This window comes from Acinonyx jubatus, chromosome A3 (genome assembly GCF_027475565.1).
Source record: "Acinonyx jubatus isolate Ajub_Pintada_27869175 chromosome A3, VMU_Ajub_asm_v1.0, whole genome shotgun sequence".
Classification (NCBI taxonomy): domain Eukaryota; kingdom Metazoa; phylum Chordata; class Mammalia; order Carnivora; family Felidae; genus Acinonyx; species Acinonyx jubatus.
In genome coordinates, this window is record NC_069388.1 from 130,036,464 (window position 1) to 130,163,536 (window position 127,073).

The 127,073-nt window shown below is 50.5% G+C and overlaps 2 protein-coding genes and 4 long non-coding RNA genes across 23 annotated transcripts in view; 4 read left to right on the forward strand and 2 right to left on the reverse strand.

Moving 5' to 3' along the window:
* The window catches only part of LOC113604857 (uncharacterized), a 4,380-nt gene extending 3,959 nt beyond the window's left edge, over positions 1 to 421 (reverse strand). Inside the window, exon 1 of the long non-coding RNA XR_008289783.1 lies at positions 1 to 421. This exon is cut by the window's left edge and continues 119 nt beyond it. This is a non-coding gene — a long non-coding RNA (uncharacterized LOC113604857).
* Positions 422 to 46,266: 45,845 nt separating this feature from the next.
* PDIA6 (protein disulfide isomerase family A member 6) lies at positions 46,267 to 68,640 on the forward strand. Its single transcript, XM_027077898.2, has 13 exons — positions 46,267 to 46,404; positions 52,468 to 52,609; positions 56,576 to 56,633; positions 57,086 to 57,212; positions 58,968 to 59,074; positions 60,282 to 60,412; positions 60,781 to 60,895; positions 61,456 to 61,596; positions 62,356 to 62,440; positions 62,568 to 62,640; positions 63,748 to 63,906; positions 67,477 to 67,573; positions 68,167 to 68,640. Exons 1-13 carry the CDS (start codon positions 46,386 to 46,388, stop codon positions 68,233 to 68,235), a joined length of 1,323 nt encoding a protein of 440 aa, XP_026933699.1. The 5' UTR covers positions 46,267 to 46,385; the 3' UTR covers positions 68,236 to 68,640.
* A 469-nt stretch (positions 68,641 to 69,109) lies between these two features.
* Positions 69,110 to 121,694, reverse strand: ATP6V1C2 (ATPase H+ transporting V1 subunit C2). 16 transcript variants are annotated; one of them, XM_053201243.1, is made up of 15 exons: positions 121,550 to 121,694; positions 120,184 to 120,339; positions 117,967 to 118,034; positions 94,952 to 95,037; positions 94,030 to 94,059; positions 87,873 to 87,967; positions 83,151 to 83,225; positions 80,504 to 80,610; positions 79,864 to 79,932; positions 77,538 to 77,630; positions 77,334 to 77,427; positions 74,861 to 74,998; positions 73,867 to 73,964; positions 69,674 to 69,810; positions 69,110 to 69,367 (listed from the first exon to the last, which is right to left on the reverse strand). In XM_053201243.1, the coding sequence occupies exons 2-15, from the start codon at positions 120,310 to 120,312 to the stop codon at positions 69,183 to 69,185; spliced, it is 1,404 nt and encodes a 467-aa protein (XP_053057218.1). In that variant the 5' UTR covers positions 120,313 to 120,339; positions 121,550 to 121,694; the 3' UTR covers positions 69,110 to 69,182. The 16 variants fall into 16 exon arrangements, with proteins under 16 accessions (XP_053057218.1, XP_053057220.1, XP_026933691.1 ...); XM_053201245.1 differs by having other exon boundaries at positions 74,939 to 74,998; positions 80,504 to 80,602; positions 83,134 to 83,225; XM_027077890.2 differs by having other exon boundaries at positions 69,678 to 69,810; positions 80,504 to 80,602; positions 83,134 to 83,225.
* Positions 88,266 to 91,173, forward strand: LOC128311317 (uncharacterized). Of its 3 annotated transcripts, none has more exons than XR_008289688.1 (4): positions 88,266 to 89,719; positions 89,966 to 90,435; positions 90,530 to 90,611; positions 91,008 to 91,173. It is a non-coding gene; the product is annotated as an uncharacterized LOC128311317 (long non-coding RNA). The 3 variants fall into 3 exon arrangements; XR_008289689.1 differs by having other exon boundaries at positions 88,266 to 89,185; positions 89,570 to 89,719; positions 89,966 to 90,611; XR_008289687.1 differs by having other exon boundaries at positions 89,966 to 90,611.
* LOC128311318 (uncharacterized) lies at positions 91,868 to 93,037 on the forward strand. Its single transcript, XR_008289690.1, has 3 exons — positions 91,868 to 92,130; positions 92,226 to 92,317; positions 92,870 to 93,037. It is a non-coding gene; the product is annotated as an uncharacterized LOC128311318 (long non-coding RNA).
* A 2,172-nt stretch (positions 121,695 to 123,866) lies between the features above and the next one.
* LOC113604856 (uncharacterized) lies at positions 123,867 to 126,937 on the forward strand. Its single transcript, XR_003426874.2, has 3 exons — positions 123,867 to 124,850; positions 125,381 to 125,539; positions 126,675 to 126,937. It is a non-coding gene; the product is annotated as an uncharacterized LOC113604856 (long non-coding RNA).
* Positions 126,938 to 127,073: the final 136 nt, after the last annotated feature.

The following is a 127,073-nucleotide window of genomic DNA, read 5'->3' on the forward strand; positions in this document are numbered from 1 at the left end:
GTGACTCATGGACACCCGGAGGGGCAGCCCAGAGGACACCAAAACAGGAGATGGCCGGGAGGGAGTGCATAGCTGGAAGCTGAGCTGGCATTTGATGAGGTGCCAGGGACTTAGGGCAGGAACAGCAGTGCTCTCTCGCCCGAGCACCTCTCCCGGAAGGGATGACTCTGCGGGACCCGAGGGCGCCCCTCCCGAGGACGTCTTCTGTGCAGCAGCAGGAGTGGGAGGCCCATCGGGTGACCATGGACCCAAGACCACAGACGGGAGCTTTCGCAATCTGGTTAATGTTTGCCTTCTCCCCTGAGGCTCCACATTCCCCGAGATGGGGATCACGCCAGTCTTTCCCACTGTGCTGTCCCTAGTGCCTGGCACATAGTAGGTGCTCAGTGAATCTCTGTTGACTGATATCGTCCCAACTCGGCCCCACCTGGAGCCACAGTACAGGAATGTTTATCATTGCCACCCGCCAGGAACTGAATGAGGTGTCTCCCCCTACGGTATCTTGGTTCATTTCAATAACCTTGAGAGTTCGGTGTGATTATCCTCACTGGGAACAGACAGAGCCCCTCCTGGACGATGTGCTCTCCTCTCAGGACGACAGACTTCCAAAGCAGAGGGGCAGAAGCAGACCCTAGAGACAGCTCAACCGCTTGATCATTCAAAGAGCAAGATGCCGAGGCTGGTGTCTCACGAGAGGGCAGAAAGGGGAGGAGTGGCCGGTCACCGAGGACGGCAAGGCGCCAGCTGGTGTTCTCGGTGCTTCCCAATCGTCCCCTTTGATGAGGGAAACAAAGGCAAGAAAAATGTAGTTTAAATTAAATTCCCTTACAGCCTGCAGCCCATTGAGAGATGTCAGAGACCTGCAGCGTGGAACGTTCCCCAAGATGTTTATGGCCGCCCTGACGCCTTTGTGTTTACGCTTCCTTAAAAACTAAGAGCAACCTTATCTTGACAATTGCTAAATCTTCAGGGTCCTGTGAGCCCCTGCTTTCAGCATACAGAGATTCCTTAAAAACTGACTTTACCTAGGGGCGTCTGGGTGGCTCAGTCAATTAAGTGTCTGACTTCAGCTCAGGTCATGATCTCGCGGTTCGTGGGTTCGAGCCCCGCGTCGGGCTCTGTGCTGACAGCTTGGAGCCTGGAGCCTGCTTTGGATTCTGTGTCTCCCTCTCTCTCAGCAACCACCCCCCACCCTGCTCGGACTCTGTCTGTCTGTCTCTCAAAAAAAAAAAAAATTAGAAAAAATAAAATAAAAAACTTTATCTCTAGCCCCACCCCTCACCAACCTACAAGTATATAATCAGTTGCCCTTCACAACCCCAGTGCAGCTCATTCTGCCCACGGGTCCTGTCCCTGTGCTTTAATAAAATCGCCTCTTTGCGCCAAAGGCGTCTCAAGAATTCTTAGCCGTTTGCTCACGAACCCCACTTCACATTTCAGCACCCTTGACTAATCCTTGCACGAACCTTGCACGCTGTGACCCCCTTACCCCATCTCCCAGGAGAGAAATAGGCTGACAGGGGTGAGTACTTGCCCAAGTCCCTCAGCTACGGGCACAGGGCAGGGCTTGGGCCCACGTAAGTCCCATGGCAAGGCCCCGGCAGCTTCCACTTCTGCCCGCTCGACACTTGAGTTTTGCCGGCCCGAGTTGTGTCCCCTGAAACTCATGCGTCAAGGCTCTCCCCCGCATGACGGTATCGGAGTCAGGGCCTCCAAGGAGGTGGTGAAGGTTAAGTGAGGTCATGAGGGTAGAGCTCTGACCTTGTAGGTGGCCTTGTAGGAAGAGTACGGAGAGGCCAGACTGTGTGACAAAACAGCAAGATGGCCGGATGCAACCCAGGGGCCCTCAACCAACAACCGGCTGTGGTGGCCTCCTGGTCTCAGACTCCCTACCTCCAAATGCATCTCCATTGTTGAAGCTACTGTGTCTATGGTGTTTTGTTACGCACCATCCCCCCCTCCGCAGACTGAAACAAGTTTTCAAACATCAAAACCAGTGACATAAGGGAGACACACTCTTAAGGACTCCTTTCCCCATCCTTCAGTATTGGCGGGGGAGGGGTGGGAATTGGTTGACCATCGCCCCAGGCCATCATAGAGTTTATAGGGGAACTGAGAATTGCCTGAGGGCCAGGGCCTGCTGGCCTAACTACCTCATAAAGAATTCCCCGGGGCACAAAGACTTCACAGAAGCTTCCAGAATCCCCTTGAGCAATTCTTCCCAGTCTGAAGATCCCTTCTTATGAATGGGACCTCATGACGCCTCCCTGGAGTATAATTGCCTGATCCCCCAGAGGGTGCCTGTTCAGCCAAGAATCCCTCACATCTCCCCACTTAACACAGAGCATCTACACCATGTGATCTGAGCCGGATCTCCGAAGGACTTGTCATCTCCCCAATTTCCTGCAAAGGAAACTGGGGATCACGGGGGCCCCCGACTTGCTGAGTCTTCCGATATGAAGACCAGGGTCCCGGGGTCAATGCCACAGCCACCCTTTGCTGAATATTCTCATTCAAACACAGTGCAAAGAAGTACGTTTGAATAAAGTTTATTAAGTGAATCACTTTATGGGCAAACAATTAAATGCAACATGACAACTAAGTAATTAGAGCTCTTTGAATACCTTGCCAGCCAGAGAGAAATAACCCAAAAAGGAGGGAGGAAGAGGGGCAGAGGAGGAGGGAAAGGGAGAAGACATTTTCCCTGTCTCTTGTGGACCTAGGCTCCTAGACTCCAACACCTGTTTCCCTGGGTCTAGCTGTCACGGACGGAGGCCATAGGCCAGGCCCTGGTGAGGGCCGAGTCTCAGGCATGGCTCGTGCAAGCCCCCTGGAGGGCCACTGCACTCTGTCACCTCTCCACTAAACGGTGCCCAGCAAAGCAGCCCCTGGAAATAGAAGGCATGGTGATGTCAGGCTCTGTCACCTCAAACTTGTGACATGGCTTCAGGGTCCTCCAATGCTTTGATCACCCCCTTCTTGAAACATGCCAGGTTTGCTGGTAAATTCCAAGTTTGAGCATTCTGGGGATGCTTCATCCCTTACAAAGTGCTTCCACAATCCTCGTCTCATTTGTGCCTCACTATACCCTTCAGAGGAAGCTACTGTAACCGGCTCAGTTGTAGAGAAAAGGAAAATAAGATTCGGAAGTGAATTAGCACCCAGGTCAAGTAACCAGTAAGTGACCGAGCCATGCTTTGAACTCAGATCTTCCTGGATCCACAGCCAGTGTTCTCTCCATCTTCCAACTTGCCTCCCTGTCTCACTCCCGACACCCCATTAATACACATGTGTGTCTAACTCGGCAGAGTGCATACAAATTTGCCCACATTCTGAGACTAGGAGCCGCGTGTGCCCTTTGAAGGAAACTATCTGTACCTGTTTCTAAGAAGGCTCTGAAACCATGGAAGTAATGCCTGGGAAGGAGCCCTGTCAATTGCTGAACCGCACAAATGTGTGTCGAGGCCGAGGTCAAGGTTACTTGCAGGAAATAGGACAGGGACCCCAAGGTCACATGGTATAGGCTCCTCGGGCTCTCTCCAGACTCTGCCGGGCTGAGACTCCCCCACCCAGTCCCTGCCACAACCCCACCATGTCCTAAAGCCTCCACCTCTCCATCAACACAAATATAACTTAAAACATGTTTGATGATTCACAGCAAAGAAGAGAACGGCACCCCGGCATCTTAGCAGGTATTAGTTCTGCCAGAGCAAATCCTGATGGCTTTCAACAGCATCACACGCTTCTTCAAAAGTGCAAAGTGATTCCAGCCTTCGCAGTAGATGTTAAACCAGAAACGGAGTTTCAGATCTGCATTTTGAAGGGCTTCGCAAAGTCTTCCACCGGAAATAGAAATGCTTTTGCTTTTTACCGAAACTCGTGAAATAGTTCGTTTCTGAGCTCTTTGAGTGATCTGATTCTTTTCACGGCTGGGGTACAAAGGGGTAATACGGAGATTTATACGTAATTCTCTTCCAAGTGTTTTCCCCCCGTATCTAATAAGTCCACTGAAATCCAAGTGCATTGCCTCCTAGATTTCTTTGTGGCTTAATCATAGAATTGCTTCATTAACTCTGATGCATGCTCGTGAATCGAGCAAAAAAATTAAGAAGAGCTAGGAAAACAAGCCACGACAGACACGTGCGTTCCTGAGTTCTGAACACCTGTGGCGTCTGAGGCCTGCTCCTCCCTAACCGCCTCCCCTCCCTTACAGAGATGGGGCCGTCCTGTCACCCCATCCTTTTCCCCGCTGTCTTCCCACCGTGAAGGAAAGGGCCGTCACCCTCCTGAATAATGAAGACCTTCTGCCTCCGGCTCCCACATCCGGTCCCCAACCGTGACCTGCTTAACCTCCCGCATAAGTGCCTCACGCTGAGTAGTGCCCAAGAGCTGCAGAGAGCCAAGGGTGGTGGGGACGCCCATATCTCCATTGTTTGCGCTGAGAAAACGGACACCCGGAGAGGAGACGCGACTTGACCAAGGTGACATCAACCAAGAGGCCAAACCAGGTTTCGGATCCATGTTTCCTAGCCCGGTGCCTTCACCCCTTCCTCCCCTGGGCCACGGATGGGTCCTTCCTTCCCTCCAAGCAGCACCTGCTTGCCTGCCTGGCCGCTCTCCCGGGGATGCCCGCTGCCTCCTGCCCGCCTCCCTCAATCCCCCATTCTTCCCATCTCCACAGTAACGATTCTGTCCCCACTACATCCCTCAATGCCTTCCAAACAGGGCCCCGAAGCTTCCACCTGGAATCGGAGGACACGCTCGCTCTACCCTTCCCACTACTTCCGGCAAAAACCCCACGAGCCCATCTGCTCTCCACCTTTTCCAGTTTCATTTCCTTCCAACTCCAACCACCCGTCAGCGGCTCCCCGCCCTCCACGTGCTGCTGGAGCACAGCGCTAGGCCCGTCTCCAGCACCCATGGCCGTCAGCTACCCGGCAGCTCTCTGTGGGATGTACTCACTCTGGAGTGGGGCTGGGCACTCCGGGGTGGGGTGGTGGTGGGCGGGAGCCACAGCTTAACCATTTTCGCGCAACTTTCCTTTTGGGCCCAATGCTTAGCACACCCCAGACATTCAACAATCAGGGACTCCATAAAGGCAGAATGGGTGAATGAAGCGACAGTCCTTTTGAAGAGTGATAGTTCTCAGCATATTAACTAAAGTTCCCCCAAACTGTTACAGTGATCGTTGTCTATACTGCAAAGGATTTCCAATGGAAAGAGTTACCAAAATAAACCTACCTTCTAAGATGCTGCGTAAGGGCAATGCGCATCAACTGTAAGGAGGACCCGAGCCAAGGACCTTCTGCAGAGTCACCAGGGAGTCCCCCCACAAAAGGAGGCACAGACACCTCCTACCAGGGGTCACTGAGTCAAGAGAACCAGCCCTACTCTCAGGGGCATCCCCCGCCCTCCCCCCCACGCTCCTACCAGGTTAAGATTAGACTGGGATGGAGGCTATGGGACAAATGCCCAGCACCAGGGAGCTCACAGCCCAGTAGAACTGGAACAAACAGCCGAAGAGAGCTCTGCCTTGGAGCAGAAGGCCATAGATACAGTCAAAGGGGACCCAGCAAGATGTGACCAGATGGAGGGAGACTGGCTTTGAGGGAGAGATGGCCTCTGAGAGCTGGACCCAAGGGCTTTCCACTCTCTCACTCCGCCACCGTCTGCAATGTCCTCCCTCGTGGCCACACACAGGCTCTATCGCAAGCAAAGGGCCTCTAGTCCCAGAGGAGGGCATTTCCTCCTGGGAATTTCTTTTCTTAGAAACATCTTTCCCCAGAAACACCTTTCCCCTTTGCAGACTTGGCCAAGATGGGGCCACATTTCACATTCAAACAATCACAACTCGGGAATAGAATTATCATCGCAATTAACCAACCATCACTCCCTGGGGCAGGGGGCCCGAGGACACAGAGCCCCTCACATTGAACAACGCTGGGGTTTCGATGGTGAGGAAGGAAGCAGGGGACAGTCGCGGTATCAGTCGTTAAGGCAGAACGTCAGACGGCGTACTCAACCTTCGTAGTGGACTGTCGGCCCAACACACCCTCTCCTGTGGTGCAACCAAACATCAGCCATGAGGGACAGTGTCAATGGCCTCCCCAAATCTGGATCTTCCATGCAGTTCTGATACACGCGAGTCACCTGAGCCTGTTTCGCATCTGAAAACTGGGGATTATAACTCTTCGCTCAGACACGGTAAAGATCAGATGGGGACAGATGGGCATGCTCTCTGTGACCTTATATATATATAACCTTATTCCATGTAAAGGAGCCTTCTTGTCTTCTCTTCAGAACTGTGCAAAACATGACTGGGATCCAGGATGCGGTTCGCTGGGCGGCACCGATGGAGGCTATTTTGGGAGGAGCGGTTACTAAGAAACGCCCGGCTCTGGTAACCTTGACAACCATAGGTAAGACAGAATGATGGCGCATCAAATTTCTGTATTCCATTGCTGTCTCCTCCTCACCAAGCTTGTATCTGGTGATGTATTTGTCAGACGAGGCATCTTCCCAGCGCCCAGCGGAGCCTGGCACTGGTCCACCAAAACTACTCCTAGACAAAATGGTCCAGGCGGGCTCTTGAAGGACATGGATGACTCCCTCCTTCTGAGGTCACCATGGAAGGTGCGGGGCGCCCACCTTCTGCCTCCCTCCTTCTTGTGGTTCTGAGCAGCATCCCATCCTCACTCCAGCTGGCCAGAGCCAGCCAAGCACTGTGGGCAGGAGTCAGGATTGCATATAGTACACCTGGTTAGCAGTCACGAGCTCACGGAGCAGCTCTCAGGGGCCGGCGGGGCCTCCAAGGAGGTGCAACAGTCATGCTCCCTTGTAAACCCAAAGGGTTTGAACCATTGTTTCTATTGAGTAGATGTAGAAGACGCTAGAAGATATGAACAGGTAGAGAAGGATCTTTATAACCAGCGTGTAGGGTGCAAAGACTGCCATTGCTACAGGTGCCCACATCCCCACAACCCAGGTGAAGACCAGAACAAGGCTGGCATCCTCCCAGCCCAGTGCGCCCTTCCCCTCATCCCCCCACCGCGTCCCGGTCCATCGGGGAATTGTACGTCCGCGTTGCCTTGTCGTGCTTCATGGCCTTACCGTGTTTGTCTCCCTGAAAAGGTATTCAGTTTTGCATATGTTTGAACTTTCCACAAGTGGAATGATATCGACTCATGCTTTCCTCACTACTTTCATCATTCCTTTTTCTTCAGCCGATATTCCTGCTTCTCTTCTTTCTCAATGCACGTGTTCATGGCGCATTTGTTTTTGTGGCCCTACAGCCTTCCGCCGTGCAAATACACCGAGAATTTAGGCATCCCTTCTCCGTTCTCAATGAACGCTTAGGTTGTCTCCAATTTGATGCCAGTGGGAACAGCGCTTCTCTGAGCATCCTTGATAAGGTTTTCTCTAGAACAGATTCTTAGGAGCGCAGGGAAGACGGGTCCCCAGGCTCAGACATCTTCAGCTCTGCCAGGTAGCACCAAACTGTTTCTTCAAGTACTCGCGTACATCGAGAATGTGTCCGTCCACATTCTCGCCAGCAACGAACAGACTCGTGAATTCTCTTCGTATCTCTTTAGGGAGCAAGAATTCTTGTGCCAATGTATCAGACTTCCCCCACCTTTACCTTTATGATCTGTATTCCTTTGTATCCTTGTTCAAGAACTTCTATCTTAACTTCGGGTCATAAAGACAAATACTCTCTTATCTTCTTGAAGTTTTATAATTTTGACTTGTATAGCTAAGTCTTTAATCTGCCCGGGATTGGTTTTTGTAAATGGCACGAGGAAGGATCCCATTTAACTTTTTTCTCCCACGTGGTTATTTGTATTTCCACACCTTTAATGATAAGTCCATTTCCCCCACTGGCCTACGTGGCTTTGTTTTGTCGGAAATTAAGTTTCTATGCATGCCTGTTCTATTTCTAGGCCTACGTTCTATTCCATTGGTTTATTTTTAAACATTTTTAAGTTTATTTATTTTGAGAGAGGGAGTGAGTGGGGGAGGGACAGAGAGAGAAGGAGAGAGAGAAAGACAGAGAGAGAGAGAGAGAGAGAGAGAGAGAGAGAGAGAATCCCAAACAGGCTCCGCACTGCCAGCGTGGAGCCCAACATAGGCTTGAAACCACGAACTGTGAGATCATGACCTGAGCCAAAACCAAGGGTCAGAGGCTTAACCGACTGAGCCACCCAGGTGCCCCTCCATTGGCTTATTTTTACATCTCTGCCCCAGAGCCACACCATTACTGTGACTTTTCACTAAGTCCTACTATCTTTCAGGGCTAGTCTCCACCTTGTTCTCTTGGAGAACAAGGCTGTTTGGTTATACTTGGCTAATTGCTTTTCTCTATACATTTCAGAATCAACTTGTCACTTACTGCATACAAAAAAATTGGTGGGGTGCCTGCGTGACTCAGTCGGTTAAACGTCCGACCTCAGCTCAGCTCATGATCTCACAGTCTGTGAGTTCGAGCCCCGCGTCAGGCTCTGTGCTGACAGCTCGGAGCCTGGAGCCTGCTTCGGATTCTGTGTCCCCCTCTCTCTCTCTGCCCCTCCCTGCTCATGCGCTGTCTCTCTCTGTCTCAAAAATAAACAAAAACATTAAAATATATATATTTTTTAAAAATTGGTGCTTAGAGTCACATAGAACTGATGTGTAGGTTGGTGTAGAAAGGATTAACACCTATGTGATTTTGAATATCTTGTATCAGTGGACTTGACATATTTTGCCATTTATTTTTTTTAATGCCTCTCAGTACAAATCATATCATTTTCTCAGCCTCGGTATTCTGCCCTTTTAAATGTATTTCTTTGCACTTAACACTGCTTGTTATATGAGAAGGGACATTTATAGTATTTAATTGGCTGTTTGACTAGTAAAGTGCACTTGACTCTCTCCTGCCTTTCCTCTACAAACTGTATCTCTGGGTAACCCACAAGCTGATAAGGATCTGATTATTTTTACATCAGAGTTCTAGCTTAAATGAAGGAACGACAGAATTAGATTGTCACCATTTCCCAATGCCTGATATATTCATGGTTATTGTCAATGATCGTAATACTTGCTGACCTTCCCCCAAAGGTAAAGAATCAGTTATTACATGGCTCCTGATTAAAGAGCACACGAATACCCTGTGAAGCAGCCTTGCCTAAAAAAAAAAAAAAAAAAAAAAAAAAAGAATCTAAAACTAAGTCTTTAGATTGAATTAATAATTTACAGGAAGAACAGAGAATAGGACACCTTAAACAACCCCATGGACACGCGATAAACAAAATCCACAACCAACAATCCAGTCGCTTCAACAAATAAGTTGCAAGGAAAATAAAAATTAAAAAAGCATGGAGAGGATTTTATAGATCGCAAGAGATACAAGAGACATGCCAACCAGCCAGTGTATGATTCAGACAACTGTGTATATGGGAATTGCAGAAATTTGAAGTCTGACTACATTTAAGGCTTTATTGTTAACATCTGTTTTTAGGTGTGAGCGTGGTATCATGATTCTGTTTTTAGAATGTCTCTATCTTTTAAAGGCACATACTGAAATCCTTATGGATTAAATTGTGTAATGTCTGGGATTTGCTTCAAAAATAATCCAGGATGAAAAAAAAATTAAAAAAAAAAAAAAGGCTGGGGGGTGGCGCCTGGGTGGCTCAGTTGGTTGAGCCACCGACTTCAGCTCAGGTCATGATCTCACGGTTTGTGAGTTCGAACCCCGCATCAGGCTCTGGGCTGACAGCTCGGAGCCTGGAGCCCGCTTCGGATTCTGTGTCTCCCTCTCTCTCTGCCCCTCCCCCACTCATGCTCTGTCTCTCTCTGTCTCAGAAATAAATAAACATTAAAAACAAATTTAAATAAAATAAAGAAAAGTAATCCAGGATGGAGGGGTTGGTGGGCATCTCTGAAACAGCAATGCCTGTGGGCTGATGAATCATTTAAGCTACTGATATATGCGTGGGCACATGGGACTTTATTAGGCTATAATCTCCACTTCCGTACATTTTAGAAATTTCTCACAGTACAAAGCCTTTTTTTTTTAAGACTAAAAAGAAAGGGGGCCATTCATTCATTGGTTACAACGTTCTACATATCAATATACATACCACATCAAGGCTTATTAAATGTATTTCTCAAACTGTCTACATCCACACTGAATTTTTTACCTGTTCTATCGGTTAATGAGAAAAGTATACGTAAATCTCCCAATTCGATGTAGATTCATCAATTTCCTCCTACAATTCTTCAACCAACTTTTGCTTTATATATTTCAAGGCTACATCAGCAGGTAAACGCAAGTTTCAAGAATTGCATCTTTTTATTATGCAGTCATCCTTTTTAATCTCTAGTAGTAATGCTTTAACCGGAAACTCTATTTTATCTGCCATCAGTTTATAGCTACACCTACTTCCGATTAGCATTTGCCTAATACTTTTTCCATACTTTTACTTCTATTCTGCATGCTTCTGGTTTGCCTGTTTGGTTTGGTATGTGTGCTTACTTTTTACTACAGAGGTGTCCATAAATGCACGAAAATACATAGACTAGTATAATACATCTCATATAACCATTATCCAATCCCAGCAATGATTAATGTCCAAGCATGGCCAATCTGCCCGGCTATCCATTTACCTCCCCCCTAACCACTCATCTACCTATTCTGAAATAAACTCCAGCCCTTACATTTCAGATGTGTCCCATAAATAGCAGAAAGCTACGTTTGTTTTCCTAGCCGGTGTAGATTGTCTCTTTTAAATGAAATTTTAGTCCACTTACATGTATGATGGTTACTGATGCATTTTGGTTTCTTTCTTTACCATATTTTGTTCTTTACATGTGCCCCGCTTTTTAATGCATCTTTTATTTTCCTTCTTCCTTGCTTTTATACGGATTAATTAAGGTGGCATTTTATTCTTATCCCGTTACCAGTTCGGAAATACACACTCTCTCTTTTTCTGTAGGTAACCTACCGCTTTTAACATGCATACGTAACTAAAACCTACATCATTTTCCTCTTCCAAACAAAGAAGAACTTTACAACTTTTCAACTTTACAGCGCTCACATTTCAGGTATATTTGTTCTCTCTCATCTGTTTAATCTCACAAATCAGCACTTGTTACTATTCATCTTGTTTCGGCATAATTGAAGGTTGTCAGGTGTAGTCTGTGTGTTTTAACCAGCTTCTTTGCCCTTCCGTGAGGAAGGTCCTCCTGTCTTTAGAACTTCCTTCAGTGAGGTTGTATTTGGTGATGAATTTTGTGGCGGGTCTTGAAATGTCTTTATCGGGACACCTGGACAGCTCAGTCAGCTGAGCATCTGACTTGATTTTGGCTCAGGTCATGATCTCGCCGTTGTGAGATCAAGACCTGCGTTGGACTCTGGGCTGACAGGACAGAGCCTTCTTGGGATTCTCTCTCTCTCTCTCTCTCTCTCTGGCTCTGCCCCTCCCCCACTCATGCACATCTCTCTCTCAAAATAAATAAATAAACATTTTTAAAACAAACAAACAAAATGCTTCAAAAAAAAGAAATGGGGGCGCCTGGGTGGCTCAGTCGGTGGAGCGCCCGACTTCAGCTCAGGTCACGATCTCGCAGTTGGTGAGTTCGAGCCCTGCGTCGGACTCTGCGCCGACAGCTCAGAGCCTGGAGCCTGCTTCGGATTCTGTGTCTCCCTCTCTCTCTCTGCCCCTCCCCTGCTCACACTCTGTCAATCTCTCTCTCAAAAAATAAATAAACCTTAAAAAAAATTAAAAAGAAAAGAAATGTCTTTATTTTACCCTCATTCTTATAAAACAATTTTTCTGCATATAAAACTCTAGACTGTCAGTTCTATTTTCTAGGACACTGAACCCACACTACCTTCTACTTCCATGGCTACGAAGAAGTTCGCTGTATGACCTTCTTACAAGTAGTGCTAAAAGCAAAACGTGAAACGCCCCACACCTTCCAAAACTCAGGTGAAAGCAAAGGCTTTGGAGGCCAGCTAGGCCATACAGAAAAGGTGTCCACAGCCACAAACAAGCGAAGATGAAGAAACAGAAGAACTTATCTCATGCCACCCACGTTCCCGCAGCCCAAGGCACAGCAGCTCTGAAAGCAATCCAAGCATCTTCAGAAGAAAGCGCTCAAATCATCAGCTGGGCCCATATGCCATCATCACATCTCCCCTGAATGCATCATCAGCCGTGAAGGTGAGGACCAGCTGGGCACTGATGGTTCAACATGGATGTCAAGGCCAACAAACGGCAGATCCGATTAGCTGTGAAGAAGCTCTCTGATGTTGACGGGGCCAAGGCTATATCACTTGGCCCAGTGGAGAGAAGGTGGCACTCGAATCATGGCCAATGCAACAGCTCTGAGTGTGGCCAACAAGATTGGAGGGATCATCTCAACAGAGCATAGCTGGCGAGTCGTAAATGTAATGAATATTGCTACCATCTACAAAAGTTAGGAGGAGGAGGAGAAAGAAAAGAAGTCTCTTAGTATAAACTGTCATTCCTTTGAAAGTAATGACTCTTCTCTTACTATTTTTAATGTTCTTGTCCTTGGTGATCTGCAGATGCAATATGATGTGATATGGTCTGTCATTTCTTCTTTCCTAAAAAAATTTTTTTTAATGTTTATTTATTTTGAGAGAAAGAGAGAAACAGTGCATAAGCAAGAGAGAGGCAGAGAGGGAGGGAGACACAGAATCCGAAGCAGGCTCCAGGTTCCGAGCGGTCAGCACAGAGCCTGACGCGGGACTTGAACCCGTGAACCACAAGATCATGACCTGAGCTGAAGTGCCACCCAGGTGCCCCCCCTGTCTGAGATTTAAAAAAAAAATTTTTAATATTTATTTTTGAGAGAGAGAGACAGAGAGAGTGCAAGCAGGGGAGGGGCAGAGAGAGAGGGAGACACAGAATCTAAAGCAGCTCCAGGCTCCGAGCTGTCAGCACAGAGCCCGACGTGGGGCTCAAAGTCAGGAACTGTAAGATCATGACCTGAGTCAAAGTCAGGTGCTTAACCAACGGGGCCACCCAGGCGCTCCTGTGACATTCTTTACAACAACCCCAGACGCAGACAAGATAGCTACTGTTCTACCCCTTGACTGATTCGGAAGCTAAGGCTCAGGGAGGTCAAGGCTTACCAGGGACAGAAAGACTAGTTCTCAGCTTTGAAGACTCAGAAGCTCCAACTTGTTGGTCACCCAACTGCTAACACCCAAGCCCTTGAGAGGCCAACTGGGAGGGTGAGAAAGGATTTCAGAGAATTAATTTGCAGCTCAAAATAGAATGACCCCAGGGATCAGGCAGTCAAGAGCCTTGATCACCCTTTATTTTTTTTAATGTGCCGCCCATCAAGAAATGTGCATCCTCAGTAAACGCATATTTATTTCTTATGAATTTTGTAAGTGGGGGATATGATTAAATCACCACATTCTGTACATTATAACAACATAGGACAGGACTCTCTTGCACAGGACAGGACTGTGGGCTGGAACCCCCAGGCCAGAGCTCCCTTCTTCAGGCAAGGCCTGCCCCCGCTGCCTGCAGTTCTAGGCTTTTCTGCCCAGCTTTTCCTTCCGCTAGATACACGCGATCTCTCCCAAGTCAACACCCAGCCTGCAGTCAGACTGTGCCCTTCCTTCCGGGCTAAGGACGTGTTCTCCCTTTTCAGGGACTTGAGTTTATCCATGCTCGGGCTCCACCAACCTTGCCGCATCATGGTAGTTTTTCTGCCAACAAATGCCCCTCCTTCTGTTTTGAAAGACCTGTTCAGCCTTGTACATTAGGAGATAAGCTCAATAAGGAAAGATATCCAAGCCCATGGTGGTGGGGAGCTTGGCACGCTATCCTGGATAATTTAAAAAGGCAACCCCATTTCAATCAAGCAAACAATATTAGCAAGCACCCTCCTGACAATCTTATTAGATACAAATATTGTCATTTACATTGAGGAAATCAGGGATCGGCAAGATCACAGCCTTGATCAATATCATACCCAGTAAGTGACCCAACTGGGACTTGTGTCTGTGTGGCTTCAAATCCGGGTATCTTTCCACCCAGTTGTCTTTTCCCTAGCGCCAGGGGCAACCAAGTGAAGACAGGAGCTTTAGCAGTGGTGGAGTTGCTCATGCTATCGTTGTCAATAATTATAAGCTGAAACAGCCCTGACTTCAATACCATATTTAATTTTTGTAAATACTTGACTTTTTTATTGCATATGAACAAAAATGCCCATTACACTAACCAGATACCTAGCATTAGAAAATAAGACATTTTTAAACCACTGAAACATCTACGGGTATATAATTATTCACTGCCTACAGACTTTATATTTTTAAAATAGTCACAAAGAGCAGGAATAATGAAGCTGGCGTTGTTACTCCATTATTAGATCACCATTGTGTTATAATCACACGATTAACAAATGTCCCCCCTGATTGAAACTGAAATGCCAATCAAAATTAGTTGGACTTCAGGGTCAATCACGGGAAAATATAAAATGTAACTGGGAGTTTTGGTTAAACAAACCAAGAACCTGGCAGTGGGCAGCGTCTGAAATTGGCGTGCTGTCCTGAACAGTCTACAAGGTAACGATGTGAGTTCCCTTTGATGCCATTGGAAGGAAAGGCACAGTGAGTGGCAAATTGTCGTTGCCTGATGCTTCCTCCCCTAAAATCAACCTGGAGAAATTCCAGAACGAGAGAAACAGATCGGGAGAATGAACAAGAACAATGAGATGAAAAAGATCTGGAAAACCAAAGACTGGCTTACCCGGGGCCGGGTGTCAAAAGCCGTCCCTCAAACATCATCCACGCGACCTGCTGAGGAGGCTAACCGGAGTTTATTGCTTCCCACAATAAATGGGAACGGTGCTTCCTGGATGTTTGTCAATGTCTCAGGGGGAGAAGCCACTGTCAAAATTTACTGAGAATTGGAAGTTTGATTTAAGGCAGTCTTTCCAACGGGGGACAGCTTCATCAGGATGGGATGGGGCCATGACTCGACAGTAGGGGTCGGTAGAAACAGAAAGTCAGGATTCTGAGCAAAGAACTCAAAGAATCTTAGGGCACAAACTGTCTCTTGAAGCTTTCTACTGAAAAACTGATGAGTCTTTCTGGAAATTTCTACAACAATAATCAGGCAATTACCTGGGCTGGAGGCTCCTGGAAAAATGAAGTCATGTTAATGAAGAGAGAAGCCACATTAATGTAGATTAACATTAGAGCCTGTAGACAGGCTCTGTGCTGTCAGTGTGGAGCCTGACGTGGGGCTTGAATTCACAAGCCAGTAAGATCATGACCTGAGCGAAAATCAAAAGTTGGACTCTTAACCATCTGAAACACCCAGGCACCCTATCTCAAAATACCTCTTATGTCAAAGTAGCAAATTGGGGGTGGCATAGCCTGATCCCTTCTAGTCCATTCCTCCCCTCCGGTTACACTCTGGGGTTGAGGCCAACCTGATTTTTGACAGGTGTCCAGAACGCACAGGCCAAAGTAACCAGAGTGCCAAGAAAGACAACCGTTCCAAAATAGCCAAATAAGTCTTATTTACTGCCTGAAGCAGAATTATTGGAAGAGGAGGACCGAAAATGCAAAAGAGCGGAATAATAAATATAATGAAGCTAAAGAAAGAATTGGCAAAAATTATTTGCAAAGATAAGAAAACATTTTAAAAGAAGAAGAAGAAGAAACCCACAGCAACCTCTTACTCAACACGTCTCGGGAGGCAAGGGAAACAAAAGCGAAAATGAACTACTGGGACCTCATCAAAATAAAAAGCTTCTGCACAAGGAAGGAAACGATCAACAAAACTAAAAGGCAACCGACAGAATGGGAGAAGATATTTGCAAATGACATATCGGATAAAGGGTTAGTGTCCAAAATCTGTAAAGAACTCATCAAACTCAACACCCAAAAAACAAATAATCCAGTGAAGAAATGGGCAAAAGACATGAATAGACACTTCTCCAAGGAAGACATCCAGATGGCCAACTGACACATGAAAAAAATGCTCCACATCATTCATCATCAGGGAAATACAAATCAAAACCATAATGAGATACCACCTCACACCTGTCAGAATGGCTAACATGAACAACTCAGGCAACAACACATGTTGGTGAGGATGCGGAGAGAGAGGATCTCTTTTGCATTGTTGGTGGCAATGCAGGCTGGTGCAGCCACTCTGGAAACCAGTATGGAGGTTCCTCAAAAAACTAAAAATAGAACTACCCTACGACCCAGCAATTGCACTACTAGGCATTTATCCACGGGATACGGGTGTACTGTTTCAAAGGGACACACGCACCCCCATGTTTATAGCAGCACTATGGACAATAGCCAAAGTATGGAAAGGGCCCAAATGCCCATCGATGGATGAATGGATAAAGAAGACGTGGTATGTATATACAATGGAGTATTACTCGGCAATCAAAAAGAATGAAATCTTGCCATTTGCAACTACGTGGATGGAACTGGAGGGTATTATGCTAAGCGAAATTAGTCAGTCAGAGAAAGACAAAAATCATATGACCTCACTCGTATGAGGACTTTAAGAGACAAAACAGGAACATAAGGGAAGGGAAACAAAAAGAGTATAAAAACAGGGAGGGGGACAAAACAGAAGAGACTCATAAATAGGGAGAACAAACTGAGGGTTATGGGAGGGGCTGTGGGAGGGGGGATGGGCTAAATGGGTCAGGGGCACTAAGGAATCTACTCCTGAAATCATTGTTGCACGATATGCTAACTGATTTGGATGTAAATTTTAAAGAATAAAAAAAATTTAAAAAAAAGAAAAAAAGAAGAAGAAGAAGAGAAAGGGCAAAAGACTCACACAGATATTTCTCTGAAGAAGGGGTACAAATGACCAACAAGCTCGTGAAAAGATGCTCAGTATCGTTCGTCCTTAGGGAGGTGCAAATCGATCCCACGACGAGACACCGCTTCGCACTGGTCAGGATGGCTATTGCACGGGTGTGGGGGCACAGAAAGTAACGAGGGTAGACAAGGAGATGGAGAACTTGGACCTTGCTGGTGAAAGTGCAAAATGGTGTCGCTGCTATGGGAAACGGTGTGGCACGTCCTCAAAAAGCGGCGCGTGCGATTACCATTCAATCCAGCAGTCCGGGAGAACTCAAAGCCAGGACTCGAACAGGTGTTTGGACGCCCCTGTTCGGAGCAGCATGATTCACGATGGACAGAAGGTGGAAGCAATCCAAGTGTTCGTCAACAGACGACTGGGTAAACAAAATATGGAATTTTTTCAGGCCGACGAAGGAAGGAAAATATGGAATATTTTCAGGCCGACGAAGGAAGGAAAATCTGGCACGTGCGGCCAGAAGGGGGAGGGCCCGTGGGGAGCTATCGCCCCAGTTTGGGATGATGAGAAAGTTCTGGGGGTGGGTCGTAGTCGCGGTTGCACAATGATGTCAGTGCCCTTAATGCGACTGGTTTGAACACTGAAAAATGGTTGTGACGGTACCTTTTATGTTACGTATGTTTGTATGTGTGTTACATACACGTATAAAAATGCCTCCACCTTTCTGACCCCATTGAGAACGAGACCGTACTTTACCTGTAGTCCCACTGTCCCTAAGAAGACCTACGTGTCCCCTGGAGGGTCTGCCCCAGGCCCTAGGACCATGGGGGATGGGTCGGTTGGCTGGGAAGGGGCACCAGGGAACTCTGGAAAGTGAGGAAGTGTTAAATCATGATTGTGGTGATGGTTACGGGAGTGTCTAAATCCGTGGAAAGGGGGGCGCCTGGGGGGCTCAGTTGGTTAAGCGCCGACTTCAGCTCAGGTCATGATCTCACGGTTTGTGGGTTCCAGCCCCGCATCGGGCTCCGTGCTGACGGCTCGGAGCCCGGAGCCTGCTTCATATTCTGTGTCTCCCTCTCTCTCTCCCCCTTCCCTGCTCATGCTCTGTTTCTCTCTGTCTCTCAAAAACGAATAAACATTAAAAAAATTTTTTTTAATTCATGGAAAGGTACGTTTAGGTGCATTATCTGTATATAAATTATACCTCCATAAAGATAATATTTTTACAGGGAATGGATGAGACACAATTGGCCAAATGCGGTTAATGGTTGACATTGGCAATGAGTACATGGAAAACCATTATTCTATTCCTTCTACTTTCACTTGTATTTGAAAATTGCCTTAACTAAAAGCTTGAGAAAATCAAAATACACATCATCCGATTTCCCTGACCACCTCCCCAAAGACACGCCTCCGTGGGACTGAAAAGTAAAGGCAGTAACTCCTGATGTTGGCATTTTACTCACAAAATAGGATTCACAAGCTTTAACTCTTATTATACGCATGAGAATCTGGGGCAGCCATAAATTATCATCAGCTCCCTCTCACGTGGGGACTCTCGGGAACCAGTGGGAAATGACTTGCCCAAGATCCCACAGGCGGGGCAGTGAGGCTGGGGCCTGAGCCCAAGGTTCCTGACGGCAGGCAGATGTAGATGTTTCTCCCAAAGCACCGGCAAGGTCCCAGGGCCACGGAGGACAGTCCCCACTCAGTGGGACTTGTGCCTCACACAGCACCTTTCCAGGCTCCCCCGAGGACGTTCAAAGAGCTTCCCACAGGGCGATTATAACCCAGATTAGCAACCGGAGTTGGAGGTAATTGCCTGTTAGTTACCATGGTTATGTCTTACTCAGCGGCCATCGAGCCCCAGAGCAGAAACTAATCCAATGGTAGGAAAACATCTCTGGTGGTGTCAGAAGTGGTCCCTGGCCGTTCGGCAATTTTCTCCAGTTTCTGAGAATGGCTCTATGCAGAGATAGTCACTAACGTGCAGAAGGAACACGCTTTCCTGCCATCCTAAGCCACAAGCCGCGTGTGTGGAGGTGTCACGGTTTAAGGAAGAAAAGCCACAGTGTGCTGGCCTTCTCCAGCACCCACCTCGGATAGCGGGTGCGAAGACTGAACGAACCAACTCTCGGAATGTGCTTCAAACAATGGCCGGCTCCGGCGCCTGGGTGGCTCAGTGATTGAGGGTCTGACTCTTGATTTCGGCTCAGGTCGTGATCTCACGTTGCATGAGATCGAGCCCCGTGTCAGGCTCTGTGCAGACGGTGAGGAGCCTGCTTGTGATTCTCTCCTCTCTACTCCTCCCCCACTTGCGCATGTGCTCTCTCTCTCTCTCCAAATAAGTAAACTTTAAACAATTTCTTTAAATTTTTTCAACGCTTATTTATTTTTGAGAGAGAGACAGACAGAGCACGGGCAGGGGAGGGGCAGAGAGAGAGGGAGACACAGAATCCGAAGCAGGTTCCAGGCTCCGAGCTGTCAGCACAGAGCCTGACGCGGGGCTCGAACTCACGAACTTTGGAGCTGTGAGATCATGACCTGAGCGGAAGTCGGCCGCCCAACCGACTGAGCCACCCAGGCAGCCCCCCCTTTTTGAAAAAAACATTTTTTTTTAATTTTGTCAATGCTTATTTATTTTTGAGAGAGAGACAAGAGAGACAGAGCACGAGCAGGGGAGGAACAGAGACGGAGAGGGAGACACAGAATCCGAAGCAGTCAAAATAAATAAATAAACTTTAAAAACAAGTAGCTGGCTCACAGTGAACCCCCAGTGTCTTAATGAATATAACTATTTCAAATATCCTCACAGAATGTAGTGAAACAGTGTTTTAATTTCTTGTTTAAAGTAGAATTTCCTTGCAGATCGCTTATCTTGGTTCCAGAATCTCATTCATCCAGAATATAGATGAGAACAATCCTTTTTTTTCTATATTATATATAATTTATTGTCAAGTCGGTGTCCATACAACACCCAGCGCTCATCCCAACAGGTGCCCTCCTCGATGCCCATCGCCCCCTTTCCCCTCCCTCCCACCCCCCATCAACCCTCAGTTTGTTCTCAGTTTTTAAGTCTCTTATGTTTTGGCTCCCTCCCTAACCTTTTTTCCCCCCTTCCCCTCCCCCAAGGTCTTCTGTTAAGTTTCTCAGGACCCACATGATGAGTGAAAACATATGGGATCTGTCTTTCTCTGCCTGACTTATTTCACTCAGCGTCAGAGATGAGAACAATCCTAAGCACAAGGCCTCAGAGCATCCCCAGAAGCTATGGAGAAGCTGCCCTTTGACTTCAGCCTCCACACTTCCCTGGGAATCCGATCTCTTGGCGTCTGTCACGTGACACGCAAGGCGGGCCAGGTAACCTCTTGAAGAGCTAGCCTCTTGAAACCTCAGCCGGGTCATGGGAAGGGTGAGCTGTACCCCAGCAGCACCGCATCACCTTTGAGATGAGTGTGTCGTGAGGGGCGATGACGGTTGGCCCAGGGCAGGACCCCGGAGCTTGCTCGGTCTGGCACAGACACACACACACTCCCCACACGGCGGCATCTCGGGCACCAGGAGGTACCCGACTCAGAACCGGACGGGGTCAGCCCGACCCCCTGTCCAGAGCGCAGCTCTCATGGGCGCTCCACACCAGGGCGTCAAGACCTTCCGGCACCAACAGGAGGGGCTGCTGGGTGGGCCCAGGTGCCACCAGGGAAGGCTGTCACATCACTGGAGGCATCTGGCGAGCTCTCACGCACTGGGAATGCCACGAGACCCCTCGCCTTGGGGCTTCCCTGGGCCCATCACCGTCTCTCCATTCTTGGGTGATTTCCTGGGACCAGCACCCAGGCTCCAACCCAGAGGGTCTTGCTCAGTGGTTCTTAGTGGCCCATAAATCCCAGAGCAACTGACATATTGGTCCCTCTTTCTTCCAGGACGGAGAGAGCTTAATTCCCTGCCTGTGTTATCAAGCAGGGGAATAATTACCTCCCCTCCTTCTAGCACAGCAAAGATTTTTTTTTTAAGTTGCATATTAAACCAGGATAACCGTTTATATTCTGCCACTATTTCAATCCATCACTTTATTTCTGAGGGCCTACCACGTGCCTCTTTTAGGCGCTGAGGCTCTAATAAGAGAGCTGTGTCTGTCCTCTTTGGATTCTGGTCAACCGGGCAGGTGCTAAGGAGCGCGCCCTCTGGTGAGGGAACGAGGGAACAGGCAGCGTGAGATGTCCCAACAAGCAGCCTGAGAAGATGTCCCAACTACCATGTCCGAGGGCACTCATCTGAGTATAGGTTTGGGGCTGAGCAGAGACGGGACCGGAGAAAGAACAGAGGGTTCTACCAGCAAAATGGCAGAAGGGAGGACATCAAGGCAGTCCAGAACTAGCTCGTACCTCAGGGCCACTTCTGGGGAGCCCTGTTGGCCGGGCTGAGGGCCTGGCCCGGAGGACCCGGAAAGAGGCAGGATCCAAGGGCTGGGGCCATCCCAGGGGACAGGCTACCTGTCAACTAAGGGGTCATCCAGCTCTGTGCCACGGCTTTGAGTTCCAGCGCTGGCCCCTGAGCCCAGGCTGGCCTGACCAGGAAGGTGAGAAGGTGTTTCCGGCCCGGCAGCGAGCTGGCACCTGTTCCCCACTGACTGCATCAGTAGAGCCTGCGGTTCGGGCTCCAGAGCCCCGATGGGGGATTGGTTGAACACTCCTGTCCACAGTGAGCCGCCCTGAGCATCTTTTCATCTTTTCGTCTCTGCATCCTCAGGGCACAGCTGGGGACGCTGCAGAAGCCTGCAGACTGGATCCGGTTTCTGGCGGTCTGTGTTTGATGCACACCCACCTCAAAACAGGCCTTCACTTCGGGTCCCCTCTTAGAGGTCTGGCCTGAGTCCCCAGCTGCCGAGCGTGGAGAGAGAGAAGATGTTTATGCGCCTGCTTTGCATCTCTCCCTTGCCTCATTGTAAAAAGGATCTGCGATAATAGCAGGGAAAAGTGGATACATTTAAAAGTCAGGGCCTCGGGAGACGGTGGGGCAGGTTCCGACAAGCTAAACATATTCTTTGTTTTTATTATTCCCATTTTTCACTTCAAGTCGGCTCCACGCTCCATGTGAGGCTTGAACTCACAACCCTGAGATTAAGAGTCGCATGCTCAGTTGGTTAAGTGGCCGACTTCGGCTCAGGGCATGATCTCACGTTTCCCGGGTTTGAGCCCCACATCGGGCTCCGTGCTGACAGCTCAGAGCCTGGAGGCTGCTTCGGATTCTGTGTCTCCCCCCTCTCTGCCCCTCCCCTGCCCATACTCTGTGTGTGTGTGTCTCTCTCTCTCTCAAAAATAAACACACATTAAAAAATAATAATAATAAATTAAAAGAGTCACATGCTCTACCGTCTGAGCCAGCCCGGTGCCCCCAAACATATTCCTACCCTGTAATTTAACAGTCGCGTTCCTTGGTATTTACCCAAATGAGCTCAAAACAGGTCTACACAAAACCCGGCACACAGATATTTGTAGCAGCTTGATTCCTAATTGCCAAGGGTCAGAGGCCACCAATGTGTCCTCCGGAGGTAAAAGGATAAACTGTGGTACATTCAGACAATGGAATATTACTCAGCACTGAAAGGAAATAAGCCATCAAGCCATGAGCAGCCATGTCAGAAATGTAAACGCGTATCAATCACTAAGTAAAAGAAGCCAATCTGAAAGGCCTACCTATTGCACGATCCGAGCTATATGACATTCTGGAAAGGGCAACACAATGGAGACAGTTGGGGGGCTGGGGAGAGGGAGGGATGAATAGGTGGAGATCAGAGGCTTTTTAGAGTAGTAAAGTTATTCTAGAGGATGCTGTCATGTTAGATACATGCTATTACACATTCGTTAAAACCCATGGCATGTCCAGGGCAAAGAAAAATACAGGTAGAGCAGAAAGATGATGCCTGAGGGAGAGCGGATGTGTGCATACTCAGTTATAAGGTCAGGGCAGGGATTCCCAAGAGCAAAAAGAGAGAAACCAGGCTGCCGACGCGTTCACCACGCCGGGTACGATAAACCAGCTGCTGCTCTGTGCATCTGCAGCCATCGATCTCCACACTTTGGACGGCTGAGTAGAAAAGCAAGTCCAAAACACTGTCAACACTTACACGTAAAATTTCTGAACACACTCTTCGATGCTGCCTGTTGCTTAAGGAAGCCTGCAGTAGAAATTAGCGAAGCATGGCACGGACGCGTCCCGAACTCATGACCGTGGTTTCCTCTAAGGAAAGATGAGGCAGAACAAGACTGGGAAGGAGAACAGAAAAAAAACCCAAAACAACAACAACAGCAACAACAAACACACAACTTCAACTTTCTCTGTATTGTTTTACTTCAGTAAAACGAGCAAGCCAAAGTAAACAGGGAAGCCTGTTAACGATCTGTTCGCGTGGGGCGTCGGGAACGTGAGCGTTCTGTTCCCCTTTGTACTTGTCTGTATTTTTAAGTGCGCCAAATAACCATTTCTAACTTCACCACTTACCGCCATAGAAACCAAAACGGACTACCTCCAAAACGGTTAGATCAAGCCAGCCGCTCAGATGGCTTTTCCTGGGGCAAACGTCTCCCCAGGCACCCGGAAGCAAGGCCCTCCACGACCAACGTGCTTCACAATCTCAACAGCAAAGTCTGTTTCTCAGGGCGTCCCTCGGGACAAACTGAAGGCATCACCATAAAAGATGAAGGAACCAGGGAGAGAAAGATCCGAGGCTCGACCCCACCCAAGGCCATTTCATATTATTTTATGTAACACTCAAGAGAACCAGAGGGACAGCTACTATCCCTCTGTCATCTTGCATGGGGGACAGGCTCTGCGGGAACAGAGTCTATGCTGCCTCAAAGCCCACCAGTCTGCAGGGCTGAGCGGACCCCATCCCCTTCGTTCTCGCCATGCCCCCAGGCTCAGAGGCTCTAGGACGGAGGGTGACTTTGCACTTCACCCTGCTTTGCCTAAAGAAAGACCTTGAACCTGTCGACTTCTTGATCCCACGGCGTGGCCAGGGCCACCCTGTGTGAGGCACAGTGTCCGGGAACTGCCTTTTAGACTCTGGGCCCCAGCGTCTTATAACTTGCCATGCTAGCCCACCCCTTCCAAGGCCAGAAACATCCTTCTATGCCTTCTACCAGGCTGACTCTTTCTTGTGTTACAAGACGCACAGCTTGGGCATCACCTCCTCTGAGAAGCATCTGCTGATTGCCCCCGTGCTGGGTAAGATGCCCCTCATCCTGGTTTCTTCTCTCTGATTTGTTGCATTTCCTCCAAGGACTAGGTTATGTCTTTCGTTCAACCACGGGACCCTCAGAGGAGGAGACCAGACCTTACTCGTGCTCACGTCTCCTAAGCCTGGCACACAGCAGCCCCTGACCCCTTACCCCTGGGAGGGAATTCTACCTGAGCTCCACCCCTGCCTCCCAGACCAGCTCCCTAGCTCTCTGTTGGGAGACAGGAATTAAGAGAACAACCAGGGGCGCCTGGGTGGCTCAGTCGGTTAAGCGTCTGACTTCAGCTCAGGTCACGATCTCGCGATCTCACGGTCTGTGAGTTCGAGCCCCGCGTCGGGCTCTGGGCTGATGGCTCAGAGCCTGGAGCCTGCTTCCCATTCTGTGTCTCCCTCTCTCTCTGCTCCTCCCCCGTTCATGCTCTGTCTCTCTCTCTGTCTCAAAAATAAATAAACATTTAAAAAAAAAAAGAGAGAACAACCAGCCTATATCGGGTAGGCCAAGTGCTCTCCCTGAGCTACGCCAGGTGCTGGGAGGGAGTACCCAGCAGGGGAACAGCAGCCTGGAGGTCAAATACCCATCCCATTTTGTGAGCTCTGGTAATCAGCCACCACGAGGGGAGGGAAAGAAGGCACTGCTTGTATTGTCCTGGGAGAGCAGATCATCCCACAGCGACTTCTTAAGTGATGTTTGATTTTAGAGGCTAAGTACGACTCACGGCTCATTTTCCCGGCTGGGACCCCGCTCTTCTGTTCGCCCTCAGGTTAACTTTGAATTCCAAGACTGACCCAGGCCGTGACCCAGGCAAAGCACTTAAATTCTATTAGGGTACTAAACGCCTATCGTGGACCACCTGGAAATGGAAAGGAAAAGAGGGTAGTTTTTACCAATCTCCCGAGTACCTCTAAGAAGGAAATTGGCTGACAAACCCATGCAGACATTCTAGAACGCGGTGTTCTTGTATAATTTGGTCTTGCTTTCTAGAACACTTAGCCCTGTTGAGAACACGCTGTTGCTAGGATACAGCCAATGAGTAAACACGCTGACTTTCTATTGCTGTTTCATAGAATCCCAGTCTCTGTCCACGTCGGAAACCGACTCCGCTAAGGGCGCTCGTGATCTCCTAATTGCTGTGCCTAACGGACACATTCGAGTCCCTCCCTTATCAGACCTGCTGCCTCTAGATTCAGGAGTTTATCTCCTGGGCTTCTAGAACATTCCTTGTGCCTTTTCCCTCAGCCTGCCCCTTAAATATGGCTGACCGACAGGCTCCCCCTCGACCTGGGCCTGCACGGAATGAGCTAAGGAGGGACCCGGACAACAACAGTTAGGGAGACCCTGCCTCTTAAGATGTGCAAGTGCAGAGCCGGGGCCCAAAGGGAGGCCTTCGTGCGGCACTGCATCCGGGCCCCTGGCTCGCCCTTCACTCCGATGCTGGCTCCCCGGGCGTGCTGGCCCAGGCTGCCCCGTCAGCTCTCAGGCCCCAACTCCCACACCGACTGGAGCGTCACCTAGAGCTTCTCCCTGGCCTCAAGCACATGCATCCAACTTTTTCTGGACGTTTCTACCTGGACGCCCTCAGCTCCTCTGAAACGACCCTCCCAAAAGATTGCATTCTCTATCTCTATCCGTAAACTCACCTGCACCCCTCAGTTACACAAGGCAGGGGTGGAAGGTCACCCCCCCCCCACCCCCGTCATCCCCTTGTATGCCTCTCTATCATGTGGTTAGGGGGATTTTACCTCTTTTTTTTTTTTTTAAGTTTATTTATTTATTTTGAGAGAGAGAGAGAACCAGTGGAGAAGGGGCAGAGAGAGAGAAGGAGACAGAGGATCGGGTACGGGCTCTGTGCTGTCAGCAGAGAGCCCGATGTGGGGCTCAAACTCACAAACTGTGAACCGAAGTCAGACGCTTAACTGACTCATCCCCCCAGGGCACCCCAGGGGGACTTTCCCCTTAATGTGTCTCTCCAAATCATCCCTTCCCGGTGGCCACCACTGTGACTGCCTCACATTAGACCCTCATGTCTCTCTCCTGGACGTCGCCCTAATCACCTGTCCACACTCCCTGCCTCCGGCTGGACAACCCACCTCGCCCGGTCACCCAGCACTCAACGCGTCCCTGCTGCAGTTAATGTCCTCGGGCACAGGCACGTGTGAATAGAATGAATTCCCTGCCTGTGAGGGACGGTTTGGCAATGTTCATCAAAGTTACAAATGGATATGCGCCCTTCGACTCGGTAATTCCATTTCGGGACATTCATTCTAGGCACACATTTCATGGGTGAGGATATTGATCGCAGCTTTGTTTACAAGAGCAAAGGCCCATCCATGGGGCAAACGTGGAATGCAGACTGTGGAATCCGTGGAACATGTTAAAGCCAGCAAAAGACGAACGCAGATCGCATGTGCTAAGACAGGGTGATTTCCACGGCCTATCAGTAAACGGCCAAGGGTAGAACAGCCTATCAAGTGCTACCGCTGTGCCGAAGGGAGATGTATACACACACGCTCCTATATTCAGACTCCCTCTGGAACAAAACACTACCACTGAGGACAGACACTGGTTTTGAGAAAGGGACTCCGGGCTAAGGGCCAAGGAAGACTTACTTCTCACTGTGTTCTTTTCCTACCGTCTCATATTTTACCTCTGCAAATAAATATGCCCGAGGGGCGCCTGGGTGGCTCAGTCGGTTGAGCGTCCGACTTGGGCTCAGGTCACGATCTCACAGTGCGTGGGTTCGAGCCCCGCATCGGGCTCTGTGCTGACAGCTCGGAGCCTGGAGCCTGCTTCCAGATTGTGCGTCTCCCTCTGTCTGCCTCTCGGCCGCTTGCACTCTGTCTCTTGCATTGATCTGCCAAGGCCCCTTCTGCTATCACGGAGGCCTCAGCCTCGCCTCCCTGTGGAAACCAAGGCCAAAGAGGGACACCCTGTTCCCTTCACGAGGAAAAGTCTCAGGATTACATATAAGATTGGGAGCTCAGGGGATGCCCGGCTGACTCAGCCCGAGAAGCAAGGGACTCTTGAGCTTGGGGTCATGAGTTCAAGCCCCACCTCGGGTGTAGAGATTACATAAAGAAATAAAAGAAAATAGGGGAAGCTCCGTCTCCAAACACCAGATTTTAGAATGCTGCTTCTTTGATTTTTCCCTACCCGGGGGTAAACATTAGACAAGGTAAGGTGGGAAGCCAGATTTTATTTTTACTGTCCACATTGACAAATGGCCACTGTCACTTAAGCAGAACCTTAAGAAGTTCCGTCGCAGAGAGTCACCTAAAATGGGAGAGGAATCAGGCCCGGGATCAAGCAACACCCTTCCCTCGGCTAGCACCTCGGTTAATGCGATCATCTCAGGCATGAGCAGCGTTTTCAGTTTCCAAGCCTACTGGAGACATTACTTCGCTTGAGGGCTGAGGCCGCCAGGCATCCCCATTTGACTGCTGAACAAAGACGAAACTCAAAGGCGGAGCCGAGCCAGCGCTGTGCGCCAGTTTCCTCCTGGGTCCCACAGGTCCGCCTTTCACTTAGGAAAACATTTTCTTGATTGCATAGACATGCCTTTCAATGCATTGAGCAGCCCTACTTCCGGTTCCCCCCTCTTTCCCAGCCTCCCAGGCCTCCCGCGCCACCTCCCGCGCTCCCTGCAGCGACACCTGGCGGACGTTGAGGGCCTCGCCGGTAGCTTCCATCAGCCAGACGGAGCAAGGGCTTCTGGAAGAGGGTGCTCAAAGAAATATGCCCAAGAATGAGGCCAGACGGTGATATGTCAGAAAACAGTCCCACTCACTCACTCACTCACTGCACATCAGTATGGTCAGACGCTCATAAATACACGTTACAAAATTAGTTCATTCAACAAACATTTGTTCAATGTCCAGTGCCTTTGTGTCAGGCACACACGTCCAAAGAGAAGGGAAGAGACCTACTTTTTTGTGTTTATATCAAAGAAGGACTTGGACTCCCCTAGACCACAGGAGCCCCAGTCCTTTATCCAATCAACATCGGTTGCTGAGCACCTCGTGGGTCCAGGCCCAACAAGAGCCCCCCAGCCCCTCCCCAGGGGTCTCAGACCAGAGGGGCAAGTGGTCACATGGGGAAGTACCACCGGTTGGTGCCTGCCAGAGGTCTGTACCTGCCCCAGGAAGGGAGGGAAGCCTCTTAGAGGAAGAGGTACACAAGTCTAGAAGGTTCCAGAATGTTCCCTTTCCACTGAGAGTCTATTTCTCTCCAAAGCACAGTGCTGTGGGCAGCATCCGTGGCCCACATAGAAATAGAGCTTCCCTTTGATCCAGCTCGAGATTTTTACCTTTTTAATCTCTGCCCAGAAGTAGAGCCTGAGTGGAGATTGAGTGGCTGCCTTCCTTTGAAATCATGCAGCTATTCCACCAGAGAAAAGATAAAAATTCATTGGGGATTTTTCTTCAGATCTGCACTTTGCACGCTGTTTAAGCTGTTGGGATTTTGCGACGCTATTTAGAAAATTTGTAACGCGAGGCTTAAATCTTCTTCAGAAGTCTGGAGGTTGGGGGGGAGAGAGGAATTTATTTTAGAATTCCATTTCCTTATGGCATCAGCAAATGATAAGGAGAATGGAGAGACGCAGTGGCAAGGCCTGGGAGAAAGGAAAGATTGTCTATGATGAGAGCCCGCAGCTCCTATTAGCAGATGATGGCTGCTGTCCCAGGGCCCTGGTACTCAGAGCTGTTGTCCCGGGGCCCTGGTTCTCAGAGCTGCTGTGTCCCAATTCAAGGGGCTTAGAAGACCTGTACCAAGTATACCGGCATTCGGGAAAGTTCTGAGAAGGGGCTCAGAAATATTCTGAGCCGAGTGTTGGCCAAAGTCAGGGAATGAGTCCTCCGAGGGTTTCTGAGGTCCTGGGGCTACTCCCCTTGTCTGTGTCTGTGCTGTGTAGGACTGATTGACACCCCCCAGTGGAGGTGGGGTGCGTACAAGCTGGGAAAAACAGTAGCAGAGAAGGAGCCCCGAGAACCTGCCTCCAGGCCATCCTGGTCCCAGGAATTCCAAAGAAGCTGGTGGCAGCTGTAGCCAGCAGTGGGACCGAAGGAGGGGAGAGTTAAGTGGTAGAGGAGAGGAGACCCTGAATCCCAGCGACCCTCCCACAGCTGGAGTCAGCCTGGGCCAGACTGGGTCTGGAGGCCAAGCCGACATCTGCCCCTTCTGACCACCGGGAGGCTGGGCTGCAGGCCACTTATTGTACCTGAATCAGTACCTGGCGATGCATCCCATCCGGGCTGTGGAGAGGCCTGACGAGGATCCATCCCTGCCTTGTGTATGGGGCCGTCGGATGAAACACAGAATGTGCGGCTGGAAGTTGAGAGGCTAGAGCCACAATGCACCGGCTTTCCGTGCAGAAGACCCGGGCACCTTCTCCACAGGCAACATGACCAGTGCCGTGTAACTGAGTAGCTCTGCAGAGGTGGCATAGCCCTCGGGGACCAGCCAGGCCCGGGGTTCCCACAAGCCAAGTGGGTGCCACTTACGTAGATTACAATATAAGCGGGGCCCCTGGAGGCCGTCAAAGCCGAGGCCCTGGCCTGGGGAAGGGGGTGGGGAAAGGCTAAGTGGGCGGGGCGTGAGTGGTCCCAGAGCCAATCAACGCGAAGCCTGTCCTGCTGCAAGTCTAACACCCATCTCCTCACCCTATAGCATCGGGTGTCGAGTGTCACCTCTGGCTGCGGGTGTCAAGTGTGAAACTGACCCAAGCTGACCGTAAGCACAAGGGATCCCAGAAAGAAAGGAATGGGTGCGAGGGGTGGTTTCAGCAAGGACTGGAAGCAGAGCGGTGTTCCTTTCACTTCCAGAAGGACTCCCGAGTTAAGCAGGGAGGGAAGGAGCCCCCCCCCCCCCCCCGCCCCAGCTCAGGGACAGTGAGAGGAGGGTGCCTGTGGAGCAAGGAGTCACTACCGACTAGAAGACTTGTGGCGGAGAGCTCAGGTCGGGGAGCAGTAGATATTCCCGCAAAGAGTTCCTGTGAGCGGTCCGTGCCCGGAGGAGACCAGGCCGGCGTACCTGTTTGCCTCTTGAACAGCCAGCCCACCAAGGTAACTCTGGGTAGTGGACCTGGGTTCTAGTCTGTTCTGTGAAGGCAGACTTCCTGTGTGTCCGGGGGCACAGGCGCGCCCTCTCTGGGGCCTCGGCGGCTGGAGCAGGGGTGACCAGAGGACCCGTAAGAACAGTCTCGCAGTTCTGCCCCATTTGGACTCATTTTGGACTAATTTCTCCCTTCAACCGAATTTAGATATCTTTTACAAAATTTCTTTTCCTCCGTGGGCTGCGTTTGGGGTTTTAGAGTGAGCTCATGGATGCACCTTACAGAATACAATCTTCAAAAATCTTGGGTCTCTTGGAAGGGGCTCCCGGGGCCCTCCTAGAAGATGTGGCTTGCAGCTGTCCAGCGCGGGGACTTAGCGCCACCTGGTGGCCCTCGTGATTCCACTCCGGAGCCATAACCTCGTGCCGCCGGCAGAGGAGGAGGATTTGGGCCTCTGGCCGCAACTGTGGCAGTCTCCCAGATTCACCAAGTTCCACCAGCTGAAACAAAAGCATCTAGCCCCAAACCAACGGAGCACTGATCCGCAGAGCACCGTGTGGCATTTCATTCATTTTTACATTTATTCGCTGGAACGCTCATTCATGCATTCCCCTGGGCGTCGGCGAGAAGCTGGGAACGTAGACGTGACCGAGCGGTGGTCCTTGTCTTCAAGTAGCTCACGGAGCACTGGAGGGGGCCGGACACGATGAGCCGTTCTCCGCGTGGTGGTACGAAGTCAGCCGCACGTGATGCAGGCAGAGCTGGGAAGAGGAGTCCCTCAACCTCCCGAGGGGCACAGGTGGGGACACTGCTCAGAGGGAAAACACACGTGGCCTTAGACCTTAGCTTGTGAGTAGCCCAACTGAACAGCATTACATTTTTTTAATCTAAAGCATTAATTCTGTGAAAAGCAAACACGTGTAATGCATCATGACCTTGCAACCCTGTTTTGACTTGTCTTTGTTTTCTAGTATGTCAAAACATAAAATAAGGAAGGGGCCCGGGCCTCTCTCAACCTCCGGGGTGTTCTAGAAAGTTCTGGAGAGAAGGATGGAATGGAAGAGAACCAAAAGAAGGCGAAGCAGGGGGCTGTTGTAATAGTTGAGGTCTGAAATGCCGAGACCCCGGCCAGGTCAGGATCCCTGTGGAAGGAGACAAGAAATGCTAGCGATGCTTCCAATTTAGCAAGATTTGGTGGTGATTCTGTGAAAAGGAAAAAAAAAAGGTTAATAACCCACGAGCCTGCTAATGAGGACAGGTCCTGGTAGCCACAGGATCTTGTGTTTGGAGAGCAAAAAGTCAACATCCTTGGTCTGATGGCTTTTGGCCAAGTCGCAGGCAGGATCAGGTCTGGGAGGCTGGGGACTGAGAGCTTGCAGGAGCAGGATGCAACCGAACTGCTCAACCAGGAAGGGAGGAGGAATGTGGAATGTTCCTGAGGCTGCGGGAACCAGCGATCCTGGGGGGGGGGGAGGGGGGGTCTCCATCACACCGGGCTCTGGGTTGTAGGTGGCCCAGAAGGGACCCGGGAGACTTCAATCAGCCAAGAAGCCCCTTAACTTCCATTTAGCATCAAACCTTTAACCTCTGAAACCCAAGGAAAAACTCAACAAGGTGACTTATTCAGACCACCTCTACTCTGCAGAAAGGTGTCACAGCGTGCTATCCACTGTGGTCTTGTCCCAGACCGGATGAGCATAAGCCACGCCAAGACCCTGGAGTATTCTAAGATCAGCCCCAGACAAGTCACGGGATGCAGGGCATAAAAACTTCCCATGGCCTATAGTAGAGCTCCAGCTAGAGACGAGCCACCAAGAGACACTGGGAAAGGGGACCCCCCACCCACCCACCACCCCGCTGTCTGTGCTCAGGACGCTCTGTTCACCACCAGTCTCCTGAGACTTGGTACAAGAGCAACGTGTAATAAGGAAGGCCTACCCCACATTGCACTTGAACAGTGGCCTTGAGCCCCTACGGCTCAAGGGGCAGGGCACTGGTCTTGTAAAGTGGCTGTTCCTTTGGCGTTAGCTTTGCCTAGGAACCTTGCAAATTGTTTAGCAACGTAAAGCCAGTCCAGGACGTGTTATCAAAAGCCACTGGGGTGACACCTGAGCTGCCTGTTTGACTTGTTAGGTGGTGTAGAGGGTGGGGACAGCATTGCTCCGTGAAATGCCTCTTTAGGAAGGATTTCCAGATAAGGGACATAAGCCCAGTTATCTCTGTTTGCTGACCCACACTAAAAATCATTTATTATTGCCCTCAGCTAGGAACTTTAAAGCCACAGAAATACTTACCGCCCTGCAGAGGGAAAAGTGCCGGGTTATCCAACAATGCTTCCATTTTTCTGGATGTCTGGTTCGCATCGATTCAGATATTGCTGAATAAGAGGCAACACCCGACTGTGCGGCCAGAGGACGCCCGCATGTGGGGACCTGGCCTTCCCTGCACCCTCTTCCTTTTCCCTCTACCCCTTCAGGTTCTCAGCTAGCATTCATTTATCCAACACTCATTTATTGGGGTGCTTGCCTCGTAGGACACGTTCTGTCTGGCCGCAGGAGCAGTGAATATTGATGGACTAAATCCTGCTCTCCACTTGCCTACAGGGCAATGGTAGAGACACGGGAAGCAAGATCATTTCAACAGAGAGGAAAACAGGTTTCAGCAGGGATGTGAAGGATGAGCAGAATTTCAACAGCGGAAACGTGAGAAAAGAGCAATTCCAGCCTGTGACTAAATTTCCAGCTCCTTAATAAAATAAAGCTCTGAAGTCACTTTTAAAACGTGCCCAAAAGGGGCGCCTGGGTGGCTCTGTCGGTTAAGCGTCCGATTTCGGTTCAGGTGGTGATCTCACGGTTCATGAGTTCGAGTCCCACGTCGGGCTGTCAGCACGGAGCCAGCTTGGGATCCTGTCTCCCTCTCTCTCTGCCCCTCCCGCCTCTCAAAAATAAATAAGCATTTAAAAAATTATAAAACATGGCCATAAAATTCTTTGATACTCTTCTCATTGCGAGGTGGGTCTTAAGAGGTGGGTCTACACCCCTTTCCCTGAGTCTGGGTTCTATCACTGCGCAGCCAACGGCAGCTTCAGTCTCTACCTGAATCCTGGGGGGCTCACTCTTGGGCCCAGCTTCCAGACCTGAAAGGGACCCCCCCCCCAACTAGCCCATGTAGAGACCACTGGGCAAGGTAGGGGTTCCAGCCGACAACTCCAGCTGAGGTCCCCGCCAAGAGTCAGCGTCAACTTCCAGACACGAGTGAGCGAGCCTACAGATACTACCCCAGCCGTGGCCAGTGTCAAAAATCCCCACACTTGGAAATACATTCCTTGGAGAAACTTAGACATGAACTGTTGTGATCACTCTCAAATGCTGCTGATCGAACTGTAAATTGACGTAAGACATCTGGAAGATAGGGATGCCTGGGGGGCTCAGTCGGTTAAGCTTCCGACTTCAGCACAGGTCGTGATCTTGCCATTCGTGAGTTCGAGCCCCGTGACGGGCTCTGTGCTGACAGCTCAGAGCCTGGAGCCTGCTTCGGACTTTGTGTCTCCCTTGCTCTCTGCCCCTGCTCATGCTCTGTCTCTCTCAAAAATGAATAAACATTAAAAAAATAAAATTAAAAAGATATATCTGGAAGGTAACCGGGAAATATAAATCAAGATCCCTAAAATGATTGTGGGTAGGCACGTAATGGTGAAATATGGCAAAGACAGCAAAACATTATTGTAGAACTTGGATGGTGGGTTTATGAACGTTCACTGAAAAATTCTTTCGGTAGTCCTATATGTTTGAAATTTTTAATAATAACGCATGGGGAAGTAGATGGCCTTGTGAGTCACTAAGAGTGAAACCTAAGGAAATAGTCAAGAGACCCAATTTTTAAACATCAATAGTCCCTTGTACTGTTGGTGGGAACGCAAACTGGTGCAGCCACTGTGGAAATCAGTGTGGAGGTTCCTCAAAAAGTTAAAAATAGAACTGCCCTGCAATCCAGTAATTGTAAATAGTGAGTATTTACCCAAAAAACACAAAAACACTCATTCAAAGGGATACGTGCACTCCTCTATTTACTGCCGCATTATTTACAATAGCCAAGATACAGAAACAGCCCAAGTGTCCATCAGTAGATGAATGGGTACAGATGTTGTAGCGTGCCTCCCGTGGGATATTACTTAGCCATAAAAAAGAACGAAATCTTGCCATTTGCAATGACGTGGACGGAGCTAGAGAGCGTAATGCTAAGTGAAAGAAGCCAGTCGGAGAAAGACAAATACCATATGATTTCACAGATCTGGAATTTAAGAAACAAAACAAACAAAGGGAATAAAAGAGAGGGAGGGAGAGAGACGCCATGAAACAGACTCTTAACTATTAAGAACAAACAGATGGTCACCAGAGGGGAGGTGAATGGGGAGATGGGGGAAATAGGTGATGGGGATTAATGAGCGTGATGGTGATTAATGGCACTGAGTAATGAACAGAACTGTTGAATCATTATACTGAACCCCTGAAACTAATATAACACTGTTTGTTAACTATATTGGGACAAAAATTAAAAATAACTAACTAAATTTTAAAAATAATATAAATCAATATTCCAGGATGTCTTTGGTGGACACCAATGGCCTCTCTTGTTGGCCTGGACATTGCCCTCCTCTCTCCATCCCAAGGGTTGGTCTCGGCTGTCGCGCCCCTCCAGGTATGGCGGACGGGCCTGGGCACATGACCTGCACCTATCAGGATTCTGTCCCCAGGAAATTGGAATTTGACTTCCAAATGTGAGTTTATTCTCAGCTGGTCCCTTAAATGGAAAGATGTCAAAACTTAAAAGCTACGCTGTGGCTGTTCTGGATGGAGTTGCGTCCCCCAGAAGGATTATGTTGAAATTCAAACCCCCAGCTACCTCAGAACGTGGCTTTATTTGGGAACCGGGTCTTTGCAGGTGTAATGAGTTAAGTTGGGGTCATACTGGAGTAGGGTGGGCCCTCGATGCAGTACAACGGGAGACCTTTCAAGAAGAGGAGATACCCAGACATGGGGAGGAGGCCGTGTGAGTCACGGAGGCAGAGATGGGAGCAAGGCACCTTCACGGAGCACCAGAACACCGCCAGGAGCCAAAAAAGGCGAGAGAGGACTCCCCTGCAGTCTCAGAGGGAGCACTACCCTGAGGGTTCTTGATTCAGACTTCTGGCCCCCAGGACCGTGAGACCATGCCTTTCCATTGTCTTATCTGTGGTACTTCGTTAGGGCAGCCCTAGCGACCACCATAGCAGCCACCTTCCACCATGGGAACCCAGCAGAAGAAAGAACAAGGCAGATGAAAGGAGAGATGGGGGGGTGGGGGGCGCGCAGGGCAGGGGGAGACATGGCTGTCTTTCTCCAGTCCCTCCCTGAAGGCAGGCACATGCCCTCCCTCGGCCGGGTGAGACGGCTCCTGCCCTCACCCTATGGCTCCCTACTCCATTTAAGTCAGTTGGTACTTATAACCGTAATTTGGTACCGTGGTCAGCACAGCCTCACTCATAGTAGCAAAAATAAAAGGGAAACCAATAAAATGGCCAACAAAGAGGACCAGGGAAATCAATGGTGGTACATTCATAAGGCTCTTAAGCAGTCCATCCAAAATCGCGGCGTGGAAGCCTCTGGACCCCTGTACTTAACACACTCCCCCTCCAATAGGTGATTATCGCGGATTTGATCCCTGTCACCTGCAGGGGGCGCCCTCTTCTCCCCGCCCTCCAGGTTCCGGGGCACTGCCTCACTTCGCCGCCAGGGGGCCCCTGCGGCCATCACAGCCATCTGGCTGCGAGGAGCGCGGAGTTTGTGGTCTTCCCAGCTGGAAGGCGGACCCAGCCTCTCCAGGCCCAGTGTCCGGACAGCAGTCCTGCTAGGACGCCCTTCTGAGAAAGGTGGCCTTCCACGACGTGTGCTCTCTGTCCCAATTTGCCTGATGCTCTTGCAGAAACAGGCGAGATTGTTACTCCCTGCTGCCTATACCAGAGCGCTGCCCGTTCTCCAGGGGCTGCTCAGTGAACTTGAGCTCCCCCGAGGTGCTCAGCTTCGTGGAACAGGCTGTACATGGGCAAGCTTCCAGAAATGCACCAGACTAAGGGTCACTCGCTTCTTTTTTCGCTAAAACAAAACACATATTAGCGGCCTAATTATGTCAGATACCGTCCCGGGCGCCATTGCTGACCCCTGGGGGGCACTTGGCCAACAGAGAAGCACAGAACATACTAGTACATTATACTGATCCGGAGACATCCCCCCCATAGTCACACACACACCGGAAGCCCAGCAGAACACCTTCTTCTTCTTCTTCTTTTTAATGTTTATTTAATTTTTGAAGGAGAAAGAAAGACAGTGTGAGCAGGGGAGGGGCAGAGAGAGAAGGAGACCCGGAATCCAACCAGGCTCCAGGCTCTGAGCTGTCAGCCCAGAGCCGGACATGGGGCTCGAACTCAAGAGCTGTGAGATCATGACCTGAACTGAAGTTGGACGCCCAACCCACTGAGCCACCCAGGCGCCCCCAGAATACCTTCTTTCTGCGTGTGATTATGGTGGAAAAACTTACATGGAAGAAAAGTTACCACTTTAACTGTTTTCCCATACACAATTCAGTGGCAGTAAGTACATTCACATTGTTGTCCAGCCGTGACCGCCAGCTGTCTCTAGAGCTGTTTCATCTTGCCAAACAAAAACTCTGTCCCCATTACACAACGGTTCCCCATGACTCCCTCCCCAGGCTCTGGAAACTTCTTTTCTACTTTTTGTCCGTGTGGATTTGACTAAGGCATATCCTATTTGTCCTTTTGTGTCTGGTGTATTTCATACACATAACATATTGTATATACGTTAGCATGTATGCGTTCGAGATCCATCCATATTATCGCGGGAGTCCGAGTTTCACTCGTTTGTAAGGCTGAATGATATTCCGATGTATGGATGTACCACATTTTGTTTATCCATTCATCCATCCGCGGACAACGGTATAGTCTTCACTTTTTGAGTCCTAAGACTAATGCTGGAGTGAACATTGACCTGTCTAAGCCCCAGCTTTCGATTCTTTTTTTCTTCTTCAATGTTTATTTATTTTTGAGAGAGAGAGAGAGAGAGAGAGAGAGAGAGACTGTGAGCAGAGAACGGCAGAGAGAAAGGGAGACTGAGGATCCAAAGCGGGCTCTGCAGTGACAGGCGGGAGCCCAACGTGGGGCTCGAACTCACGAACCATGAGATCATGACCTGAGCCGAAGTGGGCCGCTGGGTGGACTGAGCCACCTAGGGGCCCCTCCATTTTTCAAATCATAGCCATCCTAGCGGGTATGAGGTGAAGAATAATCTCTGAGCTGAGTTAGTCTGGAGGAATGTGTAGAATAGTCAAGCAACCGGGCAGGAGGAAGGACATCCCCAGCAGAGCCAGCCGTACATAGAACGTCGGGAAGGTGTGAGAGTTCTGGAAGCCGGGGGACCGAGTGGAGAAGCCAGGGATGAGGCTGGGGCGCCAGGGAGAACCAGACGTGGGGGCCATGGAGGCGGTGCCCAGGCGGCCGGACTGTCCTAGAGCAGTGAGTTCCCCCAAGAGGAGAGGCAGGGTAACCTCATGGAGTGCGGTGCATGGCCTGGAGGCAGACGGACTGGGGGGGAAGCTTCTACTGCTCCTATCACCTGTGTGTCCTTCGCACACATCACTCAACCTTCCTGATTCTGCCTCCTGACTGAGAACTGGGACCCGACTGTTGCTCATCACGGGATTGCGGCCAGGTGGCGGTGACACGATCCATGTAAACTCACCACCCAGCATCCACCCCAGGAGCGCTCCCTCGGTGGTGGCCGGGAGCGTCACGGGGGTTAATTACCATCCCAATAAAATAATAACCGTGTGCACATCTGAGTGCATGTGATGAGTCGTTAGCAGCCACCGACCAGGCTGCTCGGAGGATAGAGAGGAGAAAGCGAGGCCTCTCTCTTTCAGTGAGCTCACCATCCGCCTGCTGGACTTTGGCATCAGAGAGGCTGGGTTAGGATCTGTGGTGGCTTATATATATTTCCTGCCAAACGTTCCACTTCCCCTCCCCACGATGTTCTTCCGTAAGAGAAAGTGACACATCACTGTCACCAACTAGTGTCCCCTCAAAATTCACATGTTGAAGCCCTGACCACCACCCCTCCACCCCCGCCGCCCCACTCCGTGGGACTATATATTCGGAGATAAGGCCTTGATGGATAATTCAGGTCAAACAAGGTCATAAGGGTGGCACCCTAATCCGATACAACTGGCGTCCTTACGAGGAGAGCGAGAGACACCAGTGACGTTCGTGTCCCAGGGAGGCTCCTCACCACGGGAGGACACGGTGCGACGACGGCCGTCCGCAAGGCAAGAGAGGCCTCAGGAGAAAGCGTCCTGCACCATGATCTTGGACCTCCGGCCCCCAGAACCGTGGGACCGTACATTTCTGTGGTTTAAGTGGCCCCAGCTGTGGCGTTCTGTTGTGGCCGCCTGAGCAGGCTAAGACAGTCCCTGCTAGCTCAACTCCTGAGTTCCGGTTGGTTCACTGAATGTGGGTAGGAGTGAGTGAGGAGTGCCTCTTCTAAGCAGAAGATTGAAGAGCCTGTGTGGTGGGGTCGTGCCAGAGGCTCCTTTCCCCTCTGCCGTGACTACAGCAACGTCCCTATTGAGGCTGTTCCCTTACTTGGGTCCCAGAGCAAAGGTGCCATGCAGCAGAGCCGTGGCCAGCCCGCGAGAGACAGGTGGCATGGGAAAACAAACCCCTGAGATGAGGCCTTGTGTACTACAGGATAACCTAGCCCATCCTGACCATCACCAGTGCTAAGATCCACGGCTCTGCGAGCTTGGGTGCCTTTGTTCACCTCTCTGAGCCCCGCCTGACACATAAAAGGGTCGTGATAACACCTGCCATGTAGGGTCATTGGTTCCTTCACTCAACACATTCACTGAGTGCGACATTACACGTCAAAGGGGAATTCAGGTTGCAGAAGGAATGAAGGGCTGCTGATTAAGTTAATAGGGAGATTATCCTGAATTGTTTGGATGGGCCCTTGGAATCAACAAGGGCCCTTAAAAGTGGAGGGGGGCAGCAGGAGGGAGAGGACAGAGAGATGGGACGTGAGAAGGACTCAGCCGGCCATAATCGGTGGCTTTGCAGATGGAGGGGGGGCCACAAGGCAAGGAAGGCAGGAAGTTCTAGAAGCTGGAAAGCCAAGGAAGTGGATGTGCTTCCGGAGCGTCCAGGAAGGAGCCCAGCCGGGACCAACCCTTGCCTACAGCCCAGTGAGACCTGTGTTGCACTTCTAACCTGCAGCACCAGGAGGTAAGAAATTTCGCATTAAGTCACTAAGGCAGAGGTAATTTGTTACAACAGCCGCGAGAAACTGACACAATTTCCGAAAAGGGGAAAAGCAAGGGGAGGCGATAGAAAATCATGGTGGCCTGGGGGGGTGGCCAGCCTCACAGGGTGCGGTCGGGGAAGAGCTTCAGAAGACTTGAAATTTAAGCAGAGCCATAAAGGCTGAAAAGGATAGGTAGACTCTTGTGTGCAGATTTCCTAAATCAATAAAGGTCAAGAGCAGGAGTTTAGCATCATGCCTGGCATGTGGGAAGCAACCAGCATGTTGTAGTTGGATTCTGAGACCTGTGCCCGGTTTTAAGAAAAAATCCAGCAGCCGAGAGATAAAGCCATGTGCTCTCATGCCTCCGTGCCTTTGCTGATGCTAGGCTCTCTGCCTGGAACACCTTCCTCCTTTTCCTCTGACTGGTAAAATCCTCCGCTGGTGGCAAGGGGGGCGAGGTCAGGTGGTAATCCAGTTCCTCCCTCAGGGTTTTCATTTCATTCACCTTTTTTTTCTTCATTATTTTTTAAAAATCTTTATTTTTCAGAGAGAGAGACAGACAGAGCATGAGCAGGGGAAGAACAGAGAGAGAGGGAGACACGGAATCTGAAGCAGGCTCCAGGCTCTGAGCCATCAGCACAGAGCCCGATGTGGGGCTTGAACTCACGAACCACCCCATCATGACCCGAGCTGAAGTTGGATGGTTAAGCGACTGAGCCACCCAGGCTCCCCGAATTTCATTCACTTTTAAGCAAATATCATGACCACGAGAACGCCCCCCCCACCCCGCCCCACCAGAGATGCTTCTAATCTAGTCCCATCTGCCTTTGTCTACTCTCCTTTCTGAATGGAAAGGGTGCTTTAGGAAGTCAGGGTGAGGGACAAGGCCAGGTAAGCAGCAACCACAGTAACGCAGCTGGGGGAGGGCAGAAACCATAGGGAAATACAAGAAAAAAGAAATTTCTGGTTTATTCATTGACCTCCCCATGTTACACCCTGCTTAAAAAAAACCTGGGGGAAGGGGAGCCTGGGTAGCTCAGTCGGTTAAGCCTCCCCAACTCTTGATTTCAGCTCAGATCATGATCTCAGGGTTTGTAGGTTCAAGCCTCACGTCAGGCTCTGCGCTGTCTGCTTGGGATTCTCCCTCTCTTTCTCTCTGCACCCTCTTGCTTGTGTGCTCTCTCTCTCTCTCTCTCAAAATAAATAAAAAAACTTAAAAAAAAATCTTGGGGAAGCACATGCAAAGTTATCATATGTTATTTATTATCATTATGAAGTATATGAAGTTTGGTGAAATTGTGAGTTACTAATTCTGTTCATTGTTCTACAAAAAAAAAAAAAAAAAAATCAAGGTTTCTGGACTGTCCTTTCCTCTTCCCTAAATCCTCTGGTTTATTCTTTTCTGGTTAGTGAGCAAGACAGAGAAGGCAGAACAGGAAGAGAAGCCTGCTGCACTTGAGAAAATATTATCGTCCCTTGTCTTTTCCAGGAACTGGGGCCCAGCGCTGGGGCTTGATTGGCTCAGCTTCTGGCCCAGGCTAATGAGACTTTCTGGAATTGTCTCAAATCTTGGTCACCTAACTCTGGAACACTGAGTTTACTCGGCACCAAAAAAGCAGTATTGAATTTGCACCCAAAGTTCTAGAATTCAAAAAGTTTAGTCATGTAACATGTTTTGATCTCTTGATCTTAAAACCCAGTGTCGCTAAACGGGCGACCCGCCTGTTTGTCGTCTCTGCAGCTTAGCGGAGCTGTTGAGACTGGTCTCAATGGGCCTGCGGGGAGGGCTGTCCAAGATTCACTGCGCCCTGCACACTGTTCTGCTTCTGTGCCTTTGTTCATGGGCTGCCCTTGCCGGGAGCACCCCTCCTGCCTCGCTGTCACCCCAGAAAAGCCTCTTCGACATCAGACTCCCTCAACCAGAGCAAACTGCTTGCCTCTGTTGTGGTCTCATAGAACTTTCTGTATATACTTCCGTTGTAGCTCCTTATTGACCTGCATCCTCTCGTGGACCGTGGGCTTCTATCAGCCAGGAACATCTACTAATCATCATAATAACCACCACCCACCCCCCCGGCCTAGCACCGTACCTGAAATAAACGGATATTCAGTACATACTTCTCAAATGAATGAGTGAAGGATGGAATGAGTGAATGAATAAGTGGACAGCAAATGCATTTAAGCCTTTGTTTAAGAAGAGACAGAATATCCTAGATCATAGCAAAACATACTGATCAACCCACCTTGTGATGGCTAAAACAGTGTTTTCCATGTTTCTTCTGTTCTCCCCACAGCATCCAGGATGCTTCAAACGCATAGCCATTGAGGGAAGCATCCGCAAACCTGATTCCGTAGACCACTGACTCTTTTCGTCATCACATAATTCTTTTGTACTAAGTAGCACTGATCAAGTGACGTCGGGTCTGCTAAATAGTTGGTGGTTATGAGGTATTTGCTGGAGCTGAGTTTTTTTTTTTAAACACTTATTATTTATTTAATTATTTTTAAAAATGTTTATTTATTTTCAACATTTATTTATTTTTGGGACAGAGAGAGACAGAGCATGAACGGGGGAGGGGCAGAGAGAGAGGGAGACACAGAATTGGAAACAGGCTCCAGGCTCCGAGCCATCAGCCCAGAGCCCGACGCGGGACTCGAACTCACGGACCGCGAGATCGTGACCTGGCTGAAGTCGGACGCTTAACCGACTGCGCCACCCAGGCGCCCCAAATGTTTATTTATTTTTGAGAGAGAGAGAGAGAGCGCAAGTGGGAGAGGAGAGAGGGAGACACAGAATCTGAGACAGGGTCCAAGCTGTCAGCGCAGAGCCCGATGCGGGGCTCAAACCCACGAACTGCAAGATCATGACCTGAGCCAAAGTCAGACACTTAACTGGTTGAGCCACCCAGGCGCCCCATGTTGGGGCTGAGTTTTAAACTCGAATAGCCCATGATACCCTTGGCAATACTTTGAAAATGACCCGCAGCATTAACAGGAAGGTGTGTGTCTGGCCTCTGAAAGGGGATGCAAAGGTCAAATGTGATATTCACTTTATGGAAACGTCAAGGCACTGTTGCTCTTAAAGAATTGTGCTCTATTTTAAGGGGGATGTTTGTATTAACCTGCTCAGGCTGCCATGACTAAGTGCCACAGATTGGAGGGCTTAAACAGAAATGCACCGTTTCACAGCCCTGGAGGCTGGAAGTCCAAGATCAAGGTGCAGGAGGGTTAGTTTCTGGGGAGACCTCTCTCCTTGGCTTGCAGACGACCACTTCTAGCTGTCCTCACGAAGCTTATCTTCTGTGTGTGCTCACTCTGGTGTCTCTTCCTCTTCTTATAAGGTCATTAGTCCTATTGGCTTAGGGCCCCACCCTTTGACCTCACTGCACCTGAATTACTTCTTTAAAGGCTCTATCTCCAAATATAGTCATTTGGAGATTAAGGCTTCAACGTTATGGATTTGGGGGAGACACAATTCAGTCAGTAACAATGTTATACGTTATTTTATTTTTAAAGTTCATTTATGTATTTTTAGAGAGAGAGAGGGAGGGGCCAAGAGAGAGGGAGAGAGAGAATCCCAAGCAGTCTCCAGGCTATGAGCACAGACCCCCCCTCCCCATGTGGGGCTGGATCCCACCACTCTGGGATCACGACTTGAGCCGAAATCAAGAGCCAGACGCTTAACCTACTGAACCCACCCAGGTGCCTCAACAATGTGATATTTTAACAAAAGGTTCACTTAGAGCAAAACAAAAGGCAAAACACAAAACCCAAAATGCCCTTGGAGGGGCGCCTGGGTGGCTCAGTTGGTTAAGTGTCCTGCTTTTGATCTCAGCCCCAGTCTTGATCTCAGGGTTGTGAGTTCAAGCCCTGCATAGGGCTCCACACTGGGCAGGAGTGAAGCCTACTTCAAAACAAAACAAAACAAAACAAAACAAAACAAAACAAAACAAAACAAAACAAAACCCTTTGACTCCCAATCTTTCCTAGGCAAGAGACAGGTTTTGGCTAGAGGAACCCCCCCCCCCACCCCAAGGAGAGATGGGTAGGAGACAAATCACCAGGGGAAGCCTCCCAAAGAGTGGAGCAGACCACAGAGTTCCTCCCAGAGAACAGAATCAGAACCTAATTGAGGGGCTGTCTTTCCTCCATGTGGGAGCCTTACGGTGTCCACCCATAAGGGATTTCAGAATTGCCCTGAACCATGCACCGCAGTGTATCTCCTACTTTTCCCCTTTCTGGAAGGTAATATTGATTACAATTCTCCTGCTCTGTCCCCACATCAAATATTCTGAGTTTGGGGGTGGGAGAATAGCTCTTCTTTTCAGTTCATGAGCTCTACACCATGTGGACTCACGCCCTGACCTGGTGGGGCAGGGGGAGTCAACACTTCACCCAGACATCCAGGGCCTCGAGCTGGCTATAGTGATACACATTGGGTTGACTCCTTTGGGGAGAGACTAAATGTGTTCCACATGTGGAGAAGAAGTAAACATGGATATTTGGAGGCCAGAGCACGTACTGCAGCAGAGATTGTCTTGACCCTCACCAATGCAGTTTCTCTTCTTGGAGACAGAATACTATTTCCCAGCCTCCCTTGCAGTTAAGTTGGGGCCATTGGCTGGCTCTAGCCAATGGAATGTGAGTGGAAGGACACTACCAGGCCTGGCCAGAACTACCTGCGCAGTCTCCCTTAGTCCCACCTTGCTCCTCAGTTACTCAGGCGGAGGAACCAATCAAGGACTCTAAGGAGGTTCTAGAACTGTGCTGTCCAACAGATAGCTACTAGCTCTGTGTGGCTATTGACCACGTGAAATGTGGCCAGTCTAACTTAAGATGCAATTTCAAAGAATTGGCATGGGGTGGGGGAAGGTAAAACAGCTCATTAACCATTTTTATATAATTACATGTTGAAATGGTAACATTTGGAATATTTTGGGTTAAACTGTATTATTAGATTTAATCTCTTTGGTTTTACTTTTGTTAGTTTTGTTTTTACTTTTTAAGATTTTTTAATTTTAATGCCAGTTCAGTTAACATGCAATGGTATATTAGTTTAGGGTGTTCTTTTTTACCTTTTTAATGTGGCTACTAGAAATTTTCCATTTTCATATGTCGTGGACATATTTCCATTGAACAATCCTGTTCTAGAACAGCGTTTCTCAGCCTTTTTTCTTTCTTTCTTTCTTTCTCTCTCTCTCTTCCTTCCTTCCTTTCTTTCTTTCTTTTTCTTTTTTCCTTATCATGCCCCTGAGGAGAATTTTTAGATATATCTTTTCCTAAATTCCTCTCTCCCATGAAATTTGGAAAACACAGATACACTGTATATCCGTTTATGTATTGTGGCCCTTGTAATAGCTAAGATTTTTTTCACTTCTATCCCCCAAGAACCAATTTTGCCCTCTTGGGGGTAACATCTCCCATGCTGAGAGTGCATGTTTTAGAAGATGGTGGCATTGTACGATGGGAGAAGCCAGACTTCCTGAGTCACCCATGGAAAGCTCCTTTCCAGCGAGAGCAAGAAATAAAGCATTATGGGGTAAGCCACCCAGATTTTAGGGCTGTTTGCTTTAGATGCCACCACTGATTATCCTGACACACCAAACCCTAGATTTTACAATGCCATCAGTAAACCCAGAGATCTCTCAGAGAATCAAAAATCGGGGATCCACAGGGCCCAGCCCACAAATGGTCTGGATGTCTCACGATTTCCCCACACAGCCCCCCAGCACCACCCCATCATCTGGCATTTGCTGCCAGCTTCCTCTGCTTGGTGTCAGTTCACCCTGAGGGAGCTTCTTCACTCCCTTTGCTTCCTGTGCATGGATGACTCTCCTGTTTGCCTAGCAAACGTTTCAGACTCAGCTCTAGGGCCACTTCCTCCAGGAAGCGCTCCCGACAGGCCATCACCACTCCTGGCTTCCACTGTAGGGACTCCCAAATCCTTCCGCCAGAAGCAGAGCTGTCTCACGCATTCAGCACTACAGAGAAATAAACCAGTACGAATACGAAAACAAAATGCTCAAGGCCAATCCAAACACAGGAGGGGAAACCTGGGTGGAAGGATGCCATATCTTAGCCTGCTACGCTTACAATATTTTACTTTTGCAAATTTTACAAAACACGTGATCACTGATCATATTGCAAAGGCCCCTCCCAGGGTGAGGAAGGAAACCCTCTGAGGAGCTCTGAAGCTTAAGCCCCAAGGGCTTCTACAGAGAACAAGGTCCTATCGGTGAAAAAAAGTTTTGGAGTCAGATGCCCTGGACGTGGGAACTTCTAACTAAAGTAATTCAACCAAACAAATAAGTGTTGAATTATGGTAGGCACAGTACGCACAGTATGATTGAATACCCATCAAGGCACAGGACAAATTAAAGTGTCATTTAATAAGGTCATACATGTACTGAGCGCCCAAAGAAAGTTATCCTCTCTGGGGGACAAAGAGGATAAGGGGTGGAGAGTAGGGGGGGCAGGGGATGAGTGAAGGCTGGAAAGGGGCTCGTTAGAGGCAAGGGAGGGAAAGAGAGAATAAAGACCCTTAAGATAAGAAGAACCAAATACTGGACTCTACGGGGGGAAAGTACCGACAGCCCGCTTCGGGCTGGGGGAATCCGAGAGCCACGGAGGAAGGAAAGCGTGGTCCGCCCCGCCCCCAGCAAGCCCCTCCTTCCGCCGCTCGCTCCGCCCTCCATAAAAAAATCAAACCGGTAACCTCTACCCGGCCGCCTCCCATTGGTCACGCGAATGAGCGAAGCCTGCTGGAACCAATGGGCCGCGGCCACGGCTTGGCGAGCGCCTTCCGGCCCGTCCCCGCCGCACCGCCCGGCGCCTGCCTCACGGGCCGAGGGCGGGACGTGGGGCGGCGGGGGCGCGGCGCGCGGAGCTGAGGCGACGGTCGGACTGCGCGGCGGCCCGGGAGCTCGGCATGGCTCGCCTCGTGCTGGGTAGGCGCGGGCCTCCTCGTCCCGGGGGACCGCCTGGGAGGCCCGGGGCAGGGCGGGCGGACGGCCTCGCGGGGCCAGGGCTGGGGTGGGGGATGCGGTCGGGGCCGTCCCTCGCGCGGGGGTGCGGGGCCCTGCCGGTCTCGGGGCGCGTGCGGAGGGGAGGCAGCGCGGCGGGGCTCCCGCAGCCCACCCCGGGGAGCGAGCGCGACGGGGTCGGGGAGTCCCGGGGTGGTGCATCCTGAGAACCACCGGGGAGCCCCGGGCCGAGGGGGGCGGCGGCGGGCCGGGCGAGGGTGAGGGCCGGGAGCTGCGTTCGAGCCGTGCGGAGCAGCTAGGACTCGATCCCTGGCGGAGGTGGAGCCGGGGGCGACCTGAGAGGGTTGGGGTCAGGGGTCCCTTGTCCTGGGCCCGCCCTCCTCACCCTGACGTGTAGACGGCACGGCCGCGGGGTCCGCACCCTGCAGCTCGTCCTCACCACTTGTTTAATGCCGTTCCCACTAATTGAGAAAAACTGAAATATCAAAACCCAGCCCTGGAAAAGGCCGAAGAGTTTGCTTTAGAAAGGGAACGGTGCCTTCCCAAAGCGCTTCAAGTGTGAGCGAACTTCTAAAAACTAAATGGGACGCAGACCACCATGAATTATGTAAATCCCTGTTTTAGAAACTGTGCAGTGAGTGGGGTTGAGGATCCCGACCCCTTTCTGGCTCGCCTTGGTCCCCGCCGAGGTGCTCTTAACCTTCCTTACCTGAACGCCCTGGATCCAGACCGCAGAGTTTGAGCCCCAGCCGGCCCTGCCCCGCATTTCCTAGCTGTGTGAGGGCGAGCTAGTGACTTAATCACTCTGGGCTTGTCCTCCCCCGCTGGGTGGGTCTCAGGATGCAGGAGTTCACATGGGTCTCGAGAGTAAACAAGATGTAAATATTTGCTGTAGTACAGAGAGGATGTAGAGGAGGGGAAAGGATTCTAGTCTCTGTTCAGTGTCCCTCGGGTGAATTCATACCGGGCGCGGAAAGAGTCTGTGATTCTATCATTTATTTGCATAAATGGAGTCAGACCTTTTTGGGAGCCCTCTTGGTTTCTAGATGAGTGCTGTGGGATCGTGTACTCTTGGTGGCAGGTGTGGGACAGAGATGCTACTGATGTGGATTTATGACATCCTTAACTACTGTGGAGGAATAATGGGGAGCCACAGATGGCAAAACCATCTGCTCACATAGATTCTAGACACTTGGATGTTCCCATTTCCCATTGGTGCTCATTATCAGTGAGTGGAACAGCCATGTGAATTTTAGAAACAGAACACTATTAGTCGGCATTGACCCAGTTTATCATCTTAAGTGGCCCGGAGTGTTTTGTTTGTCTTCTTGAGGGTTTTCATAGGGGGTAGTTAACATCTTTTAATCTGTTTTTCTGAGTAGTATGGTTCGATTTTTTTTCCAGCCCTATGTGGTCATATTGCCTTCTAAGGAATGTAAGTCTCAAATCTTTATCATCAAGACATTTCCACTAAAGAGTCATTTATAAGGAAGGTGGGGGGGGGGCTGTTGTGAGAATTCGGCAAAACTTAAAGACAAAAAGTCGGGGTGCCTGGGTGGCTCAGTTGGTTAAGCGTCCGACTTCCGCTCAGGTCGTGATCTCACGGTTTGTGGGTTCGAGCCCTGCATCGGGCTCTGTGCTGATGGCTCGGAGCCTGGAGCCTGCTTCCATTTCTGTGTCTCCCTCTCTCTCTGCCCCTCCCCTGCTAGCACTCTGTCTCCCTCAGAAATGAATAAAAACATTAAAAAAATTTTTAGGGGCGCCTGGGTGGCGCAGTCGGTTAAGCGTCCGACTTCAGCCAGGTCACGATCTCGCCGTCCGGGAGTTCGAGCCCCGCGTCAGGCTCTGGGCTGATGGCTCGGAGCCTGGAGCCTGTTTCCGATTCTGTGTCTCCCTCTCTCTCTGCCCCTCCCCCGTTCATGCTCTGTCTCTCTCTGTCCCAAAAATAAATAAACGTTGAAAAAAAAATTAAAAAAAAAAATTTAAAGACAAAAAGCCTAGCACTGTTACTAGGAGGAAAAAAAAAAAAAAAAAGAAGCAGCCCAAGTCCATGTTATACCGAGTGTCAGTAGCCACGACCATCTTTGTATGTAAAGGAAGCACATTCCTGAGGTGAAGTCATGGTCCATCCCTTTGGTGACTCCAGCCTGCTGTCCCGGATTGGCAAGGGAATGCAGTGAACCTAATTCTCCTGCCACAATCTAACTAATGACCCTCCTTGGGATTATACTAATGCAGTCTCCAGTCCTTTGGTTTAAAATGTGGGTTGCATAACCGTGTTCTCTCTCTTTCTAATTATGTGGCCTCAGGCAAGTTACCCTTTCTGTGTCTCCATTTCCAGGTCTAAAAATGGGCATGATGATACATACACCACATAGAGTTCTTAAAATGAGTTAATATATCCTAAGTGTTTACGCACTGCCTGGTGTGTAGTGTCATTTAAGTGTTATTCTCAGTTAACATGTCAGTTTCTGGAGGGTAGTTGGACAGATACATAGATCAAAATGTTAGCTATACTATACCCCCAATCCCTTTGTAAGATTATCTCTTAAGGAAATACTCATATTTATCTGAAGGGGGGAAGAGTGTAAGGATTTTCACCATTGGCCTGTTAATAGTGAAAAATTGGAAAGAAATTCTGTTAGTGGTGAATGGGCAATGTGATACAGCCATTAAAAATGGTTATACGGGGGGTAAAAAGTAATCCATAATTATGTAGAAAACTTATTTTGAGTGGGGAAAAAAGGCTACAAAAAGGAATGTATAGTAAGATCACATGCATATAAATATAATAGTTTTAGACTTCCGAATAGCACAGAGAAGTCCATATGAATATCACCAAAATATTAATTGCCCGTTCTAGTGGGACTGTTCATGGGTTTTCTTTTGCTTTTCCGTTTTTGAAAATTTCACATTGAGCTCAGTGTATTGAACAAGTATTGATTTATGTTGATTTTTTACAAAAAATACACTTTAGAAAGTAGATCTCCATGGAGGATTTTCCAGGCCCAGTCTTAACTTGTAAGCTTATTCAGAATTAGGATGGTCTCTGCTTGTTCTTAATTTACTTGATTCGTTAAATATGTCAAACTCCACTTAACCTTTACTGCAGCAACAAAAAGATTATCAAGCAGCACAATCCAGTAGAGATATGCAAATTTTATATCTAATTTTAAATAGTCTCGTAGCCACATTTCAAAAGGCAAAAAGAAACAGGTGACATTAATTTTAACATATTTATTCCCCACTGTATCTCAAATATCATTGTAGCATGTAACCAATATCAAAAATATTAATGAGGTACTTTTTTTTTTTTTTTCCCTACCAAGTCTTCAGAATTTAGCACTTTTTGCACCTTCACTCCATGTGGTGAGTGGTTAGCATGTTGGACAGCGGCAGTTATTAAGGCAACCCCAGTTTGGTTGGCCTGACCTCCATCCACATGCACTCTTTCCCACCTCTCAAAGTGGAAAAGGGGGCCATCCTGCCCCAGGCTACCCCTGCCACTGACTCTGGGTTCCCTCCCTTCCCGATTCGGATTCCAGGCATTTTGTTTCATTATTCCTCTACTTTATCTTTAGCCTCTCCCACTCCACATATTTTTTTCCCTTCAAGCTCAGATCACTCTCATCTTTAAAAAGAAACCTTCCTTCTGCCCCACATTTGTTTGCTCTCTTGTGCTCTTTATAGTGAAACTTGTTACAGAGTTCCCTTTTCATGAACTTGTTCCCTCCTACTGTCTCCAGTCTTTTGCAGATTGGCTGCTGCCTGTTTTCACTCCTCCACCTCAGCCATCCTGGGCTCTGGGGATCCTCTGTCATGAAATCCACTAGATCATTTTCAGTCTCCTACTTGACCTCCCAGCAGCGGGTGTTACTGCTGGCCATTCCATCTTCCCCTGAGTTTAGGTGTGACCCCACTCTCCTGATAGTTCCCCCATCTGCTGTCCACATTGCAGCCAAAACGCCCTTTCTAGAAAGCAAATCTGGTCATACCCCTTGCAGGATAGCCTTTTAGTGGTTTCATGTCCCCCTTACCAAAGTCCACAGTTTTATTTCATATAAAGTTCCTACATTATTAGCCACGTCTATAAATCAAATGCAGTGTTCTTGAAAAATAGAATTATGTTGTTTATTCATGCCCCTGACATACTGAACCATTTTATCCTGAGCTCTAAAAGACAACATGGTTTAATGGGAAGAGCTTGGAAATAGAAGCTAGAGACAGCAGATGGGTCCCTAGAAGTGCCTTTGTTTCCTTATTTACAAACGAGGGGCGATTCCTACTCTTAGTTAGTAATGCTGTGAAAACCCAAGTGGTCCAGTGTATTTGGAGTCATTTGAAAGTGGTTCCGTAAGCATAAGGTGAAATATTTAGCAACAGAACAGTTAACACTGGTGTACATTCCTTCCAGAAGAAATTTACCATTGGGTTATTCAAAAAGGTTCCATTTGAAATCTTCCAAATTCCGTCTACAAAATAAGCATATGAGCACGTGACCACAATGGCATACCCGTCCTCTGCCTTAGGACACAGGTCCGGCTCATCATTTGTTGCATCAGTAGATTAAAAGAAAGAAGTTATATGATCATCTTCACAGATGCTAAAAAGAAATAGGTAGAAATTTCTTTAATATCCTAAAGTTTATCTGTTTCAACTCAAAAGCCAGCAAATGAGAAAATACTAAAGTCAAGAACAGTCCATTACTTAGCATTGTTCTGGAGGTCTTAGACAATGCAATTAGAAAACATAAAGAAATCGTATGTTTAAAGGCAGAATTGGAATTTTGATAGTACTACCAATTCAAAAACGTTTTGAGTTTTTAAGATATTTCTTTTTTTTATATTTTATTTTTGAGAGACAGTGAGACAAAGTGAGAGTGGGGGAGGGGCAGAGAGAGAGGGAGACACAGGATCTGAAGCAGGCTCCAGGCTCTGAGCTGTCTGCACAGAGCCCGACGCGGGGCTCGAACCCACAGACTGACCTGAGTCATGACCTGAGCCGAAGTCAGACGCTCAACCGACTGAGCCAGCCACCCAGGCGCCCCTAGTTTTTAAGATATTTCTAAGTCCATCCAGAAGTTGTTTTCCTATATAATTGTTAACAATTACGTTTTAAGTTCCTACAGTAGCCAACAAAAACGCATTTGGGCCACAGTGTGGCTAAACTATGCTGTTAATAAGACAATAACACTCCATCCTTCTTTTGTAACATTTTATGTGAAAATTCTTTGTAAGCTCATCCAGCAGCATTGCAAGTGTCTGGTGACTGCCATACATAGTGTGAGTAGAAATAAAAATATTTATAAAAACAAGTATTGCCCTTGATAGAGTCCCAGTTTAGTAGACAAGACAAATAATTAATTTTTCCTTCAAAGGAAGTTTAATAAAGATACTGTACTCGGGCGCCTGGGTGGCTCAGTCAGTTGGGCGTCCACCTTTGGCTCAGGTCATGATCTTGGGGTTCGTGAGTTCGGGCCCCACATCAGGCTCAGTGCTGTCAGTGTGGAGTCCGCTTCGGATCCTCTGTTCCCTTTTCTCTCTGCCCCTCCCCCGCTCGTGCTCTCTCTTGCTCAAAAATAAATAGACGTTAAAAAAAGATAGTGTGCTAATATTGCAACTGAATAACACAAAAAATAAATGCTGTGTGGATTACTCGGGGTCACAGGGTAGCCTCCCAATTTTTCGGTGTCTTCGCCCATAAAATGGCACGAATACTATTACTTCACGAGGTGATTGTGAAGAATGAAAATGCTAATACGTAAAAAGCACCTAAGTTAGAGATCTTTTTCGATTGCAGCTCAAGAGATGAGAGTGTGGATCTCTTTCCTACTTGCTCTGTGCTGCACCGGTGGCAGTGAAATTCCAGGGGCTGCCACAGCAACGAGGGGGATGGGCACTGGGGGGTTAGAAAGGACCTGACCCAGGCCATCCTCCTGTGTGAAGAACCTTGGGCAATTCAAGAAGACGTTTCCTGCCAGAGCTTGAACCCTGTCATTAATGGTGTGCTTTTTGTCTTTTACTGCAGGTCTAATAAGCTGTACCTTCTTTCTAGCAGTGAATGGTCTCTATTCCTCTAGTGACGATGTAATTGAATTAACTCCATCAAATTTCAACCGAGAAGTTATTCAAAGTGATAGTCTGTGGCTTGTAGAGTTCTATGCTCCATGGTAAGTATACAGCACTTGTGGATTATTTATGGTACTTCATAAAATTAGGAATATTATATAAAAATGTGATTTTATTTAGTCATCTGGTTTGTCTAGTTTACTGCTTGTTTAAAAGAAGTAGAGAGGAAAATGGGGGATTCCACAAAGTGTTGTCTGTTAAAGGCCATGGAGATTGAGTCCATTGGGGGGAAAAAGGTTGAAGTAGCTAATTGTTGCAAGAAAGAAGAAAGAAGTATTTTCTTATAATTTTAAGAAGATATATCTCTGTAATGAGGTAAGTAGGGTCTTGATGGAAGGGAAACTCCTTTATGCTGAAAGAATATTGGGCACAGGAAAGGGAAAAGCTAGTGATTCCATTCGGTTTCTTGAAGAAGAGAGTGGCTTCTAGAAATACATAATTTTAACAATCTGATTTAACTTAAAACTTCCTCTCTTGACTTACATGCATTGCTGGAAAAAAACCCTTGTGGAGTAAAGATAGAATTTTCATTGAAATTAACGGTCACAACTATATATAGTCAAAATACCGTATTGCACTAATTGTTTATGGAGTTAAACGTATAATGCAAACAAAACAAAAACGCAACGAGTAGAAGTGCAGAGACTGGTTAATGGAAACTGCAAAAGGTACCGGAAGCTGTTACTTCTATAAAACAGTGGGGCTGTGGGCACTCAGGTCCGGGGAGGCCTGAGCCCCAGCCAGCTGTATCTGCAGATCAACTGTGCAGTGATCTGAGATCCCGATCGTCCTTTTAGATGTGAGCTGTGTCCCCTAAGCTCACATAGGGGGTAGTGAATGAAGTTATTACAAATTCTTCTTACCTGAGTGGGTGCACTTCAGAGTATGCCTGATGAGAGGTTTCCTTTTATTGCTTTAATTTTTTCTCTGCAAGACCATGAAACAGTTTTGGAAACTCAATGCCGGTCCTTGTGGACTGTTTCGCTTAATGTTCAGTGTAGCAAATTAAGGTAATACCCTCTGCTTAAAAATTTATGTTACCACTTTGTGAATACTGTTCATCCTAATGCCTTCATCATTTTTTTTTTTTAATTTTTTTTTTTAATGTTTATTTTTGAGACAGAGGGAGACAGAGCATGAGCAGGGAAGGGGCAGAGAGAGAGGGAGACACAGAATATGAAGCAGGCTCCAGGCTCTGAGCTGTCAGCACAGAGCCCGATGCGGGGCTTGAACTCACAAACTGTGAGATCATGACCTGCGCTGAAGTCGGATGCTTAACCGACTGAGCCACCCAGGTGCCCCCTTCATCATTTTTTTTTAAAGCTTCTCTTTGTTTTTTGTTTGTCAAATCCAAATGAGGATTCTGTGTGGAATGTACGAATTGTAAATGTACGAACTGTTATATTGTTGAATGCCTTTGTATGCAGTTTTTGCAAGTTTGATTTTTTTTTTTTTATCATTTATGGCATGAGTAATTTACATTGTTTTGGGAAGCTTCGATATGAGAGAATATACCTCATTCCAAAATGGAATCAAACAGCATAATTGAGAAGGCTGGATCTGGATCTTGTAGTTAATTGTTCTTGTGACATGGCACTTGGGCCTCCCAGTGTTTTGGGTAAGAGGAGGTATCATTAGAGCAGGTGCCTTTAACCTCTTCTTGTGCTCAGACTTGGCAGCTTGGTGAAGGCTTTGAATTCTTTCCAGAATAAAGGTTTTCCTTTTCCATCTATGGAGTAAAGCATATAGGATCACAAAGGGAACCTAAAACATTGAAATAACATTCACAAAATACTAAAACAAATTTTGATGTGATTATGTAGTACTCTTTTACTGGGGCAGTAAATACCAAGCTCCAGCAGCAGATGTAACACCTAGACATCATAATTTTGAAATAGCAATGGACAGAAATGAAGTTAAACTGTAGTAGCGATCTGAAGGGGGCTGAGTTTTCATTTGTGACAAAGTCACAAGTGCTCATGGTGTGTTGTTAATGTTTATAATTGAAGGGAAGTCTGCATTTCATTTACAAGCTAGTGAAATGGGGGGGGGGCCTGGGTGGCTCAGTCGGTTGAGCATCCGACTCTGAATTTCAGCTCAGGTCTTAATCCCAAGGTCATGGGAAAGAGCCCTGTGTTGGACTCCAGTGCTGAGTGCGGAGCCTGTCTAAGATTCTCTCTCTCTTCCTCTGGCTCGCTCTCTCTCTTAAAAACATTAAAAAAAACCAAAAAGTGAAATAGAGGTGTTTTTACCCCCACCAAAAGTTCCTAGAGCCCCTGAATTTTTATACACCAGTCCTTCGGGGTCTGGACTACAGGGGAAGAACCCTTGGGTCAGGGGTGTGCTGTACCTCAACTTGTGCGGCATTTCTGTCGGTCTTTACTACGCTTAATGTTGAAATTGAAGGAGTATGGACTCTGATGTCTCCAATAGGAGTCCTTTCACAGAATAAACTCATTGAAAGAGGCACGAAGTCCTACAAAATTTTGACCCCCAGACTTCTAAGTAGCTCACCTGAACTGCAAAAAACTACTATATGTAAGTATGTAAACCAGCATCACAGGACATTTCTCAGAAGATCCTGACCTTTAAAATACTGGATTAAGGTTAGGCCCCTATGGAAGGGGCCACCAATATACAGGGATGAAGAATGTGGGACCTGGAGCCACATAGACCTATGCAGCAGCTCTGTGACCAGATGACTTGTGATACTGGGTAGGTTTCTTAACTCCTCAGCCCCTGTCTCCTCATCTGTAAGATGAAAATAGCAAGGCCTGTCTTCAGTGATGTGCTGACGGAATGAAATCCTGTATGAAGGGCTCCTCTTGGTCTAGGCACCTGGCATTTACTCATTAGGTTCTTAAAAACTGAATTAGGAGACTTGACTTTGTTACAGAAACAACTAATCACCTATGGATAAACTAGCTTTAGTATCTTCATGCAGTGGATGTTACTCCGTATTGAAAATGAACAGTATAACTGCAACCTTGATAAATGGTATGAACGTACCAGGTTTTTGTATATATAACTTTTAAAAGCACTGTCTGTGTGTGTTATGTTTCACAATAATTTATTTCAAATACTGTAACGTGAAGGATTTTCTTTTCTTCTTATCTCTGTCTCTTGCTCGCTCCTGTTCTTTTATCACCATCTTGTGGTATTGAATACTTTTCAGCTTGCTCGGCATATAAAATTGGGATTACGTGTACATTTTTAACCCCACGTGCTGTTGTGGGAGCCAAAGAGCATTGAGATTTAGGCTCTAATTCAGATGCTTCATCTGTAAAATGAAAAGGTTGGACTAGATCAGGGAATATGAAATCTTAATGGGCTTAAAAATCACTGGTTGAACTTACTAAGATGTAGGTTCCTGAACCCCTTCTCTAGGTGTTTGGATTTCATGCGGCCTAAGAGTCTGCCTTTTGCCTAGGCTTACAACTCAGACCACACATTGGGACACACTTGACCAGATGAATGCTAAAGTTCCTACCCAGGGATAGAGTTACAAATGATGGTTTGTTGAAACTCTTTAAACATAATTTAAACAGTAGCTTGGGGGGCACCTGGGTGGCTCAGTCAGTTCAGTGGCCGACTTCAGCTCAGGTCACGATCTCACGGTTTGAGTTCGAGCCCCATGTCGGGCTCTGTGCTGACAGCTCGGAGCCCGCAGCCTGCTTCGGATTCTGTGTCTCCCTCTCTCTCTGCCCCTCCCCCATTCACACTCTGTCTCTCTCTCTCTCTCTTTCAAAAATGAATAAATGTTAAAAATTAAAAAAAAAAAAAAACCAGTGGCTTGGAAACTTATTAAAATGAGTATGTGAAGAGTGATAGTAGAATCCTAAAATGGCGAGTTCCTTCACGTCACCGATCATGTTTCAGTAGCGCATGTGTTCCCTGCCAGCAGCCACCCCTGTGCGTGTCCCTCAGTAGAGTGTTGGTAGAGTATTTTTGAATTGAGGATCGAAGACTTGAACCGTTGCCTTATTTGTGCTTTTATCTCCTCAAAGGTGTGGCCACTGCCAGAGGTTAACACCAGAATGGAAGAAAGTAGCAACTGCGCTAAAAGTAAGTTTCCAAGATGCCCACATTCATTCACCTGTGTGTGTATAATAAGTAAGAACGCAGCCGGGCTTAACGTGCCGCCGGAAGTTCATTTGCATGTTGGAGCTCAAAAACCTTGTTCTGGTGCCGAAAGCATGTCGGGAGCAAAGGGATAGTACACTAACACGTGTCATTTTTACGTTGTCTATTTTTATTGAGTCGGTTTTCCGGATTAATGACATAATCCTTGCGGTCTCACTAATTCTTGGTGCTGCAGAGTCCCCTCCAGAGCTCTGTCCATTTCTCCCGTCATTCCATGTAGGCGTGACTTCCCAGGCTATAGGTCTCATTAAATCTGTCTGTAAACCTAACCTTGCCCTGTATCATCTTGGAGTCTACATGAGTTCAGTGATGGATCTTTGTGGAATCTGCTCCAGTGGAAAAGAAAAATTGATAAAACTCTCATATTTTCACAGGATGTTGTAAAAGTTGGCGCAGTTGACGCAGATAAACACCAGTCCCTAGGAGGTCAATATGGTGTTCAGGGATTTCCTACCATTAAGATTTTTGGATCCAACAAAAACAGACCAGAAGATTATCAGGGTAAGGACTTTTCCTAACTACTCTATTCCCCTGGTTGGAATTTCAATTTGAACACGTAGGTAAAAAATAGGAGCAAGGGCCTGTTTGTTTTTGTAAATAAAGGTTTTCAAAACAGTCACACCTAGTTTCATGTCGTGTGTAGCTGCTGTCACACTGAAGTGGCAGAAGTGAGTCGCTGCAGCAGACCAGGTGGCCCGCACCCCTCAAAATCATTTGTGTTTGCCGCTTTACAAAGAGTTTGCCACCTCTTGGTCTAGAGCGCAAAAACCCTCTCTTTTTTCCTAGTACGTTTGTTTTCTTTTTTTATTTTGAGAGAGAGAGAGTGAGTTTGCGAGTGGGAGAGGGGCAGAGAGAGGGGGAGAGAGAATCCCAAGCAAGGCCCCTCACTGGCTCATTCCCACAAACAGCGAGATCATGACCTGAGCCAGAATCAAGAGTCAGACACCTAACCTGAGCCACCCAGGCGCCCTTCCTAGTATATTTCTTGATTTGGCATATTTCCAAGTAGATTGGTGGTAGGGCACCGGTTGCGAGGATAGAGGTCTTGGCCCTTCTGTATTAGGAAGTGACACACGTGGTGATGTCAGCCGGGGCCGCAGTCCCACACCATCTGAATATATACTGCGTGTTGCTCTACTGTATTTTCTTTCTAATGTCAAGGCTAAAAGTGTGCTCAGGTGTTTTTCTATCTTCCTTGGCAGTTTGGTAAGAAACTATTTAAAAAATACATGGAATTTTCTAGAGACATTTTATTAGAGTTTTCCCTTTGAATGCTAAAGATAGCATGGCCCATATTATTCGTACGTTTTTCATACCTTAATAGCCCCCCTGACTTTTTCTCGAGTGTATAGTTTTTTGGTTAAACTTCTAAAGGCTGTTGTCATTATTGAGCTTCAGTACAGTGTTTGTTACTTCTTAGATTAGGAGAGAATTCAGCTAAAGAACCTAAAACAGCCCAAGTATTGTAAGCAAGATAGAAAGAAGGTGCCTGGATTGCTTTCCAGTTACTTGGCTTCAGATGTTTCATATCCTACTGTTTCTACAGTTTTTTCTGCTTGTCATCATAGAAATAGTTTCTTCTGGGGAGCCCGGGTGGGTCAGTTGGTTAAGCATCCAGCTTCAGCTCAGGTCATGATCTCGCGGTCTGTGAGTTTGAGCCCCAAATTGGGCCCTGTGCTGACAGCTCAGAGCCTGGAGCCTGCTTCGGATTCTGTGTCTCCCTTTGTCTCTGCCCTGCCCCCGTGCACCCTCATTCTCTCTCAAAAATAAAAAAATAGAAAGGGAGAGAAGTAGATCAAAAATAAAATAGAGGAAGGAAGGAAGGAAGGAAGGAAGAAAAGAAAAAAAATAGTTTTCCTGTATTTCCCTCGATGTAATTTGTATTTAGAAACGTCCCCTGCTTTTTTTTTAACTAGATAATAGGCTTACTCATTGGTATACATGTTACATATTCAGTAGACATTTGTGAGTTTCTCTCATTTGTGGATGGCATTAGTAGGTGAACAGGATGTTTGTGTTTAATAAACTAAAACTGAAGGAGAGGATTTGGTTTTCCAAGGGAAAAGTCAAGTGCAGTGTGTATTACAGGGAGAACTTGACTCTGTGTTAAATACCCATGTGTTGTTGGGTCTGTTCAAACATCAGATAAAGCTGACAGAAATCTGACAAATGTAAAGGACCACGTCTTTAGGTCGTGTCATTATAGGCACACGGCCCCCACTACCCATTCGTCTGATTGTCCTTTGTCTTCTGTAGGTGGCAGAACTGGCGAAGCCATTGTAGATGCTGCTCTCAGTGCTCTGCGCCAGCTCGTGAAGGATCGCCTTGTGGGGAGGGGTGGTGGATATGGTTCTGGAAAACAAGTAAGACTGTGTGATGTCAACTTTGAATGTGTGTGATGAGTTTGACGCGACAATATGGACTCTTTGTAGAGGATAGTTTTTGGGCGGGTTATTTTTGGTTTTTTTGGTTTTTTTTGTAGTTACTACTAATGTTTTAAATTAGTGAACTTTCAGTTAAAAGATATTACAAGGTTGGATCAGCTCATGCCAGAGGGAATGAGCCACCTAGCTTGTTGATTTGGCCTCATCAGAAGTCTCTAGTCCCAGAGCATCTGGCCACCACTATAGGCCAAGAATCAGGCCACAAGATGGGCTTCCTCGTCCCAGCACTGAAAGGGAAGAGTTTGGGCTGTAGACCTCTCGAGAAAGAGCTTCAGACCGGGAAGCCAGGCTCTGGGACCCTTTGGCATTTGTAGTTCCAGAGTGGGGAGAGAGAGACCAGATCGGCTTGGGGACAAAGAGATGAAATCTGAACGACCTCTTGGCCTATATCTGGCAATCAGCCTGAAATTTTGGAAAATTCAATCTCAGTGGACAGGGAAGAAGAGAAAAATTCCTGTTCCATGGATTGGTATTTTAGATGCCCATGTAGGAGATGTGAAGTTAACCAAATGTTCTTGTGAAAAGGCATTAAATTCTTACAAATGAAGGTAAAATGGCCCTTCACTCTTACAGAGACCAGTAAAAGTAGCTTCTTTATACAGATGTAGAATTTACCCGAAGATTCCATGCTCTTGGCTTTTGGCCCAGGCATCCGAAAGCAGTATAGTGAAACTGCTCCTTAGGTTTGCTACTCAAGAACACTCTTTGAAAATAAAGAATTAAATGTTACTTTTAGCTCTCTTGAATGGTACAGACTTTCTCTATGGAAAGGTAGTAACTGGTTACATTTACCATCCTGGGATGAGGAAGCAGCTGTGCCCAGTCGGAACTAGAGTAGAATCGGGTGGTTCTGTGAGCCGTGTGGGGGTTTCTCTTAGCAGGCGAGAGAATTCCAGAATATTCATAGCTTACACTGGAGGTGCTGGTGATTGAAAGTAAACACTGTTTGACAAGTGTTAATAATATTAAGGAATGACCCCAAGTGGAGAAGAATGGTTTTCACTAGAAAGAAGAACTCCACACTTCGTTAAGATGCGGAAGAGATCGTTGTCTGTTATCTATTTAGAATAAGAATAGCGTTCTTTCTGGCCAAGTGTAACTAAATGTTTAATGTCACATGCGACAGGGTAGAGGTGAGAGTTCGAGTAAGAAGGATGTAATTGAGCTGACGGACGACAGCTTCGATAAGAACGTCCTTGATAGTGAAGACGTTTGGATGGTTGAATTTTACGCTCCTTGGTGTGGACACTGCAAAAAGTAAGGGCTTTTTACCAAGTATTTTGAGTCCCAGTGCTTTTAATAAATTCACCTAGCTGGCTCTGAAAAAGCTGACCCAGACGGCAGGTCAGTCACCAAGATCTCCTCCAGGAAAGCTCTGACGGCGAGTGAATGTTAAACATTGGCATTGGTGCCGAGTTTCTTCTGTCACAGCTTCAAAGATTAACAGGGACCTAGCGCGGGGGAGGGAGTGACAGAGACCTGGGAAGTGAATGTGAAAAGACAGCATCACATTGTACGCAAAGCCACGCGCGGTGTGACTGGATTGGGCAGAGATGCGCGTCTCAGTTAAAGTGTTCGTGCTGACGGTTAAAACACACTTTTAAAGTGCAAATATTTTTCCATAGTCTTGAGCCAGAATGGGCTGCTGCAGCCACAGAGGTAAAAGAGCAAACCAAAGGAAAAGTGAAGCTCGCGGCTGTGGATGCCACGGTTAACCAGGTTCTAGCTGGCCGGTATGGGGTGAGTGTCCAGATGGCGGACGTCTTTGAGGAGTACACGCTGTTTTCAGCTGTGACTTCATCGGGTATCCGGGCTTCCCTGTGTGGCAGGAGGGGAGATGTTTGGCCATTTTGTGATGAAACTAAATTACTTTATTGTTCAAACTAACGAGTCTTGAACTCAGGACTGACTCTCTCTCTCTCTCTCTCCCTCTCTCTCTCTCTCTCTCTCTCTCTCTCTAAGTCCAATATCTCACTGTTTCTGCTGTGTGCTGCATGTGCATTTTCAGCTTGCTCAGGCTCTTACAAGTCACTACTAGTGCTTTTGAAGTTGGTCTGCTTGTTCTAGAGCAGATAACGTTGTATTCAGTACATATGGAAGGTTTGAATAATACTCCGCTAAGCCTGGTGGGCAGGCTGTCAAAACTGCCTGATCGACAGACCTCTGTGTATCCTCCCTGATCACTGACGCAGCCTCGGAATATTATTCTATTAAATTACCTATAAGCTAGCCTTAGAACCCGTAAAGATTATTCCTTATTAAATATTAGTTTGATTTTATACTCTTGTCTTTTTTAATAGATTAGGGGATTTCCTACAATCAAGATATTTCAGAAGGGGGAATCTCCTGTGGATTACGATGGGGGGCGGACGCGATCTGACATCGTCTCCCGGGCCCTGGATTTGTTTTCTGACAATGCCCCACCTCCTGAGCTGCTTGAGGTAAACCGCTTCCGTCACTCGTGATCAGAACCGACCATGTTTTATGGGGGAGGCTCTCACACAGTAATGACACTCCTTTGGTGTTTCCAAATGGACTTTGTCCCTTCTCTTTTAAAATGCTCTCTTTAAAGTATTATTGGACTTTCAAGTGAGGAAAACCTGCCTGATAAACTGCTGCTTTTCATAATCTTAGTACTACAATCCTTACACTAGGAGGACACGTGTGCCAAGCTTTTTAAAAATAGAATGCGCCTGGCCACACTCTCTCCCCGTTGTCTCAGCCGCAGCTGCTGTTTCTGGAGCCCCTAGTCATGTGACAGTGTGACAGCATCATTCTGCTCTTACGTATATTTTCCTTTCAGTTCGCACATGAATGCCTAGAGGCAAGTACTGTTTTTATCTCATTTTATGTGAGGAAACAGAGGTACAGAGAGTCTCAGATCCCCATAAATATATAATACACATGTGTCTGTCTAGCTAGGTGATTGTCAGAGCCAGGCTCCTCCGAGGCTATCTGCTTTTGGAGCCCACGTGTGTCGGCAGGTGCCGAGTCCGCACCGGGATGGCCCGGGGACAGACCCTGAAGGCCAGCTGTCCGTGGTGCCGTAGCGCGAACCTGGAGTGTCAGGGGGAGTCGCTCTGTCTCTTGAAGTCTTTGCTCTTCATTGAACGTGATGATGCCGAGTCTCTGTCGTCAGGCTCACCTTTGGGTTTTGTGTCCGTGGCCTTCCAACCACCCCTTATGCTCTGGGCCCACAGATCATCGACGAGGACATCGCTAAGAAGACCTGTGAGGAGCACCAGCTGTGTGTCGTGGCCGTGCTGCCCCACATCCTGGACACGGGTACGGCGAACAGGGGCGCCCTTCGCCGTGACTGCTCTGTGCTGCCTGCTCTGAGAACGCTTTCTAAGCTGATGAATGTTTCGGATTCTTTTATTTTTACCTTTTCAAAATTTTCTGTTTAAATTAGGAGCTGCTGGCAGAAACTCGTACTTAGAAGTTCTTCTTAAGTTGGCAGACAAATACAAAAAGAAAATGTGGGGGTAAGTTGCTGAACTTATTTTCTCAGTATGATTTGGACAGGAGAGCATAGTGCTACCCGGATACTGTCTGGTTCAGGGTGCCTGGGCGGCTCAGTCAGTTAAGCGTCTGACTCCGGCTCAGGTCATGATCTTCATGGGTTCGAGCCCCGCGTTGGGCCCTGTGCTGACAGCTCAGAGCCTGGAGTCTGCTTCGGGTTCTGTGTCTCCCTCTCTGTCTGCCTCTCCCCACCTTGTGCTGTGTCTCTTCGTCTCTCAAAAGGAAAAGAAGTAATGCAAGTCTTTTACCTGTCTGTGCCACAGTACCTTTTCTCATAAGAATCATTTTGTTTTATTTTTTTTAAGTTTATTTTGAGAGCGCACGCATGAGTGGGAGAGGGGCAGGGAGAGGGAGAGAGAGAGAATTCACAGAGCCCAGCTCGGGGTTCGATCTCACGAACTGTGAGGGCATTACCTGAGCCAAAATCGAGTTGGACTCTTAACCAACTGAGCCACCCAGGCGCCCCAGATACAGGTGTGCTTTTAAAACAAAGTATGTCTGCTTCTTTCCGATTTAACTTTTTGTTTCTCGTCCTCTATCCGTTGCTGTCTCACCCTCCTCAGGCCATTGCTGTCCCCCTCAAGTGACCTTGTGCCCCCTCCCATTAGTTCAACAAAGTGTGGTGTGCCTACAGAGCACCGCATTCTGGCATCCTTCTTCTTCACCGTTGTAGAAGTTGAGTAAGAACTGTGGCTGAGCATTGTTACAGGGATTGAATAATGATATACCAGTAAGTCTTGAGAAGAAGTTATCCTACTGGCGAACGTGCCCAGTTGTCCAAATGACATTAGTAGGATTTCAGGTAATAGAGACAGAAAACCCAGCAGGTTTAGCGGACAGTATTTTGGAGGCTGGGAGCAAACTGTGTATAGATTTGGGAGACTTCTGGAGGTAGAGTGTAGGGAACATCCAGAATACATTATTTTTGTATTTTATTTCTGTTTCTACATCCATTTCATTCCATAAAATGTTGGGAGTGTAATCCGTTTTTGTTTTTTTTTAGTATCTGCTGATTCGATTCTAACTACTTTGAAAGGGATCTTCACCCTAAAACAAGCCTGTTTTTCTAGGTGGCTGTGGACAGAAGCTGGGGCCCAGTCTGAACTTGAAAATGCGTTGGGGATCGGAGGCTTTGGGTACCCTGCCATGGCAGCCATCAACGCACGCAAGATGAAATTTGCTCTTCTGAAAGGATCTTTCAGCGAGCAAGGCATTAACGAATTTCTCAGGTAATCTCTTGCCTCCTTGAGTTGTTTTTGTTCTGTGGCGTGGGTTCAAAGCTAGGTTTACGTAGACCAGGCAGTGCGTGGAGTTAGTGTGCATTTGGCATTCCGGGGAATTAGGTGTTTTGAGTTCTAAGTCATCGTTTTTGCGCTTTTGTTCTTTTCCATGGAAGCATTCTGTAGGGGAAGAGGCCACCTTGCTGTTGCGTCATTGCATCGAGCTCTCTGATCTCATGCAAGTCTCCTCTGGGCTGGTAGCCCTCCGCCCCCCCCAGCATGCTTTGTGCCTCTCACCTCCGCTAACGCGGCTTCCGTTTCTGGCCAGTAGCGGTAGAACGTGTACTTCTGAAGTGATTCCAGCAACGTGCAAACAACATAATAGGTTCTGAAACTCAAAATCCAGTTGATAGAGCTCTCTGTCTTGCCCGGCCATTCAACTCCTCCAAAAATTGATTTGATCATCTTTCAGGTAAATATGAGGCATCGACACTGCGCTAATTCTCAGGTGTGCGGTAATTTGGTTCATGCCTCGTCCTCCTAACTGAGTCTCACAGGCACATCTCTCACAGACCTTCTCTCTGCTTACTACTACAGGGCCTGGCTGATCGGCAGCTCTTGGTAAATAGTACGTTTTTTGTATGGTTTATGTACCATCTACTGTATTCTCACAATAAATGTTATTAAGAAAATGATAGAAAATACACTCACATTACCGTAAAATTCTGCAAGTGGACTTGTATGGCTCACCCCACGTGCAGGGGTCAGCTGTGCTCATCAAGTGTCATCCTTTTTCAGCAGCTGATTCCAATGTCACAAATCTTAAGAAATTTGTGAGAAAATCGTAAGAAATGTTTGAGGGGGATCAGTAACCATGAGGTTGAGCCTGTGGACTCACTGGAAATGGCAGGTCTAACTGCGGCTTTGATTTTGTTCACATTTCTTTTCAACCAGTTTCCCTTCTCTGGTTTGTTGTTTTTTGTCGCGTGTTTTGTGTCTTAGTACGGAGGAGGTGGCTGGTTCGCGGGAAAGCTGCGGACAATAGCGTATTGTCAACTTGAGACCATCGCTGTTGCGCTGGAGATCGTACAGGCCAGTGGTTCTCCAACTGCGTGCCTTAAAGGCAGCAGAGAACCTCAGAACCCACCCAGTTACCAGGGGGGAAGAGGACGCAGTAATGGGTCGAAAGGAGACACAGTGGGCGACAGTATACTTGTCTCCAGTCCCGTGCGCTTTGTTTTCTGACGAGACTGGACGTGCGCGCAGCTCGTCGCCGGTAGACGGTGCCAGGCCCGCCAGGGAGTTGGTGTCCACGTCCACCAACCTGTGCGCTTGAAAACCACAGACCGGAAGCTGAGACGGACTGTGATGAATACATTGGCAGTAACTCACAGCTACAGTCAACCCAAGACGAGTGTTAGTGATTCCCATACCTCTCCCTGCAGGCGTGTTACTGAAGTGTTCCTTTCGGTGTAGCAGCCAAACACACGAGTACGTCATTGTGCGTGATGCAGCCGGAAGTGAAGAAAGGACTCGAGTTTCACAGAAGTTCATTGTTTGAAGCAGCAGCTGTGTTTCTCGGGGCTCTTTGAGAAGAGACGATAGCATTTAGCCCTGCAAAGAGAATGGGGGCGCAGGGGAGGAGCGGGACTGAGCTGTTAAAACATTTTTTTTTTTTTTAAACCATTGAACCCTGCCCTCAAGGCATAGTTCCCTTAGAATTTTGTTCCTTTTTGGGCGCCTGGGTGGCTTATTCGGTTGAGCATCTGACTTCAGCTCAGGTCATGGTCTCATGGTTCATGAGTTTGAGCCCCGCATCGGGCTCTGTGCTGACAGCTCAGAGCCTGGAGCCTGCTTTGGATCCTGTGTTTCTCTCTCTTTCTCTCTCTCTCTCTGTCTCAAAAATACATAAACATTAGAAAAGAAGAATTTTGTTCCGCTTTAAAGGAGGCGTGGCATCTTTCCATTAGTCCTTCTGTTTGCTGCTGCCGAGGACATTAAGTAGGAATGTTGGGGCACCTGGGTGGCTCAGTCGGTTGGGCGTCTGACTTCGGCTCAGGTCATGATCTCACAGCTCGTGAGTTTGAGCCCCGTGACGGGCTCTGTGCTGACAGCTCAGAGCCTGGAGCCTGCTTCGGATTCTGTGTCTCCCTCTCTTTCTCTACCCTCCTCCACTCATGCTCTGTCTCTAAAATAAACATTAAAAAAATTTTTTTTAATTAAAAAAAGTAGGAAGGTAGCTGCTTTCTGGGCACCGACTCCCTACATCTCGGCATCTTCTTGATGAAGAGACTGATGTTCAGAGATGAATAATCGGATTAAGGGTCCCAAACTAGTAAGAAGTAGAACCACTGGCTTGCCTTTGATTACTTGCATGGGTTTGTATTTCTTATGTCAGCCAGAGCTTGGGTTGGCCTGTGCCCCGTCACGGCAAATGGAGCCATTCTAGTGTAGGTTTTTGATGGACTACGAGAGACACAGGTCTGACTTGCTGTGCCCAGTACCTCTTGACTCTGCACACGCATCGGCGTGGAGGCCAGCGTCCTGCCCTGTGTTACACTTAGAGCTCAGCGGATGGCGGTGGAGCGCGGCTCTAGAGCGTGTGGATAATCGGTTTTCTGAACGTAACTCCTCTTCGGACATCAGGGTTTCTCGATGTTGGCGCTTGTGACATCGTGGGCCAGAAGTTTGTCCTGTGTGTTACCGGGTGTTTAGTACCTGTCCTCTAGATGCCAGTTGCACACTGTCTGCATACACACACAGTTGTGATCATAAAAACGTCTCCAGACGTTGTCATATGTCCCCTAGGGAGAAACTCACTCCGTTGAGAACCACTGATAATACGTCATAAAAAATGCAGGGTAGCCAAAGGCAGTGGATAGAATTCCCCCCTTTTCCACCGAGCCAAAGAACCGTCAAACACACGTGGGACATTTCCACTCCTGTCTCTTTTCCTCTCTTCCCTGTAGTCCAAGCACCCTTCACCATTTGGAAACTTTTTAAAGAAGGCTTGCTCCCAGTCTGGCAGTTGCCTCTACATCTTTCTAATGAAATGTTTTATCAGAACTGGTCAAAGGCAAGACCTAATACGCCCTGTCACCATAGAACTCTTTCTTCTGTGTCTTAAAAGTCTGAGATGAGGATTGCCACCATCACCTCTAGATCTGCCTGTGAGCTGGTGTTAAGTGCTTCTGCTCGCTATTGGAAGTCTGGGGAAGGAAACCAAATTTTCGTTTTAAGATGCCATCTTTCATAAAGTGTTTTGGGGGTTAGTCTACAATTTTGTTCATCAAACGTTTGCCTGTGTTCTACGTGAATGTTGATAGGTTTTGCGTACTTAAATTTGTATTCTAGCAAAATAAGTTTATTTTTCTTAATTAGTAGTAGTAACTAGCTTTATCTGATGCCAAGACCTTAGTCATTTCATGCCTGGTTACATTGTCGTCCTTGCTTGAACAGATAGTACTGTGCGGGAATAAGACGTGAGAGGCACCTGTGCAGAAACTTAGCAGGCGAGTCATTGTTTTAACACGTCGTGTCTTCATCAGTATGTCCTTGCTTTGGTCACTGTCCCCTCAGGGAGCTCTCTTTTGGGCGCGGATCTACAGCACCTGTGGGAGGTGGGGCCTTCCCCGCCATCAGCACCAGAGAGCCTTGGGACGGCAAGGATGGCGAGGTGAGTCCCCAGGGCTGGAGGCCACGTGCATGCGGGACTCATCACCGGGGTGCTTGTCCCGCCTCTCCTCACTTTCCCCGGCCCAGGGCGCCTTTGCTGTTTGTAGGCCGAGTCCTTTCCATCCGTGGCGTGGTGTCAGAAGTGCCATAACCTCGCGAGCCTTTCAGGGCTGCGTGACAGAGTCTTGACAGACAACCAAGATAAATTTCAGGAATGAGGTTTCATTCCTGATGATTACTGCTAAACGGAGCATTTCACCCGGAATCCATTTACTTTGTATCTGAGAAGCACAAAATTACAGCTTTGGAATTATCGTGGATTCTGGCACACTTCTGCCCCTCCCCCCTCAAAACGATGAGCTAAGTAGCTGTCGGTGTTAAAGAGGTAGGTGATCTGTTAAAATCCTACCTCACCTAAGTTCTCGGCTTTTCCGGCTGTAAAATGATAGGCAAAGCTAAAAGCGGGAGCCAGATTAGGGCACAACCGGCTCTGTGATCTGGGGTGTCTCTAGAAACTACCTTGCTCCTCCGCCGTGAGCCCGCGAGCTCTCCCAGCTCTTCCTGCAGGGCCTAACGAGTGGCTTTGTTTCCCAGCTTCCCGTGGAAGACGACATTGACCTCAGTGACGTGGAGCTGGACGATTTGGAAAAGGATGAGCTGTGAGAGGCTTGGCACAGACTTCAGTTTTCTTTTCTTGGGAGCAGATTTCCCCAGCAGTGAAGGAACGTTCTTCACGATCAGATGAATCTACCAGTGGCCTTTTTAACCAAGAAGTAGCACTTGATTGGTCATTTGAAAACACTGCAACAGTGAACTTTTGCATCTCAAGAAAACAATGAAAAATTCTATGAATTGTTGTAGCCGGTGAATTGGGTTGTATTCTGTCAAGTAATATTTTGGAGAAAACTGATGGGCTGTTGAAATATTTTTCCCTCCCTCTCTCTGACTGCTGCTTGAATGTTCTTGGAGGCTGTTTCTTATATATAAGTTTTTTAATGTGATTCTTTCATTTGAATATTGATGGCTTTTTTCCATTAAAAAATAAAATAATATTTTGGACAATGCCAACATACGTATGAAATTAGTGTCCACATCATAAGTTCAGTAAATTTAGCCAGTAAATTGATACCATGAAGGGATGACCCTGATGTCTTTCCTCCCTATAAAATACTTGTGATTCCAAGGACACCATCTGGACGCCTGCCACAATACGGATTTTTACGTGTGTCCCGCAAGGCCAGGTGCCATCCGTGGAATGTGAAACGTAAGGCGAGTTTACGGAAAGAAGGATGAAAAACAGTGGGTTGTCCGTTGAGAACATTTCGTGCCCAACATTTTGTCTTTGGGCCATCCCCACTGACTTAGGAAATCTAGCTGGTTATACGGTCAGCTCAAGATTTTTAATGTTCTTCCCAAGCCGTCCCAAGAGATCCGTTAAGACACAAAATTAAAACAGCAAGTGACCAATTTCTAGGCAGTCCCCATTTATGTAAAGTGAGGCTGTGAATTACGTTCGAACATAAAAGACCATTCAAAGGACGGGGCATTTCTTTATTGTAACTTAAAAAAAAATAAATACAATTGTAACTAACTTTTGTGAGCAATTTCTCTCAAACTCTAAGTTCCGTGGGGTTCCGCAGCCGAGGGAAAGAGCGGCGTCTGCGGAGTCTGCACGGACGGGAAGGCCTCGTGGGGCCAGCGGCTCCTAGTCGAGCAGGCTGAGGTCGATGTGGAAATAGACGTAAGGAAAGTAGTCTTGGTTGCCGAGCTGCAGTCCCGGGATGTCCACAGACGCCTGCAAAAGAGGACGCGGCGCTGTCGCTCTGGGTGCAGAAGGCAGTTCGCTGTCCCGTCTTTATGTTTTTGAGGAGGCTCTCCGGGCCGTGACGGTATCTTCTGCCCCGCGCAGCGCACCCTCACCACGCACACGCGTGCGCACACGCGCGCGCGCACACACACACACACACACAGCCTCTTCCTTGTTACACTTTCGCATTTGTGAAACGTACATCTTCGTAACAGGCAGTTTCGGGATCTGGCAAGTTCCCAGGTGGGGAGGCTGACCTTAGCACAGAACCCCAGCCGCTTCTGGATCGTATACCTACATCCAACACGCTTGCCGCCGCTACTTGATCCAGATGTCTGAAGACAGAGTTCAGAACCTCTCTTAAACGTTTGGTGGAGGACTTCTTGTGAGGCTGGAGGAGCACCGCCTGGAAATTCACTGGAAGTCCGTACCTTCCCAGACAGACAAAATGTGCGCATAAGTTACCCCAGATGGAAACGGGGAAAACAACCCTGACAAGAAACAGGCGGTGCTAGTAAGAAGAAAAAAGCTTCAGCTGACACCGCTTAAGACAGTAAAACTCAGTGGAATGAAATATTTAGGGTCAGAGGTGAGACTGGTGACTGGATTTTTCTGGAGGGGAATGTGCCAGAACAGGCTAACCGGCCATTTCTGGATAACGGTGCGGCGTGCACTAAAACGCGGAGGTCTGCTGGATCTGCGGGCGGGAAGCAAAAGTGTACGTGAAGGAGGCCGTGCCCACGCTTGCCGCTGCCTTCGCCACACACCGAGCCTAACATCTGCTCAGTCCTGTGCGTTTCCAGGATGCTGGGCCGGCAGGACCCCGATGTCCGAGCCCCGCCTAAGTGGTCTTTCCAGGAGGCAAGAGCCAGAGAAGCTGGCGGGTGCAGACGGGTGGCAGCGCGTGGGCTGGGTCACGGGCGAGGGGAATGGCCCAGCCGATGGCCTCCTCTCCGTGTCCCCTCTTACCACAAAGCTCCGGTACCCCCCGGGGGAGTGAGCGGAGGGGCCGCGGCCATCTTACCTGAGCGAGCAGCCCCCCTCCTGACTCCCTCCCGCAACTCCCAGTGCTTTCCAGAAACCCACTCCACACCCTCGGCCTCACCGACACCGCTGTCTCCACCTGCTGACCACACACCCCAGGCAACACGTACGTTAAGGACGCGCATTCCAGCTCCCAGACCATGGTGCCACCGCGCTCTGTCGTCCGACCTGGTCGTTCCGCCAGTCATTGCAGGTTCCCTGGGAGCTCGCTTACCCTCCCGAACGAGGACCCCTGTGTCCCAGCTGTCCTGTCTTTCCCAGCCCGCGAGCTCCCATCGTGGCAGAGGCACGGGTCTGTTTTGTGCACAGTCTACTGTGTCCCCAGACCTGGAGGGCGGCGGGCACTCCAACACTTCATGAATGTTGACTGACTGCTCCTCGTCCCCCACCCCACCCCCCATCAAGCCTCCAAGCCCTGGGCCCCTTTCTCAGCCCACTCTCTCGACTTTGGGGCTTCCCACGTTCTTCCCAGATCCTTCCAGCCCTTTCCCTGCTGACCCTCCCTCTGGATCCATGTCATTGAACACCTTCTCTATTCTGCTCAGAACACGCCTTCCAGAACAGCCCGGTCAGCGCTCATTCTCCACAAGGCCACCCCCACGCTGCTCCTTCTTGCTCCGCTCAGTAGAGGACCCTCTTCCTCCCTGACCGCCGAGGTCACCTGGCGGGGAGCCCTGACATGAGGCCCCCACACCGAGACCTCTGTGCCACAGGGGCGCCAGCATCGTCTACCGCTGTCCCCTTCCCTGTAACATCTCGCCATCCTGCCCTCCTTTGTAAGAAACGCCCTCAGCCCCCTTGGGCTCTCATTCCAAACTTGAGAGTGCCCAGTGTCCCATGTCACCCAGTCATCCGGCCACCACACTCGAGCTTGTCCCACCAATGACCTCGTGACCCTTTCACGGGGACACCTAAATCCTTAAGCTTCTCCTCCCTTTGACTCGTCAGCCACTCCCTCCTCCTGCCTGACTTCCTCATGGGCTTCTCTCCTCCACTCTAAATATTGGGGTTCCCCGAGGTGCCCTTTCAGTACCTTCCCTCTGCAGGGCTCTCCCTAGACGATCGAGACCACACAGCCGCCGTCAGGATTCCGTAACCTCTGTTCCCCACCGAGATCCAGACTGACTAGCTTCCTGGCTGGCCCCTCCACTCTGCGCCCGGCAGCCCCCAGTTCACTGCGCCCTGAGGGTCAACCAGCTCTCCCTCAACTGAGGGCTGAGTCTACTTCACTTTGACTTTATGGAGTCCACGAACATTTCACATCTGGAAGTGTCTGGAAGATGTCCATTTCACATCTGTCCGACTCTGAGCGGGGTGACAGGCAGAGAGCGCGTCGGCCCCTCCCTCCCCCCCAGGCGGGAAGTACAAAACAGCTCGGAGAAGAGGGAGACAGCGGCCAAGAGCCAACTGGGGGGGGCGGGGCAAAGACCAACAGGGGGTCAAAGGAACAGGCAAGCAGGTGAACTTCACCGTCTGTGTGCCCCAGCAAACGTGTTCAGCCTCTGTTTTCCCAGATTACGCTCTGTCCACAGGATAGAATATGAAAAAGCCATTAAAAAAGGATCAGGTAGCTTCACCCGTGCTGAAGAGACTGATTCAGAGCAGATGAAGACAGCAAGCCACAGGACGCTAAACGATCCCATTTGGGGGAGAAAGAAGAGTCTCGAAACCATTAACCGTGATTATCTATGGGCAGTGGGGACTGGGAACTGTTTCCACAGTATGTATTTCTGAACTTGAATTTTTCAAACAGCGCTCATGTATACAACCGTATTCCGGAAAAATACACAGTCAAAAAAAAAAAAAATCCTACATTGAGAGTCTTGTAAAGAATTACTTTTACGTATACTTTTAGGAGAAATCCTGTTTCATCCAACTTAAGGGCATCCATCTCTACCTCTCTCGAGCAAACGGGCATCCACACTGTAGTGAGCCTGAGAACCACTGATTTTCGAGGCCAGCAGGGTCAGTCTCAGGCCCCGTCTACACCACAGGTGGCTGGCACACTCCAGGTTTGCTCGTCTACGCCCCGCAGCCCAATGCCACAATCCATGCCACTCCAGGCCTCTGAGATGGGTGGGGGTGGATGACCACGAGAGGAGCCACGGTCGGATCCTGGCAGCCGCCATATTGTGCTTGGACAAAACCACACTGGCAGCCGCGTGGAGGATGAACCGGAGGCACAGAACCAAGTGAGAGCCCGTGGCAAGAGCTGGCCCGGCCAGGCGAGGCCGGGACGGAGGGAAGAGAGAAAGCAGGGGCAAGCCAGGGGGCCCACCAGAAGCGTCGTGGGGTGCAGGAGTGGGCGTAGGAGGCGGGGGTGAGGGAGCAGAGGCATCTGAGCCCGCCCTGAGGCTTGGGATCTGGAAACAGGAAAGACGTGAGCCCACGGGCATTGACGGGGCAGCCAGGGGAAGGGGTAGGGAAGGAAGATGAGCCAGAGGTCCAGGGGAAGCCCGTGTGAGGTGAGAGGCGGACAGGACGAGGTAGGAGGCACAGACTCGAAAGGGAAAGTACGGAACAGGCCTCCAGGTGGATGGCTGGGAAGGGATGGGGGGGGGGCGCCCGCCTTGCAGGCAGGGGAGGGGCTGGGGAGAACACTCCAGAGGGTCAGAGGGCCAGAGGGGGCCAAGAAGCAGGGGTGGAAGCTTCCAGAAAAAGGGTACAGCCAGCCGTGTGTGATGCTACCAAGATCCCCCCTCCCCACATAGCTCATGTCACTGCACATGTTCAAAACGTGGCAAAAAAACAGGCTTTAGAAAATACTGCTTGATTCCATTTTTGCAAAAATTTAGTAAAAAAAAAATATGCATATCTGTAAACTAGAATAAAAAAAAAAAAAGCAAAACACAAAGGAACAAAAACTCCTAAGGTTCACACCTGCACACTAGCCAGCAGAGTTTTCTCCCGGCGTTAAAATTACAGGTGATTTTTTTATTCATCGGTCGTGCTTACCTACAGTTCCCAAATCTCCCACGGTAATTGTTTTCACTTTGGTGAAAAAAACAAACAAGGCCAAATTTTTGTTGTCGTCAGTTCGGTTTGGTTCAGGGCTTTCGTTTTTTTGTGCCGCCTTGGGCTCAGAGGTCAAGGACTGAGACCGTGCTGGTGTTTCCTCTAGGAGTCGCCAGGCCCCGGCAGGTGCACGGGGCGGGGCGGAGCCTGCCGCGGAGAGCAGGACACCCGCCCCGAGTCTGGCAGGAACGGGACGCGGAGCACAGGACAGCAGGGCCCGCAGGGCTGAGGGAAGGCTCGTGTGACTCAGGAGATCCTAAACATGTTGCCAAGAGCCAGGAGGAGCGCGCGGGGAGGACGAGAGGGCCCGGCAGGTTCCAGAGGAGACTGGGGGGGGGGGGGGGGGGCGGAAGGGGCAGGCGGCAGCCCAGGGGGCCCCCAGAGCTCGCTCGCTGCCCCACCCCGGGCTGGGCGCCTCCTCCACGCACCTGAGCACGGACTCCACAAACACCCTCAGGGCCTTGATGTGGATCCAGGCAATGAAGGCTTCGCTGAAGTTCACCTTGAGCCAGCGCAGCAGCGGGCCCTGCAGAGACAGGAGAGCCGGTGACGCCCGCTGGCCGCTCCGCCCACGCGAGGCCGAGGAGGACGTGGGTTTTGACAGAGCAAGCCCCGAGCGGCGAAGAAATGCCCGGCGGCCAGCGGAAGCAGCGAGGTGGTTGGACGAGGGCCGGGACCGCGGCGTCGGCCGGGCCGCCCCGGGGGGCGGGGTGGGGGCCGGGGAAGCGCCGCGGGCCAGCCACCCAGCGCATGCGCGGGGTCACCGCAGACCGGGCTGCAGGGGCTGGGCAGCCCCTGACCTCAGGGCTGTCAGCAGGCAGCCCGCAGGCTTCCCTCTGACGCTGTGCTGCGAAGGGACCCGCCTCCCAGGGAGGCGCTGCCCCGGGGTCCTGGCGTCACCCACCAGCCGCCGCTTCCAGGGGGCCATCCGAGGAGCCCGCCTCACTCGGCCGCGACAGCTGCCACTAATGCCGGCCGCGACAGCTGCCACTAATGCCGGCCACGACAGCTGCCACTAATGCCGCTGTGGCCGCTACTCGGGGGGAGGGAGCCTCGAGTCTTGGAGCAAAGGCACCTCCAAGTGCCCACCAAGGTCAGGGGTGGGTCCAGCCAGGGCAGCCAGGGGAGGAGAGCCGAGCCGCCCGACCACCAGCACCTGTCCCCGTCACCAGCTCCAGCCACCTCCAGACAGGGCGGGGGGCACCCTGGCCAGCAAGCACCATCCACTGCCGGGGGCGGGGGGCAGCTCCAAGGAGGCCCCCCGGATGAGGAGGAAAGGTGTTTGATGCTGGGCTCCTTGATTTGAGCCCTCAAAAGCCACCTTCGGTAACAGAAAACGCAAGGCTTTGTTTTCTCAGAAGACGCCTGCACTGGCGAGGACATGCGAGCGGGGGAAGCCCAGGGCTCCCGGGTGCTGCTTACCTCTCCCTCGCCCTCACTCTCTCTCTCTCTGTCCGTCTGCCCCGCAGCGGGCCTATCGGGGTTCCCTAGCGGGGTTACCTGAACCTTGTGGTCCGGGAAGGTGGATGATCCCTTTTTAAGAGCAACACAGGAAGTTTGCTAAAGGCACAGAAATGATTTATTAATCTTTCGGCAAACATGCATCACAACAAACAGAAATAACTCGCATCGCCTGAAAAGCACAGGGAGGCCGGCAAGGCCGGCCCGCCCTCCGGGATTGTGTGCTGGTCGGACTCGAGATGGGACCGGGGTGTTAAGGTCTTCAGGCCCCATATTCCAGGGACGGAGCCGGTGCCCACATCCCCCCCGCCCCTGCCTGGCCCTGGTCAGGACCTCCCCTCCACGGGGACAGGACAGGGACAGCTCCAGGCGGCGTTCGTGGAAACGGCTCTGCCTGAGGAGCGTGTCCCCACCACGTCCAGCCTCGGTGGCAACAGGGCAATCGGGGTGCGCTTAAGCATGCCACACGCGGACGGCGGGTGTGCTGTTGGGACACAGCCTCCTTTACCCTCTCTGCAAACAGAAAGCACAGGAAGCCCCCACCCCGTGCTCTCACAGGGGGCCGAAGCCCCAGGCCCCAGCCTGTCCCCTCTGGCTGGCGAGTAATCAAAACGGCGAAGGATGCCGACCGCACCCGCCTCCCAACAAGCTAAGGGGGAAAGGGCCTACACGTCCAGGGTAGGGTCGACCCCGGCTGACCCCCGCTCACTGGCACCCAGCGAGAGCCTCGCAGGGAGCTAAATGTTTCCGAGCTAGTGTGTCTCCTTCTCATCTCCATTTCCCCTGCACAGAGAGACCCTGGAAGGGCTCCCAGGGCAGCGTCAGGGAGCAGCACCCTCCGCCGGCGGGTAACCGGAGACCCGGGTGGCAGGTGTCGAGCTCCTGCGTATCACCTCGGTCCTCGGGGGTCTGTGCCAGTGCGGAGGGAGGGGCCGAAAGCACAGACCTGACCACCTGTCCTGCGGGCAGGGCCTCCCTCCTGGACACCGTGACAGCTGCCACAGTCTAGCCCGCAACCGGAGGCCAGCCAGGGCCGGCCCCGAGGCCAGCAGGGTTTGCTCAACTATGATAGAGACCACCGAGCGCTCCTGGGTGATGAGGGTTTGGGGCGAGCTGAGGTCAAGGAGAAAATCCCTTTGGTTTTCCAGCTTGTTGGCGAGCACCTTTCCTGCCTGGGCGTGTCAGGTCTGAGGCCTCGGGCCCGGGGCCACCTCAGCCCTTTGTCTCGGGAAGGGGTCTCAGCTAGAGAAGCCCGGCAGATTTGGGATCCAAAAAGCGTGTTCCCCTGGTGTGCACACACACGTCCACACACATACGTGTGTGCTCGGGGCCGGGAGGGGCCGAAACCGTGCATGGGCACGACCATAGGACCAGCCCCCCGTTCCTCCTCAAGGGGGATGGGCCAGTCTGGGGGGGCTGGGAGAACCCTATTTTGGGAACCCCCATGCTGCTGCCACTTCTGAGGGGGTTGACTTGTCCGGAGTCCTTGTGAAAAGGCCACCGACCCGGAGAGGTCACGTCGGACGTGCAGACTCCCCCGGCCCGACAGCAGAGAAGGCTCGGGGCAAACACTTGGCCACACGGGAGGTACATCTTGCATCATCCAAGCACATACTTACAGCCTTATGTTTACACACCGGTCTTCCTCCAACAGGCCTGAAGTACATTCTACTCATTCTTCCCCTCCTCTCTACTCCAGAGGCTGACTAGAAAGCTTCTCCGAGAACCCGCCCCGGGTGGGGGGTGGTGGGGGATGGGAGAGAAGGGACCCGGAGACATTCCACCGAGGCAGGCCCCGGGAGCCACCTGGCTTAGGCCCGCTCTGCAGCGGGAGGATGCCACATGGGGAGCGTGCCCGTCTTACACAGCGGGGTGCCCAAGGCCACGCTGTTCACACTTCTAGACTAAAAGCCTGGTTTTCTCCCCCCTGAGCTCCGCTGCCCTTGCACACGGGAGGTTGGCTGTTGTCAGTTCCTCCGGGACAAGCACCCACTCTTTGCCGAAAGCGTAGGGGACATAAATACAGGTGCTGGTGACAGAAGGTGTCACATCGCACCCGGGGAGCCGCACTGCTGAGAATAGCAGGGGGACGGAGGGGACGGAGCCGCCCACTTTCCACTCAGGGATCCCCGCCTTGCCCTGCCCGACCTTGGGGCGGAGAAGGCTCAGGTGGGGCCCTCTTCCTGGGGGAGGTGCTCACTGACCCCCCCCCCCCCCCAGAGCGTCAGTTTCTCAGCTGCAGAGTGGAGCTGGGAGTCCCCTCCTGGAAGGGCAGCACCAGGACTCAGGAGCTCGGACGGACTCACAGCTCAGGCGCCACCTCGGGGCCCCTCTGCCTTCCCCAGACGCACCCCGGCAGCCCCAGGGGGGGGCACACATTCCCGGGGCCGTGTGCCCCCAGGGAGGAGCCGCCCTTGCCAGAAAGTCTACTCACATACTGTTGCTTCTTATCAGACAGCAAACGGCTCAGCTCTTCCCTTTCCCTCTTTATCTCTTTCTCATCATAGTAAAATTCACGGACAGTGAACCTTAAAACAAGCAAATGAGAGGCGTTTGCCAAGAAGCTTCCAGTCGGAGCAGAGGCCCCTCCGGTGCAGACAGACCAGACCCGGAGCAACCCCCCAAGGCCAGCCCTTACTTGTTCTCTTTGGCTTTGGTTTTGAAATCGTCGATCACTTTTCGAAACAGGGTCACCGTGAAGAGGCCGCCCTCGTTGTCCTCGGCGATCAGTCTGGGGGAGAGAAGCGTCTGTTCACGGGACTCATCGCCGGGCCCGGCGTCAGAGCTGGGCTAGGAGAGCCCTGTCCTCTCCCGTCGGGGAGGCGGGTCACCGCAGAGGTGAGGCTCCGTCCCCATCAGCCCACTGGCCCGTGTGCAGGGGCCCAGCCAGCAGCGGAGGGCAGGGAACCGGACGTCCCTTATTTCCCAACTCCTGGCCGTGTGGGCTCAGCCACCTGCTGCGACCCGCCCCCTCTCGGGCTCCTGCCATTCAACCTCCAGGCTGAGGCCTCAGGGGCCTCCAGGTGATCTAAACGCAGGCCCTCGAGGGGAGGAAAGGACAGGAGCTAGCTGTGCGGAGATGCGCGGTTCAGCTCTGGTTTGTGAAATGCCCAAGAGATCACGCTAGTCCCGAGTCTCAGTCGCCTCGTGTGCGGACGGGGGGCCCTCGCTCTGACGTGCTGTGCTCACAGCGAAGCAGGGCAGAGCTCGTTGGTGGGAAACCACCCCGCCACATCCACCTCACGTCCGATGTTGTAATCGGACCTCAACACGGGACCCCCGTGGGCACCGCCCCAAACACAGGGGTTGTCAGAGCCAGGGGCCTGCGTCTTTGGGTCACAGACCTGAAGCCCTTCGCCAAGCCCAGGCAGGTCTCGTGGACACGCTCAGGGCCGGGTCACCTTTCCGCTCTCCCAGAGTGGGTGCCCAGAAGGGCCGCCCCAGGCTCCAGAGACTTTTCCTGAGTCACCTCTGCGGATTCTCGGGCGCCTTCTGACAACGAAGGGCCTGGGGGCTCTGGTCTGAGAAGCCAAGCCACCTACTGAGGCAGCCTTTTGGGCGGGGCCCCCTGGCACCTGGCCACAGAATGCCACTGTTACAAGAGCTGGGGTCGTCTGCTGAGCCGGGTGACTTCAAGGACCAGCCCCTCCACCCATCTGTGTGCCTTCCTCCCCACCCCACCCGCCCCGCCCCTGCAGATGTGGCTGCCCCGGGCCTGTTCCTCTGGCCTCCCCTGTGGCCTCAGGCTATGACCGTCCTGTTCCCTGCACCCCTCAACTCAGCTCCTAACTGCTACCTCCAGTGAGTTGTGACCCTGGAAGAGCCGCCCTGCAGCAGGTACCCCCAGCCAGACGCCTCCGGGCCAAGATGGATTTGGGCAGGGGCCACCCCCTCCCTCTCGCCACGGTGCCCTGGGAAGCAGGTGAATTGGCATGTCTGGCCAAGACTCACCCGCCAAATCTTTTAAAATGACAAACCATTCGCGGGGCACCTGAGTGGCTCAGTTGGTTACGCGTCCGACTTCAGCTCAGGGCATGACCTCGCGGTTTGTGAGTTCGAGCCCCGTGTCGGGCTCTGTGCCGACAGTTCAGAGCCTGGAGCCTGTGTCTCCCTCTCTCTCTGTGCCCCTCTCCTGATCATGCTCTGTCTCTCTCTCTCAAAACGAAGTGAACATTAAAAAAAAATTTTTTTCAAGGACCAACCATTTCAGACGTGTGAAAAGGTATCGAGAATAACATACACCTGTGTCTCAGCCGCCCCATTTAAGACCTAAAGCAATTTTCATACGGCAGACCCCCCCCCTCCCGTGGCCCTCCCTGGGTGCACGTCGCACTGTGTCCCCAGGTCGCCACGTTTCCCGTGCCCACACACCTCCACGGCTCTACTGGGCACCTGCGTGTGCCCAGATCGCATGTGGTTTAGTTGTGTCTGTTTCTCGAGCTAAAGCAAAAGAACTTGCTTCCCCTGCTCAGTACTGCATCGTGAGAGCCTTTCCTGCTGCTGCGTGCGGCCCTGAGATGCTGGTCTCCCCAGATGCGTGGTATTCACGGTTTGTGAAACTTCTCCTGCCACCTTCCCAGGCTCCATTGGCCACTCCTGCTCTGACCCCAGGAGGCCGGACGCGGAGAATGCCTTCCTCCCCTGCTCCCGCCCTGTGGCCATCAGAGCCAGGCCCTTGCTTGACCCTCAGGCGGGGAAGAATGACCTGGGCTGAGAAGGCACCGCAGAGTGCACTGGGGGGGTGGGGGGGTCTCTGCCAGGAGGCAGCCAGAGAGGGCTTCCTGGAGGAGGGGGCAGGGAAACCGCATTTTAAAAGATGGAGAGAGTCTGGCATGGGGCCGGGTGTGTGGCTGCAAAGGAGTTCCAGGCCAAGGGACCCTTGTGAGAGCGAGTGGGGCGGGCCGAGGGTCCTCACACCTTCCGGCACACTTGGTGGCCGGGTGCCAAGTTGGGGTCTCACTTACTTAGTCGACCGAGGGACCACCATGTCCGAGAGGGATTCGTAGGTTTTCTGCCATTGCGCGTAGCTTGGTCTGCGAGGATACAGGATCATTCAGAGATTTCTGCTTAAAAACTTCGGGGCGTCCCAAGTATTTGGGACCCTATATACCCCTCTTCCCAAAGGACTGGAGGGAGCAGGCCTGGGCCGGAGTGCCCCCCACCCCCTGAGGCCCTGCCATGGGCACCGAGAATCTCCTGCCCAGCCCCATCCCGGACCCAGCCTCCCCATGAAGGCCCGGGACCCCGCAGAGGGCCCGTGTGATTGTGTCGGAACTTTCTAGTCCCGGCCCTGTGTGGCCATGGGCAAGCCAGCTGACCTCTCTGGCCTCAGGACAAGGGAGTAACAGCAGCCTGGGGTTTGTTGAGAGTGAGGCATGTGGCAGGCACGCCTCAAGCACTCAAGAAACGGCTGCTTCTGTCACTGCGTCCCACCGCAGGTGCTGTCCCCCTGCTCCCGTGCCGGCCCACGCAACTCCCATTTAGTGCTCCCGGGGGCCAGGCCGTGGGGGGCTCCCCTTCCTCTCCGTCGGGCAGGCCGGTTTCCTTCCGGGGTCACCAACACGGGCTGAGGCCCCGCACCACCCACCTTCCCGGGCCACTTACTTGGGCACGATGACCAGAAGTGTGACAAGATACTCGGAATCCAACACGAAGTCTTCTTTGCTCACAATATCGCTCAGCGTCCGAGTGAAGAGGTTTCCCCTGAATCCGTGTGGGACAAAGGGGGTGTGATCAGGAGAAAGGGGGAGGGAGGCAGCGTGGGCCTGGGCTTCTGGGCCACACGGACCCCCTCCCCCCACCCCGTACACCCACTGGAGGGCAGGCAGGAGACAGGCAGGACTCAGATGTCACCCCCCCCCCCGGGAGTGCCAGGGCCCTGGGCTGAGGGTGTCCCTGACCCCCCAGTTCTGGTGGCCAGACCTGCTGTGGCTGGCAGGGCCTGAGGCCCCGTCACAGTCACCGAGGGGTGGCTGAGTTCAACACCTCCATCGCCTGCACTGCCCCCGTGCGAGCCACCGGCTGTTGGGAGGGGACCGCGGGGGGAGGGGGGCGGGGGGGCAGGCAGCTTGAGTTACTCGAGTGTCAGGCTGCCCTGAGCAGACACAGGGCCCAGAGAGAGGTCCGTGTCACTTTTCACGCCTCACAGGTCCAGCCGCCAGGGGACCTTCACCTGAAATAGCTTTCATCGTACCCAGTGGAACCCGGTCTACATCGAGGTCGTGGTATTTTTAGCACACGGTTCAAGGCTATTGTATCAGCAGACGAGCCAAGGTAGAGCTGCGGAGACTGTCTGCAGCCTCAGCACCCAGCCAGGGTATCAGTGCAGCACAGGACGTCTCCCTGGTGAGTGGCTCTCAAGCACTCGGCCAAGGCCAAAGCCTCAGGTACAATGCCCCCCTCCAACCTCACCTCTCCTACCTGCGCCGTCACTGGTAAGTCCCTCGGGACTCTCTCCGAGGGCACAGGGCCTGTACCTCCTACCTTGGCATTTCCACACTACCGTCCCACCCGTCAGGTCCTATCTGTCTGGGTTATGCCTGTACTCCCTGCACAAAGCGGATTTTCTGTAAATATTTGTTGAGTGAATAATTGTGAGCTCTCCAAGTACAGAAATTACCTTTTATTCTGCTTTGCATCTTTAGGGCCTGACATAAAGCCTGAGGATATGGTAGGTGCTTAATAAACGTTTATCAAAAGAAGTAAAAGGGGGGCACCTGGGGGGCTCAGTCAGTTGAGCATCAGACTCTTGATCTCTTGATCTCACGGTTCGTGAGTTCGAGCCCTGCATTGGGCTCTGTGCTGACGGCGTGGAGCCTGCTTGGGATCCTCTCTCTCTCTCTCTCTCTCTCTCTCTGCCCTTCCCCCACTTGCACTCTCTCTCTCAAAATAAATAAATTTAAAAAAAAAAGACAGGAATAACGGACAAGGAGGTAAAGAACAGCCTTACCCTCCCCTGCCCTCCCCTGCCCTCTCCTTCCCTCAGCAAACACTCTGGACAGACGAATGCTGCTGTGACTCAGTGGATGGCTCCTTCACTGGTCGACTGAAGAGGCCGCACCAGATGTTTGCTAAGCCCCAGACAATTCTCAAGGAGCCCACAGTTCGGTGATGCAATGAGGCAGGCAGATGGTCAATGCCATGACTGACCTATGCCAAGGTCACCATTTAGGGCTCTCTGCCATCGGCACCCTGCCCTTTTCCCATCCTCACCCCTCCGTAGGGCCAAGGAGGAGGCAAAACTCAGGTGACGCCCATTTAGTTCTGACACAAAGTCAGGCCGCCACCAACGGCCACTTCCAGTCAAGGTGCGTCCCTCCCTTTTTGGTTTTCCATTTGCCTCGTTCACAAGACGGCTGGCCCAGTGGCCATCCGAAGGGAGAGGCGGAAATGAGAGGGTGAGCTACTCAGAGGAATGGCCGAATGAGAGGACAGCCGGTTCCGACCTCCCCTGGGTACTTCCCTTCTCTGGAGTATCTGCAGACTGTCAACAGAATCAGATCCAGGGTCTGGGGAGACTGGGAAGGTCCTCCGTGCCAACTCAGCCCTATTCAGGAGCAACTTCCACACTTCCTGGCAGGAGCTCATCTGGCTTTTTCTTACATGCCTCCGACAACAGGGCGCTCGCTACCTTACGAGATCATTGCTGCCTTCACGACCCTGGGCTTATGCTTTTCTCCAGACACCTCCTGCCGTCTTGGTGCCTCGTGACTGCTGGGCCAAGCAGTCTGCTTCCTCTCTCTCACGAGGTGGTCCTTCAGCTGAGTGGAGAAGGCACCGGAGTCCCTGGGGTTGCTCTGCTCTGGGCTGCAGAACCCACTGCTCTTGGGGGGCTCTCACAAAGGGCCAGGCTCTGACAGTCTGGTCCCCCACTGCCTCGGCGGGGAAGGTCCTCTGTAAAGAAAGATCTTGGGGCACAGCCTAGGTATTCTGGGGAAACCGGGGAGGGTGGGAGAGGAAGGGAAGGCAGGGGAGGGCCAGCATCGGATTCCTCTCCGGGCACAGGCCCCCTCCCTGCTCGAGCCTTTCCTCCGGGGATGTGCACCAGGGTCTCTCGTCTCCTCTCCCTGCACACACCTCCTGGAGAGGCAGGCGTGCCCTGTGTCCGCCTGCCAGGCTCGTCTCTCTCTCAGATGAGGGCACAGTGACCCTGGCTCACCCAGTGACCTGAAAGGGCCGCTCCTGCCCCAGCCCGGCCCCTGCCCTGGCCCGGTTCCAGCAGGGTGGCCACTCACATGGATTTCTTCTCCAGGTTCTCCAGGTTTGTCTTCAGGGTGTTGTAGGCGGCCGTTCGGGACTTCAGGTCGGTCTCGATTTGTGCCAGTTGCTGTGTGGAAAAGCAAGAGACTTTCGAGAGTCGGGCAAACTTTCCAAAACGGCCATACGCTGTTCACGGTGCGCTCAGGCATCCGTGTCAGGAATCCTCACGTTTTTGCCCCCGCTGCTGTCCCACACGTGCCATCGTCTGGCCCTACCAGCAGCCTGAGGGGAGCAGGGAAGGGACCCCTGTCCCCACTTTGCGGGTACCGAGGCCCGAGACATGAGTGGCTCTGCCGGGATCACTCAGTGAGCTGAACCTTCTGATTTCAAGCCCTTCTTGGGCCGCCAGGCCAGCCTGGGTGACCCCCGACATGGCTTCTATGGGGACCCACGTGATGGCTCAGCCCCAACCAGCACCAGGTCCCCAGGCTCAGCTGGGCCCAGCAGCCCCTTCCATTCTGCGCAGGTAGGAAGGTTCCTTTCAGCCCGGAGGCAGGTCACCCGCTGGGCACTAAGGACGCCCCCTGTTCTCAAGTTTCAGGGAGCGAGTCGCGGACCCCCTCCCGCAGCGGGCCGGGCAGAAAGGCCGGGGAAAGATGGGACACGGGACGAGCCCAGGGCCCACGGCCTCCCTCTCCTGCTTTCTGGCTGCCTGGCCTCAGATGCCCCATGTCCCCGGCCAGAGTGATAACGTCCTCCCGAAGGGGTCCAAACACCGAAAGACAAATGCCGGCCAAGGCCTCCCCGGAAGCCCTCGAAACACAGTAGCTGTTAAAACGACCACAGCCACCCTCCAGGGCTCGGTGGGGTCCATGACTACAGAGTTGGTTCAACAAAGTCTGGCGCCCCACGTTATGGAGCACCGAGCAGCCGTCAAAATGATGGCAGTACATTCCTGCACATGGGCACGCGGTGGGGTGCAGGGCCAACCCCCACAGCTCCCGACACAGATGGCACAGTCCTCCCAACTCTCTTCTCAGCCCCACATTCTGTGACCGCCCCCCCCCGACCTGGCGGTGTACAAGTGCCCGTGTGGGCACCACGCCAACAAATGCGACATGTCAGCACTCCGCTGTGACCCGGAAGACCCCCCCAGAGTCATTATACGAGGAAACGGAAGCAATCTGAGGGCACGAACAGTTTTGAGTTGAAACACATAGGTTTCATATATAGATGGAAGGATTCACTTACAGCTGTTAAACCCTGGTCACCTGTAGGGCGTTTCAAAGCGAGAGGGGGCAGCCGGCTGGCTCAGCCGATTAAGCGTCCCACTCTTGATTTCGGCTCAGGTCGTGATCTCCCAGTTTCTGTGAGTTCAAGCCCCTGCATCGGACTCTGTGCTGAGAGCTCAGGGCCTGCTTGGGATTCTCTCTCTCTCTCTCTCTCTCTCTCTCTCTCTCTCTCCTCCTCCTCCACTCACTCATGCTCTCTTGCTCTCAAAATAAATAAATAAACTTGCAAAAGTTAATGGGAGAGGAAGTGGAGGGGTCGCGTCATGGCAAGCCTTCAACGTTTTGATTTTTACATCGCGGTATGTTTGACTTTCAAAATAAGATTGATAATTTTTTGACAATTTCTTTTCAAACCTTTTCCTTTTAGGTGATGACAGACAGACTCATGGGAAATTACAAAATTTACAAAAATAGGACACAGAGATCCCACGTACCAGTTTCCCCCGTTAGTGACATCTTACATAACATTAATGCACCACTGTAACCAAGAAACGGACACAGGTCAAATGCACAGACCTTGATTTTTAAAATCATATACATATGTATTAGGGGGCCTGGGTGGCTCAGCTGTTTGAGCGTCTGACTCGACTTCGGCTCGGATCCTGATCCCAGGGTCGAGGGATCAAGTCCCGCCCCTCACCACCCCTGTCCCCATGCTCTCTCTCTAATTACAATAAATTAATTCAACGATATCTATATTTTCAAAGGAAACAAATCGAACTAAAAAAAAATCTGCCCTCTTCCCTTCTCTCCTGGTTTCACCGCAAGCCAGTGAAACCCCGCAGAAGAGCGTTTGGAAACCAACGGACGGTAGGAGGGGGCAGGGCTTTGGAACCAGCCAGGCCCAAACCGGATGCCAGTTCCCTGCGTGTCTGCCCGTGAGCTGGCGGTCGGGTTCTGAACCTCTCTGAGCTCGGGGTCCCGGCATGGCCGCGGGCTCACAGAATCCGCAGAGTGGGCCAGTCCCCAAGGCGAGGCCCGCCTCCACCAGACCGAGCTCCTCCAGCGGGGCTGGGTCCCCCCCCCCACCCCCCCCGTCTCTGCAACCCCGGGGACGGGCCGCTGCACGGGCACCGCGGAGGGCATGCGATCGGCCGAGGGGGGCTCCCGGGCGTGTGGCTGGCCGGCACTGCCCACCACTCAGCAGCCGTGCCCGCCGGCAGCCTTGGGGGCCTCGTGGGACTGCCCCGCAGAACCCGGGGATGTTTCGGGGGGGTGCAGACACGAGCAACCAGCGCCCCGAGGGGGTTGGCCTGGAGCCACCCCACCCTGGGCTGGACGCGTGCGCAGTGAAAGAATAAACGCTTTGCCATGTTACACTGGTGACATCTGGGGGCTTTTGTGAAACCGCGGCGTGACCCGGCCTGCGGAGCCCGACAGAGCCCCGGGCTGGGCGCCTGCCCAGGTGACACGACGGGCCGCCACGTGCCGCATGCGGGACCGGAAGGGGGCGAAGCCCTCCCCACCCTTGAGCCTCTTCCCTTAAGGGAAGCAGGTGAGCTCAGTTCCCAGCTGTTGGGAGGGTCCGGAGGCCTGGCCCTGGCCATGTCAGCACGGGGCTCCTCCCAGGCTGGGACACCTGCCGGGACACCCAGAAAGTGCTCCTCGATGCCCAGCGGCCCAGCGGCTTTCGCCTCCCTGAGGGTCTTTCTGTGCAGGGAGTTCCTTTGACCAGGATGTCTCTATTTAACAGATTTAGGCCCCCGCTGGGGGAACAGACCTAAACCAGGGCTGCGGGCGTCACACACGTGGTCCTGTTGCAGGACAACCTCAGGGAGCCAATCCTCATTGCTTCTGCCCAGCCAGCCTCAAAGAGCTGGTTCCCTGCAGTGGAGACGGCCCAGGGCTTCCTTGTGAAGCCGAGTCTCTCTCTCTCTCTCTCTCTCTCTCTCTCACACACACACACACACACACACACACACACAGCCCAGCCAAGACCCGCACGCCCATCCCGGCTCACCTAACCTCTCGGCCAGCTTCCCCACCTGAGACCGGAGGATGCGAGAAGGAAGAGCCTCGTGTGTTCTGGGCACACAGGCAGGGCTGTCAAAACCCGTGCCCTCTTCCCACCCCCTGTTCTCCTGCCGGAGTCACCCTTCGGGGTCTCGGGACTAGAGAGAAGCTGAGTTCTGTCCTCTGCAACGGCTCTGCTCCCCCCTCTCAGCGGACGCCCTGATGTGTTCTGGGGGGCCCTCATCACCATCTGGCGTCCCTGGGACAGCCAGGCCAGCGAGCACTGTCCCGAGCGGACTCAGAGAGTGGCCTGAGTGCCCCGCCTGGCTCAGCCTGGCCTCGTTAGCGCAACGCGGGGCGCGGCCAGCCCCACAAACTACGGGGTGCTTCTGGGCTGGTGACAGACGTGCACAATACCTCCGGGAAGCCACACCTGGCACAGGTGCTCTGGGCAGCCCCCCCTCAGAGGGCTTTCCAGAACCACTGCCCAATTGTCGCAGGAGGGGCCGGGACCTCTGTGATGTAAGAGTGGCGAAGGAACCGCACCCAGATTCCAGAGCCTTCTGGCCCCACCCGAGTTCCCAGAGACACAGGCCGGGCACCAGCGAGCTGTGAGGAGAACGCAGGGTCCCAGGGGCCCATCTCCTCCGCCTGACCTGCCCAGACACACCTGGGTGGCGCTGGGCTCTGAGGAGACAACAGGAAGGCTTTGTTCCTGGCCTGGCTGAGACTCTCTCTCCCGGCCACTCCAGGAAGAGACCTGCCCTTTCAGGGACTCAGTTTATGGTGGAGGGAGGGGGACAGACAATCAGCGCTCACCCTCAGCGAGACAAGCAGGAGTCAACAAGGCCGCGAGACCCCCACCATGTCCCAGAGACCTGTGCCACCGGGCTTTTATTTATGAAGTGACAGCTGGAGGCCATCGCTTACCGGGCTGGTGGGATCAGGGGTGCAGCACTCACGGGCCTCACTTTTGTCACAGGCCCCTCAGAGCAGGAGCCTGGGCCCCTGGGGATGCCTTCCATCAACGCCTCCCAGGACTTAGGGCTCCCGGGCCAGACTCTCCACAGAAGCAGATAGTTTTTGTCAGGTAAACACTCGGGGCGGGGGGGGCGGCTGGTTCCCATCAGCAAAGAGCAGGAGGGGTGTGCCAAAGGGACACCGGAATCCGGGCTCACAGCACTGGTGGCTCAAGAGCAGGTCAGGGGAGTGTCCTGTAAGGTGCAGCCGCCTGCCGGGTGACAGGGCCAGAGGAGGTGCAGGGAGGGCAGGTGCCCGCCTTGAAACGCAAAAGCCCCTATCCTTGCCCAGGGCATGGAAGGCCACACCTCAGAAAGGCACCGGGCCTGGTCAGGGATGGCAGGAGGCAGGTGGGAAGGGGACCCCACCCAGCCTCCTGGCTCTGGCCTCCCAGAAAGTTCCTCTTTGCATCACCAGGGTCCAAACACCAATGCAGATCCACCCCAGATGGTCAGCTATCCCCGGTCACCGAAGTTTCACCGTCCCCTACGGGAAGGCCCTTCTCTTACCTTTGCTAGAGTATCCACGACGCTCACCAGTGGCTGCTTCGCAGGATATTTGGCCATGTCCCACTCAAAGTGGGTCACGAAGGATGTTAAGTCAACTGGAAGAAACATTTCAACAAATGAGCGGGGCTCTCCCCATCTGGTGAGACCAAGGTTGCCACACCCCGGGCCAAGCGTCCCCCCTTGAACCGAGAGAAGCTGGAGGGCAGGCTGGGGGCTCTGGGAAAACACTGTCCCCGGGGGAGCAGGGCACCGAGGCAGCAGGCTGGCCTTCGGCAAGGACCCTCAGCAGCACCCACAGCCCCTCTGGAAAGCCCGCCTCCAGCCCCGGGGCCGCTGGACCTGGTGCACTCCTGTACCCCAAACTCTCTCCCAGAGATCTGCAGCGGGGAGATCTCAAGAGGAGATCTTCCGCTTTCCCAAGAGGAGAGCTTCTGAGGGCCGGGCTGATTCCCCGTCTTTTCCTGCTGTGTAGGACACACACCGCTGCTGGGTTATTGTTCTGTTTTGAAGCACCTCCAAGATAAGACTCGCCAGAGAGCCTCCAGCCAACCCTCCAAGACCACAGAGCCAGTTAGGGTGCCGCCTGCCCTCAGGGCGAGCTGCCTTCTCGCCTCCCTCGTCCAAGCCCTGGACGGAGTGGATTTCCACACACGTGGTCTGTTTTAAAGAAGGCATGTCGAACCCTGGCAAAATACTAGAAGCTGTGACTGCCGTTTTTACCCCCCGGGGTGGGGGTGCCCTGGTCACCGTATGTCCTTTATATAAAAGTCTATATACAGGGAGTAGACGAAGTCGGTGTTTTCTCACCACGTGTCCCTTCTCCCCTTACTTTCTCCAGAAACAAACCTGAACCTGCCGCCCTCGGGAGGTTTCTAGTTCCCTAATCAGCCGCGGGCGGAGGAAGGAGCTCTGGAGTTTGAGGTCAGACAAGCCACACTGAGTGGCCATGGGCGGATCCCGAGACCCGGGGCCTCGAGCACATTAGCATCTAAGTCCCTTTGCACCTCAGTCTCCTGACCTGAGAAATGGGGCAGGGAAAGGAGGCCACACGGCCCTCCGAGCGCCTCCTCCTCAGGTCAGCTCCACGCACACTTAGGGAGTGCTCCCGGGGGCCAGCTGCTGGAGACACCCAGCCCATTCTCCTGCCAGTAAGTCAGGTCAGACTATGCAATGCTGACACAGCCCCCCAGGATCCCGTGAGCCTGCGCAAGACCAGCCTTCTTATGCTAGATTCTCACCCCGGGATATGTGCACGCCTGCCCTTCCCAGTACGTCCTTGGGCGGATAAAAGGGACACTTTTGCTCACTCGAAGGTCAGTCACTTACGCTGAACGTCAGCGCGCTACCCTGAGGGGAGGAACAGACCACACCCCCTAATTTCAAGGTGCTCAGTTTCTTAGAGAGACAGCCAGGCAAACGTCAAACCACAGTGAGCGGCAACAGAGTGTATCAGGGTGCTAAGGGTGGGAGAGACGGTGTCTGGCTCCCAGGGAGGGCACGGAGGGTGGCACACGGGAGCTGGAGGTGACCCGAGTTTGCCATGTGGCCAGAGGGGGAGGGCGCTGGGTGTTAGCGGAGGGTGCCTGGGGGACATCTTGTGTGGGGCATGGGAATCTCTGGGACAACCCAGTGGAGCAGGAGGGCCAGGGCAGGGTCATGGAAGGCGGCATCTGCACTTTCTCCCTGTGGCGAGCAAGACACCGGGGCGCAGCTATGGAGCCCCCCATGATGTGCCACAGATCGGCCCCACAGCGACTCCAACAGCGGGGCTGAAAAGGTCACCGAGCGGGCCGGGACACCAAGCATCCAGCGGCTACGCAGCCAGTCAAGGGCACGCACACGCTGAGGTTTCTGGGGGCCTTGCGGGAGAGAGGTGCAGGCGTGGGAGACAAGAAGGCGCAGCTAAGAGGGGCCACAGCTCTGGGCGCAGAAAAGGGAGGGCTGGCCCAGCAGGGTGCGGACACCCTGGCCAAGGAGGCCAGGTGGAGGGAGGGGACATGCATTAAGCCGGGCAGCATGGGGCAGAGGGGAGAGGAGATGGGCTGAACCAGGGGCAAGTTCGAGGCTGATAATGACCGCAGACGACTCCCCAGGAGGCACGTGGAAATGAAACGGGGCTCGGAGGAGCGACCCAGCCCTGCCGGCAGAGGTATGAGCGCACAGGAAGTTGAAAGCGCCTTATATAAGGACGCCGTCGCCGCCCATGACAGCCGTGAGGGTGGGGGACGCTGACTGCCCACCTTGGCCAGGACACAGGAATTACGTCATTCAACCGAGCTTTCAACCCTATTAAGTACTGTTATCTTCCCCACCTTAGAGGTGAGGGGATCGGCACAGGGTAGTTACCTAACACCCACTACGAGATGAGACGGTGACCGCGGGGCACGTGAAGGACCACGGTCCCCCGCGGCCCGCCCACGGTCAGGTCACAGCTCCCCTGCGGGGGAGCAGGGGGCTCGTGGCCCATCTGCGCAAGAACCACATGCTGATGCGTCTGGGCCACTCGCACCTAGAAGATGGCCTTCAGATTCCCACGGTGCCGGAATAGACAAGAGGCACCAAGGTGGGGCCCTGATCCGATAGGACAAGCGTCCTTATAAGGAGAGACACCAGAGATCGATCTCTCTCTCTCTCCCTCCCCATGGGCTCACACCAAGGACGCAGCAAAGGAACCAACCTCCTGGCAACTTGACCTTGGACTTCCAGCTTCCAGAACTGCGGGAGATAAATGGCTGCTGTGTAAGCACCGCCCCCCCCCCCAACCCCAGTCTGTGGTATTGTGTTATGACACTTCGAGCTAGTACAGATGTGGGGATAAATCTGGTATTAATATGGGTTTGGGAACTTCCACACTCCGGCAGGGAACGATTTTGTGCAAGGGTGCGGGCCAGGGAGGAACAGAACAAACATCTGAATTATGGGGGGATGGGGAGCAGTCAGAGGCAGGACCAGAAGGTCGAGAAGGACTCCTCCTGGGGCAGCCGATCCCACTCGTGGAGCCCTGGCGAGGGCCACGAATGCCGGCCACACGCTGACCGGCTGGAGCCGTGGCCCGGCCCCTGCCGCCAGCCTCAGGCAGGAGATGCCAGGCAGATGCGTTCTTTGGGATCTGTGCCCCTTCTCTTCCCTGCTCAGCCACCTCCAGCACCCTGCGGGCACACCTCAGCCCAAGCCGAGCCACCTCCAGCCCCTCGCTCTCTCTCCCGCTGCTCTCGTCCTTCAACATCCGGACAGGGGCCGGCTCCTGCAAGCCCGCCGACCACGCCTCCTCCTCCTGGCCTCAGGCACGCACCTGTTCCCCGCCGCTGTTCTCTTTCAGGCTCCTTGAGGGGCAGATGACAGTCTCCGTGTCTCCAGAGCCTGTCTCAGTGCCCAGCACAGAGCAAGGGTTCCATATGCGAGTCTCCCTCCTAACTCTCGGCGACTGTACTAACTCGCGCTAGCTGGGTGGCCTGGGAGAGATACATTTCGGACCACGCCCATCTCCACGCACGGTCACAAATTCTAAGGCCTTCATGGCACAGCAGAGAGAACGAGTTGCCTCTTTCCTCTAGAAGACCTCCTCCCATTCCTGCAAGACTCTGCCCGTCTCCTTGAGTGGCTCCTGAGCGTTCGGCCTCCGTCCCGTTCCCATCACAGCACGGGTGGAACTCCGGGGCTGTCCCCTTGGCCCCGAGCCCTCGGAGAGCAGTCACCTCCACGTGCCCAGCAGCCAACACGGCGCCTGGGACTTGCCAGCCATGCGGGACTGGCCGCGAAGGAAGAGGCTGTCAGATAAGGGGACTGTGCAGACCTCCCTGCAGAGGCCTCTGGAGACCTCTGGGATGTGACTGTGACCTCCCCTCCTCGGACACCTCCCTTCCCACGTCCGGAGCACCCGCTCCAGACGCTGCCCCCTGCCCTGGGTCACACATCCAAGGGCAGCATTGCCCTGTCCGCGCCCATCACCTCTGGTGACAACATGGTCTGAGGCCGGTCTGAGGCCACGGCCCATTGGGTCTGCCGGTCCTTCCAATACGGCAGCCTTCTGCCTGCCCAGGGAAGAACCACCTCCCCTCTCCTGGCTGAGGTCAGAGAGGCCTGGCCTCCAAGGGAGCAACTCGGGGCTGGGGCTGTTGGCCAAGGTCGAGGTCAGACCGTCAACAGCAGCTCGTGAGCAACCGTGATGTCATCTCAGAACCCAAACAAGGCCTTCCCGGCAGGCAGAACGAGGGACCTGTGACCACAGGGGCTGCCAGTCAGCCAGCCAGATCTCCAGGTGTTTGCGACTTCCGTCACGTTCTAGGGTCTGCGTCAGGCAGTGGTGTGCTTGCCCCGCGTCTGCTACAATCCAAAGCATTCCTGTCCTTGCAGCCTCAAAGCTCGGTTGGGGGCGGAGAACAAGCGGAAACACGAGATGCCGCGGCCAGGCTAGGAGCCCGTGAGGGGATGAAGTCCACTGACAGGTGAGAACACCAAGACCCAGACAGGTGACCTGCCAAGGTCCAGGACCAGGTCTGACCGCTCCAGGGCTGCTGCGGCCGCTGGCTGGCCGGGCAGCGCTGCCCCACCCCCTCCCGCCGGGAGATGGCTTAAACCCCACCTACTGGGGGCAACACTGAGCCTTCCAGTTAATTGTGTCAGTAGCTAGTTCCGTGGGTGTCCTGCAGAAGAAAAAGAAAAAGGTTTCCCAGCCCAAACGATATCAGGAAAACCTGAGCCAAAGTCAGTCTGAACAGAGGTCTTGACTTCAGTACTTTTCAGAGCCGTTACACATTGTGAATGTCAGGAGTCCTTGGCAGGAACACTGCTGTAGAGCCCTTGACCTTTATTGGCACAGGGCTGGTTACAGAACAAGCTTAGAAGCTCTAGTCTCAGAAGTCACAGGGACCCGATTCACTGGCGGGGGTGGGGGGTGGGGGAGCTGGAGATAATGAAGCAGATTATGTAAACAAATAAAGCTGAATTTCCGGGGTGCCTGGGTGGCTCAGTCGGTTAAGCGTCCCACTTCGGCTCAGGTCATGATCTCAAGGTCCGTGAGTTCGAGCCCCGCGTCGGACTCTGTGCTGACAGCTCGGAGCCTGGAGCCTGCTTCGGATTCTGGGTCTCCCTCTCTCTCTCCGCCCCTCCCCTGCTCATGCTCTGTCTCTCTCTGTCTCAAAAATAAATAAAAACACTAAAAAAAACATTTTAAGCTGAATTTCCTCCTCCCGAGATGAGAGGTGGCCGGCCCTCAGAGTAGCTGCCATCTGCACTGGGGACGGGGATAGTGGAGTGATGGCCTCTAGTTCTAAGTAACGTGAATTTTGAGTAGGATATAAGCATCCTGATTGCTATTTACTTATTTATTTTATTTTTCCCTGACTGCTATTGTAATGTGAGCTCGAATCCTCGTGCCTTAAAGACCAGGTTTTGATGCAGAACAGGAGCTCTCTACCGTAAGTCAGCTCTTCAGTCTAGTCCCCTGCCGGAAAATAAGTCCAGCTGATCAATGAAACAAAATAATTTTTTATCAGCGCCAGCAAGAAATTTCCATGTAAACAAACAGATAGCATGTGGAAAGGTATTTGGAACAGTGCCAATCGGTAAAGATTTGTGCTCATCCCGAATGGGTTGGCTGGCCTTAATTCCACCAGTTTGAGCCAGGTGGAGACAACCCAAAGCAAAGGGCTCCTTCTCTCTAACGCTGAAGCCAGGAGTGGCCCGTTCGGGCGCAGGGGCTCCCCCAGGAGGCTCAGGAGAAGAAGGGTCCTTGGCCGAGCGAACCCCCTCAGGGCCACGCAAAGCTAAGCCTGACATTTAAGCTGCCAGGGTCCACCGAGCAACTGGCTTCCAAGGGCGGGCAGGAGAGGGGACGCTGAGGACAGACATCCAAGCGAGTAGAAGACCACGAGCCAAAAGATGCGGAAGTCCGCCTTGAACTCGAGAGCCAGGGCACTCCCCACTCCTGGAGGCATGCAGTGCTCGGGCGGGAAGGCAGGGCAGGCACGAGAAGGAGGGGAGAGGAACGAAACCGGCGATGGGTCGTACGGATACGGTGACCGAGGTGCCAGGGTGTTCCTCGAGAAATCCCCCGTGACCCCATCACCGCACCCCTACGACCAGGGGAGAATCCACCTTCCCAGGGGCATGCGGGCATCACACCAGGCACACTCACGGCAAACAACGCATAACCTACTCTTTAAACATTTCAGTTTTTCCTTCAAACCTGCAACGTAATAAGGGGAGGGCGGTGATTCCACTGCGTTAACACACGAAGCCAAGTTCAGGTTGGGGAGTACGAGCATTCCCATTTGTCCAGTTAAGCAAGCAAATAACACGGCCTTTTATGGGGTTCCCAAGAGGGGACAGTGAACACGAACTGATGTGCAACGAGTGACAGAAGTGTTAAATACAGAGTAACACGTGCAGCACCTGCACACGCATACAGCCACACGTTTAATGACCTCCCCGGAGTTTCAGCACCGAGTTCTAAAGTTCCCAAAGTCTCAGAGTTTCTGTTGTGCACATTGTAAGTGCACTCAGTCTGTACACGATTAATGGGCCTGAATGTCTCCGGAATCCGAAGGTCTCTACTGGACCACAGGGGAGACGGACGGGCGTTCAAAATGCGAACACAGGACACAGAGCAGTTTTGGTCTCTCTCGAGTAGTTACTGGGCACAATGAAGACTGAAAGTTGGAGGCTTTCCTCAGCCCCTCAAGGCATTTTCCAGTGTGGCGACAGGGATAAATGGGTGGGGCAGGGGTGGGGGAAACGGATGGAATTTTCCATGCAGGATAAGAGCACAAACCGATAGACGTGGCGGGTAGGCCAAACAACCGTTAGCCCCCACTGACCCCATTCTCCCTTCAGATTTCTACAGGGTAAGAAACGCCAGGTTCTGGGGCTTTAGAAAGGCCGCCGCTGGACCACAGACGTGCCCAGGGGCATCTCTTCAAACCAGTGGTGCTGCTGGGCTCAAAACAGCGAGCACGGCCCTGTCCGACGCGTCAACTCAGACGCTCCGCGGGGGCTCGTAACATTTCAGCACGGCCAGGGCCACCGATGGGCTAGGACCGGCTGGGAGAGCCCCGGCTAAGGACATTCCAGTGACCTACCTCCGTTGGCCAGGAGGTTCTCCGGAACCTTCCCCTTGGAGTCTTCCATAACTTCTACCACGCTCTGGGCCATCCTCTTTATGAGGCTTTGGGAAAAGAACAAGAGACCATCAGACCAGGAACGTGCCCTCCGAATACTCACGCTGGGTGCCGCCCTCTGGGGAACCGTGGGGCGACATGTAGGCAGACACTTAAAATGTGAACAGTCTCTGAACCCGTATTTCCACTTCTGAGAAAGTAGCTTAAGGAAATAGGACAAACAGAAACAAAACAAAACACCTTTCTGAATAAAAAGATGTTCTTCCCCAGCACCGCTGCTGACAGTGGAGAACCGGAAGCCACGAGAAGATTCAACAATGGGGGATTGTTGGAGTAAATGATGGTATATCCAACGGAGGGATTATTAGGCATCCGTTGGAAATAAGGTTTACAAAGAACTCCTAACATGTAGAACAAGGCATGTATTATAATCTTCCGTGGAAAAAAGCCCCAAGATCCGAATTGATGCAGACAGCGTGGCTGTGACCATGTGAAATTGTTCTTCCGACTTCGCGTATTTCCAATCATAATCCGTAATGGTAATTCGGATCCTCGTAATGATAACTGAATTAATACCGAGTATAGTTCAGGATTGCTTTGATAATGAGAAAATCAAAACTGTTTAAGTCCCCAGCAAGGATCCCAAAGGATTCAGAAAGTATGAGGAAGGACGGTGGGCTGGCAGAGCATAAGGTTGTCAAAATCACTGTTGTATACCTGAAACTAACATAACCTTTGAGGATCCAGGAAAGAATAAAACAAACAAAAAAGGTCTCCTCCCTCCAACCAAAAACAAAGTATGAGAAAAAGAAAGGGAGATACAGGATTTCAAGGCAGAAGGACTCAAAATCCCACGGCTCTGCCAATTACCAAATGTATCATTCGTTTCTTTGTTTTGGTTTTAATTTTTTTAATATTTTATTTTTGAGAGAGCGCGAGCGCGCAAGCGGGGGAGGGGCAGAGAGCAGGGGACAGAGGATCCCAAGCGGGCTCTGCATGGACAGCAGAGAGCCCAATGCGGGGCTCGAACTCACGAACCGTGAGATCACGACCTGAGCTGAAGCCAGACGCTTAACCGACTAAGCCACCCAGGGGCCCCTGTTTTGTTTTTAATTTTTATTTTAAGTAGGCTTCATGTCCAACGTGGGGCTCGAACTCACAGACCTGAGATCAAGAGTCGCATCCTCTACCGACTGAGCCAGCCAGGTGCCCCTTGTAGGTGTTTTTTTTTTTTCCTTTTTCTTTTTAGTAATCTCCACACCCAAGGTGGGGCTCAAACCCATGACCCTGAGATCAAGAGTCACACGCTCTTCCGGCTGAGCCAGCCAGGCACCCCCAAACGTGTGATTTCGACCTCATTTTTTCCATCTCTTTGTGCCTCAGTCCTTTTATCCGGAGGATGCAGAGTACAGCCCATTTTGCAGGATTATCACACATATGAATACGACAACATATTCATACAACATATTAATCAGACACCGAGTATCTAGGAGCAAGTGTCTGCTCCCAGAGGCTGAGCAGTGAGAAGTCGGATCAGAAAACAAGCCAAACTAGGACCCAAGTCTAAAAGCCCTGAAGACCCAAATATCTGCCTTAGGCGCCCCCCCCTGCCGCCCCCCCCCCCCCCCCCCCGCCACACCTTCCCTTGGCTCCCATGAGGGAGGCCGCGTCTGCAGGCAGCGTGGATCAGGTCACTGAACTCCAGATGGGGAACATGGCCCTTCTGCTGTTGCAGACACCGGCCGTGTTGGCCGCTCAGAGCATGAGGCCAGGGGGCTGGGGACCAACACAGGAAACTGAGTCAGAAGGGCACTGAGAGGCCCCGGACAAAATGAAGAGAGGGAGGGCGGAAAGAAGAGAGGGAGGGAGGGAGGGAGGGAGGAACCTGGTCTCCTAGCAAAGTGACACGTATTCGTGGTCAAAATTGGAAAAAATATCAGAAAAAAGAACCACCGTTTTCCTCCACCCAAGAGGAAACACGCACCTTCATTCTGGTGGGTTTCCAAAGCCTTAACTCTTCTACAGTGTATGTGGCTTGAGGTTTTCTGTCCATAACACCAGGCACCACATTCTATCATCATTATTTCCTTCGATCCCCGCAAACACTCTAGAGACGGGCATTAATTATCCCATTTTACAGATGAGGCCCAGAGAAGTAAATCGGCCCCACCCGCCCAGTCCGGCTGAGGACTCCCAGGCTCTCAGCCACCCGGCCACGCGGCCGTCTCTACAGTCCCCGAGACCCATCCTGGGCTCAAATCTTTACGAACGTGTTGGGAATTTCCTAGAATCGTAGCTCGCCTCTTACTAATCATAACTAATGAGAATTCTTTTGCCAATGCGTCGTTACCCAACGAATCTGTTTCCTCGGCCGTAAAGTGGAGATGATGCTGTGCCTCTCACGGGGCTATTTGTGGAGTCTGATGCAACGCACGTGATGTTCCAGGCGTGGGGAGTTTGTGGCAAACGTCTCCAGTTGTGTTCGAAGCAGCCTGGTGGACCGCCTCCGGGCTCTCTGCCCCCCCGGCTCGTGGGGACATCAGGGTGGGCGGGGGACAGGGTCTGAAACCTCTCCCCTCCCTTCCCTTACAGCCTAGGGCTGTGACAATGCCTCCCCATCTGCCTGGCTTCGTACACCATCCCTTGTGGGGGCCCCCACACAAGTGTCTGTCCCTTTACCAATGGACTCTCCTCAAATTCTCCTAATTTGAGTGCCTTTCTGTTATCTGTAGAGACTGGCTCGACACATTCATTCATTCGTTTGCGCATTCATGTGGCAAATTCCATACATTAAGCAACTGTGTGCCCAGCACTTTCATAACGCCATGGACCAAACAGAGTCCCTGCTCCCTGGAAGCTTCTATCCTAATGCCGTCAACAGCTCCTCTGTGATGCTTTGAAGTAATTATCAGTTTACACGAAGGCAGCAGTAACTCTCACCCCGACCACAGTGCCGCTGCTCAGGAAATGTTTGTTGGGTGAATAAACGAACTCTTTTTAAAAAGTGGAACCGACCAGCAAAAAAATCCCCAAAAAAACCAAAAACCAGCAAAGGGCGTGAACACACTATTCACAGAAGACGAAAACAGGCCATTAGTAGAGTCCACGAATCTATGAAAAGAGGTCCAGCCCTCCTCAGCGCCTAAGTAACACGCACGCTTCCTTCCAGGTCAACCTAAAAAGAGAACTCACTCACCATTTCGGTGATGGCTTTTTGCCTGCTCCCGATTCTAGCCTGTGTGAAGTTTTTAACAATAACCAGGATGGCCACACGCCTGCCCTCGAGCGGGTACACGACCATGGAACATCTCAGAATAACGTGGTCTGATAAAGCCTAGCTGCTGGAAAGATCACTTAGGGCACATAACAAAAAGGGCCCTGGCTCAGCTGTGACGATTAACTACAGTCACCAGGAAACCGTGGCATTACGGAATCAGAGCGCTTGTCTTCTTGAAAGGAGCCTGAGAGTCTGTGTGATGTCTCCCTTTTGCGACGCTCCAGTCCACTACGAACATGTTTTCAGGACCAGAGCTTCCCGTTCCTGATGTCTCTTGCGTGGCATTTCGCTGCGTGACTGTGTCACAACTACTTCTCCTGGACACGGGGGTCGGTTCCCTGTGATTGCATGCCGCAACGACACACATGTCTCGCATGCTTGTGTAGGTAGAATAAGTTGTTAAAGAAAAACTCCTGTCATAAAGGGTACAGACGCTTACAATTTTAACAAACAGGCCAAGCCACTCTCCAGACATACAGAGGCAGTCTACGCTCCCACCAGCAATGGACAAGAGTGCCCGCTTCCCTGAACCTTCGCCAAAGTTAGGTATCCTGAGTGTTTAATCTCTGCCAATCTGAGAGTTGAAAATTTTTATCTCATTGTTGCTGTGATGTGCGTCTCTTTGATCATGAGTGAGGCTGGCCATCTTTTCAGAGATTCACGGACTCTACAAATGGCCTGGTTTCTTCTGTGGCCGGCCCGCCCAAGCCCTTTGCCGGTTTTTCTGCTGCCTTGTTCCCCTTTTTAAAAAAAAAATGAGTTGTAAGAGCTCTTAAGGATCTCAGGAACTCAGCTGCTGAGACAGTACTTTGAGTCAGGTAACATCCTCACTTCGAAGGTGAAGACGTGAAGACTTACGTGGCTGAAAGTGGCCCTACACAGGGTGACAGGTGTCCAAGCAGAGACGATCCCAAATCTACATGACTCCAGACTCCATGCTCCTCATTGCTAGCTTATATCACGCTCTGGAGCTCTCCTCTAGAGGACCTGACAAAAATGTGCACTAATCCAAAAGGGAAGATGTACAGATCGTATTTTTAATTAAAAAAGCAAACTGCAAACACCGTGTCGTCCTGATTGGGGTGTTGGGTACCTCGGTGTCTGTCTCTGTGATGTAACCATTTGGGAGTCTGGAGTCTACCGAAGGCCGAGACCTTAAATTGTGGTTAACTTGCATCAGTTTCAGCTCTCAGCACAGTGGCAGCGACCCCCTTCCCACCTCCCAGCCGCATGGCGGGCACCTGTGTGTTCCTGGAATGACTTGTTCACAGTCTATGGGAGCCACGGTGGCCATAAGCGACCCTGTTCTCGAGACACTGAGGACCTGTGCTCTGACTAGTGATTGTGATCACACAGGTACAAAGAGAGGGTGATCATTGTTGTTGCACCTCCCCGCACTGTGCAAGCTCCTCCCCCTTCAGCTACAGAGACCTCCAAGGGGTTTAAAGAGCTTCTCCTCCCTTCATTTTCCTTTTTCTCATGTGGCAGTCAGACACGAAGACTAGGACATTCAAAAACCGTGTACATGGGAAACATTAGAAAATGAGTGTTCAAATCCAGGGAAGGGCTCAGAAAACACCTGTGGCAACTGTAACTTTACACGTCAGGCTCATCCTTGGCACAAAGACAACAATTTAAAATAAACACAAGCAGGGCGCCTGGGTGGCTCAGTTGGTTAAGCGTCCGACTTCGGCTCGGGGCACGATCTCACAGTTCGTGAGTTCAAGCCCTGCGTCGGGCTCTGTGCTGACAGCTCAGAGCCTGGAGCCTGCTTTGGGTTCTGTGTCTCCCTCTGTCTCTGTCTTTCCCCCGCTCACACTGTCTCTCTCTGTCTCTCAAAAAATGAATAAATGTTAAAAAAAAAAAACTTTAAATAAACATAAGCAAAACTAAAAACAAAAAATAGCAAATCCAGGGAAGGAGGAGGGTATGATTTCCAGAGTTACCACATCATTAGACTCAAATGTCCAGTGTTCAAGAAAAAAAATCACAGGGCATACAAAGAAGCAGGAAAGCACTGCTCATTCAGAGGAAAGAAATGAAGGAACGTAACATGATGGCAGATCTACCAGACAACGACTTTAAAGCAACTGTTTCAAAATGCTCAAAGAACTAAAAGACGATGAGATGAACCTTAAGGAGCAAGCTATGAGCAGAACAGAAATATCCATAAAGAGACAGAAAATCCAAAATAACAAAGAAAAGCACCAAAAAAAAAAAAAAATTCTAGAGTTGAAAAATATAGTACCTGAAACGAAAAATCCACTAGAGGGACTCCCAGGCAGATTCAAGCAGAAAGACTCATCAAACGAGAAGACAGGATAAAGAGAGTATCAAGCCTGAGGAATAGAAAGACCAAAGATTGAAGAAAAGTAAACAGAGGTTAAGGAACCTGTGGGCCCCATCCAGCAGCCAATATATGCATTGTGGGAGTCCCAAAAAAAGGAGAGAAAGAAAGGGGTGGGAGAACATTTGAAAAAATAAGAACAAAGCTGAAGGACTTATACTTCCTGATTACAAAACTCACTACAAACCTACAGTAGTGAAAACAGTGTGGTACTGGCATAAAGACAGACAAACAGACCAATGGAATAGAACAGAGACCCCAGAAATAAACCCTCATATACATCCTCAAATGATTTTTGACAAAGACGTCAATACCATTCAATGGGGGAAAGGACAGCTGTTTCAACACAGAGTGCTGGGGAAGCTGGAGATCCATACGTAAAAGACTGAAGCTGGAGCCCTATCTCACACCATATATAAAAATTAACTCAAAACAGAACAAAGACTTGGACCCCTACCTCGCACCATATATAAAAATTAAGTCAAAATATCACTAATCAGCACTAATGGCATGGAGGGAACAACAAATTGCTCAAAAACATTTAGAATAAAAGCTCAACCTCACTCGCTGTGAAATATTTTTCACTTATCATAGTGGCATATTGAAAGGATTTATGATTTCAGCACTGGCAAGTACTCTGGGAAACAGGAATACCAATGCCCTGTGGATACAAGGTGTTAATTGGTACAGCCTAGTTACAGAGTACTTTCAGAACAGCCATCAAAAGTTTTTAACACATAAGATACTTTTGCCCAGCAATTTCACTTCTGGGAATTGGTTCTTCTGATAATCTTGCTCCTGTGCACAAAACCATCTACACAAAGATGCAAAAGACATCTCTATGGTACCAGCAAGGGACCCAGGTGATAAAAATGGATCACCAAGAAGTCTCTAAGGAAGAAGGAGGAAGGTCTTTTATGGATTGCCACGAAAGGTTGTACATCTTTGGGTAAAGGGGGAAAAAATAGGGGCACCTGGATGGCTCAGTCAGTTAAGGATCTGACTTCAGTTCAGGTCATGATCTCGCGGTTTGTGGGTTTGAGCCCCACATTGGGCTCTGTGCTGACAGTTCAGAGCCTGGAGCCCGCTTTGGATTCTGTGTCTCCCTCTCTCTCTGCCACCCTCCCCCCTGCCCCTTCCCCACTCTTGCACGCGCTCTCTCTCTCTCTCTCTCTCAAAAATAAACATTAAAAAAAACCATTTTTTAAGGGGAAAAAGAATAATAAATAATACCTATAGGTATGGTCCCATTTTTGTAAAAACAAAAACAAAAGACATAAAACTACGCGCTTGTATTATGCATGGAAAAGTCCATAAAGATTGGCACTATATTGTTGAAATGGTTTCTTTTACAGAATAGGACTGCAGAGGTGGGATCCGGATTTTAAAACTACCAGCCATGTATTAATAATAAAGCAAGAATAATGGTAGTGCAAATGAACAAAGCAGTAAGTAAATGAAGTATTAAATTCAAGGGCATGCTGCCTGGGCTCAGCTGGTTAAGATTTCTTTCAAATTAACCTTGCCAGTCAAATGGGGAGCCAAGGGGAGAAAGTGAGAAAGACGGGGATGGGGAGGTGGGGGCATCATCCAGGTGTGAGGCAGGGCAGGTAGGGAACTGACAGGGAGGGGGGGGCCCTTCAGGAGCTGGGCAGGCAGAATCCAGATGCTAGAACCCCAGGGGAGGGGTGGGAGGAGGTCAGGAAAGAAGGGCTGCCTGGGCCCGGTGTGCAATGAAAATGCTCTTTCTGAGAACGCTGTGTGGCACCTCTCGGCGCTGCTGATTTCCGGACCCTGAGATCCAAGGGGGCTGCTCCCTCCGGCCCTTGGGACCCAGGATAACTCAAGCGCTGAGAGCACAGTAGGACAAAGACCCCTGAGATCTCTGTCTCCCCCCTCTCCTCCTCCCGAAATCCCATGCTCACCCGACTGGCTGTCATGAAGGGCTCCAGGGTCCTTCCAGACCCTTCTTGGATGGACAACGGACACACAGGAGAGGACTAATCTCCACTCACCGGAGTGCCCCTGGCCCAGGACCCAAGCACAGAGGACAATCTTCCTAAAGGGTAGCCCCACTGCAACCACACGCACAGCAAAGCTTCATGTGTTTCCTCCTTCCAGAGCGCCCCTGTGGGCCCAGCTTTCATCATGGCGCCCCCCTTCGGCCGGAGGTCGGCTCCCACCTGCCCCACCCCTGGCCTTGTGGGAAGAGGGGCTGAGTCTCACCCGCCCAGTTCGCTGCGGAGGGAGTGTGGTTATCAGGTTCCGAGGCCCTGAGTGCATCCCTGGGAAGCAGAACAGAGGGCTTTCCCCCCTTCCCCGGGTTTTCTGGATAATTCAGGCAAAAGCAGACTGAGGTTGGTCTGGTTTTCAGAATTACTCCAAGCCTGGGTGTTGAGGGCCAACAGGTGACTGGGAGGGTCGGAGGGAGTTTCCATAGGGTTTTGAAGCAAGAGTGGCAATAACTTGTCTCTAGTGAGCTGTCCTCGGGCCTCAGGCACTTTGTGTACATGTATGTTTCCATAAACCAATGACAGAGGAGGCGAGGCCATGGTGAGCTCAGGAAACTGAGGTTCAGAGAGACCACGGCACTTGCCCAAGAGCCCTCTGCTGGTGGCCTCGACATCAGCTAGTACCGCCCCCCTACCCTGCCCCTACCGCAAGCCTCTGTCCACGGCAAGAACTGCTCTCAGAGCACCAGCGGCTAATGTGTCCCTCTCTGGATAATCAAAACCCCAAGCACACCCCGCGGAGGAGGAGGGGGGGGGGGTGCTCTGATAGGTCCAGCCTCCCTTTGCAGCCACTCAGAAGCCCTGAGAAGTGAGGCCCAGAAGCTTCCGCACAGCTGGTGACTCACAGAGCCCCTGGGCACCTCACCCCGCTCCTTTGTCTCTGCTTCCTCCTCGGTGGCCACAGGACAATGAAATCAACATGCCTTGCAGCAATGATCAGGAACAAGTGACTAGACTGTGATTCTGTGACTTTCTTCTAATAAATATAAAGATCCAATGAGGCCTCTGAGAAGGTTTCCCACTTGGGGCTCTGGAGGGCTCTGGCCACAGAGATACGATGCTTTGAATTCCGAACTTGCTTCTTAGAAACTGGGAGTTGCAATAAGGGACCAATAATTCCATCCTTAGAGGGATCCCCTCTGCACACCATTTGTAAAGCCTTTCAGCAAAATTCGCCATCGTTCCAAACAGAATTTGCTTTGGCCAAGTTGGCATTCGCAGCTTGATTTACCCACACGGTCGTTGATGATCCTTGGTTCTCTTCAAAAACCAGTCTACCCTCAGAGAAAATTTGCTCCCTAAGGGGCTATGGCCAAGGAAGGCCCCTTGTTCTGAAGGGTTACTGAAATGCTCCGGGGTCCCACAGCCTTTGAGGGGTAACCAGGCAGTCCCCTAAGCACCTGGCTTAGAAGAGAGCCTGGGATGTGTTCAAGGTCTAGAGCATTTTCCAGAAAGTCAATCCACCCAGCAGCCCAGGCACCGTGCCCAACTGCAGGGGTCCCACCCCCACGGGGCTGGGCCCAGCGCCCACAGTGTGAACAGCGGCCCCGGAGCGGTCCAACCTGCGGCCCGCCCCAGAGGACGAAGGCGCAAAGGCCAGAGCCCGCAAATCACGAAACCCGGTGGCTGACGCACACCTGAAAATATGCTTCCTCTTGCGGGTTACCGAGAAATACGCATTAAAGCAATCACACCTCATTTTCATTTCGCCAGGTAAACAACAAGAGTGTTTCGAGGCAGTAAACTAACAAGGGTATGATGAAACAGCACTTCCTGGCAACCTCATTGGAGAACAACTTAGCCATATGTACAAACCGCTTTAAATATGCCTATATCCTTTGACCCGGTAATTCCACTTTTGGAAATGCAGCTGTAGGAGGCAGCCAAAAATGTGGCTGAAGATGTACGTGATGATCTTAATCAGGGTGTTATTAGAATAGAATGAAATAAGTGTTTTACTACCACAAAAAAGAAAAACTTAAAGAAGCCGTCCCTCCATTAAAAATCCTTGACATTAGAGTCACGCCAGGGTAGGGTGACGAGAATATGGTCTGCCCACAACGGTAACTAAATGGTTAGTTTACCATTGTGTAGTGTCCCGGTCGGAAGGGCCTTCAGAGACCCAGGAGAGATGGGGACTGATTTGAGGTCACACGGCCCGGAGGTAGCCGACCGGGGTAAAAATAAGACCTCAGTTTTACAGTAAGAAAGCGGATTTAATAACAATGTTCTTTCATAAAACCTCTTCTTGGGGGCACCTGGGTGGCTCAGTCAGTTAAGCGTCCGACTTCGGCTCAGGTTGTGATCTCACAGTTCATGGGTTCGAGCCCCGTGTCAGGCTCTGTGCCGACCGCTCAGAGCCTGGAGCCCGCTTCAGATTCTGTGTCTCCCTCTCTCTCTGCCCCTCCCCCGCTCACGCTCTGTCTCTGTCTCTCAATAATAAATAAATGTTAAAAAAAAAAAAAACAAAAACCCTCTTCTCATTTAAATTCCTTGTCTCTTTGCACTACGATAATTTTTTTTTTAATGTAAAGAAAGCAATAGACTGTTCAGGCAAACATTTTCTCAAGGCCACAGACTGGGGGCCTCCCAGCCACTCTGACTACGGGACTCCCCTCAAGGTCAATCACCTTCTAGGGGCCGTCAACACACATTTCATGGTAATCATCAGGGAAGGTGTTACTTCTCTTGGTTTATCAGAAAACACCCAGGCTTTCTATTTGCATGAAATGCCCAGAACAGGCAAATCCATACAGCAAGTGGTTTGGGGGGATGGAGGAGGGAGGGGGTGGTGGCGAACAGGCACAGGGCTTCCTTCTGAGATGATGAGAAGGTTCTGGAACCAGATGGTGGTGACGGCTGCATTACTTTGGAAATATACCAGAGACCAATGACTAGCGCACATCGAAGGGGTGAATATTCCGGTGTGTGAATTATGTCTTAATTTTTCAGAACACGCCCCAGCCTTTCTCTTGGCTTTGAGGGTGAAGACCCAGTCTGGAGGAGAATGTCAAGGACGGATGTGGCCCTTTAGGCTGGATGTCATCACCTTCTCCTAAGCCCCTTGGCTCTGCCCCTTCCTTTTCCATCACCGCTATAATTTTACAGTTCCCACAAACCTGCCTGCGCCCTGTCCTGGGTCACTGTCCGAGGCGGGCCACGTCATCTTTCTCCAACTCTCCTTCAATGGCTTCCTCTCTGGTTGTCTTGCCTCGCTCAGTCTGGACCCCTCCTGTTCTATCCTGCCAACGGCAACCAGAGGGATCTCTAAAAATACACAGCTTAGCGTGCCACTGGGCCGTTTCAACTACGTCCGTGGTTTTCCAAGAAGTTCCAAGATTGATGTTCGAGCTTCTGAGCAGAGTTTACAAAGAACGCTCCTGCCTGTCGGGTCTTCTCCTTCCCCACCCACTCACCACTGCCCGTCCCGCGCCAGCCTCCTCTGCAGGCACCTGGAATATCTCGAGCCACCTGGATGCTACTCACCCTTTATAACAACAGCCCAAGTGCCCCTCCTTGTGGCAAGTCCACCCCTAACAAACACAAGAGAGCATCAGATAACGCCCCCACCCAGTACAAGCTGCCTCTTGCCCTCAATAGAAACACACGGTCCATTATGTCCCAGGCAATATTATGCGGGAGCGCTAGTGAACAAAGCGACCATAGTTGCTGCCCCCATGGGGCTCCCTAGAAACTGCCCTCCACCATAGCACTTATCATACTGTCAGAAGTGTTGGTTTCCTCATCTGGGCGCTCCGCCGAAACAAAGAGAGCTCTGAAAAATTACGAATCGTACGACCACCAGCTCCAAGGAAAATACAGTGGTTCCTGGAAAATGCACAGATGCCCAGCAAATGCTGGCCGGCTGGACAAGTGCCTTAAGATGTGAAGCAGGATGTTGGACCGGTGCTCCTCAGAGCCATCATGGTCCTCCCCCATTTTTGCTTTGTCCACGTGTCACACGGGATTGAAATGATCTCTATAGTCATCTACCTCTTCTCCCAGAATGTGATCTTTTCAAAGAACGGCCATTTCCTTAAACAACAACAACAACGACAACTTAGTATTCCCCGTGTCCACAAAATTCTAAGTACTCAATGCAACTGAAATAGTAAGCTTAGCCCATGACAAGGGGGCCATGTCCTGGGACCACAGGGGACCCCAGGCTTTAGAAGGTCCCCAGGTGACCTTCCTCCAAGCCACATCCATCCCATAGGGCCAGGAAGCAATCCAAAGGTTTGAGGGTCAAAGGGGATGTGTACCCACACTCTGTGTACCCAGGACCCCAGCTGCCTCAACGGGTAGGTATTTACCTAAGAGAAATTAAAAACATACGCCAATGCAAAGATTTTACATGAATGTTCATGACAGCTTTCTTTTCAATAGTCCCAAACTGGAAGGCATCTAAGTGTCCCCCACCAGGTAAATGGATAAAGAAATTGGGGCTTACCCATAAAATAGAATATTACTCAGCAGTTAAAAAATGACTGTTAATAGACACACGACAACAAGGATAAATCTCAAATAATGATGTGGCATGGAAAACCCAGACCAAAAAAAGAAGAGTACACACCACCTCATTCTATTCATACAAATGTTCTACAAGACGCCAACAGTCTTATAGGGACAGAAAACATATCAGCGCTCAAACTGCTGAGAAGGAAACTGATCACAGAGAGGCACAAAGAAACTTTGGGGGGGAAGGATATGTTCATTATCTTGGCTGTGGCGGTGGCTTCACAGATGTGTGTGTCTCAAAACTCATCAAATTGTCCACTTTGAAAACTTGCTATCTATGGCTTATCATTTGTCTACATAGAGCCATTAAAAAAAAAAAAAGCTGCTATACCCAGGCAGCGTTACTTAACTGTCAAGTTCATAAAAACCCAACATTTGACAACACGCTTTATGAGAACGGGTTAGGAAAATGCGGACTGGCCTTCATTGTGGGTGGAAAGGCAAAAGGGTCAACCCAGAGACATCTGGCAACATCTGTCAAAATTACAAAAGCATAGGGCCCTCAGACCCAGCAGTCTGCCTCTGAGAATCCGTCCTGCAGATACACGCACACTCTCTCCCGTGCAGAGTAACGGTAAAGGTGCAAGATTATATCCCGAGGCACTGTTGCCAAGAGCCCCCTTCCCCATCAGAGTAAATAAGCCAGTGCCCACCTTGGGGCTGGTCAATAAACTATGGGACCGTCCCCATGTGGAATGCTGGCTAGCTTAAAAAGACAGAAAGCTCTTTATGGACCAACAGGAGAAATCTCCCAGGATATAACGCTAAGTGAGAAATCAGCAAGATACGCCCCAGCGCATGTGGAGTACTACTTTGTGCTTAAAAAGGGAAACAATACAAATATATACTGGAATTTTCTTCCATTTGCATTAAGAAGCACTGAAAATGTACTGAAGCAACTCCTAAAACTGGCTTTCTTCAGCAGAGGCCAGGGAAGGGGTCACCCAGGGGGGAGAGTGCAAGGGAGACTTCTCATTGTTTTTATCTTTGATGCATGTGAATGTATTACCTGCTCAGAAAAAAAAATTTTTATTATAAACTTTCTAATCTCCATTTAGAGTCCCTGGTCTTGAGATCAACTTCCCAGAAATGCGTTAAGATCAAACAGGGTTGGGGCCCTGGGTGGCTCAGTCGGTTGAGCGTCCGGCTTCAGCTCCGGTCACGATCTCAAAGTTCACAAGTTCGAGCCCCGCGTCGGGCTCTGTGCTGACAGCTCAGAGCCTGGAGCCTGTTTTGGATTCTGTGTCTCCCTCTCTCTCCGCCCCACCCCAACTTGCACTCTCTGTCTCTTAAAAATGAGTAAGTGTTAAAAAAAATTTTTTTTTAACTTGCCCCTCCAGCCCTTGAACATCAGGGCAGTGTAAGTGACTGCCATCTACGCAAGGTGTGACGAGCCAACTCAGAGCACAGGGTGAACGTGGTTGGGCTGAGGTCTGGAGGACAGTGGAGCCCTAGGGTCCCAGGATCGGGAGAGATCCGAGACGCAAGTAAGCAAGCGCCTTCTACTAAAGTTAGCCTCCAAAGGATTATTTTGTGGATTTCACAATGTTGCCTCAGGCTGACCCTGACCCCAGGCCTGCTGCACACAAAGCAGCCAGCCGGCATTCCTTCCTTCCCTGCTGGCGGGACTTCTGGTTTGGTGAGAGCTCCCAGGACCTGGGGGGTGGGGGCGGGGACTGTCAGGTACTGGGCCACCTCAGGCAAAGCAGAGATCGCCACAGCAGGGCCCCCGAGGAAGGGATAAAGGCAGGGCAGGCAGGGGGGAAGCTAACCGAGCCATGTGCCAAAGCCTCTGGCTGGGGCAGGCAGAGAAGCAGGTGCACGGGGCTCAGGCCTGACACTCATCAGCCACGTGACGTTGCACACACAGCTCCACTCCGTGCGCGTCAATATTCTCGTCTATAACGGGAGGATTAGTCACGCCGTCCGCAGGGCTGTGGTGAAGATTTCATAAGAAATAGAGAACTGAACAGTGCCTGATACGGTGCCTGGCACCCAGCGAGCGATCCGTGAATGGCACCTGCCAGAACAGGGTGGTGGAGAACTCAAGACCGAAAACAACACAAACAGAGGCACACAGGACATCAAGTGCAGCCCTCGGTGGAGGCTCCAGTGTCAGAGCTTTTTTGCATCCGGCAAGAACGGCTAACCGCGCCCTGTATGAACACGTGGACACAGCAGGTATGAAAATCATTGATAACTGTCGTTTCTACACACACGTATGTTGAGCCTGAATCCCAGGCTCAGCCCAGTGCCCTCGATACAATGAGAACAAGAGAACCAGGCAACCGCGGAACGCTCAGAAAAAGCAGCAAGATATGAGGTCACAAGAGCACTTCGAATGTCCGAAGATGGAAACAGCACTGACTTCACACTGAAAATGCAGATTTTCGGGCCCCACCTAGACCTACTGACTCAGAAATTCTGGAGGAGTCAGTCATCTATTTCTTTCTTTCTTCCTTCCTTCCTTCCTTCCTTCCTTTCTTTTTAATGTTTATTTTTGACAGAGAGAGAGGCAGACTCCAAGTGGGGGAGGGGCAGAGAGAGAGGGAGACACAGAATCCGAAGCAGGCTCCAGGCTCTGAGCTGTCAGCCCAGAGCCCGATGCAGGGCTTGAACCCACAAACCGTGAGGTCGTGGCTACAGCTGAAGTCGAATGCTTAACTGGCTGAGCCGCCCAGGCTCCCCCAGGAATCTATCTCTTAGCAAACTTTCCAGATGAGTCTGATGCACCCGGCAGTTTAAGAGCCACTGATTTCAGTGTCTGGAAGTGACATGCCAAGTGTGGTCTGCAACCCAGCAGCACAGTATGACTGCAGAGCTTGTAAGAAATGTTGAATCCCAGGGGCTCCTGGGCGGCTCAGTCGGTTAAGCATCCGACTTCAGCTCGGGTCACGATCTCACGGTTCGTGAGTTCGATCCCTGTGTTGGGCTCTGTGCTGACAGCTCAGAGCCTGGAGACTGCTTAGGATTCTGTATCTCCCTCTCTCTGCACCCCTCTGCTTGTACTCTGTCTCTCTCTCTCTGAAAAATAAATAAACATAGAAAGAAAGAAAGAAAGAAAGAAAGAAAGAAAGAAAGAAAGAAAGAAGAAAGAAAGAAATGCTGAATCCCAGGCTCAGCCCAGACCCACTGAGTCAGAATCTGCATTTTCCCAAGATCCCCAGGGCATTCACCTGTCTGTTTGAGAAGCACTGTCTAGAATTCTAGCCCAATGCTGTCTAATAGAAATATAATGTAGCCACGTATGTAATTTAAAATCTTCTAGTAGCCGTGTTAAAAAAATAACAGTGAAACTAATTTTAATAATAGATTTTATGGAACCCGCTATCCCAAACATGGTTGTTTCAACAGGTAACCAGCATAAAATGTTTATTGAGATTTTCCTTTTGTTTTTTTTTGGTACTAAGTCTTTGAAATCTGATGTTTTATACTTTACCCATCTCATTCCAAACTAGCCACCTCTCAAGAGCTCAAGGCCCCATGTGTACAGTGTAGTGAGGATGGAGAACAGAGAACTCTTCCAAATTCTTTTTACGGAGCCATCATCATTCCGACACTAATGTGGCTTTGTGATTCTGTGCTGTCACACAACAGACCAATCTTAATTTTGTGTTAAAAATGAGGACTCTGGGAGCACCATCAATTGAGTGCCCGATTCTTCATTTCAGCTTAGGTCATGAGCCCAGGGTCGTGAGTTCGAGCCTCGTGTTGGGCTCCTCACTGACAGCGTGGAGCCGGCTTGGGATTCTCTCTCTCTGCCTCTCTCTCTCTCTCTGCCTGTCTCTCCCTCTCTCAAAAATAAAGTAAACTTTTTTTTAAAAAAATGGGGGATTCTGGGGGCTCCTGGGTGGCTCAGTCGGTTAAGCGTCCAACTTCAGCTCAGTTCATGATCTCGCGGTTCGTGGGTTCGAGCCCCGCGTCAGGCGCTGTGCTGAGCCTGGAGCCTGCTTTGGATTCTGTGTCTCCCTCTCTCTCTGCCCCTCTGCCACTGGTTCTCTGTCTTTCTGTCTCTCTCTCAAAAATGAATAACATTAAAAAAAATTTTTTTTTTAATTGAGGATTCTGGAGCTAGACTCCTTTGCACCTTACCTTAGCTTTCAATAAGGAAGTTTAGGGCATTTGTGGGCCATAAAATTAATACATGAAAATCCCAATTTATAAATCGTAAACATTTAGAGAAAAGATTTCATTTCTAATAGGAACTAAATAAAAAACAAAATTTGGAGGAAAGTAATCAACGAGATACTGTGCAGGAATTTTACTGAATGAAACATGAAAGTTCTCTACCAGAGGACGAAAGAAAAGGAGTTCAGTCAATTGAAAGATGTACTGTGTTCACAGAAGTACACAAAATGATAAGAATGTTAATCTCCCATAATTTCAGTGTAATCTCTTTTTTTATCATTAAAAAAATTTTTTTTAATATTTATTTTTGAGAGAGAGAGAGACAGCACAAGTGGGGGTGGGGGGTTGAGAGAGAGAGGGAGACACAGAATCCAAAGCAGGCTCCAGGCTCTGAGCTGTCAGCACAGAGCCCACGCAGGGCTGGAACCCACAGACCGTGAGATCATGACCTGAGCCGAAGTCAGACGCTTCACCAACTAAGCCACCCAGGTGCCCCTCAGTGTAATCTTAAATAAATTATCAGTAGGATTGTTGCACTAACCATGTGATAGGTTCTGTCCTAAATGCTTGGGACATATCTAAGTTTAAAAACTTAGATACTGTACTTAATAGATACCTCAAAATAAGGTCTTCAAAGTTTACAAATATTAGGGCTAGAGCACGAACGTATGCGTATTTTTTGTTTTGTTTTACCAAGGAAGGAACCATACAAAATCCTCATAATGATTGCCTCTGGGGAGAGGGACAGGGGTAAGCTGGAATTTTCTTTTTGTACCTTTCTATATCATTCGATTTAAAAAAAATTAATATTTATTTTTGAGAGAGAGAAAGAGAATGAGCGACGGACGGGCAGAGAGAGAAGGAGACACAGAATCCGAAGCAGACTCCAGGTTCTGAGCTGCCAGAGCACAGAGCCCGATGCGGGGCTTGAACCCATAAACCATGAGATCACGACCTGAGCGGAAGTTGGATGCTTAACCGACTGAGCCACCCAGGCGCCCCCTCATTTTTTTAAATGTGTAAGTATAATACTTTGTGAAATGTCAATGAGCAAGACATTTTTAAATGTTGTATTTAAAAAACATCATGATGATTGACCGGTGAATCTGGGTCAAGGCTCTATTCCTTCTCTGCTGCCCTGAGCAGCTCTTTCTAAGAGCATCTTTCTGGGCACGTTGCCTCATCTGGAACATGAAGGGGTTAGATTAGCTCTCTCGGGGTCTCCGTGCAGCTCTAATATTTCAGGATTCTTTCTTCCATTCATTCATTCAGCTGGTTTTGAGGGCCTAGAACGTTACAGGTGCAGGGAGCTACGTGTACCAGTGACCAGCCTCAGGGACGTTACAGCGCGCTGTGGTTAAGTGCTGTGACGCAGGGGTGCGCCTGGTTGTATTAGGACAGGGTAGATCAGCACGTCTGAAAGCAGGGGTGGGGAGGAGAGTCTGGGGGAGCTGAGCAGCATGAGTGGGTACTACTGGGGGTTTACAAGGAGGGGGAGGAGGTCGGAAACAGTCATTAAGAGCTGAACAGCGAACACATCCGGTTAGGACTGTGACACCTAGAGGAGTCCAGATCATTCAAAGGTGTTCAGTTGATACTTGTCCAGTGACTTGAAGAAATGTCATGCGGCCAGGGTAATTTTTTAACTTATATTTTGCTTCTCTTTATTTAAAAAATGGTGTTTTTTTCTAAGTTTATTTATTTTGAGAGAGAGAGAGAGAGAGAGAGAGAGTGAACATGAGTGGGGAGGGGCAGAGAGAAGAGAGAGAGAGAGAGAGAGAGAGAGAGAGACAGAATCCCAGGTAGGCTTCGCAGCTGTCAACGCAGAGCCTGACACGGGGCTCGAACTCGCACACCGTGAGATTATGACCTGAGCTGAAATCTAGAGTCAGACACTTAACCAACTGAGCCACCCAGGTGCCCCTTGCTTCTCTGTAGAATGCCCTCAAGGGCGCCTGGGTGGCTCAGTCGGTTAAGCGTCCGACTTCGGCTCAAGTCATGATCTCATGGTCCATGAGTTCAAGCCCCGCGTCGGGCTCTGTGCTGACGGCTCAGAGCCTGGAGCCTGTTTCGGATTCTGTGTCTCCCTCTCTCTCTGACCCTCCCCCACTCATGCTCTGTCTCTCCCTGTCTCAAAAATAAATAAATGTTAAAAAAAAAAAATTAAAAAAAAAAAACAAACCAGCTTTCTACAATGCCCTTAGAAGAACCCACTCCTTAAGATCTGCATCATTCAGCAGACATCCACACTCAGATACGTAATCTTCGATCCACATCTTTGAGCTAACCCTCAGCCAACTTCATGGAACCACACGGGTAAAGAGAAGCCACCAGCTATACCACAGGTAGGTACTGTGCTCAGTGGCGAATGACAGTCACCAATGTACCACAGAAACCCAGGAGGTATATACGGCTGTCTAAGCATCCGTGAAATGCAATATTTCAATCAGCATCGTGAAGCAAGCTAAGACACTGGGAAGAACTCTAAACAACTGCTAATGGGGGGTGGGGGTGGGGGCGCCTTTTTCAAGATGGAATCATTTGGTTTCTCAAATGTTTGTGAATTACAGGGTAAATACAGAGTAAATTAACAAAGTCACCATGGAGGAATAAATCAAACAAACAAACAAAACAAAACAAAAGGAGAGAGGGAGAGAGAAAAGCCAGGAAGCGAAACCTGCCTTCCAGCTACATGGAAAAACACTCTAGTGCCCCGAGTAAATAAATAATAAAAGGATATGGAAACAATACACCCTGAAAACTCTTGTCCCTCCTCTGTTCTCCTGGCCAGAAGCAGTGCTGACAGGTTTGTGCTGCCTGAGCTACAAACCCAGCTAGCATTTATTTAGCTAATAACACTCGAGGACTCTTTAAAGAATGAGGTAGGGCATTTCAAAGCCCCGAAGCCTGTCAGTTAGTGTATCCCATTATTGGACTCCAAGCTCCAGTATTAACTCCGGAGACAAAGTACCTTGGCACCCGGGCCAGATAAATGCTAGAAATAAAGGGGGCTCAGATCACACCATTTTCCTTTCTCGCCGGTAGGAAGGCTCCTGAGAACATGTACCCACAACGAAAAAGACTGAAACAACACACAGTGACTGTCAATTCTCACCACACCTAGCCCTGTTTTTAGAAAACATCTTAATTCATATAGGTTCTGGTTCCCGATGATAGCCTTAACCTTGCCTGCTCACATACTTTCATATTATTTCTTCAACACACGCTGTGCCACCCGCACAAACAAGCCATGCAACCAGTGGTGTGGAACAGAACACGAATAAAAATGAAGCAAAACACAAAGGAAATGAAGGTGGAAATGAAAATCCAGCATCACAGAATTTTAGAGCTAGAGGAGACTTTGGGGAGTAAGAAACAGGCTAAGGACCTGCACTAGGGCAGATAATTGGTAGCAAAGAAAGATCTAGAAGGGTCTAGAAAAGTCTAGAAAGGTAAAAATGTTGACTAGCTGTCACTTCTGCAGGAGGCCTGGAAACAATTCTCTTCTTAAAGGCAATATTGCCACTTCTCACTATAGGACCTCATGAAGTGGTTTGTCAGGGCTGCTGAGAAAACTGAAAGCAATGGCCAGCCTAGGGCAGTGGGCTGGCCTCCATGGTGTCTGTCAGACCCACCTCCCTATGGAGAGCAGCCTAAGAAAGGAGTTGATATTTAGGGATCAAGCCACTTTCGGGGGGGGGGGTGTCCATTTTTCATAGAACCTGTCCTGGGATTTGACAGTATTTGATTTAACATGATTTCACTCCCTTTCATTCTTCTATGGAAGCAGAGATGTTCCGTACGATCCCATCTTACAGATGAGAAAGCCAAAGGTTTGTTTTCTTTTTCAAAGACTCCAGTGCTGCAAACTACTTGGGGACAAGGGCTGCCTTTAGGTGGTCAGAGCAACATCCTCCATGTAGCAAAACGTTACCAACAAAGGCTGATTTCCACTCTCAGGCAAGGGGTGGGTGAGCCGCAACAGAAGCAGAAAACCAGAAGAGAACCAGGACGGGACACAGACAAAGATCGGTAGGACTCCTATAAAAATGCGGAGGGGGGCGCCTGGGGGGCTCAGTCGGTTAAGCATCTGACTCGATTCCGGCTCGGGTCACGATCTCACCATTCACAGGATCGAGCCCCGCGTCGGGCTGTGCGCGGACAGCATGGAACCTGCTTGGAATTCCCTCTCTGCCTCTCTTGCTCTCAAAATAAATTAAACAATTTTTTTTTTCAACGTGTTAAAACAAAGTGGTGACATGTCACATCACCGTTGCACTGAAAAGACCAAACAGCAATGTTGACAGGCCCTGAGGACCTGAAACCCTCTGTGGAGGTGGTGAGATCCAGCGGGGGGCTGGCTCTGGGTCTGTGTCCTAGTCAGGACCTGGCCGTCATGGACCATTTTCCTCATCTACTCCATCTGTATTCTTTTTCTTGTCTTCCTTTTTTTTTTTTGAGAGAGAGAGAACATGCAAGCTGGGAAGTGGAGCAGAGGCGGGGGGGGGGGGGGGGCGGAGAGAGAGAGAGAGAGAGAGAGGGAGAGAGCCTTAAGCAGACTCCACACTCAGCACAGAGCCACACATGGGGCTTGATCCCACGACACTGGGATATGACCTGAGCCGAAATCAAGAGTCGTTCTCTCAACTAACTGACTGAGCCACCCCGGCGGCCCTGCATTCTTTTTCAATTAAATGAGAACCTCTGGTAAGCAACATGTTTTCAGTTTCACCCAAACTAGGGATTATTATTATTTTAAAACACCCAAATAAACAAATTATGGCAAATCTCTATGACGTAACACTACAGTGGAAGAGTTAATGGCGAGAGCCAAAGTGTAAGATGTGAATGGGGCGCCTGGGTGGCCCAGTCGGTTAAGCGTCTGACTTCGGCTCAGGCCACGGTCTCACGGCTGGTGAGTTCGAGTCCTGCATCGGACTCTGTGCCGACAGCCCGAAGCCTGGAGCCTGCTTCGGATTCTGTGTCTGCCTCTCCCCTGCTTAGAATCTGTCTGTCTGTCTGTCTCAAAATAAACATTAAGAAAATAAAAAAAAAAAAATCAAAGTTTAAGATATGAAGAGAAGAGCAAGTTACAAACACATATAACATGATGTCACTGTTACTAATATATGCATGCGTAAATAACACGGGTAGAAAAAAACTGGATGTACCCACTGCAAATACGATATAACATCACAGTGGTTTTCTCTGAATGGCATAACTCCTGGTGATCTGTATTTTTGTTTTCACGCTTTTCTGTGATCCATATATATTTTCTAATGCTTATGTACCGGGTTTGTAGCAATTAAAAAATAAGTAAATAAATAAATGCCTTGAAGACTTTAAAATATCTTCATGTACTTTTGGTGGGAGTGTGGATAGGGAACAAATCCTTGGAGAAGGGATGTGGGCATATGTGTACAACGTTGCATGCAAATACTCTTTGACCCGGCATTTCAACTTATGACCCACTCCCACGGGTGTGCAAAGAAGTAGACAAAAGGACCATCAAGACGGCATTGGTTGTAATAGCAAAAGACCAGAAGACTCAAATGCCCATCAATAGGGAAATACAAGTAAATTAGGGCACGTCTATTCATGCTAATACAGCCAGTAGAAAAACCCAGCTGTGAAACTATCTCTAAGCGGGGCGCCTGGGTGGCTCAGTCGGTTAAACGTCCGACTTCGGCTCAGGTCGTGATCTCGTGGTTCGTAGGTTTGAGCCCCACATCAGGCTCTGTGCTAATGGCTCAGAGTCTGGAGCCTGCTTCGGATTCTGTGTCTCCCTCTCTCTCTGCCCCTCCCCAGCTCACACTGTGTCTCTTTCTCTCTCAAAAATAAAGAAACATTAAAAAAAAAAAAAAAACACCTCTATCTCTAAGATATGTGATTAAGTGAGAAAAGCAAGGTGCAGGATATATGCAGTCATTTGTGTAAAACTGTTTTTGGTATTTGCACATGTACAGGCTGTCTCCAGAAGGTGCTCCTAAAGATTATAATAATGTTGCCTCAAAAGAAGGAAATGAGGGAAACAGGAAAGAGGAAACCAGATGAGAGGAAAGCTTAATGTAATTGGATAGCCTTCCTTCTGTACTTTTAATCTTTTACTTTGAGCAAATATTACCACAAAAACAAAACCAAACAAAAAACTTTAAAATGCAAAAGCCGCAGGGGAAACCGCATCAATTATTTTTCTAAAGGTTTCAGCACCTTATGCCATAAGCCTCTTCCTTTTGAAGGCAGCCCCCCAGTATTGCTGCCTCCAGGAAAAAAAAACAAAACACAACCATTCAAGGGACCCCAAGTGTTGCTGTTGACCTGGGGCCCTCATGCAGAGTCACGCTGGCTCTTTTTTTACAATTTTTTTAAAGTTTATTTTTATTCGCAAGAGAGAAAGAGAGCTAGTGGGGGAGGGGCAGAGAGAACGGGAGACAGAATCCCAAGCCGACTCCCAACTGCCAGCACAGAGCCCCCTGCGGGTCGCGAACTCACAAACCATGAGATCATGACCTGAGCCGAAATCAAGAGTCTGATGCTCAACCGACTGAGCCACCCAGGCATCTCCACACTGGTTCTTGATGTGACCTCTAGGATCGGGTTTGGACAAGCACGGGTTCAGGCAAAGCAAGAGGCTGTGTCCTTTGACAACACCATCAAATTCTCACTTGTATGCAGTAAATAAGAAATTGTTTACCTTTCAGCAAAGGTATCGAGTTTCCCCAGCTCATCAGAGAGGCCAACAAGGGAATCCAAGGTCCCCACCTAGAAAGGTTGCAAAGACGTTAGCGGCTCGTGCTTTATGGCAGGGAAGGTGTAGGTCACTTTCAACAACAGTGCAGGGACTTCTGTGATTTCCGTCGCCTTAGTTATTCTGGGTCAACGGCCAAACTGGAAATTGGGAAGAGCTCTTAAGAGAAATCAGCGGATTGGGGATATTTTCTCATTTTTAAAGTTTAGCTGTTATTATTATTACTGCCAACAGGATGAACTGTTACATTTCTGCCACAGGAAGGAGCAACTTCTGTATCATTGTGGGACCCCAGCTCATTATCTTCTTAAAGTGGCAGTCTGCTGGTCACATGATCAATCCCCATCGCTGAGGAGGAAATGTACCAGAAAGCAAGTTAAAGAAGTTACCATTTTTTTTTTTTTAGTTTTTATTTATTTATTTTTTAAGAGAGAGAGGAAGAATGCACACGTGTGAGCAGGGGAGGGGCGGAGAGAGCGAGAGAATCCCAAGCAGGCTCTGTGCTGTCAGCGCAGAGCCCAACACGGGCCTCGATCTCATGACCTGAGCTGAAATCAAGCATCGGATGCTTAACTGACTAAGCCACCCAGGTGCCCCAAGAAGTCACCATTTCTAAACGCTTTTCTTTTCCAAGATGTCCAACCAATCCCTGCCTCTGTTCTGCTTTGCTGTTATTAACAATGATCTTGCGGGGGGGGGGGGGGGGGTGGCGGCAGCTTCCTCCCCTCCCCCCACCTCATCATTCCTGCAAGTCTTTCTCTTTTCAGATTACTTATAACGATCTATTTCTTAATGTGAAAATTATTACGCAGCCCAAAACTGTATTGAAAGGTCTCTTCCCGGAATCAGAAGGAGAGACTCTGTGTTCAGATTACCAATCCCCCATCGGACATTAAAAAGCAATTAAGATTAACATTGCGTGTCAAGTATACTTTAATATAAAAAAAATACTTTGAGAAATACCTTAAGAAAGGCAGTTAGGAAATGATGAAGCACAGCTACCTCTAGTAAGTGCAGTTTGCTTCTCTTTCAAGCGACCTGATGTTAAGCCATATTTGGCAGAGGTCATGCCTCTTATCTTTGTTCCCTCCAGTCTAACACATTGCCTTACAAAGAGTAAACGGCGAGTGGATGCTGAATTCCCCGACCTCCACAGCGCCGGTCGACAGGCAAACAGTGGCAGCAACATACGGATTCAGAAATCAGTGCCGCCACTTACCAGATTTACCACCCTCGTCTCCTTTCCCCGCCCTTCCTGATCTATAACGAGGGCCTTGTGAACATTCCAGATGGTGTGTTCAAAGTGCCTGGCCCCCAACATACTGCTCGATAAATGCTAGCAAATAGGGTCGCATCACCAATGATGCTGACGGTGCAGCCCTTTTGGTAGACTGGCCGACTGAGGTTTGAAAAAGAGGACAGGGCAGTTTTCTAGAACGGCTACCGCTGGGCAGTTAGGGCCATCCCTCCAGCACCCACAGTGCATCTGCATAGCTGTCATTGAAAAATGCCTCAAGCCTCTTCTCTCTGGAAGCTTACAATCTTAGGAAGGACCGCGACAAGGCTACTCTTCGGAAGTAAAAAGACTGCACACCTCGTTCCTCTCTCACATTTGTTAGATTCTAACTTTGTTCTCCACAGCAAGAACCCTTAGACTTCCCTGCCTCGTGTCTTTCTGCCATCGGCCCGGTTACCATTAAGTTCCCTTCTTGCCTCTCCATCAGATTCCATCTGAATCTCCCACCCTGCTTCCAGTTCAAGAGCACAATCAAGACCGAAGCTCTCCACGCCTGTACATTTCAACTGTATTGTGGGGCTTCTTGGATGTCGAAGACAAAACAGGAAGAATCCTAGAACAACAACTCACAAGAGCCTAGGTGTGGAAAACACTCTCCGCATTTTTCTTTTTTTTTGAAGACACTGCTACCCACACCCTTCTCTCCCTGTTCATTCTGTCCTGTGTTTTTGGGTCCATAGGAAACACAATTAACTCTGGGCTGTGGCACAAAGTCCCATCCAGACCACTGACTTCCCTGTGCATCGTCCCCCCCAGGCTTATCCTCAGCGTTGCTGCCTTTGACCTATTATTTTCTCCTTGGCTTCCCAGGAGACACCCACCCACCCCAAACCATCATGTCCTTCCTCTCTCCCCAGGAACTTTACCTTGAAGTCAGGAATCGAGAATTTGGTGTTATAAGACAGGTTGGACTTGGAGGTTACCGTGTTCATCCTCTCCAGGGCTTGTAAGTTTTCCTTGTCGCTGGGGGCAGAAATTAACCAAAACTCCGACATGGCTTCCAGACTTCTTTTATCCAGTTACTGACCAGAACCACAGCAACACGCACAAACAGAAACAGGAGGAGAGAAGTGTCAAATATCTCTACTCCTTCACCACTTCCCTTCCCTCAGAATTAATCCTCTCCAGGAGGTGTTGCCTTTACTACATCCCATTCTTTGTCCCCCGCGACCTTCCAATTCAGATTCTCTAGTTGCAAGGACACCCATGTGCTTGCTGATCTGCAGTGCTCTTATCTTCACTTGAAAAGACCGCAAAGTCTTCAGTTGGAAAGCCCTCAGGTCTCCACAAAGGCTCCCAAACCATCCCTAGGGTGGCTCTGACTGGTTTTAAGGGTTGGGGGGAGGGATGGGGACAGCGAGATTCCCGGTCCTTTTACTCCCCTCTCTCCTGACATCAGAGTACAAACGGGGGTGAGGGGGGTGGACAGCCAGCCAGCCAGGCTGGGGCCTTCTGAAACGGTTTCCTCCTTTCCACATTGTACTTTCTGGGATGAAGCGAAGGCAGGAATGAGACAAGGTAGCGTTTTCACATCAGGAGCTTGGGCAAACCCCAGAGAGTTTACTGAGCGGCCTTCAGAATGGTGCCAGCCTTCAAAGTAAGTCTTCAGAAGAGCTCCCCCTCGCTCCCAAATAAGCAAAAAAAGGCGGGGGGGGGGGGGACGACTAAAGTCATCTTCCACCAGCCCCGGTGTGCACTCTGCAGAGGCGGGCATCGTGCTGGGCCTGGCAGTTTCCGTCCAGCGCCTGCCGCTTGCAAAGCCGATTCGTTCTGCTCATTCAAACGTGCACACGCCCACACCTCTGTCCCCTCGGCCCGTGCCTCCCTTCCCATCGCCTCGCGAAGCATCTCCGGAAGGCTAGGGAGAAACAGGCGACAGCCAGCCAGAGCCCCGGCCTCAAAGTTTTTCCTTTTGACCCTCATCTCACTCCACTCCAAGGTACCCCCCCCCCCGGTCCCTCCTAACTCCGGGCACATCGGACGCAGTTCCTCTCGGTCTTGACCGCCGATGGCCTGGGGACAAACTGGCCCGGCGCAGAAGCTGGGGAGATGCCACCTGCCCGGCCCCGGGGAGGGCGCCGCGGAGGCGCTGGTTCTCTGGCTCCCACCGGGAAAGCGCGGCCCCGGACGGCGGACCCGCGTGCGCGGGCCGGCCCGCCCCGGTCCCCCGGGTCTCGGCGCCGCCTCTCCCGCTGCCGCCCCGCGTCCCCGACCCGCCGCGCGTCCTCTTACCGGGAGCCGGCGGCCGCGCGGGCGTGCTGGGGACGGGCACGGGGCCGGAGCGCACGGCCGGCTCCCGGGAGGCAGCGGCTTCTGCGCGGCGCCCCGCCCCGAGCTTTTATCCGGAGCGGGAGGCGGCCCCCGCCCGCCCCTCGGGCATTTGCATACCCGGCCGCCCGCCTCCCGCGGGGGCCCGGCTGCGGCCCGCGCGCGTCCCGGGCCGCCGGGGCCCTGGGTCGCCCCCTCGCCCCCGACCCCGCCCAGGTGGGTCGGAGCGGGATCCGGGGGGGGGGGGGAGCCTCGGGCGGGGTCTGCAGTGCGCAACGTAGCGGAGCGCGCGGGACGTGCCAGACCGAGCGAAGCAGGTGGCGCGAAGTACTCGGGACTCCCGCCCCCACCCGGCGATGACCGAGCACGGGGGGCTCGGGAATCCCGCGGCGAAGAGGCCTGATCTGTGGGAAGAAACGCCACAGGTCCACGTGTGTTTTGGAGCACACCTGGACAGAGGCCCAGACCTTCCTGGGCTTGTGGGCGTGAGCTTGCCGCTGGTTGCCAAGGGAACTCCCCACTGCCAGGCGCGCCCACCTCACCTTACCCCCTTCAAAGCTGCCCTGGATTTTGGAGGGGTTTAAAACTCAGAGTCTGAGTACCAGGATGTGGGGTCGTGATCCGTGCTGTTTGAAACAAGACAAGGAACCCCCGGAAATTAACGTCTGAATGTTAAACAAAACAAGAAAACCCGACTTCATTTCCTCTGGAGTAATGGAGGAAACTTTAGTGTAGCCTTCCCTGTGGGCGACGTTTTTGGTGGTTTCTGGGAAAGATAAAAATCTCAGAATGAGTTTTGTTTTGGGGGGGGGGGGCGGGTGTTGAAGAAGGTTTGGTGGCTTCCTGGAGAATGAACTGTGCCTTCCTAGATAAAACTAGGGGGACCGTCATCCTATTGCCGAGAATGCTTTCGGGTCTTCGGAAGGGAAGGGAAGGTGTAACTCCAGATGCTCGCACGAGAAGCCCCAGATGCGGAACAGAAAGGTGGTTTCTAAGATCACAACATGCTCGCACTGCAATCCTGTTGTGGGTTTGGAACTGGCAGTTCGGAACTCCCAACACCTGCGCCGTGCATCATCGTTATTGGGACACTCGTGTGCATTAGTCAGTCCTTGCAACATCTTCCCGAGGGTGGACACCTGAAACCAAGGGATGAGGAAACGCCATGGGCACAGGGAGGTTAAATGGTGATTCCAAGCGAAGGAGTGGCCTGGTTGCACATTGAACCTGGGGTCTCCAATCTTGGACTTGACCCTGTGATGCCATTCTTTCCAGCTAGGCAAAACAGAATTGTAGAGCTGGGGGCAAACCCTAAGTACAAAGAAGAGTAAGGTTGCCCCACAAGTTGCATGAATTGCTGGGTGTCGTGTCACTGGCTAATGGCAAAGCTACGCGTGGGACTGAGGGTCCTTTGCCTTGCTCCCAGCAAGCCTGCAGGACGGGGTCGTAACTCAGGGGAAGAAAGCATGTTTTCCATTTCAGATAACATTCAGAGCCACTGACCTGGCTTCTTAGAGACTGAGCAACACATTTAGAGGTGTTCCCAACGTTTGCTTATGGCACCATTCTTTCTGGAAGTATGGTTTCCTCTAACGAGCTTGTTTCATGGAATAAAAGACACGTCAGACACAAAATAACTCCCGGACGTCTGATAAAGAAAATATTGAGGGCCTCCAGTGTTCCTTGTCTGACTTAAAATCTTCCTACTCAAAATCTAAAATCTTTCTGGTTATTGTACATCTTGCTTGGGCTTCTTGTTAAACATCGGAAGTTGTAATAGTTGATGACTACTGTTCTAGAGATAGCATGACTTTTTTCAACTAACTTTTTTCTGCTCCTCAAGGTAATTCTATCCTGCGTATAGAGGATTTGGAAACCAGAAAAGTATAAAGAAGAAAGTAAAAAATTGGCTATATTTCCATGATCTCAAAATAACCACTGTTAACATTCTCTTTGTTACTTCTTTTTCTTCCTTTTTTTTTTTTTTCTTTTTAGGTAGTCTTCACTACCTCCCAGCATGGAGCCCATCGTGGGGCTTGAACTCACGACCCTGAGCTCCAGACCTGAGCTGAGATCAAGAGTTGGACGCTTAACTGACTGAGCCACTCAAGCACCCCCCCTCTTTGTTATTTTTTAACGCATATTCGTAAATACAGGCATAGACTTTTTGGCATGACTGAGATTACATATTATACATAAGGGTCGGCACCCTTCTGTTGATTGTTTTTTAAAGATAAAAAAATTATCAAACCTATCTTATCAGCGAAGGATAATCCAATGTCATCAGCAATTTACTACAGCTCAGAATTTGAGTCAGATGCATTGGATTTCAAAGGTAAATAGAAATCTGGTTGGACAACTTACATCTTAAAGAAAAGGAAAAAAAAAAAAGAACAGAGAGAATGAAGAGGGAGAGAGAGAGAGAGAGAGATGAAAACAACAGTATGTTGCCCCAGGGGGAATCTTTTGATTTGCAGCTTTCAAAGGCAACATCTGTACTCATCAGTTTTGAATGGACTTGTGTTATTCTCTCAAGTTCCCTATAATCAGTCTTTCACACAGAAAAATAAGGAGAAATCCACCAAAAGCAGTGGAATCTGGTCCCTTGGTATATCTGGAAGGTATACAACAGCACTCCCACTAAGGAAAGTCATTCCCTTCCATACATCAGCCTGAAACAGCATTTAACAACCCGTGTTCGGTTCCTCCGCCTGTCCCCACGCTCCCAAAGTCTCTGAAATCTACAGCTAAGCGATTGCAAGTTTATGTGCCTTGACCACTGCTTTTAAAATACCCCCTGGTTACGAAAAGTGCTCCATAGACAGAATCCCGAAAGAACCCAGGTTATAAAGAATACTCTTTCTTCCTGGGAATAAAGCCGAGGGAGGAAATACTATCAGCTTGGCATAATCTCAAGCTAATTATGAATTTGGCTTTGGCTACCTAGTCCAGAAAGGTTTCTGCAGTTGGCACTGGTTACGCATTGAGCCAGCTGGAGTCTGTACAAGGGGGAACAGTCCCATCAAGTTTGGGAACCAGAAGGACCAGGCTGGCCTAGCTGGGCTGCTGTCCTCTAGCCTCTCCCAAATGATGGCCTTGGGATCTCTTTATTGCCTTGTGTGGAGACAGTCCTCATAGGATGCTCTTACCATTAGCACAGACACACCATTCCACCTGCAGGTGGCTCAGGTGGATTTTTCTAGGCTTTTCTGAGAAGAACGCAGGGAAGTTTTTCTAGAAGGACAGCTCTCTGGTGGAGACAAAGGTAAGTAGAACAGCCTGTTGCGTCAGTACCGTGTTGGAGAAACAGATTAGGCTTTGGAATTGGGCAATTGGATAAGTTACTTAGTTAGCCTTGATCGACTGCTGGCTTCCCATCTGAAAACAGGGAGCGGGGGTGCGTAATGATGTCCACCTTTCAGGCTCATCCTGCGGGTGAGAGAGAGCCTGGGGCACCAAAGAGGGGGCTTGGAAGCCGTGGTGTGCTCAGCGAATGTTCCCTTGACTTCCCTCTCCCTCTGTTGTCTTAGATGTCCCATAGGTCTTTATACCCTAAGTGTGGGCGATTATACCAGTGGCTCAGCGATGCCCAGCATATTTCCCCATGGGCTCATCTACGTCTTCCATCCAGCCAATACCCTTGTGATTCAAGGACAGCCATCGGGACGGCTTTCACTCTTTCACTGGATAAACTAAGGCCGTGAATTCTCACGGTCTCTTTGCCCAAGTGCACACGATTAAGGAGAACGCCAGTCTTCCTTTGCCCATTTAACCGGTTGTTATTGTTGTTTTCAGTGTCTGCAAGGCAGTGAGGGGAGCGCAAACATACATGAGAGTTTTCAGTCCAGCGATGGAGAAAAACTAGCTTGGTAAACAGAAGTTTGAGTAGTCCCAACTCCCTACGGTCTTGAATACGAAGCTCTGGGCAGGATGTGATACCTGCATAAAAATGAGGTATGAGCGTTCAAGAATGCCATGATCCTCGTTTCACAGATGAAGAAACAGGCCCAGGGAGGTTAAGTGATCTAATCAAGAGCCCAGTTAATGGTAGACCTGGAACTTGAACTTCATTCTTCTACCCCTGAGTGCATATTGCTCAACAAGGTCTATGCCACCCTCCACTGCCCTGTCCCAAGAACCAGTCACTAGCATTCCATCTGTGACTATGTTCCTGGTGGTTCTACTCATTAGCTGAGTGAACTTGACTTTGGTGGACTGCAAAGCAGGGATAAAAACGGAACCTGTCCCCTAAGGTTTTTCTGGGGACTCCATGATATGGCACAGTGACCGGCCCCTATTAAGTAATTGGTCGAGGTTGCCATGGGTATTAGCCACGGCCAACACTCTCTGTGTCTTTTCCTTCCTTTGTCTCTCCTTTCCAAGTTCCTTTTTCCCCTCACAGGGTTCTTTTGCAAGATACTGATTCTGCCCTCTTGTAAACACATGGCTCATTTGTCACTCATGCGTTCAGTCACTTCAAACATGTCTTTGATGTAGTTAGCCTTGGAGGAAGCAGAGCACAGCAAGTGCTCCGGGACGAGGCTACAGCAAAGAGCCACGCAGGGGGTGGGGCTCTGGCTGTGGAATTGAGAGGATCCGACCTCACCTCCCAGTTCTGGCATGTATTAGCTGTGCCCTTGCCGAGTACCCCATCTTCCCGAACTCCAGTTTCCTCTGCTATAAAATGGGGGCTCCAAGGTCTAGTTAGAGAGTTATAATAAAAATGGAATGGTGGCACCTGGGTGCCTCAGTCATTCGTTAGGCCTCCGACTTGGGCTCAGGTCATGATCTCATGGTTTGTGAGTTCGGGCCCCGCGCGAGGCTCTCTGCTGTCAGCGCAGAGCCCGCTTCAGATCCTCTGTCCCCACTCTCTCTCGGCCCCTCCCCCGCTCACGCGCGCTCTGTCTCTCTCTCAAAACTAAATAAACTTTTTTTTTTTTTTTTTAACGTTCTTAGTGCTGAGTAGATGCTCAGGGAATATTTTTTCGATCACCTAGAGCACGGAGCTTAAATGCCAGAGACTGCTTGGACGATCGGGGGAAGCTGAATGAGAGTTGTTTTTCCTCTTCTTAAATCTATTCTGTTTTAGAAATTTTAAATGGTTTGAAAAGGTCACGAAGAGATAACACCGTGAGGACGCAGTGGCTATGTATGTCAAACGTGAGTGACGTCGTGCTTGCTTCGTTCGGCAGCACAAACACTAAAGCATGATGACCTCCACCGTCATTTAATCATACTCACAAGATTGAAAATTGGAGACAACAGAGATGCCCAGCAAAGAGGGTTGGGGTGGGCAAACCAATAATGGTCTGATCGTGCTGCCATTGAAAATGTTTTAGAGGACAGTGAGCAACGTAGTCAAGATTCCAACTTTGTAAGAAATAATACGACAAATACCATGCATGTGTATATATCCCTTTTTAGAGGAAATAAATCAAGATGTTAGAAGCGGTTATTGCTGGAAAGTAGGATGACAGGTGTCTCTTTT

Excerpts from the sequence above, each read along its gene's own strand:
- ATP6V1C2 (XM_027077889.2), bottom strand. The coding sequence starts at position 120,312 with ATGTCGGAGTTTTGGTTAATTTCTGCCCCCAGCGACAAGGAAAACTTA. Across the intron at positions 79,933-80,503 it reads CTTCTGGTCATCGTGCCCAA|ACCAAGCTACGCGCAATGGC; the intron begins GTAAGTGGCCCG and ends GTATCCTCGCAG. Across the intron at positions 73,965-74,860 it reads AGAGTGAGGGCGAGGGAGAG|GGCCCGCTGCTGCGCTGGCT; the intron begins GTAAGCAGCACC and ends CTGTCTCTGCAG.
- PDIA6 (XM_027077898.2), top strand. Across the intron at positions 59,075-60,281 it reads GATATGGTTCTGGAAAACAA|GGTAGAGGTGAGAGTTCGAG; the intron begins GTAAGACTGTGT and ends CACATGCGACAG. Across the intron at positions 62,441-62,567 it reads GCCCCACATCCTGGACACGG|GAGCTGCTGGCAGAAACTCG; the intron begins GTACGGCGAACA and ends TGTTTAAATTAG.